A 121,896-nucleotide genomic window follows, 5' to 3' on the forward strand; every position below is an offset into this window, starting at 1 on the left:
ACTGCCCCACATTATGCTGTCTCAGCTCTTCTAGCTGACTCACAGAAGGGAGTAGTAGTCCCATGGAACCGGTGTCTGAAATGGTTCTCTATTCAATGGCTAGTGAACAGGAGCAGCTAACAGGGGAGTTTTCTGTGTAAAAGAGTGACTATGTGATTCTTGGGGGGTGAGTTTGTTGTCCTTAAGTTTGTTTGTTTGTTGTGTGCTTGCTGCTCTACAGAAGTATATAGTGTGGTCTGTTGGTTTGGAGGGCCATGTGCTGAGCCTAGCAGCCTGCTAGGCAAGGCTCAGCGCTTCTCAGTGAGACTTTGATCCCTAAGCCCTTTAGCACCTATTAACCCTGAGCCAGGGGGCGGGGCTACTCAGGAAGAACAGGGGTTTAAAAAGCCAGTTCCTGAGTTGTCAGAGGAGCTAATGAACAGGAGGGAGTTCTCCAGGTAGAGGACAAGGTAACCAGTTTTTCAGGGGGCCTTTAACTCAGGAACCCCTCAGTCAAATGATCCCAAATTTGGATCACTAATGCTACCCTGTGCCTCTATAATGGACACCAAATTTCAAAGCAAGCTAATTAATCATTCAGATTTTAGAGCACTTACAAGAGCCAAGTTTTATATATATAAAATGGTGGGAATAGAAACCTTTTAGCTGTTTTTTCATGAGCAGTGTAAAAATGTGTATATTGTTTTCAATTTGGGTCCCCCAAAGATTTAATGGGTGCCATGTATTACCTTGTGTAAAACTTGACAGATTGAGACCATTTTGAGCTGCGCCTCATCATAAGAACATAAGAATGGCCATACTGGGTCAGACCAAAGGTCCATCTATCCCAGAATCCTATCTGCCAACAGTGGCCAATGCCAGGTGCGCCAGAGGGAATGAACAGATCAGGTAATCATGAAGTGATCCAAACTCTGTCGCCCAGTCCCAGCTTCTGGCAAATGGAGGCTAGAGACACCATCCCTGCCCATCCTGGCTAATAGCCACTGATGGAGCTATCCTCCAGGAACTTATCTTGTTTTTTTGAACCCTGTTATAGTCTTGGCCTTCACAACATCCTCTGGCAAGGAGTTCCACAGACTGACTGTGTGTTGTGTTAAAAAATACTTCCATTTGTTTGTTTTAAATCTGCTGCCTATTAATTTCATTTGGTGACCCCTAGTTCTTGTGTTATGAGAAGGACTAATTAACACTTCCTTCTTTACTTTCTCCATACCAGTCATGATTTTATAAACCTCTATCATATCCCCCTTTAGTTGTCTCTTTTCCAAGCTGAAAAGTCCCAGTCTTATTAATCTCTTTCATACTGAAGCCGTTCCATACCCCTAATCATTTTTGTTGCCCTTTTCTCAACCTTTTCCAATTCCAATATATCTTTTGAGATGGGGCGACCACATCTGCACACAGTATTCAAGATGTGGGCGTACCATGGATTTATATAAAGGCAGTATGATATTTTCTGTCTTATCTATCTCTTTCTTAATGATTCCCAACCTTCTGTTAGCTATTTTGACTGCCGCTGTACAGCGAGTGGATGTTTTCAGAGAACTATCCACAATGACTCCAAGATCTCTCTCTTGAGTGGTAACAGCTAATTTAGACCCCATCATTTTATAGTTGGGATTATGTTTTCCAATGTGCATTACTTTGCATTTATTAGCATTGAATTTCATCTGCCCAGTCACCCAGTGTTGTGAGATTCTTTTGTAGCTCTTCATAGTCTGCCTGGGACTTAACTAGTTTGATCTTTAGCTCTAGGCAAAAAAACAAATTATTTAGAAATATTTTTTAAAAATGGCTTTCTGGGGGCAGAGGGGGGTTTAAATCTCCTAAACTCCTGGCTCAAATGACTCCAAATCTGCATCTTTAATCTTACCCTGCACCCTCCTGAGGCACACCAAATTTCAAAGAAATCCTACTAAGCACAGCAATTTAAAGGTCAAATCTAAGTCCTCTAAAACAGATGTCTTGATGGTATCTGAATTATAGCAGTACTGGTGTGTTGCTATAATGCAGGAAGCTGGGAGAGTGGCTTACATCATTGAGAGAGCATGTTTATAGACATAGTGGTTAGAGTGAAAAAACAATAATTGTTATCTAACAATTCAGACTCCTGCAAGTACAGAACACAGTCACAAAAAACAAGTGTTATACAAGAGATAGGTATTAATTACTCATTATTTTAAAGAGACATGGTAACCTAAATATGGCTCCAGAGTAAATGCTATAAAACAAACTTTAAAAGAATCTAAAACCAAGACAAATGTATACACAACTTTTAAAAGGTGCCCAATGGAAACAATAAGAAAAGGAGTACTTGTGGCACCTTAGAAACTAACAAATTTATTTGAGCATAAGCTTTCGTGAGCTACAGCTTTCTTAAACATTGCTTTGCAATGCTTCAACCCCAAACTTTGGAGCACTACATATATGTCAGTGAAACTGATTATAAACAAATGAAATTGTCCTTACTCATTTTCATAGTCAAACAAAGAAAAAAACACAAGGTAAACAAAGAGCATCAGCAGTGACCAGACCATTAGATTGGTAAAATACACATTGATTTTTGATGGTGAAAGAATTTGATAAGGAACATAAATACACATGCTGCAGATAGTTTGAAAACTTCTGCTCAGGGCACAGCATTAGTCAAAAAGTCTAACAGAATGTTAGCAACTATTAGGAAAGGGATAGAAAATAAGACAGAAAATATCATAATGCTCTGCTCATGAGATCAGCCAATCATGCTCGCTCTCCGGCCACAGTCCATCCCCTTCTGTCTCCTCCCAGGCTAGGAAATCCTGGAAAAGGTTCAGAGAAGGGTAGCAAAAAAAAAAAAAAAAATCAAGGGTATGGAATGGCTTCTTTATGAGGAGAGAGTGAAAAGGTTAGCATTCTTCAGCTTAGAAAAGAGACAGATATGATAGAAATCTATAAAATAATGAACAGTGTGGAAAAAAAGTGTTATTTACACCTTTTCACAATATAGAACTAGGAGTCACCCAATTAAATTAATAGGCAGAAGGTTTAAAACAAACATAAGGAAGTACTTTTTCACACAACACCAGGGGTGAAAGTAAGTTCGAGGACTTACCCGTACGCCGGAGTCCTGAGAAGGGGGCGTGGCCTCAACCAGAAGAGGCAGGGCCTTAAATCCCCAGGGCCCTTTAAATCTTGATTTAAAGGGCCAGGGCTCCAGCTGCGGTAGTGGCAGCTGGGAGCCCAAGGCCCTTTAAATCACCCCCGAGCTACCAGCTGCAGAGGCAGCTGGGAGCCCCAGGGCTCGGGGGCAATTTAAAGGGCCCAGGGCTCCAGCTGCCACTATCGCAGTGGCGTCCCGGGGCCTTTAAATCACTGAGGAGCCCTGGGGACTCCCGGCTGCCACCGCTACCCAGGGCCTCTGGGCTCTGCAGAGCTTTAAAGGGCCTGGGGCTCTGCTGTGGTAGCAGCTGCCGGAGCGCCGACCCCTTTAAATCCCCGCCTGAGCCCTGCTGCCCAAGCCCTGGGGTAGTGGTGACCGGGCTCCATCGGGGATTTAAAGGGCTCCGGGGCTCCAGCCGCCGCTACCGCCCCTGCCCTTTAAATGCCCGCTGGAGCCCCACTGCCACTACCCCAGGGCTTCGGCAGCAGGGCTCCGGCGGGGATTTAAAGGGCCGGGGCGGTAGCGGCAGCTGGAGCTCCGGGGCTCTTTAAATCCCTGCCAGAGCCCCACCACTGCTGCTCCCCCAGGGCTCGGGCAGCAGGGCTCAGGCCAGGATTTAAAGGGCCCCAGAGGGATAGCAGCAGCTGGAGCTCCAGGGCCCTTTAAATCCCTGCCACCGCTATCCTGGGTCTCGGGCAGCAGGGTTCAGGCTGGGATTTAAAGGGCCCCAGGGCAGTAGCAGTGGCTGGAGCTCTGGGGACCTTTAAATCCCCGCCAGAGCCCTGCCACTGCTACCCCAGGGCTCAGGCAGCAGGGCTCAGGCCGGGATTTAAAGGGCCCCGGGGGTGGGGGTAGCAGCGGCTGGCGCTCCAGGGCCCTTTAAATCCCCACCGCAGCCCCACTGCCACTACCCCAGGGCTTTAAATTGCCCTCTCGGAAAGCCGGTCCTGGTACGGCTCACCGGCTCTTACCGGTATGCCGTACTGGGACTTACCGGCTTACTTTCACCTCTGCACAACACACAATTAACATGTGGAACTCATTGCCATGGGATGTTGTGATGGTCAAAAATAAAACTGGGTTTAATAAAGAACTAGATACGTTCATGGAGGATCGGTCCGTCAACTGATGGCTATTAGCCAGGACAGTTAGGGATGCAACCCCAGGCTTGGGGACCTAAGCCCGTGACTGTCAGAAGCTGGGAGGGGAAGACAGTGGTGTGGATCACTCTAAAATTGCCCTGTTCTGTACACTCCACCTGACGCACCTGGCATTGGCCACTTGGAGACAGGATACTGGGCTAGATAGACCTTTGCTCTGACCCAGTATGGGCATTTTTATGCTTTATTTACAACTTATGGTTTCAAGATGGACACTATTCCTTTAAACTAATGCCGCAAGCACACAACAGGGAATTGTTAGGTATTACGGCTTGCTCCTTATCCCACTGAAAACGGTGAGATTTTGGCCACCGACATCAAAGGCAGCAGGGTTAGGCGGCCCTAAATGCACAATGAAAACAGGCCGGGGGTTTCTTAGTGCCCTAAGTAATCTCCAGGGAGAGCGTTTCAATGCTGCCGGCGCACACAGGGACGGCAAGAGGAGGCGACTGCCTTGGGCTGGAAATGCGCAGGGAATGGCAACAAGCGTCGTGACAGTTCACTGTGGCTAGGGGCTGTGCTGTCTTTCTTTTTCTTTTTTGAAGCAGAAAAAAATTTATTTGCGTAACACATTTACACAAATCACCAAAGAAGATAAAACAAAACTATGCAACAAAACAAAAGCAAACGCAATGTATAACACAGCAGCCTTCAGGGGAGAGAAGTGTTCAGGCTTGCCTGGGCCCAGAGTTCGGGGGCTTCCTCGACACTCATGGTCTTCCACGCCCTCGAGTTACCTAGTGCCACGCCCGGTGTCACCAACTATTCCTCTCCTGAGAGTGCCCGACAATATGGGCATGGCTGCAGGGCGGGCAGTTTGGGGTGGGGGGAGGACGGGACGTCCACTCACGTGTGAAAGGGCCCCTCCTAGGTGGCGGTGGTGATGGTATCCACAGCGGCAAGGGCTGGGGTCTCTCCCGCTTCCCCTCAATCAAAGGGTCAGACGGAGGGAACCGGACGGGGTCACCAAGCAGAGAACCTCGGACAGCGCCCACCGCGCCTCAAAGGCGTCAAGGGAGTGGGTGGAAGGGGCTGTGCTGTCGGCAAGCCCTCCGCTGTGCCTCAGAACCGGCCTTTGCCCCCGCGCCCCTGAGCCACGTACTCACAGGGCCCTACGTTTGGAGCGGAGAGACCCGCACTTCAGGTGTGCCCTGCGGCTCAGCCGGGCCACGCCGCCTGCGCGCGCTCTCCCGCCGCGGGCCGCCCCCTCCCCGGCCAGCCAATCCTCGGCCACCTTCTCCCGGAGCCCCGCCGGGCGGGGCTGAGGGTTCGGCCTCCTCAGGGCCGCAGCGCCGCCTGCCGCAGCCCGGCGGCACCGCAGGGACCTGCCCGCTGGGGAAGCCGGCAAGGGCGGGGGAGGCGGCGGCACATGACGTGTCTCCGTCATGGAGCTCAGCGTGATTCATCCACAGCAGCGGCGCGCCAGGAGCGGGATGCTGCGCCCCGTCCCCGCTTAGAGCCGGGCCAGGGGCCAGCCCCGCTCTCTGCCCTGCCGTCTCCTTGCGCGGGGTGCAGCGTCCCAAGATGGAAGAAATCCTGAGGAAGCTGCAGAAGGAAGCGTCGGGGAACAAACACAAAGCGATCAAGGAGAGCTGCGGCTGGGCCATTGGTAAGGAAGCGGGCAAGGCAAGGGGGCGCCTGCCCCATCCCGCCCCCGCGACAGAGCGCAGGCAGCCCCCTGCTTCGCCCGGCTCCCATTATGGATACGCTGTTAATGTATTTGCAGTGTCCCCCCCCCCCCCCGTGCACGCGCGGTGCCTGCGAAATCTCTACCTTTCCCCCATTGATTTAAAGGCACCCCAAGCCATAGCTGTCCTAAAGTATTTTTACCTCCCCCGTACCCCCCTTTGGAGGCTCTAACGTACATATTGCTATCGATTTGTTGGCCTTCAGCGTGAGCTCCAATCGTTCAGGAAAGCCGAGCTGACTGCAGTGTTTCCTTTTCCAGCCGGGGCGCAGACAGGCTTAAGTAGGATTGCTTTTAATGATCTGTTTTTCGAGCTGCATATATGAGCTTGCAGGTATATGACTCAGTGGTTCACCACTGCTGGAAGGCTGATGTGAGCCCACTGCAGGCAGTTTCCTTGCACTTGTAGCATCACTGGTTTTATTGAAATTAGGTTTATTGCATTTGCCTTAGTTGCCAGGTAAGTAAATTCTTTTGTCAGGCTTTCGTTGTAAAACTGTTCAGAAGGGAATGACCCAAAGAGTGCCTGGTTGACACAGCACTGGGGAGCTGACATGGTCCAGCATAGACTGTATAGGGTTAGCTATTAACATATGAAAGGCTGTTAACTACTGCTAATGAAATTTGAAAAGGACATAATGAGGACAGCTGTTGAGGTTGCAGTACTTCTGGGTAGAGGAATTACTCATCTCTCAAGCTAATGTCCCTTCTGTAAAAAAAAAAAAAATGCTTTTGATTTTACTATTTTCAGTGCATCATCATCTCAAGTTCAGATGCATTCTAATTGCTGTGAATCACATGATATGTTAAAACTAGAGAGAATAAAAAATGAATACACTTACGTTTCATTGGCAGGTTACTTATTCTTATCCCTCAAACGTATATGTTGTGATTCAATCATCTGATGTCATTTTTAAAAGTACAGGTTGCCCTGTGTGGCCAAACCGTGCTTTGCTAGAGCCCAGTGATTTCAGAGAAAATCCATATTTTCATATTGGTACCTAGACAGGACTGTGAGTGGCACAATATAAATACGTGTATAAACAGCTATTCATTTGCTTTTCATTTGATATGTAGTTTTCCCCTTTCCAGACTCAAACCACCATAAGCATATTTTATGGATTTTTTTAGTATTTATATTAAGGGAACTGTGTGTTTGGTGATCACATTGAAATTATTAACACCTTTCTTTGAGAGGAAGATTTGGTAGACCCTTAAGTTATTTCACTGGAAAGAGAAGGAATATTTTACTAGTCTAAAGTGCCAGCGATAGAGATGCTGAGCAAACAAGATGATTGCAGAACCACTGCTTGTTTTAATAACATGCAACATTCAGTCTACGATAACACTGAATTCTTTAAAAATATGTATCTTCCATACAAGGATAAGGCTGGTTGGGCTGTATACCAAGTACAGTACATCGGAAGTATTTTTTCTTAGTTCTCAGTGAGCTCATACATAAGGTGTCCTTTGATGAATGTGCTTTCTGTTACAATGCAACTTTTTTGTACTGTGACTTCTCAACCGCTAATTTATGGTGAGAGGTCAGTTCTGAGAGCACCTCACTGCACATACCTTGTTAACTACCTAATAAAACGAGTGCCTGTTTTAGTGAAAATGAACCAAGTGTAATGAGCTGCACACAAATTTTCAGAGAGAGGTTGTGACTCGAGAGAGAGTTCAAGCAACATAAGTCAGTGGTGGGGTTGATCTATACAAGGGCTGTCAAGTGATTTAAAAATTAATTGCATGATTAAACAATAATAGAATACCATTTATTTAAATATTTTGGGATGTCTTCTACATTTTCAAATATATTGATTTCAATTACAACACAGAATACAAAGTGTATAGTGCTCACTTTCTTTTTATTTTTGAATACAAATATTTGCACTGAAAAAACAAAAGAAACAGTATATTTCAATTCACCTAATACAAGCTGATTTTGGAACAGTGTCCGCACGCAGACTTGGACTGAAATAATTAAATCATTTGTAATCCACAGCTGCTGCTGTTTTGGTGCAAGTTTGTAGATAGACTACCCTGTTCCAGGGTCCTGTATATGTCACCATGCTGACATCTAGAAGGGTTCCCTACAATGAGAAAAGCACTCAATACCTCACACAGGATGAGGCCCACAGAGAATTTTTTGAAATTATAAGTTGTAAGTTAACTGTCAGTGCTATTGATAGGAGTCAGGTTTGGGAACAATAATTCAAAACTGTGGAAATGTACAGTATCTAGATCCTGAATACATTGTCTCCTTTAACATTCTTATTCTTATTCTTCACTCATACAGAAACTTTGGAATCTTCTGATGCTGCTGCTACCAAGATCCCTCCATACAAGCTGAGGTAAGGAAACATAAATGTCTTGGATCATGTGACGCCATGGGTATTGGCAAAGCCTGCAAAAATGGTCAGAAATGGACAGAAGTATATTACTGATGTTCAGTGAGAAAGGAAAGCTGGACTGTGGCAGGATGACACTCATGATGGAAGCCTGCTTATTCTCACTGCTCCTTTCAGTCTGATATACTGTACTGTTAAATCTGGATCATTCAGTGAGTGCTGGAAATTAGATTGGGACAGGCAGTGTGGTCTTGGGGATAGAACAATGGGTTGGGACTCAGGAAACCTAGTGTTGGTTTTGCCACTGGCCTGCTGAGTGACCTTGGGCAAGTCACTGAATCATTTTGTGCCTCAGTAAGTTCAACAAAAGCAAGGATAAAGATACTGACTTCCTTTGTAAAGCACCTTGAGATCACCTGATGAAAAATGCTATATAAGAGCTAAGTATTATTATTTTAGTTATTCGGTCTTCCATATTATAAAGTGGCAGTGAACTCTCACTGTTAGCCAAGCAGTATATTGAAATTGAGAAAAGAAATATTGTTTCCAAATGGTCACTTTTTAGGTTTGAAATCCCTGGTCTGTCATTTCAGTTTGAGTTTTAGTTCATAAGTTCCTTTAGGGTTCCTTAGCAAATCTAAGCTTTTACCTTGTCAACACAAGACTTTTTTTTTTTTCCTGACAGATCTCGCTGCATTGTTATCCCAGGTGCAGTTGCACGGGTGGTAGCGACATCAGGAGTGCTAGGCTAGACGAGGCTCTGGCAGCTGCCAGTGCTTTTACTACCACATCATTGAAACTTGGTCAGAACAGGGCCAAATAGAATGGTTTTAAAACCGATAGCAGCCGCCATAGGAGCCTTTCCTGCACTAGCATTGCCAAGTGACTGGAGCTGTGGCAGAGGGAGCAGTTTTTTCAGAAAGAAGCCTAGTTATAGATCCCCTTTGTGAGCCATCTTGCACCCTAAACCTCTGATCTTGCCTTCAAAATTCACTGTCAGTGGCATGTTTTTTTTCCTCTTACAATCGTCTGGAGGTGTATGCGGATTGTCTGGCATAGGGTACAGCGGGCTGGGGAAAGATAATTCCATTTTGCGGAGGATTTTGATATTTTGAAAGCTGATTTCATTCCGATTTGGATTCAAACATTTCACAATCTTCCATGAAAGGGACAGGTGACCCAGCTCTGGGGCAGTCAGCATGGTGGACTGCCCTGGAGCCGTGGACCCTGGGAGCCTAGGCTGCTGAGAAGCCACAAGCCTAGGAATTTGGGAGCTAACTCTTCCAAGCTACTTCCTCTTCAGTCAGACTGGTGAGCTAAAGGGCAATTGGGAATCTGCAGGCCTGCCCTGGCTGAGCTGGGATCTGGAGCTCCCAGGGCTTCCAGGTTCTGGCTCCTTGTCAGACTGCCTGGTGAGCTGTGGAGGAGCCAGGTGTCTGGAAGTGCTCTGAGTCCTGGCTAACCTGAGGGCCTCAGAGATTTGGAACATGGCTTCCAGGTTCCTGGTTCCTCATCAGATCGCCTGATGGGCTGAAAGGGAACCAAGATTCTGGGAGCCCCACTCAGTGGCAGCCCACTAGCTGAGTTTCAGAAGAGCCTGGGATGAGAGCTTAGGAGCTGGGGCTCTCAGGGCTTCCAGGCTGTTGGCTCCCTGTCATAGAATCATAGAACTGTAGAATTGGAAGGGACCTCAACAGGTCATTTAGCCCAGCCTCCTGAAATCATGGCAGGACTACATAATAACTAGACCATTCCTGACAGGTGTTTTGTCTAACCTGTTCTTAAAAATATCTAATGATGGAGATTCCACAACCTCCCTAGGCAATTTGTTCCAGTGCTTAACCACCCTGACAGTGTTTTTCCTAATGTCCAACCTAAAGTTCCCTTGCTGCGATTTAAGTCCATTGCTTCTTGTCCTAGCCTGAGAGGTTAAAATGAACAATTCTTCTCCCTCTTCCTTGTAACAACCTTTTATGTATTTGAAAACTGTTATTGTTTATCACATATACACAATTTTTTCACTCTTCCCTGGTAGGTCATGTTTTCTATACCTCTAATCATTTTTGTTGCTCTTCTCTGGACTTTCTCCAGTTTGTCCACATCTTTCCTGAAATGTGGCGCACAGAACTGGACACTATACTCCAACTGACGCCTTATCAGCATGGAGTAGAGCGGAAGAATTACTTCTCATGTCTTGCTTACAACACTCCTGCTAATACATCCCAGATGTTTGCTGCTTTTTTTTTTTTCCAACAGTGTTTACATTATTGACTCATATTTAGCTTTTGATGCACTCTGACCCTCAGATCCTTTTCTGCAGTACTCCTTCCTAGGCAGTCATTTCCCATTTTGTATGTGTGCAACTGATTGTTCCTTCCTAAGTGGTGTACTTTGCATTTTTCCTTATTGAATTTCATCCTGTTTACTTCAGACCATTTCCCAGTTTGTTCAGATCATTTTGAATTTTAATCTCATCCTCCAAAGCACTTTTAACCCCTCCCAGCTTCGTGTGGTCCTCAAACTTTATATATATACTCTCTATGCCATTATCTAAATCATTTATGAAGATAGTGAAGAGAACTGGACCCAGGACTGATCCCTGCGGGACTCCACTCCATATGTCCTTTCAGCTTGACTGATGACTACTCTCTGGGAACAGTTTTCCAACCAGTTATTGAGCCACCTTGTAGTAGCTCCATCTAGGTTGTATTTCCCTAGTTTATGAGAAGGTCCTATGAGACCTTATCAAAAGCCTTACTAAAATCAAGATATACTACATCTACCGCTTCCCCCCATCAAAGAAAGCTGCCATCCTGCCAAGAGCCGTGTGGGCATGCTGGCAGGAAAACAGCTTCCACTGCAAATTTGTTAAAAACAAACCAACTCCACAAAATGTTTCAATTTCAATGCATCAGCATTCTCAGAATTTCCAACCAACTCTAATAACTTCAAATGCAACGTATTGGGAACATTGGGAATCTGGGAACAGATTTGTTACTCTTCCAAGATGCACTCGGCAAATGTACGTGTAGAGTTGCGGGATCGGAGATCCAGTTATGCCTCTATAATTCATCGTGTGCCCAGGGACAAACTAAAGCAGCCTAGAGGTTGCTCTGATATATGCCAGTGGATACAATCCCTGTGGAACCATATGTCTGTACAGAACTGGCAGAGTGCATCTTGCTCTGCTTCATCCCACGGACACTCTCTCCCATCCAGACATGCAGTCTGTATCAGAATGGAGAGCAGGGGACAGCTGGGGTAGGAGCCAGCTATTCTGCTTCATGCCAGCTGAGAACTCCACCACACCTGAGTAATTTTCAGGTGACCTGTTAGGGTCAGTTTACCCTGCTTTGTGTCATGGCTGAAGTGGAAGGAGTAAGGCTGGCCCTTTATCTTCCCATCTGTGGCATAGTTTGCTCACTGTAGTTGGTTTTTTTTCACGCTAATCCTTGTGATGGTGTTACGTAGGGTTGTCCTCATTTCCAGCCTTTCCACAGATCAGCTTTTTCATTTGCTCATCATCGCTTAAGAACTCTTTTGCCCCAGCATTATTAATGTGAATTGGCTTTTCCATTGCAAATGCTAATTTTTTGGAACCAGAAGTCTTGACAACTTCAGCTGTGGTGAATTGAAATCTAACCTACAGATCTATCAGGAATGATGTAATTATTTGGTTCTACAAAAAATGTAATGTGTGTATAAAACGTTTGGTGTTGGGCCCTAGGTGTCAAAACACCAGCTGCCACGCTGAATGCTCTGATGCTTCCTGGGAGTACCCAGGGCACTGAGGCACCTTGTACTTGCCCTTAGCGTGAGAAAGCCTTGTCTCTGGCTGCTGGGGATCTTCTCCCCTACCCCACAGGCAACACAAGCACTGCCCTCTAGGCCTTTGCAGGCTCTGCTGTGACTCTACAGGTTAGGAATAGGCACAGTCCACCCCTCAAGACCTCCGTACCTTTCCCTGAAGTATCCTGCCATGGACCACTGGTCATGTGCAGTATTCACAGATTCACTGTTCCCAAAGCAACTGTACACCCCAGCTTATCAGTTCCACCCCAGATCCCCACTCTGCTTAATACACAGTGCTTAGATTTGTTTTCGGAGAAATGAGATATACGTTTATTTAACAAAGGACAGAGATTCAAGAAATGGCAAGTAGACGTTTTGGAAACAAATGGTTACGTATAAAATACAAACTTAACATGCATTTAGAGCCTAGACTTGACTGACTAGATACTCTCATATCTTGTAGAATTTGTCTCACTCCAAAATCCTTGTGGAGTTTTATAGCTAAGCTGCGGTGACCCTCCTTTTGTGAGACAGACGTATCAGCTTCCTAGGTGAAGGATCCAGTGTGGTTTTTTTGCCCCCCCAAGATATACCAAGTCCTATCCTTTGTCTTTATTCATAAACAGGACATGCCCGGCTGTTTGTTTCATTTTGTAGACTTCCTCTCATAGATTTTGCAATCACTTATTTAGCCTGTGGCTCAGTACAAATAGGCATAAATTGTGAGGTATACAATACACAAATGACCAGACAGGGAGATAGGTGTGTGTTATCTCTTGCCTGAAAGGAACATTTCTGAAGCACACCACCTCCTGGTGACCTGCCTTAATTCCAAGACCATAAGAACATAATTTTCTGTATAGCATAACTCCTTAAATATTATTATGTCGACCTGTGGACAATTAGCTCTCAGTAGAGCTGTTACATGCCACTTTTCGGTGAACTATTATGCCTAATAAGAATACTGTACAAAATTCTGGCAATAATACAGTCTTCTTACAATGTCAGTGAAAGAACTGCATTCACTAACAATCTATCTAGGGCCGTACCAAATTTACAGCCATTCAAAACACATCATAGACTGTGAAATCTGCCCCTCCTCCCACCCCGCCCCGAGAAATCTGGTCTTTTGTGTGCTTTTACCCTATACTATTCAGCATTTCTCAAACTGTGGATTCTGACCCAAAAGGGAGTTGCAGGGGGGTTGCAGTGTTATTTTACAGGGTTGTGGTATTGCCACGCTTACTTCTGTGCTGCCTTCAGAGCTGGGCGGCTAGAGAGCAGCAGCTGTTAGCTAGGTGCTCATCTCTGAAGGCAGCGCCCCGCCAGCAGCAGCACAGAAATAAGGGGGGCAAGACCATACCATGCCATCCTTCTGTGCTGCTGCTGGCAGTGGCTCTGCCTTCAGAGCTGGGCTCCCTGCCAGCAGCCGCTGTTTTCCAGCTCTGAAGGCAGCGTCGCCGCCACCAGCAGTAGCACAGAAATGAAGGTAGCAGAACCGCAACCCCCATGACGACAACCTTGTGACCCCCCCCCCACAACTCCTTTTGGGGTCAGGACCCCTAGAAATACAACACTGTGAAATTTCACATTTAACTAGCTGAAATCATGAAATTTACGATTTTTTTTCAATACTCTGATCATGGAATTAATTAAAATGGACCGTGAATTTGGTAGGGCCCTAACTATATCAAATCCAGTGAGCCAGATGGAGCTAAGATGGTTTATGTTGGACCCAAAGAGTCTAGAGATCTGATTTGACATTGTGGAGGGGATGCTCTCCAATTGGCTTTAAGATTACTCTTAAAAAAACAAAGGAAATTGAGTGTACAAAAACTACATTAGAAGAACATTAAGGATGTGCCTGATTCCAGCAAAGTGAAGGCAATTTTGATGTACACCTGCTGTTCTATTCTTAGCTCACCCTGTTGGGTTGCGCCTGTGTATTATTGAACATATGGCATGTTAGATCAAATGGTTTCCTGAGGCCTTTGCAACAAATGAGTGAAGTCTGCTGCAGCTTTTGGATCATGGCTTCTTCCAAGGCAACCTCAGCACTTCCCAGATGAAATACCTATTACACAGGACAAAACCTGAGGTGTATTTTGCCCCACAGCCCAGTTATGTTCAGCAGAGTTGGAGAGTTAAGGAAGGAGTGGCAGCCTTGAATGTCACAGCTTTACTTAGTTTAAATGAGACCCATTGGGGTTCATCTTCCCAGCACAAAGTAGGGAGATTCAACTCCCCTTGACATTAATAGGGGTTAAATGCTTGAAAACCACTGTGAAAATTAACCCAGTTGAGGGACTGCAATTGTAATGTCTTACTTCCTAACAAAAATACCCAGCTCCTGACACTGAGGCCTTTCATTTCCCCGCTGAACATGTACATGGGTTTTCTCACACTACTCTGTCAGTGTGGCTCAGCTCTATCCCAAGGGGACAGCACCTAGGGGTGGGAAAGGCGACGTGCCCATTCTGTCCAATGAGGGCATCGAATAGAAAGACAGGAAGGCTTGGGGTGAAAGTGATCTGAGTTTGGTTCCCGGTTGTGCTGTGTCTTTCTATGCAACCTTGGACATATCACCTAACCTCTCTGTGACTCGGTTCTCCATCTGTAAAATGATGATAATGCTTCCCTAACTCACGGGGGTTGTGAAGATAAATACATCATCACGTGGGGGCTTTATGAATACCTAAATAGATAAAATGGAGGGACTATTTTTAATGGCTACATCTGTCCAAGAGAAAGTGGCCTAAGATAAAGGGTTGCCAACCCTCCAGGATTGGCCTGGAGTCTCCAAGAATTAAAGATTAATCTTTAATTAAAGATTGTCATGTGATGAAACTTCCAGGAATCCAGCCAACCAAAACTGGCAACCCTAATAACTTCATATAGCCCAGCAGCCAGCCCTCTGATTCTAATGGCTTAGTTGCTACTCAGCTGAGCTAGATTCCTACTGGCATATTCAGGGTGAAAAGCTCTATATCCTATTGCGAAACACCTGAGCTATCCCATCTTCTCTATTAAGTGTCTAATTTCTAGTCATGTTTAATGGTCTACTAACAATAACTGAACTGAAATAGAAAATGGGCCCTTAGTGAGGGCTGTGAGCCATACCGTGGAGTAAAAGGTACATAGGTGCTGGAACTAGGGGTGCTGGGGGTGCTGCAGTACCCCCTGGATTGAAGTGCGTTCCATTATCTACAGGGTTTGAAGTTTGGTTCAATGGCTCTCAGCACCCTCACTATAAAAATTGTTCTAGCACCCCTGTAAAGGAAGGAACCAGAATGAGTTTACTAATGCAGAAATGTAGCTGCTGTAGTTCTTTTAATTGCTATCTTCAACCTTCATCGGTGATAGCTAAAGGGGGTTAATGCTGGGGCAAATTTTTGTGCACATAAAAAGGCAAAGCCACCTTACCGAAAATTTACCCCTCAGTACACTTTGGAGACTTGTCTTTTTTGCCCTGTATGTTTTATGTGTACAATGCTTCTACCTTGGCCGGGCAATTTAGCATTAGAAAATATTACTCTTTTTTTTTTTTCTCCTAAAGTGATTTCCTCAGAGCTCTAAGGTATATTTCCACAACCCCCAAGTTTTTCACTACCTGAATGTCAAGTCCCTTTCATCTAACTTTTCTTCTCTCCAAGAAGGGGTATTTAATGGCTTATTACCTCCTGCCAACCCACAGAAGTGTCACTGTCGACCTTGCTCTGAACTATTACATGGAACTTGTGTATCAGTAGTGTCCCACCCCTAGCATGTGGTGAGGCACTGGGGGAAGACATGCATGCTCAGGTTCTCAGCTGGTGTAAATTGGCATAGCTCCATTGCTGTCAGGGGAACTACGCTGATTCACACCAGCTGAGAATCTAACCCTCAATTTTTACAGTGACAGGTAGGAGATGGATCAGTGTGTGTTGTTAGCATAATGAATAATTAGGGCCCTACCTAATTCACAGCCATGAAAAACACATCATGGACCGTGAAATCTGGTCTCTCCCCATGAGATCTGGTCTTTTGTGTGCTTTTACCCTATACTATACAGATTTCACAGGGGAGACCAGCGTTTGGGGGGAGGGATAGCTCAGTTGTTTGAGCATTAGCCTGCTAAACCCAGGGTTGTGAGTTCAATCCTTGAGGAGGCCATTTAGGGATCTGGGGCAAAAATTGGGGATTGGTCCTGCTTTGAGCAGGGGGTTGGACTAGAAGATCTCCTGAGGTCCCTTCCAACCCTGAGATTCTGTGATCCTCAAATCGGAGGTGCTGACCCAAAAGGGAGTTGCAGAGGGATCATGAGGTTATTTTAGGGGTGTCACGGTATTCCCACCCTTACTTCTGTGTTGCCTTCAGAGCTGGGTGGCCGGAGAATGGCAGCTGTTGGCCGGGTTCCCAGCTCTGCAAGCAGCAGCACAGAAGTAAGGGTGGCCATGCCATGCCATGCCATGCCATCCTTAGTATTGTGCTGCTGCGGGCCGCGGCTCTGCCTTCAGAGCTGGGATCCTGGCCAGCAGCCGCTGCTCACCAGCTGCGGTGCTCTGAAGGCAGCGCCGCTGCCAGCAGCAGCACAGAAGTAAGGGTAGCAGTACTGCAAACCCCTCCCCCCCCACAATAACCCTGCAATACCCCCCCCAGCTCCTTTTTGGGTCAAGACCCCTACAATTACAACATTGTGAAATTTCATATTTAAATAGCTGAAATCATGACATTTAGGATTTTAAAAATTCTGCGATCATGAAATTGACCAAAATGGACTGTGAATTTGGTAGGGCCTCATGAATAATATAGTATGCCTTCATTGCTCAGCAAAGGTTCTCCAAATGCGTTATAAGCACTCATTTATTAAACTTCACAATACTTTGTTATGCCGTGTATTATGGTGCCCAGTTTAGAGATGTGTAAACTGGAACATAGAGAGGATATCCCGAAATTTTCAGACCTGTCCACTAATTTTGGTGTTTAGTAAAGAGACGTCTGGGCCCTGATTTTTCAGAGAGGGTGAGTTCATTTCAACTGTATTTACTAGTGCTCAGCACCAACAGAAATCAGACTCTTAGGTATTTTATGTTGGGCATCCGCATTTAATGAATACTTTTGAAAAATTTGGCCTAAGCAATTATTTGATAAGGTCAGAACTCGTGAGCCCTGACTCCCATGCCCCTCCTCTAACCATGATACTGTGGCCACCTTCTTCCTTCTAGTGAGCTTTGTTAGGTTATACACCCCCAACAGCAACACCCCAAATAAAACTAAACTGGATATTGCCAGTGCTAGCTATAAATTGATAAAAGCATGTTAAAGGGAAAAGTGACCAAGCAAATTTAAAAAATAATCTGGCAGCAACTCTCAGCAGCACCGTAGACTTGCTGATTAGTGTGCCTGGTGGTTTCAAACACCCACTTTGCAGGCTGGATCCATCCTGCTTGGCATATTTCTGTGGCCTCCTTGGCATATTCAGATTCCAAAGAATCTCAACTTTAATTAAAAAAAAAAAGTTTCTAGCTCTTATGGTTGCAAATATAATCTTCTAGTGAGAACCATTTGTAAACTTATGCACTGTTGTCTGCCTGAGTATGCAGATAGCCTGAATTAATGCATCTGAGATGTGTGAACTCCTGTACTGCCTATTAATGTCACTGGGGTATTGACTCTAAAGCCTAAAGGTGACAATTTAAACATCAGAACTGACTTAGCAGATGGGATGAGTAAGTGGATCGGAAGAGCAAGTGGGAATTCGAAATTGCCTGAGGGAAGGGAATGCAAAGAGGGGGAAAGGGCAAAAGTAGCAGCGATCCTAAATGTGAACATATTTTCCCACTGAATAATGTTGAATGTGATGGTAGGTACTGAATGAATAATAAATGACGACTTAGAATTTAGTTACAAATAAGGGGCCTTGATCTTTTTATAAACCTCCCACTGATATCAGAGCATATCTAATCATTAGGGCCCTACCAAATTCATGGCCATGGAAAAAATGTGTCACAGATCATGAAATCTGGTCTTTCTTTTGTGTATTTTTAACCTATGCTATACAGATTTTTTTTTTTTTAAATCCTATGACCGTGAAATTGACCAAAATGGACCGTGAATTCGGTAGGGCCCTACTAATCATCACAGTGGTGAAAAAGCTCCTGGAGCCACAAATGCCATCTACATTAGGGCTCCCAACATTACTAGCCCCAGCGCAGCTGAATTATTGTTAGCACCAGCCGTGTAGATGAAGCTCCAGAAATGTTTCATTAAGAATGGGCCTCACCTGTCCTACAGGCCATCATTCCTGGGAGCAGAGGGGGATAGTGTTTAATGTTGGTTGGAAAAGTTTAGCTGCACAAGTGATCATTGTTGAAGGAATGACCCATTCCAGAATTTAGAAGCAACTAAGATGGAGGGATATTCATTGATGGGCACAGAAATCCATGTAACACAAGGAAAAGATTATTTTTCTATCATTGCTATCAGTTTCAGCCTGAGAATTTTCCATAAGACCATTAGGAATACTTCTCCCTGGCGAGTAGCTTAGCAGCTGTTCATCGTTCTCAATGATGAAAGGCAAATGTTTTGCAGTTCCAGTCAGATGTATTTCTGTGATGCTGGTCTACAGTGCGCTGCATACTACAGGCTCTGTGCTCATACAGTCTGCAGACCACTTGTGGCCATGGACCATTTGTTTTCATAGCCCTTTGTTGATATTCATCAGCAGAGAAGTTTAAAATAAGTTCCTTATTTAGTTCCCTTCAAAACAGCTGTGATTCACCAGATGTTTGGTTGTGGACCCCTCCCCTCAGTTCTTAGCCCTTTACTTCTCCTAGGTTGTAACTCTTTTCAGACTCATTTCAACCAGGTCTGCTGCTGTCCACCTCCATCTTATCTTCTCTGCCTCTTTGTTTATGTACCTTTTGGTTTAGCACACTCCTCCTCTGATCATGATTCAGCTGCAAGTGCCTTCCCCAGGCTGCCGGGCAGAATCACAGCCTTTAATAGCATGTGGGCTGGCTAGCCAGCCACTTCTCAGGGTGTTAGAGAGATGTTGGGGATGGATCTGCACACTTTTAGGGGAAAAAGGATGTTTCTGTGGTTAAGGCACAGGGAAGGGACGTGGGAGATCTGTGTTAATTCTGGGCTCTGCCACAGATTCTGTGTGATGTTGAATTTCACTGAGCCTTAACGGGGATATTAAACTCCCCACTTTACAGACTAAAAAAGCTTAAAACAGGCCATTTCCTAATGCACAGAAAATACATTGCATGTTTGGTTTCTTTTAATCCTTGTTTGCTTAGGAAAGTAATGCTTTTTTTATTGTTGAATACACTGAGGCCCAGTGAGTGTAAATGCACAATGCATGGCAAATGTGGTGTTTAAACAACTCTGTTTATTTTAATAGCCATCCTTTAGATCTGCTAAGATTTAAGACTGTTTGCATTGCTGCTAAAGCTGAATGCAGTCCCAAAACACAGGACTAACCTTTTAAAACTCAGCCTGTAATAATTGGAAATGCAACTCATCCTCTCTTGTCTCCTCTGAGCATTTTTTGATTGTATGGCCCCAGGTTTGCTTACACAGTGGACAAATTAGCATAGAATTCATCCAGCTCATCATGCAGGGTCTGGGAGTGAAGAATATTTGAAGTGTCAAAACAAGAGACTTAACCAAAAAGAGTTTTTCATTCCTTTATTGTGGAGAGTCCAGATTCCCACTAAATATGCTCCTGGCTCTAACCCTGGAGGGGGCAATGGAAAATGTTTGTGTTGTACAATGTAGTTAATAGTGAGTGAACTCTTAAGATTGTCATGATCGGTTGGAAGAAATTATTGCAGATTGCGGAATCTTTTTACATAATGGAAATGTTAATGTTTGATTGAATTGTACTCGGTGAATGCATGGCAAAAAATATTTATTATAGTTATGGTCCCAACCAACAACTGGCCCCATTGTGCTAGACGAATATTAAGAGACGGTTCCTTCCCAGAAGAGCTTGCAATCTGGACAGTCAATGGACCGAGAAAAAAAGATTTGTCATGGGTATCGCTTTAACTGGGGAGCAGTGCTTTCCATTGTTAGAGAGAACTGGTTTGGATTTGACCAAGTTCTTAGCCTTTTAAAATGGCATACCGGGCATGTACAGGAAATCTTTTAGCTAGGGTCAAAAGGTTCACCAATAAGGATGGATTCGCTGACCCTTATCACACATTCACGCTCTATTTCAGCTAATACTCTCTTAAATCTCGCTCTTATGCTCTTGGAGAAACACTGAAGAAACTTAATAGCTGCAAATAAAATAGGCAATAAATACATAAAGGATACTGGTTGTCTTATAATAAATGGCCCTTTGGGATTTGTGTGTGCCATCAGATTCCTTAAGAACAGAGTTAGCTGGAGTCAGTTACCCATCGTACACACAGTGCAAAGAAAGAAGAGTTTTTGGGAGGGATGTGGTAGGAAAACAATTAGAAATGTATCAAAAAGAAGCTCCGCTGGAGATTAAGGACATCCTGGTTATTTCTTTTGGCCTTGTCCTCAGACTGACGCATTTTAATATTGTGATGTATGTTTTCTTTGTTGCTCTTTCCTCACCTTTTCCTTTGTACAGTACTGCTACCCTCTGAGCAATAGTACATTATGTGCCTAATGTTCTTTCATCTTGACAGTAGTGTCAAGCTGCTGGCTGGCTGGACTCTGTCTGTATTTAAATAGAGATGTTATTAAGGGGCATAGCAAAGCAGCTAATAATCTTAGAAACTATCTCAAGATGGGTGACTGTTTCACAGTTATTTAATTATGATAGCCAATATGAATTCTGTAGTCTCTGTTGCTTTAGGTTGTACAGTAGATTAACTAGTTTATTCAAGTCTGTCTTTCCCACAAGGGCCGTTACACTTCTGTGATGGCAGCTCAGATTCTGGTGGACATTATGTAAATGAAAATGTTCTTGTATTGTCTTCTGTATTCTTTTGCTTGTCTGCTTTATGTTTAATGGGGATATTAGCTGTGGTACCCTTCCAAAATTCCAGATTGGATAAGCGTGTGAGGCCCAGCTAACACACACTCCATTAAGATTCAGGTTTCAGAGTAACAGCCGTGTTAGTCTGTATTCGCAAAAAGAAAAGGAGTACTTGTGGTACCTTAGAGACTAACCAATTTATTTGAACATAAGCTTTCGTGAGCTACAGCTCGCTTCATCAGATGCATACCATATGCATCCGATGAAGCGAGCTGTAGCTCACGAAAGCTTGTGCTCAAATAAATTGGTTAGTCTCTAAGGTGCCACAAGTACTCCTTTTCATTAAGATTCAGTTAGATATGCTTCCTCTCCTAAACTGCACTGTGGTAAACAGCGGTTGTGTTCCACCCCAGAAGCATTTATGTTTCAGAGGTGGGTAATGTGGTTCTTCTATGTATATAGTTTATAAAGCAAAAGGAGAGGAGCAGATACATGGAGCAAGGGGTGAAGGGGAGAGGAAATGCTGGGAAAGACAGCAGGGAGAATTCTCTACTGGAAAGAAGGCATGAAGGGGAGAGAGAGGGAGCTCCACAGAGGAACAGCATTGGGCCAGTGGGGAGGGGAAGGCAAAGGGCATCCCGTGCCTCATAGATAAGAGGAATCCCCAGGGTGAACAGGAGAAAGCAGTGTGGAGCACACGAGGCAGGACTTATAGCATACAGCACGTTGCAAATACCAGTACAGGTGGGAAGCACATGGAGGGTACACATATTCGCCTTTCTTAAATGATCAAAATCACAAAACAGCTTTTTGGGAGTGGATTTCCTGTGTAAACATGTGTATTGTGGATTTGATTAACCAGGTACTGTGTTTTACAAGTGAGAGGGTGGCACCAGGAAGAGCGGGATAAAAGGAACCTCAGGTGGGGGGGAAAAAAGCAAAATAGGGTAAGAAATCCCATAAAGATGTTGCAGGTGGACTCACATCCCAAGGAGTTGCTGTGGCTCACCCATTTAGTTTGTTAGGAGAGAGGTGAGCCTTTGGGGGAGGAATATGGATTTTGGTGGAAGCCACTGTATATCTGGGTAAGCATCCACAGCGAAATCCTGGCCCTGTGGATACTAATGGCAAAACTCCAACTGACTTCAATTGGTATGACGGTGTCACCGTCCAACTTGAGGATCCTAAACCCCAAAGCTTAGAAGTTTGAACTGTTTTTTTCCATCACTGCTTTTTATGTATTTTTTGCAACATTGATGCTGGCTTTGTGCATGCTCTCTTTTTTTAAAAAAAATTTCGGTGTTGTCTCATTGTAATGCAGGATAATCTTGTAATGATGCAATATCCTAAAAGAATGCATTGTGTGAATATATATAAGTGGCAGAGAACGTAGATTTTAATAGATTTTTTTTCAGCTTTTGCCTTTTTTTCCTCTTGCTCAAGAAAAACTTTAAGGACAATCTGAAATCAGTTTTAAAGACATGTATGTTTTAAAGCCAGAAGATACCATTTTGATCATCTGTTTGACCTGCTGCATAACATGGGTGATGGAACCTCACCCAGTAACTTCTGCATCAGGCCCATAATGTGTATGTGAGCTATAGCATAATGACCTTAATAAGCAAGACTCAAATAATTTAAAATTACCCAAATGCACACACAATGCTTTCATGCTTCCCAGATCCCCAGCTTATTTAAAGAGCCGTCACTTGAAAGTTTTTTTTTTTATGATTACCAGCTACTTAGTTTCAGCCATAGAGTTGACAGAGACTTCACTAGCTTTAACTAAACTACTGCAGCTAAAGAGAGCGGTAGATACTTAAATTTTAAAAATCCTCATGTCTGCAGGATTACATTTTAACCAGTTTTGGGGGTAAAATTTGCCTTCTTTTTGGACTGAACTATCTTCTATTAATATGTGTGATAGTAACTATTTGGACTGTACCCAGATTCACAAAGGGACAAACTCAGGGTTGACAGGCTTCTCCCCACCAGCAGTCTGAGTCTGACCTCTCATGCCAAGCTCACATTCTGAGTATGCCCTTCAGGTACAGATTATCAGACAACGGCAATCAGTATTTTTATATGCCATTCTTTGATTCAGCTCTGTGTTACATTGTAGAATGCAAACTGCATGTAGTTATGCTCTGAGATTCCTAATTTTATTTCTACATAATTTGCAGTGGAAGATAATGCAGAACGCTATTTTATTTATTTATTTATTTTTAAACCAATCTTATGAAAACGAATTCTGTCACTGGCTTTTATATGAAGGGGAGTAACGTTTATTGCAGTGACAAATTGTTTGCATTTGAAGTGCACTTTTCCCTGTGCTGCAGCAGGCCATGTGATTCCATTCCACTGACCCTGTAAGAAGAAAGAATCAAGTTTATGCCATTTCCTATCCTCATTACAATTTTCATCATGAGCTTAATGAGAAGAGAAAAATAGCTCATTAATTCAAAGTGTTTTTTCCACTAGGATGAGGTAGCAGGATCTTCATGATCTCTTATTTATAATAGTCAGCTGTCTTGTTTGGTTCTTTCTAGTGTTCTGTGTTTTGATTGGCTGGCCATACCATCCTACACTAGTGACAGGTTCTTGGACCTGAAGAGTAGATAGGCAAGTCATTACCAGCACAGAATATTAAAGGTCATTATATCCGAGTGTGCTGACTATAAGTGGCATGTATGTTCTAATAAAGCATTCTACAGTCAAACAAGTTAACAACAACAATGGAATAGTCCACAGCTGCATGAAATGACATCTCTTGTGGGGCAACATGTGCTTTTGGTTAAAACTAGGCACTGGGAGACATGGTTCTGAGCTTATATTCTTGGTTCTGTCGCTGAATTGCTTTGTGACTTTGGGCAAGTTGCTTATTATGACTCAGTCCTGGTGCCAGTGAAGTCAGTGGCAAAACTCCCACTGACTGCAATAGGAGCGGGGTTGAACCCTCTAGTTACCCCATGTGTGAAATAGGGACAGTAAGGCTCACCTTTGCAAAGAGTGTTGAGATCCTCTGATTAAGATCCCCTATGTGCAAGCTGCTGCTGTTTTTAATCTAGAGTTGTGAAGATCCAGTAAATACGGTCTGCACTGGGGTGTCTTTTTTAATGTAAGAAAAATGGTCTGGCAGCATAATACATTAATTGGTTCAGTATTTATTACTGTCGTGTGTCCCCCTCCCCCCCTAGCTATGAAATGGGATCAGAATGGCTAGGAAGGCTGGCTGGTTTCACTGTTGTTTCTGTAAGTACCATTGTGCTCTCTGCTGTAACATTGCTCATGGGTAACATTATTCTGCAGTGAGTCACACTAAATCTCGCACAGCCAATAGTGTGACCTTACACCATAGCAACAACACTAAGTGGGCTCTCGTTATCCTCTCTTCTCTAGCCGGGAAAGAACATAGCTATCAGGAGGCTGTGCTGAATCAGGGCATTCACTCTTTGTACCTTTCTTCCTTTTTAATTTGAGAGTGGCTCTGGCACTCTTGTGAGCAAGTGGCTAATAGCACTAGCTTAAGGATGACACTGTGTGAAACTCTATGAATGCATGCAGATGTGATTAATGGCTGCCTAGTATCATGAACCTCACACTGTTTGGCTCTGCTTAGGAACACAAATATTAAAGATGCACAGGCGGAACATCATTTATGTCTGTCTCTTCCCATTTCCTTGTCCACCTGCAACTTCCTTAGGCTTCGAAGTCCTTCCCTGACTTCCCTTCATGCTTTCAGCTTCCTCCCTGCTACCTCCCTTTCTTCTCACCACCTCCCTTCCAGCTCCTTAACTCCCACAGCACCTCTGCCCCCTGAAACTTCTGGCTGCCTCTCTCCCCATGAGCCACCAGCAAGTAAAGTACTCCCGCTTCCCTTAATCATCCCTTGTGTGAAGGTAAGCAGTCTCGTTCATGGCTCTGAGATGCTGCCTTGTGTAACTCTCATACTGTGTTTTTTGGCGCTTTCCCTGTGTACAGCATTCTAGAGCGTACAGTATTGGAACAGAGCAGCACCAGAGCCCTAGAGCTGCAGACATGCAGCCAGTGACCAGAGATTCTCCAGTGAGATCATCCAAGGCAAGGTGCAATTACCTAAGAAGTTATGGGATGGGAGGGAGCATGAAAAGTCAAGGTGGTCATGGATAGCAGCTGGAGGAGGTGGGGAGGACAGGGACAAATGGACAGTGAGTGATAAACAGTATCCGCCTTGGTACCCCAGTCAAGACTTTACAATCTAAACTCCAAATTTTGAGGGCATGTGGATACCCCTACAAACTGCCATGCAAGCTCCACCAATGGATCCCATGCCTGACTTGCTGCAAGCTGGTATTCATTCATGGGCCTCTCTTGGACCATACTGGTTTGGGGATGTTCACAGGCAGGGACCAGAAGGTGTGATCCTGTGACTCTCTTTTTTTTTTTTTTCCCCCTCTTGTTTTCTAAGCAAAAAGCTAAATTCTGGGGCAAAATTCTACCCCAACTTACACCTTCTGCAACCCCACTAAGATCAACTCTTAAAAGTGATGGACGTTCAGTAGTGACCTATTGTGCTAGCTTACCTTCTCCTCCCAGGACTAGTTCTTTGTACACTGACACTGCTATGTCTTGTGCTTAAAATGCAGGTCGAAGTGAGTCCAGTACTGGCAGGACATCTGTAGGTACTTTATGACCGTAGCAAGGAGATGATAAAGATCTTATTGATAGAGGTTGTAACAAGAACAGGAAATGACACAATGGCAGCTCATTTTCTCAGAGAATGTAATGGGAAGGGAGATAGCTGCAGCATTAATCAGATATTCAGTTAAACATCTTTAGCAAAGCTGGGAAGTTCAGCTAATTGAATCTGTTCTCATTTCCATCCTCCTGTTGTAATTTTGTGCTCAGTTTGGGATGATGTATCAAGAAATCACTTTCATTCTTTATCAGTTGCAGTCTCTAGCTGCAGATGGTGGGCATTGTGCTGAATTGCGTGGTAGTTATACAGCGAGCCAGCCATAAGGGCTCCAGGCCATTTTCATTGTAATGAGTGTCAGCTGGCTCAGTTCCATTGGGTTATGACTGCCGTCCCCACCCCCACTTCTCAGTCCATGTTAATAAAAGAATAAATACGTCTGATGTTTGCTATGTCCCACCTATTAATATTTGTTGTTTGTACTGCAGTAGTGCCTGTAGCCCTGACAGCTCTGTTGTGTGAGGCACTGTACATAGGGTGGAAGACAGTCCCTGCCCTAAAGAGCTTACAGTCTAAATAAGTGGGATCTTTTTAACACACCACAGTGGCTGCACTTATAATATGCTTTTTGTGTGTTTCACTTCTAAATGCCTGCTTACGTGAGTTCATGCACAGCGACCTTGATTGCTACCTGTTGGTCACGTAAATAGTTACAAAACCTGGATTCAGCAGCCAAAATGGGACAGCACTGAGTACTGGCTAGCCTAATAGCTGTGATTTTTTGGTTGTTTTTTTTTTTAAAGGAAGAACAAAAAAGAGCAACATTTTGAGTGTGTCCAAGTTTTGGAATATGAGATACCATTAAAAAATCTGTACTTGTACTGGATAGAGATGGCATCACCATGCATCTCCGTAATCTCCCAAAGTGTCCCCCTGCTCCAGCATGCATGGGTAATCCACATTCCTCCTGGGCATGTAGGTTACAAATGGGTTATTGTGTAAAACCTGTAATAGATTTTTTTGTGTGGGTTATCTCTGCTTTGGATGTTCCAGTCTTCAGGTCTACAACATTCAACAGAGATCTTTCCCACGTGTTGCACCATTCACACAGCTTTGGATGCTGCGGCTAATACTCACAAAGAGTCATTTTAGCTAAATATGTTCCAGAAACATTTGAGGAGCTTCTGAAATAGGTTCACTTTCTGCATGTTGTTTGTTCAAAGCATCCTAAGCAAGGCATATTGGTAATTTTCAGTTAAATAGCTGATTGAATATATGTGTAAACTCTATTCCAATTTAAACATAAAAAAGCAAGAATGCCACCTACTGATGTTTGTGCTGCCACCAGATATGTTAGGTGGAGTTTGTAAATTTGCATCAATTCGGGAAAGAGTATGGGAAATCCTGCAAGTTCCCAAACAAGCTTTGAAATTACATGAGTTCACTCTTTTACTGTTTTGCTGAATTGTGTTGTGTTGGTAGCCTTGGGATGTGGCGAGGTCTTTAATTGGCACTAATGACGAGAGCCTATGTTTTGAAAAGTGACTTGTGATTTTGTGTGCCTGGATTTTTGGATGTCCAACGGGAGACCCCTTAAAGGGACCTGATTTTCAGGGGCGGGCGCTCAGTATTTTCTACAAATCAGGTCCCTTTAAAGGGTTTCAAGTTCGCCTCCCAAAAACAGAGACACATGGTCGCTTATATAATTTAGGCTGAGACCACCACACTCATTTCATTTGTGAACTGCTGTTTTGGTTAGAGATTGACATGGTGTGGGAAGGTGCTTTATAAGCATTCCCCACATAGCTCTGCTGATATGTCTCAATCACGAGCTGAAGTAGTTTCAGTTATTCCAATTCAGGGCCTCCCTTCAGTCAGATTATTGTGTGAGTGGATTTGTGAGATGAGCAAATGTACACTGACTGGTCCACTAACCTCATTTTTATTTGTACCTTAAGTCAGAATTTGAATCCAAGTCTCCAGTGCTTATGGACCTGCTTGTGACTATCCCAACTCGCAGTATCTCATAATATGCAAAAGCTTGCTGCATTCTACAGTCCAAGTACAATTTGTAATTGTGTTTTTAAAATGTATTCATTAACTCATTGTAAACCCTACCCTTCAATGTTTGCTCTTTGCACAAATTGCTTTCAGCTTAGTTAACACATGATTACAAATTGTACTGTACACAAGGCATGGAGCAAAACTAGTTCCACAGAAGATGAATGCGGAACTTGGTATCCGCTTCTGCAACTTGCCTAGTAAACAGAAGACAAGTGACTGATGCACAGTGCTTCTCAAGCTGTGCTATAGTCTGTGAGTGGTTTGTAAATCACGTGTTTGTGCTGCACAAAATGAAACATTTTAAGGACCAAGCTGCTTGGGAAGTGGGTCCGTCAGTGGCTGTTTCTTTTGAGGAATAATTCTTTGAAAAATTTGGAAAACCACTGTGGTGTTTTCTTTGGGAAGATAAATATCACATTGCAGCTGTTTTCTGTTAAAGTCTGCTCAATGATTGTTTGAGTTTGACCCTGTTGAAAGTGAGGAAAATCCAGAAGGCTGTGGTTTTTGTGAATGCCAGTTTCTCAGCACTATTTTCCTCTCATTTTTGTAGGGAGAAGTGTCTCCTTCCACTGCAGCTGGCTTTGGAATCAAAAAACGTGAAGTTGGCCCAACATGCTCTAGTAGGGATGCAGGTATGGCTTGGGACTTGGGTGGATTTTGACTTGCTTGGTTGGAGCGTGGATGTACAAAATGGCAGCTCCCATATCCTTTAAATTCAAAGGAAATGTAGGTGTTTAAAATGAAAACAAGTATTGTAAACAAAGCATCAAACCATGGGGTGACCTAGTGATAGCAAGGGCACTGCTGAACAGGCTTCCAGGAGCTAGCCTCTGTGCTATCAGAGGCAGAAGGTTCTGTGGAAGCTGCATGCTCTGCAAGTAATGGATAGTGACTGGCTTTGCACTTGGACTCCAGCAAACATCTAAGGGGCTGCATTGGCAGAGTCTGAAGACAGTCCTATCCAGCCCTCTTTGATCAGCTCAGAGGACAGTGGTGCTTTGAAGCTGGAAAGCATAACGTAGACATAAGTAGTGAGGGCTCTGTTATAAATGTATGGGGACCCCCCACTGAAATATTGAAATCAAAATTCCTCCCACATTCAGTAGCACTAGGTGAACTGAAGGGGTTTTATAAATACAACTGAAAACAGCCATGCAGTGCATGTACCAAGAAAATCAGATGCAGGCTTCAGAGAGCTAAAGCATTTGTAGGTAATGAAATGGAAACTGAGCGCATGTTTTCACTTCATTGAAGGAAACTGGACATTGCACCAGGATGCAATTAATGTTTATTGCTAGGAATATAGTTTTGTAGGAAAGGCTTAATACTGCTATTCTACTAAATACAAGTTGCTGTTCACTAAGGTGCAATTCATCCCTGTGTGAAGGGTCAGCACGAGGTCTTGCTTTGAGGGCATAAGTAGGACTTCAGCAGTGCACACGCCTTTGGTGTCTCTGTGTTTCAGCCCCACGTAGTTGAAAGTGGTTTTGTTTTTTGAGAATAATAAAAAGGCCAATATTTAGATTTGAAAATGGGCTCCCATAAAAATTCACTTCAAGTCCATTTTATTATTTTTTTAAGTTGGATTTGCTCTTTTGTGCCACCTTTTCTAGCTCTATCGTGCTGTCCAAAAATACCCACTGTGACACTCCATTACTCACGTACTAGGTTCTTTCCAAGCAAAGGGAACCTGATCAGACCATAAAAATCATTAGGACCGTGTCAAATCTACCCCTTATATAACCTCTCAACCCCCACCCCCAGCCGAATACACATCAAACTTCATACCACCAGCACAACCCACTGGTCAGGCTGCCTTCTCTTCAGGGGCTTAGTTAATGTTTTAGATTAGTCATCTCTTGAAAGATACATAAATACCTCTTCCCACCCTCTGCCAGTGATTAGCAATGCCACCTCCACAGTGCTTCTGTCCCCCTGGCAGCTCAAAGAGAGAGAGTGGGATGATAGCTAAACCTTTATCTCCCACTAAGCAACATGTAAAGTAGTGGTAGCTCTAGGCCACCAAACCAGCCACGTTTTCCACTCTGTACATGTGTTGAAGTGTTACTTCTAAAATGACATTAGCTGAGGGCTTCACCAAAGCCAAGTCCAGCAGCCTTCAGAAATTGACATGTTGAGAGTCCACTGGGAAATGACCTTTTTGAGATCATTTGAGCTGCGAGAAAAGAAATAAAAAAGCCACTTGTAGAATTCAGTAATGAACCCAAAAGTGTTAGTTGCCTCATCAGCAAAGCCTAGATCCCGTCCTGATGGCCTTGAGAAGGAAGGGCAGATATGCAACTAATACTCTGATTACCAGTATGTAATAGGTTACAATGGAGTTAAACAATGTGGGGGAGGGAGGAATCAACAGTCTCTGAGATGAACTACCTTGTGCCTTATTGCAGAAGCTGCTGTCTGATGAGAGATTTGTATCCGTGGAAACAGGCTCAGATGAGAAGCAGCTACTAAATCAGGTGCTGAATGCCGTCAAAGTGACTCCTTCCCTGAATGAAGACCTGCAGGTAGAAGTGATGAAGGTGAGTGATTTACCAATGTCAGTGCTTGCAGCAGAAACTGTCTGACTCGCTCCATGGGTTTGTGAGCAAATTTAGAAGTGTCTTGGACATGTGCACGTCCTGCCAGGAATTGATCCCCTCCTTGTTGACAATGAACGCTCATTTGCATTGCTATCTGAATTGTGTTAAACACCAGCTTTCATATATTGCCTCTTAACATAATTATCTCCCTTGTTGCTGTTACTCCATGTATATGATAGGAGGCAAATTTAAACTGCATAAAGCATTCACTCTGGTTCGAAAACTTCCTTGGAAGGAGTTCAGAGATGTCACAAGGGCTCACATTTGTATGTGCTCAATGTTTGTTATGTATGCTCAGACTGAGGGTTTGCACACTCAAATACCCTGGTTTGTGCCCACACACTTTTGAAAATTTGGACCACATTCTCTATCTGTTCTTTACCTCCTTTCTAAAAAATTTGATTACAAATAGTGGTTGGCCAAAGCTGGGGGGGGAGGGGGAATTTTGACTTATCTGAGCACCTGCTGGTTACCTCCAAAATATCTTTGAACTAGTGTGGGGGAGCCACCCACATTTTGTATGATTAAAGGAAGCTTTTATTTCTAGAAATACTTGTACTGCTTCAGGATGTTAACTATATGAGTCAGAATGCTCAGTTGGTAGCTGCCATTGTATCAGAAGTGAGGGGGTGTCAAAAAATGACCTGTCCTGCCAACAGGCTTTCCAGTACTTCCGGCATTTCAGATGCCAGCTCATGATCCCTTATTAAAGGTACAGTAGAGCATCAACTTCAGTTAACCACATTCCTGACAGGCAAGAGTACTGTGATGGATGGATTCCAGTCCTTTGGATGTGAATTTTATACTTGATGTAAAGAATTTTTCTCTGATATCCTCTTCCAAATAGATGCTTACTGTTAGGAGGGGAAACTCATCCAGGAGAAACTCTTTGAGGAACGTGTTCAGAGAGGCCCTTTCTGCATGTTTAAGGCACCCAACACTGCAGTGTATAGGTGCCTCATACAGAATTAAGATTTGTGAAACCATTTGTCCGAAGGGACCCGACTCACCTCTGCTCTTAGATCCAGCTACTCCTACTCATTTGCCTTACAGATTTTGTTTGCTTTTCTGTATTGCTTTGTGGTTTTCAGCACTGAATGTTGCCCCTGCTTAAAGGATTAAAAACAGCCCTTGCTAAAACTGCTCCATATTGGCCAATCGTGCAAATTGCTTCTTTTTCTGTTTTTTATTCAAAGCCCATCATTTCCTTTGTGCCCTTAGCAAAGATCATTTGTGTGTGTAGTACTCAATGCACATATACAAACTGAAGAGTGAGGCCTACCAAAGATGTGCAGTTGGTGGGGGTTGTTAGGGAACTGGGTTCAACTCCTTCATTATTGGGGTAAGCCCCAGCTCTGATGCGACTTAAAGCTGGTGAGAGGGATCCTAAGCACTGATCAACTATATATCCTGCCTACTTCAGACACACTGCCTGCCTCCCGCCCTCGACATGCCCTCTGTGGTGGGAGGGGACTGACACAGGGCTAAGAATCAACACATCTGCAATGATAGGGGGTTCTCTTCTATCAGGGGAATTCTCTGTGACCAGTGACAACTAGTTTCCAGCTTCCTGTGTTGTGCAAAGTGGCTGGGAACAGAGTAGGGAATCTGGCACTGTGTGTCAGATGTTTTAAAGGTCATTGGACCCTGACAGAACGTTCTTAAATGCCTAGTTTGTTGTGAAATAACTCCCAGAATACATAGTGCCACTTATCCAAAATGGTGATGTGCGGTGTGTCTCATCAGAAATATTAGCATAGATGAAATATGAAGTTCCTGACCCAAGTCACTTTGGTATGTAACATGGCAGAAAAGAAAGCGTTATAATAACTTAACACTCTCAATTTACATCTTTTTCTCTCAAACACCACATCATAGAATATCCTGTCCAATTTTTCTTTGGCTCTGTATCGTCCTGTGCAATGTTGAAGTAAAAATGCTTATTTTAAGGGTTTTAGAGGCCATGCAAAATTGGGCTTGCCACAAAAAGCAGGCCTCAACCTTAACTACAGAGAGGCTGGAAACCATCCAGTATTTAGTTATTTATTATAATTTATATAACTAAAAAGACGCCTACCCAAGATTCTAGCAATCCTAATGCACCATGAACAATACAGTTAAATCTCAGCAACAGTAAACCTTTTAGCCTTCTTCAAAACTCCAGTCTTTTGCAGCATGACCTGAAGGTTATCAGATTTGGGCTACTTCAATATTCCGGAGTTTTATTTTATGTAGTGCTCCGAGAAGGAGGTGATGGTTTTCAAACTCTCGGGTGCCTCCCCCAAAGGGAGAGCGCCTCACAGTTTGAAATCCTCTGTGCTAAATGGAAGGCAGAAATCGGGGGCCGGGACACATGACTATGCATGCCCTCCCCCATGCATCATCTCTAAGAGACACAGATATGCTTACTCTCCCCAGGCACTAAAATGCTTTGTTACAGCTCTGCTTCATGGCCAGAAGGGATCCTTAGCTCATCTGGTCAGACCTGCTGTATAACACCACAGAATTTCATCCTGTTACCCCTATATTAAGCCCAATCACTTATGTTTGGCTAAAGCATATCTTTCAGAAAGGCAACCAGCCTTGATGTGAAAACTTCAAGAGATGGATAACCCACTGCTTTCTGTGGTAGTTTGTTCCATTGGTTAATCATTTAAATTGGAGGTCAGGGGAAAAGTGGGTTGCCACAAAACTGGAGGCCAATTTTGAAATTTGGGCATGAATGTGTACCTGAATTACCCTCATTCCTGGAGATGGTCCCTTCCAGGTCAAATTTGAAGCACCTCAGCTGGATAATGTGGGTAAACATATACTGTTCTGCGCACTTTTTTACTAGATGTAGGGATAAACAGAGGGATTAATCTCCAAGGCTGCCAATCTGGTATCGTTTCACAGTGTAACATATCAAAACTCGTGGCGAACGGGGGAAGTCCCGGATGACTGAAAAAAGGCTAATGTAGTGCCAATCTTTAAAAAAGGGAAGGAGGAGGATCCTGGGAACTACAGGCCAGTCAGCCTCACTTCAGTCCCCGGAAAAATCATGGAGCAGGTCCTCAAAGAATCAATCCTGAAGCACTTACATGAGAGGAAAGTGATCAGGAACAGTCAGCATGGATTCACCAAGGGAAGGTCATGCCTGACTAATCTAATCGCCTTCTATGATGAGATTACTGGTTCTGTGGATGAAGGGAAAGCAGTGGATGTATTGTATCTTGACTTTAGCAAAGCTTTTGACACGGTCTCCCACAGTATTCTTGTCAGCAAGTTAAAGAAGTATGGGCTGGATGAATGCACTATAAGGTGGGTAGAAAGTTGGCTAGATTGTCGGGCTCAACGGGTAGTGATCAATAGCTCCATGTCTAGTTGGCAGCCGGTGTGAAGTGGAGTGCCCCAGGAGTCGGTCCTGGGGCCGGTTTTGTTCAATATCTTCATAAATGATCTGGAGGATGGTGTGGATTACATTCTCAGCAAATTTGCGGATGATACTAAACTGGGAGGAGTGGTAGATACGCTGGAGGGCAGGGATAGGATACAGAGGGACCTAGACAAATTGGAGGATTGGGCCAAAAGAAATCTGATGAGGTTCAATAAGGATAAGTGCAGGGTCCTGCACTTAGGACGGAAGAACCCAATGCACAGCTACAGATTAGGGACCGAATGGCATTTTGGGATGTATAAGTAGGGGCATAGCCAGCAGATCGAGGGACGTGATCGTCCCCCTCTATTCGACATTGGGGAGGCCTCATCTGGAGTACTGTGTCCAGTTTTGGGCCCCACACTACAAGAAGGATGTGGATAAATTGGAGAGAGTCCAGCGAAGGGCAACAAAAATGATTAGGGGTCTGGAACACATGACTTATGAGGAGAGGCTGAGGGAACTGGGATTGTTTAGTCTGCAGAAGAGAAGAATGAGGGGGGATTTGATAGCTGCTTTCAACTACCTGAGAGGTAGTTCCAGAGAGGATGGTTCTAGACTATTCTCAGTGGTGGAAGAGGACAGGGCAAGGAGTAATGGTCTCAAGTTGCAGTGGGGGAGGTTTAGGTTGGATATTAGGAAAAACTTTTTCACTAGGAGGGTGGTGAAACACTGGAATGCGTTGCCTAGGGAGGTGGTGGAATCTCCTTCCTTAGAAGTTTTTAAGGTCAGGCTTGACAAAGCCCTGGCTGGGATGATTTAATTGGGTATGGGTCCTGCTTTTGAGCAGGGAGTTGGACTAGATGACTTCCTGAGGTCCCTTCCAACCCTGATATTCTATGATGCTATGATTTAAAGAAAATATTACAAACTGTTACAAATAAATCTCATTAACAATAGGAATACCTCATTAGAGCTAACAATTAATTTATTAACTACTTAAGGTTCACTGATAGTTGTATTTTTGCGGTTGTTTTTTTTTGGAGGGGGGGGGTGTAAGGAAAAAGGAAATTACCCAAAGGATAACTGTAATTTCTGTTGGTAACAAAATACACAGCATTCAAATGGCTCAAAATGAGTAATATTAATACATTTAATTACAACAACTGTGTATTAATATTGTCTAATGTCCCCAGCTAATTGCAGTTTTTGCATTCCTTTTGTTCTGGAGAGTTATCTGTTTTCCTTGATCTATTTTCATCCTATTTTAAACTCCTATTTTTGTTACTAACTCCATCCCTGTTATGCTTTTGGGATCTGTTTCAAAGCCCACTGAAGTCAATGAAAAGACTCTCATTGACTTCGGTGGGCTTTGGATTGGTTCATTAGGGACACAAGCACGTCCCCTGCTATACACTGTCCAAAATGAAGGTGCCAAGAGAAACTCAAAGCTCTCATCTCTCATAGTGCCTGTTGCTCTGGTATGTAACAGGATCACATCAGCACCTCTTATCTCTTCTAGGAAACTATGAATTTTGATTAAAAATGGAATTTCACTTTGCAATAAGCAAACGAGTAAATTAATCAAAACTCAGGTGGGGATTTGCTGGCAGTAACATTAATCCTTCTGAAACCAACTGTGGACTGTCTCTTCATAAAGGCCATCTCATATATAGTGAATGCATAGGGCTTGCCAACCCTCCAGGATTGGCCTGGAGTATCCCAGAATCGGCATCGATCTCCCGGTGACTATTGAAAGCAATCCAGGAGATTTTAATAGGATACTTTAAGAAAATGACATTACCTCATGTTGTGGGGGTGGGGAGGAAAGGGGGGAATCTACCAGAATAGCTTCAGTCAGAGTTGGCAATCATATGAATGCATGAGGATTCCCTATCACTTCCTTCTTTAGGAGTACTGTTTCTCTTCTTGAAATCCTAGTCCTCGTTTCACTTCTCAATCATATTGAATGTCGGAGGCCCAGTGACTGACCCATCTCTGAGTCTAACACCAGTATTTTTACATGGACTGGTAAATGGTGATTCTTATGTAAACTTTTCAGATATTTGGCACCCTGGTGCCTAACTTCTCATTGCAAAGCTCTGAAAGTTCCACAAACCAAGGAAATGAAAGTTCCAAGACCTTTCTGGATTATGTTTGTGCAACACTAAGCATATATAGCAAATCACAAAGGCTTCTGTTAGGTTGCATATGATCTTTCTGGCCCCCGTCCTCCTACAAACTTGCCCTCAGGTCATGTGTTCTTTGATGATTGCCTAAAAATCTGATAATCTCCATATGGTATTGTTGTTCTTTGTCAAGAAAAAGATGCGTTGATATAGTGAGCACGATACAGGGTCTATCTCAGTAATTATTCTGGCTGGGTCATTTCACACTTCTTCTCTACCTCCAGCCCCCATTCTGGGCCGTGTAATATTCAGACACAGACTCACTATTATTCCCATATTTTTAACTTAATGTAAGGTTGTTCAATCGCATTTCCTCATAACAAAAACACTAAAAAGCGACGAAATCAGGAGGTAAGGCAACAACTACACCCAACACAATACTAGTCTCCAAGCATTAGTCCACTATCATCACAACACTAATACCCTCTCGAACATGCTCCATTCCAATTCAGCAACTCATACAACTTTTCGATAATCAGATCAACGATGTATATATCTATATACAGGTGACAGTGTGGCTGGATGGAGCTCTGGACTGGGGTGCAAGTCCTGGCTGTGCCACTGACTTGCTGGTGGCATTTCAGAGGTGCCCCGGTTTCCCCCTCTGTAAAATGAGCATAATGTTCCTTAGCTCCTTTGTAAAGCACTTTAACATTTACAAAGCGTTGTATAAGAGCTAGATATCCTTACGTATATGCTACTAAACTGAACCAATACTAATGACAAATGTGATGTGTTGTATAATGAAGTAATAAATAGGTTAGTTAATGTTCTGCATTGCAGAGGTTTTCAGGCCTTTGACAAGTGCACTGACTACAAGGGTGTTGTTGAATTGAAATTGCTTGTGTTAGCTTTAGGGGCCACATCTTAATTTCAATGAATTAAATGCTAGCATGCATCTGGCTTCTAGGGTTGTATGGGACTACCTTATACAGCTGGTACTTGTGGCACTGAAAGAGTTGGCCGAGAACTAGCCTAGAGTCTGAAGAGATGCTGGGAAGGCTCTTGATTAAGGTAGAGACAAACACAGACTTTTTTGTCTTGAGCTTGAAAAGCTTGTAAAATGGTTTTAGCAGTTTTTTTCCCCCTTATGAAATTAGACCATTTTACTTGCAAGATCATGTGCAGTGTTGACAAGAATACTATTGGCTAAGGTCAGGTCAGCAGTGCAAGAGGAAACTGATCTGCTGCTGGACAATTTCCATTTCTCTTTTTGTGATATTAAAGGTGAACGACCAACACCTCTCTTTTCTGGGTCTGCTGGTAGCCAAAAGGAATTTAGCTCAGACCATGAACTTCTGGCTCTAAAGCAAGCAAATCTAAATATAAAAGGAAAGTGTGTTAGACAAGAAAGCTCCAAAGAGCAAGGACCTTTTTTCTTTTTTTTTTTTTTTGCACAGAGTTTTATCATATGCAATATTCATTCTTCCCACATTATTGTGACATCTATTTGCAAAATGCCAACCTTCCTAATGATTTAGTTTGCAGCCTAATTCTTTATAAGAAATTAAACAGGGGGTTCCTCTCAAAACTCCCAATGCAAAACAGACTTAATGCTCTTTTTTTAACAGTCATGGATAGAGGCTCAGTCAGAAAAATCATATATTTAAGTATGGTGCACTCGCTTCTGATCACTTTGGAGGAACAGCAGTAATGTTAAAATAGCAGGCAAATCCTTCCAGAAAGTAACAATTGGCAATTTAAGATGTGCCCATCTCTCACCACTGCTTTTGTTTGCTCTCTTTGTAATTTCAGTTAATTCAATGAGCTCTAGTACATCACTGAGAAGCTTGGGTGTGCAAAGAATGTGGGATTAGACCCTATAAAAGAATTTGGGATGGAAAACCTGAAACTACTGAGACAGATCCTACATGGGAGGATCAAGAGATGGAAATACTTAATTAAGGCTATCTCTGATGGAAAGCCGTTTGCCTGAGATAGTGTCAGTGGTGACCTTTTCTAGTATTTATGAGTCATTATTTCACTCTTAGTTAATGTGATAAAGATGTTCTGGTTATAGGCTCTGAATATTTCCTGCAGCTCTAATAGGCAGGGCTCCCCATCTTCTTTTCTGAACCCAAATAAACTTATCTTCAGGCATTTAGCAGCCACTAATTGGTATATCGCATGGCATGGTTTGGAAACAAGCAGCATTGCAAAAAAGGATACAGTTTATAAAAGGGTGTTCAGAGGAAGGAAGGGCTCTGCTGATCCCTGGCTTTGTGTTGTCCACAGTGACCCGCTGTTTGATTTAGTAAAGATTAGTTTATTCCCAGCAACTCCAAACTCATATTTGTTGGTGGATTAGGTGTACTGCTCTCTGATTTGTATTATCTTTTATGTTCTATGGATTTCACTGAGGAACCAGACAATGCTCTGTTTAATCCATACATGAGTTTTAATGAACCTTTGCTTAAACTGCTTTAAGGGAACCTTTTTCTATACCTTTTTACTTACCCATTAATACAGTATTTGGGAACCAGCATTTTCTGTGATTTCAGCATTCACTTTGTCTAAATGCATAAGAGAAATCCAAAAATAGAAATTAAGTTCTACAGTCATAAATTTAGGTACAGCCAGCACAGATAGACCACAGCAAATCATTCTGCCTCTAAAATACTGGTATCAGATTGAGCATTCGTAATTAGGGTCCTATCAAATTCACAGTCCATTCTGGTCAATTGCATGGTCAAAGGATTTTTAAATTGGTCAATTTCAGACTTTCTAACTGTGGGGGTCCTAACCCAAAATGGGATCATGATGGGTCGTGGGGGTGGGGGGTCCCAAGATTGCCACCCTCATTTCTGTGCTGCCTTCAGGGCTGAGCTAGAGGAGATTGGTGGAGGTGGGTAGGTGCTGGGGGTTCCTAGCTGCTAGTCCAGGCCAGTGGCAGATTAAGGCAGGGCCCCTGGCCAATTTGTGAGCCCCCGAGAAAAATGGGTGCCCCAGCCCTGGAAGAAGCCCCAGTGGCAGTAGCCCCTACCTGGTCTCCCCCAGTCCCGACAGGAACTGTGGGGGAAGAAGCCCCAAGCGGGTACACTGACCCTGGCTGCAACCGCAGGGGCTGAAGCCCTGAGCTCCAGCTGGAGCCATGGCCAGGGGTGGGGAGGGGTGGAAACCTTGAACCCGGGCTGCCCCAAGCCCCAGCTGGAGCAGCGGGAGGTGGAAGCCCCAAGTATGGGATGCGTTGGCTGTAGCCGCCGGGAGCAGGAGCCACCGGGGAAGGAAGCCTCGAGCTAGAAGCTGTGGGTTGGGGGAAGGGGCCCGGGGAGTGGGGGAGGGCAAAAGCTGGGAGCCCAGCTCCTGGGCTGCTCCAGCATAGAAGTGAGGGTGTAGCACTCTCATTTCTGCACTGCCTCTCGAGGTCAATCTGATCTGCCCACCAAGAGTGGTCATGCAGGGAAAGACAACTCCTGTCCCTCCCCAGCCCAGCCAGACTAGCAGCTAGGAACCCCAGGAAGATCACCGATGCATTGTATTTTCCTCAGGAAGTCAGTGGTGTCTCGAAGATAGCTAGGAGTGCTGGTAGCGTAGGGCCTGAGGAGGGAGTCTACATAGCCAGACGATCCTGCTGTCAGGGTGCCAATGCCTGAAGAGATGGGGCGTCCAGGATTCCCAGGTTTATGGATCTTGGGCAGCAGATAGAATACCCCTGGTCAGGTTTCTAGGCGTGTGTCTGTGTGGATTTGTTCTTGTGCTTTTTCAGGGAGTTTCTTGAGCAAATGCTGAAGTTTCTTTTGGTAACCCTCAGTGGGATCAGAGGCTAACAGCTTGTAGAATGTGGTGTTGGAGAGCTGCCTAGCAGCCTCTTGTTCATATTCCGACCTATTCATGCTGACGACAGCACCTCCTTTGTCAGCCTTTTTGATTATGATGTCAGAGTTGTTTCTGAGGCTGTGGATGGCATTGTGTTCTACACAGCTGAGGTTATGGGGAAAGTGATACTGCTTTTCCACAATTTCAGCCCGTGCACGTCAGTGGAAGCACTCTATGTAGCAGTCCAGTCTGTTGTTTCGACCTTCAGGAGGAGTCCACCCAGAATCGTTCTTTTTGTAGTGTTGGTAGGAAGGTCTCTGTGGGTTAGTATGCTGTTCAGAGGTGTGTTGGAAATATTTCTTGAGTCAGAGACGTCGAAGATAGGATTTTCGGTCACCACAGATCTGTATCATGTTCATGGGGGTGGAGGGGCAGAAAGAGAGGCCCTGAAATAGGACAGATTCTTCTGCTGGGCGAAGAGTATAAGTGGATAGATTAACAATATTGCTGGGTGGGTTAAGGGAACCACTGTTGTGGCCCCTTGTGGCATGCAGTAGTTTAGATAGTTTAGTGTCCTTTTTCTTTTGTAGAGAAGTAAAGTCTGTGTTGTAAATGGCTTGTCTAGTTTTTGTAAAGTCCAGCCACGAGGAAGTTTGTGTGGAAGGTTGGTATTTTATGAGAGTATCCAGTTTTGAGAGCTCATACTTAATCTGTCCCTGTTTGCTGTATAGGATGTTGATCAGGTGGTTCCGCAGTTTCTTTGAGAGCGTGTGGCACAAGCTGTCAGCATAGTCTGTGTCGTATGTAGATTGTAATGGATTTTTTACCTTCAGTCCTTTTTGGTACGATGTCCATCTGTTTGCATTTGGAAAGGGAGATGATGTCTGTCTGTATCTGTATGAGTTTTTTCATAAAGTTGGTGGATTTCCACTCCATACGGCTAAATTCAGTGCCTTGCATAATAACAGGTTTCAGAGTAGCAGCCGTGTTACTCTGTATCCACAAAAAGAAAAGGAGTACTTGTGGCACCTTAGAGACTAACAAATTTATTTGAGCATAAGCTTTCGTGAGCTACAGCTCACTTCATTGGATACATGCAGTTGAAAATACGGTGGGGAGATTTTATATACACGGAGAACATGAAACAATGGGTATTACCATACACAGGGTAACAAGAGTGATCAGGTAAGGTGAGCTATTACCAGCAGGACGGGGCGGGGGGGAACCCTTTTGTAGTGATAATCAAGGTGGGCCATTTCGAGCAGTTGACAAGAACATGTGAGGAACAGTGGGGGGAATAAACATGGGGAAGTAGTTTTACTTTTTGTAATGACACATCCACTCCCAGTCTTTATTCAAGTCTAATGTAATGGTGTCCAGTTTGCAAATTAATTCCAGTTCAGCAGTCTGAGCATACAAACTCAGAAGAAATTGCTGATCTCTGCTGCCAATCTGTAGTTGAGTTTCCTCTTAAATAATATATCACTTTAGTGCTTTCTTGGCTTTTATTCCAATAATTTTTACTCCCTAAAACAGCTAAATTTGAGAGGCAAATAATGTTAGCAAAAAAAAATTCATATGGGCCCTTGGTGTTTGTTGTAACAGAAATGATCCCTCTCCCACTAGAAGTGTTCCAAATATTTACAATGAAAAGGGAGACTATTTAAAATTCAGGTTTGAATATTTTGGTACAAACTTAAACAGGTCCATTTCGCTATCAAATGAAATACATTCCAGCAAAAACAAACCCTTTCTGAGCAAAGATAGTCCTGTTCCAAGCAAAAGGTGGATTTGAAACATGAAAGTCAAAATGTAATATTTTTGTGTTTTACTGCAAAAAACAAAAAAACAAAAATTGATCAAATTTGACAGAAGAACTAATTTTGAGAGAGTGGAATCGGGGAGGGAGAGAAAAATCGTGTGAAATTTCACTATGTCCAGCAGATAAAACAGTGATGGATAAAGAGCTGAAGTAGATAGTGGCCTGTTTCACCACCTTACCATCTAGAGGTGTGCTGTAAATCTTTGCACTGTGGGAGATGACCTGTGTAGCATGTGTGGTCACATGACCCCTTCCCTTGTATTCCTCATTTCAGTTGTTTACTGGCCAACTGACTGACTGAAAATTGATGTGCATTATAGTCCAAACTTACATATATTGGTCACAGTTTTAGGGAAACCCCCTTTGACCCCTTCCATGTGCTGTTCAAGGTATGTCTTTTTAGGTGTTGGGCCTCTAGCATTCACCTCTGCCTGGGCTGGCCCCACGCCCCTTTCTCCTGAGAAGGGATTCAGGCTGCAGTGCCCTTCAATCCACTGTGATGATCCCAGCAGGACTGACCTTAGAGGGACTATTTCAGAGCAGTAGTTTGCTAGGATTTAACTTTCAGGGCCAAACCAGACTTATTAGAATGGCTTTTTCACAGCTTGTACTATCATTCAGCAGTGAGCCTGAGCAGAGCAGAAAGGCACTAAAGGCTCCGGTTGGCATTGTCTGTGCAGAGCCTAACGGTTCCACAGATGAATACATGGCAATCGAAGGACATGAAGAACTTTTTCCTCCATATCCAAAGAACCTACCATGAGGAAATGGGCAGTACCTGGCAAGAAAACCACACTTCATCAGTTTTACAGCCCCAATTTGGGGTATGGATCCAATTAAATTACTGCCCCCTGGGTTACTTCTCTCTGACGCATTTTCTATCCCTTATGAACCTTCTCGAACCAGCAAAACTGTAAAGGAGCAAAATAAGCATTTCATGTTATTGGCTCAGAACCTCTAGAAGTTAGGTACAAAGAGTGACTGTCGCTGCTACTCCAAAACTAATTCACTGCTGACCCGGCATGGCATTTTTAATATAAGGTTAAATGCAAATGTAGGTCCGTCTGTGTTTTTATGAAGCATTTTTCAAAGAAGAATGGCCTTGTTACCCATCTGTGTAAGCTTGCGGCCTGAAACACTCACTCTGTTCAGCATTGCAGACACCTGAGACGTGGCCATTGATCAGCTATAACGGATGGAAGCTGTAGCTACGGGACTGTACCTCCCATCCCTATTATACTGCTCACTGCTCTCTCTTGCCTTACGCTGACTGAAACCCAGTGGGGTTGCACTGGTGTGACAGACAACAGCATTTGACTATTATGTGCAATGTTGGCATATTAATATTACAGTGAGAACGTCAACATTTTCATATCCTTACACTTGTGTTTGAAATGTATAGTCTTAAGATTGCATTATTTTTTCCCCATTTAATACAGACCCCATGCAAAAAAATTACATCAAAAGAACATTAAGGGTGAGATTGAGACTTTACCTCTAGCCACACATGAGGGACTGCACTGAACTCCATCAGCCCAGGGAAGGAAGTGTAGCTCAGGCTCCATCTACACTGCAAAAAAGCCTTCACGGCAGTGGCTCAGAGCCTGGCTCTACAGACTCAGGCTCACAGGGCTAATGCTACGGGGCTAAAAATAGAAATATAGACCTTCCTACTCAGGCTGGAGCCCGGGGTCTGAGATCCACCACCAAATGGAAACTTCTACACTGCTATTTGTAGCCCTGTAGTGCAAGCCTGAATCTGCAGACCCAGGCTCTGAGACTGGCTCCCGCAGGTCTTTTTTTTTTTTTTTTTTTTTTTTTTTTTTTGCAGTATAGACATACTGTCTGAAAGCCACAATTCATTCCCTATTTCCCATATTGCTGTATAACCCACACTCCTTGTGGGTGTGGTGCTCATTAATCTCTATGTGCAGACAGAGCACCACAACCAGGAGGTGTGTGGGTTACAACTGTGTGGAAAGTAACTGCAGCTCATTACCATGCACCAGGTTAGCTCCACTGACCACTGTGTTTAAGGGGTAGCATCCAAGTTCTAACCATTCCCCACCCACCCATTCTCTGCCCCCCTCCAGCCCAGTGTAGCTTGCTCTCCTCTTCAAGCTTTGACTGTCAATCGACACAAAAATGAGAGAAGGGAAGTTTTATACCTCCTTACGCCCCTGTGAGACTGTATATGGGTAGGTTATAATCTAGACCTAAAGTTTTAAAATGAAGCATTCAGAAGTCAGGAAATGACTAGTGACATCTGTGCAGTCTTAACTCTGCTCTTTGCGCCTATGCATTGCAATACAATCTTTTGTTACATGATTGTTACATGATTATGTACTGGGCTAGATCTTCATGTCTGGCTGAGCTATGTTTGGTGCAGGGTACATGTCTCCAGAGCAGTGCAGAGGGAACAAGGCAGGGAGACAGGAACTGGCCCACTGTTTTTTCTACATGATCCCTGCTCTTTCGCTACAGATTACCTGATCCTAGTCCAGTGCATTACCCATACCACCATTTTTCCTCTTCAGCAGACCCTTTTTCAGTCTATAACATACAATTTTGACAGGGAAGGAGATGAGAGAGTTCTTGACCCCAGGCTAAGTCAACCCTGCCTCATTTTTTGTCCAGTGTACACAATAAACGAGCCAAATTTTCTGGATAAAATAACACGTGATCAACTGTAATATACGATGTACAACGGGGCAGAGTTAAGATTTCACAGACAACCTTTGAATTTTGTCATTTCCTATTTTTTGACTGCTTTACTTTTCAGCTTTCATATTCTTATAGGTTTTTGTGCATGGAAATTGCTACTGTTTTCAAAAAAGAAAAATGAAGAAATAAAAGGAGTACTTGTGGCACCTTAGAGACTAACCAATTTATTTGAGCATGAGCTTTCGTGAGCTACAGCTCACTTCATCGGATGCATACCGTGGAAACTGCAGCAGACATTATATACACACAGAGATCATGAAACAATACCTCCTCCGACCCCACTGTCCTGCTGGTAATAGCTTATCTAAAGTGATCATCAAGTTGGGCCATTTCCAGCACAAATCCAGGTTTTCTCACCCTCCACCCCCCCACACACAGACTCACTCTCCTGCTGGTAATAGCCCATCCAAAGTGACAACTCTCTTCACAATGTGCATGATAATCAAGGTGGGCCATTTCCTGCACAAATCCAGGTTCTCTCACCCCCTCACCCCCCTCCAGAAACCACACACACAAACTCACTATCCTGCTGGTAATAGCTCATCCAAAGTGACCACTCTCCCTACAATGTGCATGAAGAAATAAAGAAATTCTATCATGCTTAATAGGGCCCTTAATAGGGCCCTACTAATTCGCAGCCATGAAAAATGCATCACAGACTGTGAAATCTGGTGTCTGTCCCCCCATGAAATCTAGTCTTTTGTGTGCTTTTACCCTATACTATACAGATTTCATGGGGGAGACCAGCATTTCTCAAACTGGGGGTCCTGACCCAAAAGGAGGTTGCAGGGTGGGGGGCGCAAGATTATTGTAGCGGAGTTGAGGTATTGCCACCTTTACTTCTGCTCTGCCTTCAGAGTCGGGTGGCTGAAGACCAGCAGCTGCTGGCCAGGTGCCCAGCTCCGAAGGCAGTGCCCCGCCAGCAGCAGCAGAGTACCAAACCATGTCACCCTTACTTCTGCACTGCTGCCTTCAGAGCTGGGCTGCTGGAGAGTGGCAGCTGCTGACTGAGGGCCCAGCTCTGCAAGCAGCAGCGCAGAAGAGTGGCAACACCATACCACGCCATCCTTACTTCTGCGCTGCTGCTGGCAACTGCTCTGCCTTCAGCGCTGGGCTCCCAGCCAGCAGCCACCACCCTCCAGCTGCCCAGCTCTGAAGATTGCGCCAGCAACAGCAGCACAGAAGTAAGGGTAGCAGAACCACAACCCCCGCTACAATAACCTTGTGACCTCCCCACAACTCCTTTTTGGGTCAGGACCCCTACAATTACAACACCATGAAATTTCAGATTAAAATAGCTGAAATCATGAAATTTACAATTTTTAAAATCTTATGACCATGAAATTGACCAAAATGGACTGTGAATTTGGTAGGGCCCTAAGTATTAGTTTAACTAATAGTAAAATGCTGTGTACTATATACCAGATGCCATGGTGATGTGTGGTATAAAATCCTATAAAGTCTAGAATAGTACCATGCAGCAAGCGCAACCAATGAGTCAGCCTCCTTTGCCTCATTTGATGCACATCTTTCTATGTCCCATGGAAGGAGGCGGGGCTTTGAGCCCTGCATCCCTTCATAAAAACTCTCAGGTGTAGTGTGGGAGGAGGCAGAACTCCCTACAGATTTTCATAACCCACAAATGCGGTCATAGAACCAGGAGAACATTGGTAAACCATTAAGGGATGGGCACAGAGTAATATTTTAAAGCCCTTTAACTTTCACAAATCGCTACCAGCAGTTTCTCAAACCACCAAAAACTGCATCTGCAGCCTAAGTATCTATCTTCTGGCCATATTTCAAGTTTCTACTTCAAACTGTTAAGATACTTCAGCTGCTTAAGAAAAATTACCCGAAAAAAAAAAAAAGTATGATGGTAAATGTATTTTCTTTCCACTCTCATCAGTCTTGAAAGTGGTGGAACTGTTTCAGCTCAAACCTTCCAAAAAACTAACTCCTCAGCCAAGAGCGAATTTCCATGTTTCGTCTCAAAAGGAAGAACGCTGAAAAAGTCATAGGCCACTTAAGATTACCCTTAAATTTTAGCACTTCCTAAGGTAGCTCTTTAACTTTTGAGTATTTCTGTGTGCTTCACCCATAATTAAAGCCTTAACATTAAAAATCATGTGCAATATTAAAATATAGATACTAGGGCTGTTGATTAATCACAGTTAACTCACGCGATTAACTCAAAAAAATTACTCATGATTAATTGTACTGTTAAACAACCGAATACCAATTGAAATTTATTAAATATTTTTGGATGTTTTTCTACATTTTCAGTATATCAATTTCAGTTACAACACAATACAAAGTATACACTGTCACTTTATATTATTTTTGATTACCAATATTTACAATAAACGATAAACAAAAGAAATAGTATTTTTCAGTTCACCTCATACAAGTACTGAAGTGCAATCTCTTTATCATGAAAGTGCAACTTACAAATGCAGATTTGTTGTTACATAACTGCACTCAAAAACAAGACAATGTAAAACTTTAGAGCCTACAAGTCCACTCAGTCCTAATTCTTGTTCAGACAATCGCTAAGAGAAATCGCAAATTTGTATACGTTTACGGGAGATAATGCTGCCCACTTCTTAATTACAGTGTCATCTGAAAGTGAGAACAGGCGTTCCCATGGCACTGTTGTAGCTGGCGTCACAAGATATTTACATGCCAGATGGCTAAAGATTCATATGCCTCTTCATGCTTCAGCCATCGTTCCTGAGGACACGCTCCATGCTGATGATGCTCGTTAAAAAAAAATGTGTTAATTAAATTTATGACTGAACTCCTTGGGGGAGAATTGTGTGTCAGCTGCTCTGTTTTACCCGCATTCTGCCATATATTTCATATTATAGCAGTATCGGATGATGACCCAGCACATGTTGTTCTCTTTAAGAACACTTTCACTGCAAATTTGATAAAATGCAAAGATGATACCAATGTGAGATTTCTAAAGATAGCTACAGCACTTGACCCAAAATTTAAGAATCTGAAGTGCCTTCCAAAATCTGAGAGGGATGAAGTGTAGAGCATGCTTTCGGAAGTCTTAAAAGAGCAAAACACTGATGCAGAAACTACAGAACCCGAACCACCAAAAAAGAAAATCAACCTTCTGCTGGTGGCATCTGACTCAGATGATGAAAATGAACATGCCTCGGCCCGCACTGCTTTGAATCGTTGTCGAGCAGAACCCATCATCAGCATGGACCCATGTCCTTTGGAATTGTGGTTGAAGCATTAAGGGACATATGAATCCGTAGCACATCTGGTATGTAAATATCTTGCAACACCGGCTACAACAGTGCCATGCAAACTCCTGTTCTCATTTTCAGGTGATATTGTAAATAAGAAGCAGGCAGCATTATCTTCTGCAAAAACAAACCTATTTGTCTGAGCGATTGGCTGAACAAGAAGTTGGGCTCATTGGACTTTGTTTTATTTTTGAATGCAGGGTTTTTTGCACATAATTCTACATTTGTAAGTTCAACTTCCTTGATAAAGAGATTGCACTACAGTACTTCTGTATGGGGAATTGAAAAATAATATTTTTACAGTGCAAATATTTGTAATCAAAAATAAATATAAAGTGAGCACTGTACACTTTGTATTCTGTGTTGTAATTGAAATCAATATATTTAAAAATGTAGAAAACATCCACAAATATTTAAATAAATGGTATTCTATTATTGTTTAACAGCACAATTAATATTTTTAATCGTTTGACAGCCCTAATAGATACAATTGCTCTGGGAAGAATTATTTTTTATTTCCTGGTTTCTAAGCAAATAAAATAAAATAAATATAAAAATAAAATCTCAACATTGTATTAGCAAGCATTTTCTCAAAATAGAACATCATAGCTGAGGTCCTAAAACTATTTCCTCAAGTTCACCACCCATAATCCCTTTCACTTTGAAAATTTCTGGGTCATACCCGTGGTTTTTATGTGCCTGGTATAGCCTGGCTGCCAGGCACCAGTTCTGTTCGAACGCATGACGTAGAGTAGCCTTCAGGCTACCCTAAATTTTTCCAGCTGCCCAAATCCGAACAGTCATTCTAGTAGGCTCAGCCATGTCTCCTCTTTAGCAGAATTGCTACTGTTAATCGTACACCAGGTAATATGGACTCTAAACAGACCACCCCAAGCCATATTATCACATACATACATGGGCCATATAAAAATACATTGGCACATTTTTACATAAGGGGTGTAATTGCAAATGACTTACCTTTTGATCGAGATCTATGTGACTTTTTTTTTTTCCTTATTACTTTCATATTTTTCTTGGATTCATGTAACCTCAGCTTTATTGTTTGTTTGTTTGTGATCACAATAAAAAAAGAAAGAAAGACAAGGTAGACATCCTTATAACATTTGCCCAGAGAATTGTTAGGATAATTTGGAAAGGTTCACTGACATTACTATTGTGACATTTATTGTGTGGTATGATAAAATGATCTTAATGCATCAGGAATACCTCTATCACATGTCAGAGAAATACCCAAATTAATATAATGTTTTGTCCACTATTGACTGCCTGTCAATGACAATCCCTTTCCTTACCCTGTCTTTTCTATCTCTTGCAAAATCTTTTTATTATATTCATTGCCTTTTAAAATAAACAATATTCAATAGCATTACAACAGGAGGAAACAAATTGCTTGTTTCTCTCTCTCTCAAATGTGATCCCCTTTGGAATATAGACGGTTATGTCCACCCAATGTAAAGTAGCTCAATGGTTTCTTTGATCCTTTCTATATTTTAAAATTTCCCCTTTGTTGGTCTGTTTTCTGCAATTTGCCGCTAGCTATTACTTTTTGCTTCTCTCATTTTTCTTTTTACTTCTTCCTGGTTGGTTTTACTACTCTCCCAATCACACATCTTCTTGTATTTTTAAAAATCCTATTGTCCAGCTGTCATTTGCCTTTTTATCTCTTATTATCTGTATTAGTTTCTGTTGCCGTTATAGGACCAGATTCTAATCATGCTGAATCATACCTAATGCCATGGGTGGTTTTTTGGATACTCCTACTTAGTGGAACTACCCATGCAGTACTGCTCAACATGAGGAGCGGCACCAGAGTCTGGCTCTGAGTTTTTCCATTTGGGAATGGAATTCATTTGTCTGTCTTATAGGTTTTTCTTGTGATTGCTTTGGTTTTGCTTGTAAGTTAACTGTCATTTAATGTATGGAATAACACGATATATTCAAATATTGCTATAGCTGGTTAAGCAGAATACCTCATCATGGCTTTGCCAGTCAGCTTTTTATAATCTTCCCTACATTAGAGTATCGTAATTTTGAAGACAAAAGCCACTGCCAGAGCCATTAAAGAAACTTGTAAAATATCTATTAGGTGATTGCCCTAAATCACTGCCTTCCCGCCTACCCATGTGCTACATAAGCAGAAGTTTCACACTTAAGTAGTTTTTAGCAGTAGTTTTTAGTCCAGTGAATTAGTGAGCATGTTCTTCTGGGAACATTCAGAATGTCATGTGACGTTATTCCACACCACGTACGAGTCCTTGTCTGAAACCATGGTGCATTGATAACCCAGAACCAATTCCTCCTGATAGCCAAGCCTTTCACAGCTGCTGATTCATGGGAAACCACTGTCTTCATCCTCCCCAGAATTAGAAGCTGCCATGATGTATACAATGATCCATGTAGAGTCATTAAGGCACTTCTTCATTTCTTTTGCCCTTGTTTTCCTTACAAGGCTAGAGAAACCTGTATGATCAGACTAACAGATATTCCATCAGCTATCAAGATGTTTCCTGGTTGCGTTTCTTTGCAGTAAGGTTCATATTTATTAACAGGTATTCAGATCCTAGCACTACAGAAAACCAGTCTCCAGTCATAGAATCATAGAATCATAGAATATCAGGGTTGGAAGGGACCTCAGGAGGTCATCTAGTCCAACCCCCTGCTCAAAGCAGGACCAATTCCCAATTTTTGCCCCAAATCCCTAAATGGCCCCCTCAAGGATTGAACTCACAACCCTGGGTTTAGCAGGCCAGTGCTCAAACCACTGAGCTATCCCTCCCCCCTTCCTTTCCCTCCACCCCTGAAAAATAATAATTATTAAATTTAATACCATAGGACCCTATTGGTCTTGTGGATATGGCACTGGACTGGGACTCGGAAGATTTGGTGTAACTTCCGAACTCTGTCGCAGACGTTCCTGTGGGACCTTGGGCAAGTCAGTTGATCTCCCTGGGTAACATTTTAAAAAGCACCTAGGTCTCATTGGACTTAAGTGCCTTTGGAATTCTTATCCTCTCTCACCCACTTTCCCCATCTGTAAAATGGGGGTAGTGCTCACTTTCTCCCACTTATTATCTGATTGCAATGCATTTCAGGGTAGAAATTGCAATTCCAATTAAAGTGACCCTCTTTTTATACAGTAAAGTCCTTCTGTAAAAAGTGACTTTCAGTGTATTACAGAAAGCAATTATTTTTTCTCTTTGCCCATTGTGAAAACCCATCTGTGCATGCTGTTTGATATTGCCTTGTAATACCATTTGTATCCTGGGCTCTGGGGAGAAAGACAGTATTTCTTGTTCCATGATGGGCAGAGCTCCACCAATAATTAAAATGAACAGTTTTTATTATGGTCACCCATTGCTAGAAATCTGATTTGATCAGAACCTTTACAAGATAATAGAACCTGTTTGACTTTGCAGGAATCACAGCAGTAACAATATTCCTTATTTATAAGATTGTTTCTTTTCAGGCTCTCCTAACTGTGTAAAGCTCCTTCCCTTTAGCTTCTCTTCTCATTGTACTTTACTATAAAGTCCCCTTTCTAATGTCCACCTTGATATATGAGAGAAGAACTGTTTTTGCTACAAAAGATGCCATTAGAAATTGCCTGGTGGTCTGTTTTACACTTTGACAGCCATTCATTGCACATTATTTCCTTTCAGTACAGAATCTGTCTGTGGTGTTTATGCTTGTGTTTAACATATTTAGTCTGTGGCTGGAGCGTGTTAGATGGAGAGAAGTATATTACTGGTTTTAGTAGATCTAAATAATCATTTGTAACGAACTAATAATTTGCATTTCTATAACACCTTCCATCTGAGATCTCAAAGAGCATTCATGAACTAAGCCTCAGGTAGAGAACTCTTTTTATCCCCATTTTTGGACAGCTGAGGCACAGAGAAGTTACAGGTTACCTATGACTTGGCCAGGGTCACAAAAGAAGCCTGCAGCAGGTCTGGGAAAAGAATCAGAACCCGTGACTAGTCCTGGGTTTTAGTCAAAAGCCCATCTTTTCTATCTTAGGTCTAGTCTCCATAGAGTTGTAGAAATATAGGACTGGAAGGGACTTCAATGGGTCCTCTAGTCCAGTCCCCTGCACAGAGGCAAGACTAAGTATTACAGATTCTAGTTCATCCCTGACAAGTGGTTGTCTAAACTATTCTTAAAAACCTCCCATGATGGTGATCCCACAACTCCCTGGGTAATTAGTTCCATTGATTAACTAACCTGACAGTCTGGAAGTTTTTTCCTAATGTCTAACCTAAATCTCCCTTGCTGCAATTTAAGCCAATTACTTCATGTCCTGTCCTCAGTGGTTAAGGAGAACAATTTATCACCCTCCTCTTTATAACAACCTTTTATGTACTTGAAGACTGATATTATGACCACCCTCAGTCTTCTCTTCTCCCGACTAAATAAACCCAATTTTTTCAATCTTCCCTTATACGTCATGTTTTTTTCTAGACCCTTAATTTTTGTTGCTCTTCTCTGGACCTTTTCCCAATTTCCTGAAGTGTGGTGCCCACAAGTGAACAGAATACTTCAATTGAGGCCTTATCAGTGCTGAGTAGACTGGAAGAATTACTTTTCGTGTCTTGTTTACAACACTCTTGCTAATACATCCCAAAAGGATGTTTGCTTTTTTTGCAACAGTATTAAATTGTTGACTTGTATTTAGTTTGTGATCCACTATAACCCTCAGTTCTTTTTCTGCAGTACTCCTTCCTAAGCAAACATTCCTCATTTGTATTTGTGCAGTTGATTATTCCTTCCTAAGTGGAGTACTTTGTATTTGTCCTTATTGAATTTCATACTATTTATTTCAGACCATTTCTCCAGTTTGTCAAGATAATTTTGTATTCTGATCCTGTCCTCAAAAGTTTTTGCAACCCCTTCCAGTTTGGTACCATCCGCAAACTTTATAAATGTACTCTCTATGCCATTATCCACTTCATTTCTGAAGATATTGAATAGAACTGGACCCAGGACAGATCCCTGTGGTACCCCATTCATTATGCCCTTCCAGCTTAGTTGTGAACCATTGATAACTGGTTGGAAAACTGTATTCAGAGAGCAGTTATGCGCCCACATTATAGTAGGTTTGTCTAGGCTGTATTTCTCTAGTTTGTTTGAGAAGGTCATGTGAGATGATATCACAAGCCTTACTAAAGTTGAGATATATCCCATGTACTGCTTCCATCCTATCCACAAGTCTTGTTCCCCTCTATTAAGTGGGTTTGACATGATTTGTTTTGACAAATCCAAGTTGGCATACAGATTTTGTACACAGGAAACTATCTCAGTTAGGGATATAATTTCTTTTTACCAGCCTAACCCCTAGTGTGGACACAGTTATATCAGTATTGAAGTGCTTATACCAGTATAGCTTGTTCCCCTTAAACACTTCTATACTGGTATCATTGCATCCGCACTGGGAGGCGGGGAGGGGAGGGGAGGGGAGGGACAACCTTAACTATATTGTTTTTGTCAGTAGACAAGGCCTTAGAAGACAGTAAGGCCCACAACCTGTGTGAGAGAATGGCTTCCCCACTCTGTTGTAAATCTAACCCCTACAAATTATTAGCATTCAAATCTACTTTTGCCTGAATTCCCTGTTATTTCAAAACATGTTTTCATTGTCGCCTCTTCATCAGCAACCAGCTGATCACATTTGTCATGTTTTGTGTCTGACTCCAATACCAGAAACTGAGTCAGTTGCCAACTACTTAAGGCTCACTGGCATCTCTGGCAGGAAAGACTAGACACATTTCCTACCTGCTCAAACTGAAGCCACTTAAAGACAGAAGATGGAGAGAAAATTAAATGAGTGAAGAAATAGGAATCATCATTTCAGTAAGCAGAGCCTCATAAGAATACAGTTATGGGATAAATTCCCTTGTGTTTCACAGAATGTTCTGCAAAGCACGAAATCTTTTACAAAGGTATATTTGGCTGAGCTGCCATAAAAAGAGCAGAGAAGTCACACAAAGCACACAAGGGGTACTGTGTGTCATTAGTGCCAGGGAAAACTGTACCTTACATTGACGTAAGGCTTTGTATTCTAAAGGGTACAATAGCACTTTGCAAATTGTGGACCAGATATTCAGATGTGGGTGTTTAAGATGCACCTGCACACCTTTTAGAGACCTGTGGCATGTGAAATATGACCTCTGTATCAGATAGGAACACAGGAATTGCCAGATCAGACCAGTGATCCATCTGGCAGTTCATCCTGTCTCCAGCTATGAGCAGTACAAAACATTTCAAGTGAAAGGTGCTATGAATCCAGTAGTGAACAGGTATGGAATATGTTTATGGCATACCAAATCATGTGCAGAATTCACCCATCAATGAAATGGGTATATCTGGATGGAGTATCTGAACTCTTCTGAATGTTACTTTCTTTTTTACAATATTCTTTATTATTTGTTTTGTGGGAGTGTTAAAGAGTACCATTTTCTCCTCTCTTTTCTTTATCAACTTAGTGCTGAGGATGTGTGTCCCAGCACCCAAATTCAGGAGATGTTTTTGTCAAGATAAGTAAAATATGATACTGTTAATATCTTGAATGTACCCAGAGAGGGTTGTATTTCTTGGCAACACCAGGAAATAATGATACTGAGCAACTTGCATCTGATAATCTAAAGGCACTTTACAGACATTAAGCATTACAACATTTCATTATACATTAATGTGGTATATAGTACACTTAACATATATGTATTGGCTAACAAGGTTCAGCTTCTGGATCTTCCTGACTTGTTTGCAGATGTTTTTTTAAAATTGGGGTAGCTTGTTGGTAGGGCAAATTATAAATGCATGAAATCAAACTTGTCCATTTCTGTGCTCTGGTGTTGTTTAGAGTTACATCCCATATCGTTTTTAAAGATCCATCTTGTTTCTGAGCGCAAAGAACACACTCATTTTTCAGGCTGACAGGCAAGTGAATGCTTAGGAAGATACTGACATTTGTATGCTATGGGGGAAATGACACATTTTTCTACAGATGGGTTTTTCCTCTGTACCTGTAAGAGCTGACAGATGATGATCAAAGGATCCTTAGTGCTAAAGCTTAAATTCCCTGCACTTACCTTCAGTAATGGATGATTTTTGTGTCTGCTGCAAGTGAGCTGCATGGAGGAATCTTTCTCCCAGATGTGGAGTCTACAGTAAATATATCTGGGGGGGAGAGGTGAGGGAGAGGAAAAATACCAGAGAGATGAAAAGCTATTTAAGCTAAAGGATAATGTTGGCACAGGAACAAATAATCATGAGCAAATTTAGGCTGGTTGGAAGAAGGTTTCTTTCTAGGTGTTGGTAGAGTGCCTTGTTCAATGGGGTTTTGATCCTTTAGACACAAGTGTCGTACAAATAATAATAAGATGAAAATATTGTCAGACAAAGGGATCCCTTTAAGCCTCCCCAGTCCTTTTCAAGACCCTCCCTTTTCTGTTTTCCTTCTTGGCAGGGATCTTTTGTGGATTAATTAAAGTTATTGATTGTAAATTTTTAATCTTGATTATATTGATGCCAATGCAAGGACTGGTTTCTAAATTGTTCACTGCTTTCTTTCATATTTATTTGCATGGCTGCTCACTTCCCATAGTATCTGAGTGCTTTACAGTCTTTTTAATGTGTTTATCCTGACACCATCCCTGTTAGGTAAGTTACAGATGGGGCACTAAGTCACAAAGAGACGAAGTGATTTTCCCAAGATGACACAGGAAATCAGTGGCAGGCCAGGGAATTGAACCAGGCTTTCTTAAGTCCCAGGCTAATATCCAAACCACTGAACCATCCTTCCTCTCTGAAAGATGTGTACATATAGAGCAACATAACATCTGCGGTTGCGGTGACTTTCCTTTTTGGGGTCAACGGACACAATTTTCCAAGCAGGAAGCAGTCAGCAATTTCATTGCCCTCCCCAACCCTAGTAATTGCTGCTGTGGAAAATGGAAGGAGTTGTGTCTAAAAGAGTATGATGAAGAAAAAGTAATTAGGAAACACAATAGACAATATAAAAACTCAACCACAAACTAGAAATGGTGGATGAAACTAAAGCTCTTGTGCTTCCCCCCTCCCCCCCCCCCTGTGTTCAAGGTTTTGCTCTGTATCACGTACACCTCCACATTTGACCTGAATGGAAGTTCAGTGCTAAAGATTGCTGAGGTGAGTGCCCTCCATCCCCCACTAACATTGCTTGTTTTTCTTGACCTGTTGCCACTAACTAGAATGTGCTTTCTATACATAGACTGGGATTGATTTAGTCAAAACAATTGCAGTTATTCTTAATGATTGATATTACCTGTGTTACTGTTTATTAGTCAACATGATTAGCAACCGCAGTGCTGACAGCTGTAGAAATGCACTGGAAGATGCACTTCCTACTCATGGAAATTCTTCTTAGTGGCTGCTGTGTATTACAATATTGTCTGTGTTTAAAACGTTGCATGTTTTGCTTTACCTTTCACAGTAATAACATTTTCTTCTTCAACTTTAAAACAACATGTAGGGCTAAATTCATCCCTAGTGAAACTCCACCAAAGTTAATACAGTTATATCAGAGATGAGATTGACCTATAATGTGCATTGTTAGTGTGTCCCTTATCCCTGATGCCTCCAAGAAAAGGAATTATTACATCCCTAGATTTATTACGTTGTCCCACTGGCATTAATCAGTCTGCCCTTGTCCTCATTACATTTGTCTGGATTAAATTGTAAAAAGGGCTTTGGCAGCTAGAAAATGCACCTGCCGACAGCAGATATGTTTATAAGTGAGCATTTTCAGACAAGTGCCCTATTTAGTTGCACAGTGAGTTTCAAGCAGTGAGCCTCTCATGTAGCCTGGAAGGAAGAAATGCATAGAAATACTCAGCCCTATTGCATGACAAGGGCTGTTGTGTATATAATATAGTATAAAATTATATTGAATTACACTGCATAGCGTTGAGGGGAATGTATACACACTCAACATGTATAATACAGCAATGAAAAGGTTTGTATGAAAATCCTTGGAAACCCCATGACATAACACCCCTCTGTTTTTACAGCACTTGTTAGCTGTTCTTTTCAGTAGTGGGGAATAATAATTATTATTATTGTTTATTATTTTTGCATTGATAATTACAGATGGGGATATCAGTCTGTGTTCTGCTCTTATTTAAAAGGCAGCTTGGGAAGTTGCAAGTGAAATTAGTGAGCAGAGAAAGAAAATGACTAACAATTGCGAGTCAATGTCAGTTTTTCCTTGGTGCATGAGGAAAAGAAAACCTGATGGAAGTGCCTAGCTTTACCTGGCAGTGGTAGCGTTTTATAAATCTGGGGATGAAATTGATCCTGTTGCTACCTAGAGTGGGGGGGAAGCATGGTAACTAAGAAAACTAGCTGTCTTACCATGGTAACCTAACTGCTAAAATGTCACTAATTGACTTTGCAGGCAGATGGATACAAAAATAGGTTTCAGAGTAGCAGCCGTGTTAGTCTGTAGTCGCAAAAAGAAATACAAAAATAGTCTCCATACAAAATGTTGAAACTCTCTAAGACGGTCCTAAAAACGTGCCATGTACAGAATACATTATAGTACTCATTTGGGCTGACTTGTGTAACTCATGGTTTCGCCCCTCTTGAGTAATGTTAGGAAATCCAAACTCATGAAGAGTAGCTTTTGTTTTCTAAGGGCTCTGTAGGAGCCTCTCTACTTGGGGCTGTAGCAAAAGATGTACTGGATCAGCAGCACCTGCCTCCTCCCTGCCCATGCAACCCCCCTTTTCAGGCTGTGCTAAACCCTGTTGCCCCAATCCCCCATACAGAGGCAAACTTACGGTTCCGTTCCACTGCTGCAGCCTCTCTTTGGCAGACTTTCCACTGTGGAGGGCAGGAGCTGGTGAGAATTGAAGGTGAATCTAGCCCAATGTATCTATGAACTGTAGATAGATACAGTAAGATACAATACACACTGGAAAAACGGTTTAATAGCTCCAGTATTTCAACCTTTGAGCTGCTACTTCAGGTAGTGGAAATCAATTGTCAGTGCTTCATGTTCTTTGTTCCCTGGGGACAAAGACTGTGAGCATTATCTGAAGTCATATTTTCTATTTCTGCTGTGCATTTTCAGATAACGATATGCAAATGACACATGACTGTTTTCTCTTTAAAACACCCTGATAAACGCCAGCTTTGTTTCATGTTAAGTATTGGATCCTGCCATTGTTTAGTAGCTCTGCCATATCCTCATTCTTAAAAGGCCATGTCTACCCTTAAAACTTTTGCCAGCATAGTAAAGTCAATTAGGAGTGTGATTTTTTTTTTTTTTTTTTTTTTACCAGCAAAAGCCCAAGTGTAGATGTGTATATTGGACAAAAACGTTCTTTTGCTGGGTTAGTGCATTTTGTTCAGGGAATCAGTATCCGCTATACTAGCAAAAACCAGAATCAGCTCTGACTACATTAGGAGCGTTTGCTAGTATACCTATACAGAAAAGCACCTATAGACACCTTTTGGCTTTGTGATTCTGGCCCATACATGTTACAAAGGCTTTAACATTTGAAGCCCGAGGACTGTTCTCCCCTGCATCTGAACTCTTCCCAGTACTGGTGTGGTAACCCTTAGAGGACTGGATATGGCTCCCTGATTCAGCACTGGCCTGGCCCCAGCATCAGCCGCTCGAACTTATTCCAGTGGAGAATTGGCATAGTTTTCTTCTGCCATGTGCCCGTTCTTCCTTCCTTCCTTCCTTCCCTGATGTGTCCCATACTAGGGTGGAGCTGGTGCTTGAGTCAGCTCTCCTGTCCCTGCTTATCTCTTGCCAATGGGGGTGCCCCTCCAATGGGAATTATCTTCTGGCGAGTTACAGCTAGAACCTGGCCACTTTGATCAGTCCATAATGTAGGCACCCCAAATTAGTGACTACATCTGAGCATTTTGGCCTTAACCTCAGCCTCAGTTTCCTCATCTTTAATCTGGGGGCCATAATGCTTATTAACCTCACTGGAGTTCTGTGAAGAGTAAGGATATAATATTTGTGAAGCACTCTGACCATGAAGAGTGTTGTATAAATGGCTTAAATATTATTAGTGTTGAACCTACAGTCAACCTAGCTATGTCTAACTACAGACAATACCTTTAATGTTGGTCAGGCCCCTGCATGAAAGGTTATTTCATGCTTTGTGACTTGTTTATCTTCTTTTATCTATTCCCACCCATGTTTTGGGAGATTGTCTTGTTTAACCCATTGCATTGTTTTGTCTAATCCTTTGTGTTTTGCTTTCTTAGCTGTGTTTTGCATGTCACAAAGCTGGAAGCCCCCAAATGCATGAAATGATCAAAGTGTCCATTGCTCACCTCTTCAGTACCCTGTGCTCTCGCATTTTTGCTGGTGCATCCCCACCAATGACATTTCACAAGGTATCATGCTTGGCTTGCGAAACTGGAGCTCAGCTGAGCAACAGTGCTGCATGTTAACACACAAGGGACGGGGGAAGAAAAAAGGGGAAATCGATCCTGCTCTTTCCAGAAAGTCAGCCTGCCTTTAAGTTTAGTCTTTCCACAGTTCTTTCAGTACGTTGAATTAGATAAGAATATTACTACTCAAACCCTCAAAGCAGACACAGTTCCTGTGACTGGTTCAGCCTCAGCAAGGTCTGAATTGCATGATTGTAAGTGGTCAATAGAATTTTGTATTCCTTGCCCACTGGAATTCTTGTGTGGTATATGATGGCAACCTCTGGTCCACATCTCCTTTTGAAAATGGCAGAAGCGTAAGGATTTTCTTGTGCTGTCAGAGGAGCATAAAGAGGAAATCACACTGGCTCAGCAACATAGCGCATTACACTATCTGTAAACTGAGGCATTTCATATGTATTTCCTTAGGCCTCAGTCCTGTAATGGATCTGTATTGGCAGATCCCTGCTCCTCATTGAAGCCAATGATGTAATGCACAGTTCTGGGGTCTGATCATGAAGGTCTGATTACAGGATTAGAATGTATACTGTTCAGTGTAGGAATTCTGTATGTGTTTAGATGGTTTTCCTTTCATGAAGCACTGTGCACTATATAAATAACAGTAGTGACAGCTGCATGGCACCTTTTTACACATTTAAACTGCATTGACAGTCTGTGCAGTGTGAGACCTCATGCATCTATTTAATCTTCCTCACACATCTACTAGTTAAGATCATGCTGAATGAAATTCCTCACTTACCTTAGGAAATATAAGACACTCAAAGGTCAACAGATGCCCCAAAGGCCAAGATGAACTGTAGGTTCTGTCCATTATCTGATGCAAATGCCTTCAGCTTTATCAGGCTTTAATGTATTGTTAAGATGGGGACACATGCAAACCTGAGAAAGGAAATACTGATTTTGTCTTTATCTTGCCTCTGTCCCATAAGAGGCACAAAATATCACAGGCTACGTATAGTGTTCTCACAATGCTACACTGGGACATAACAGAGTGACTGGGATGAGAATGGTGCAAGAGCTATAGTTCATATTATTCCAGGGTGTAGCATTTTTGCTCACACAATTCACACTAATCAAGTATATTATATTTCTAATCAAGTATATTACATTTCTAACCAAGGAATTCAATCATGCTTTATTGTGCCCAAAATTTAGCATGAGGCAGAAATCTTAAAAGCATTAGCACCTCTTGGACCAGCTGGATATGTCTGCTGAAAGGTGCAGAGATGATAAATTCAAAGGGATTCTGGGATCTGGTCTTATTCTCCATTCTGTTATATTAAAAGTAATGCACATGGACAGCAGTTCCATTTTAAGCTTACTCCCTGTCCTTCTCCCACAGAAGTTAATGGCAGCGCTCCCTTTGATTTCAGTAGGAATCGGATCAGGCTCTTGATTGTGTACTGTGTACATATCCGCATTGATTAGTCCATATAATGAGCTAACCACCTTTAAATTTTCGTTTAAAATTTAAAAGCTGGACTTCCTCCTCATTAGGGAAATATAAGTATCTAAAAAAAGAAAACATTTTTATTCTATCTATGCTCCTATACTTTGAAAAAGGACAACCAGTTAAATTCAAATTTTCTTTAAAAAGATGTCTGTACAGGATATACCAGTTGTATATTAATCTGTGTGCATACAGTATATGTAGTTTCAGAGTAACAGCCGTGTTAGTCTGTATTCGCAGAAAGAAAAGGAGTACTTGTGGCACCTTAGAGACTAACCAATTTATTTGAGCATAAGCTTTCGTGAGCTCAAATAAATTGGTTAGTCTCTAAGGTGCCACAAGTACTCCTTTTCTTTTTGAGTATATGTAGTGTTGTTCCTTATCTCTCTATGACTGGAGGGGTGTTAACAGGCCACTTCACCTTGAAATACGTATTAACTGCTTATGTGAAACAATCTGTTCCATCTTGTATTTAGCTAAGACACAGAGTACGTTTCCCAGACCTGAAGAAGAGCTCTGTGCAAGCTTGATAGCTTGTCTCTCTCACCAACAGAAGTTGGTCCAATAAAAGATATTACCTCACACACCTTGTGTATCTCTACACACAGCATATGCGGAATGTATGTATTCATTTGCCAGGATGACTTTACAGAGGAGTTATAACCCTCAGAGATGACTGTATGCTAGAAATGCTGACAAATCTGAATGACCGCACCCTGAAGAGTACAACAGGTAGTGTTACGAACCCATGTACATAAAGGCTGACTGAACTTGTATGAATAACTTCACAGCCATAGACAGAATCACAGAGTTCAACATATGCCAAAGTGTGTGGAGTTGCTCCTTTGGATCACAATTTATTAATAAGTTTGTGTTAAACTGTCTGGTTCCAATCCCATGATAGGGATTACAGGAGGTACTAATTACCTCATATCTCAAACCAGAGGCTGCTGAATCAGAAATGACAACACAGTAATTACAAACTCTTCTTGAGATAAACACCACCTAAAAGAAATCTGGTAAAGGACATTGCACCCAGCATAATACCATATCCTCAGCATTCCATTTCATTTTGATAACTCTCTGCAAAACATTGTCTTTGGGCAGAGTCCAAGAATGGAAAAATTCAATCCTAAAGATGAAAGTTTTCAAAAGTTACGAGCAGCTGAAAATGTAGTTAGAATGGAAACTCTGATTCAATGTGAACTATAGCAGTCACAATTTTTTTCCATTTATGGGCACCAAAAGGCTATTGGACACTGTAATAAACCTAAATTAAAACTGATTTACAATGAACAATCAAGATGCCTAGTTGCATCCTAGTAGCAGAAGCTGTCTGAAAATCCCCAACATATTACTCATACAAAAAACCCACACAAATAACAATTTACGCAAATAATCTAAAAAGAAACAGCAAAAACCTTTTTGAGTCTCATATGAGAGGATGATACTGCTTATCCACTAGGGGCAGAATTCCAGAATAACAGTTCCTGAAGGTTCATTTGGTCCCTGTTGATGTCATGAATACATCACTGGAATTAAACAATAGGGCTAATATTTGAAAGCAACATCCACAGCACAAGCCACTGCCTGGGCATCATAGTTTGACAGGATGGGGAGTGGTTGCCATTTTTGTCTTGCCACCACAACATGCACAATACTTCAGAAACCTGACAAATTGCATGCTGCTTTTAAACCATATTGTTTTTTGGCTATTTGCATGGCTGAAAAATTTTCTAACGCTATTCACTAGTAAATCTGGCTGACTTTCTGCATGAAGAGAGCTTCACTTCCTCCCGAGATGGTCTACAGTTAAATTGTTGTTTATATCTATGTGCTGCTATCTTGTTTCCTCACCAGGTTTGCATTGAGACATATGTATCTAGCTGTCACCAGCGGAGTATTAACACCGCTGTGCGGGCAACCCTCAGCCAAATGTTGAGTGACTTGACTTTACAGTTACGGCAAAAGCAAGAGAATACGGTGAGCCTTCCGGCATCAACAGATGATTCAGTATTCCATGGCTGTGTCCTTTTTGTGTCTCTGTATGCAGTGTTCTGTGGCTGAGTGCTATGCCTTCTGGTGTTGTTTGAGCATTCCAGCATCAGTCCTGTTTAAAACTGCCTCCTTTTGGGGTTCCATCTGTACGAATGCCTAACAAATCCTTCAACAGAAACAACTCTTCCCTTCCAGTAGACAGGCTCTACATTTTGATTTGCAGAAAGGCTTCATTCCGATGTCAGATTGTCTTTACTTTGCTTCCTTTTTCTGTTTTTATTTCGTGTGTTTATCTTGGTGAAGTCCAGTTGAAATCCTTTTGCCAAAACTTTCTTAAATATTAAATGTTGCCCGTACCAAATAAATTCTTAGTTACAGAAAATACATTTGGGTTTTTTTTTTTAATTACAAAATTTAAGCCAAATCCTTTTAAATGTATATCAAATTAAATGATTTGGGCCAGAGGGCTTCTTCACCTGCTGGCTTACTGGCAAAAAATAACTGGTTTCTTTTTATTGCCTTTATTGTGTTATTAAAATCCACAAGAGCTGTTTGCATTAAACTCCAAAGTATTATCTAGATGGAATTATAAGCACCTCTGGGCAAATTTGAAATGACTTTGGCTTCTTGCACTTATGAGCACTTCCTTGCATATTAATGAAGAAATTATTTGCCTTTGTGTGTTTGTTTTGGTTTGTTAGCAGATTTTGCAGCTGTCAGTTGTGTAGAGGTTTAATCTTAAAGCAGTTGTGCTAGGTTCAGTAAAATGGAGATCCTTTTTTAAAAATTAAATAGCCAAAATTTAAGTATAGCATTAATCTGAGCAATAACTGTAAAATGTAATGATAGGGTTACTTATACTTATCCTTTCTTCAAATACAGTGTGCCCAATTTATAAGTAAAAAGATTTTTTTTTTTTCCAAGCTGGCAGGTCTGCAAATTCTATCTGGATCTGAAAACTGAGTTGATTTACTTCCGCTTTTACATCCTGACTATAATGGAGATTCTGCAAACTGCACTTAGTTCCTGACAATTTTCTGATGATACATCAGTTGAGACAAGAGAATTGACCTTTTTCTTCCATGTGCTGTATGTACCCAGGGAACAGCCCTGCACTGGCAGAGAAATGAACTAGATTATCTAAGAGGGCATTTCTAGCTGTATTGCCTCTGTAGTGTTAACCGTGATAAAGTATAAAATTTTCAAGAGCACCAAGGTGATTTAAGATATAAGTCCCATTTTCAAAAGTTACTTAGGTACCTGGGGGTCTGCCCCAATGGCTTTCAATGGGACTTAGGTGTCTAAATCACTTTTGAAAATGGGACTTAAGCACATTTGAAAATTTCTCCTTCAAAATTAGTAAAGTAAGAAAAACAGGTATGACCGACACCCAAGGAAGTTGTGACTTTACACTTGCTTTTCTGACCTTAATCCCACACTAAGGCTTTTTAAGGTTAGGAACCGAGTACTTTAAAGTGCTGCATATACCTTCAGCACTATTCTTCCACCTATTCTAATTACAATGTTTCTTTTCCCTCAATAGACAACTGAAAACCATGAAGCCATGCAAGAGTTCAAGAGCCAAGGTATCTGTGCCACTTTATTTTATAGTGACTCTTTAAAATCTGATTTTCTTTCTCACTATTCCTTGTATTTGCCTACTGTTGCCAAGACACCCGGTTGCCATAGTGTTTACATCTTCTGCAGTCATGCTGCTCCTTTCATTTTCCACTGCTCACACCTTATTGGTATCACCCCACTCATTGTACAAGGGCTCTGGTTACTTTCAGAACTGAGAAGTGTCTGCAAAATCTTCTTGGCTGACAACACCTTTAATTATACCTTCATCTGCACCATGTGAATGGTGTTCCCTAGAGGAAAGCAATAACTAATTATTACAATATGCTGTCTCTGCAACTTAAGGGCTTCAGTGTTATGGGCAGGGTTAAAGTGAAGTGGGTTCCCTTCCAAAGTTTGAACAGTGTTCTAAGGACTTTTTCTTCAGAGATTAGGAGGGGTCTGGAGACAGACACACAATTTCTTACTTATTGGGCCAGCCGTGTTACATAACTAGCGGATAATTTTAATATTTTTGCAGGTCCTGACAGATAGCTCTGCTAAAAGGGGAGTGCTAATATGCTTCACCTTCATCATGCCACAGCATCAGTTAGTTTCCTAAGGTTTTTCCTAGGCCCTGTTGTTAGGGGGCTAATTCCTTCACCCACTTACTTCCCTGGTCCTTCTCATATGAACAGAAAGCAACAATACCCAAAGTCCAAAGGTGCAAACAATTCGATGTTTGTTGGGGTGAACTTCCAGCAAGCATGATTCCAGTTTCCTTCCTTATTGTCCCCCTTCCCAGCTCTGACACCACAGAGCCTGACCTGTGGCCCTGTTCCCATTCCTGCCCTTAGCTAAACATGATTCCAATTTCCCCACCCCCGTTCCCTGTTCCCATTTCCCCCCACACACACATCCCCTTCCTGATTGACTGCAGACTATATAGTAAAACTTGAGTTCTGCTTAGCTATACCTTAATCAATCATTTTACTGAAAATCCTAACCAAGCCTAACATATTGTAACATGATTATGTAACCAATTATATCCCACCACCTTAATTAGTTTACACCCAGCAAAATTAATTATACATCCAACAGGAACAATCACAGAACCAGACAAAGATTATACAGACAGACAATAGCAAAGTGGGAACTATAATGACAAAACAATACAGAAGTGAGGATTTCACATCCCAGCTATTGATAAGTGAGTTCTTGCCAGACAAGATGCTATCAAACTAAGTTTCCTTTTACATCTTCTAGGCACTTCCCTTTCTCTGGAGGCGATAGACATTATCAGGACAGGATTGTATTCGTAACAGCCCAATAGCACCTTATTTCAATGTGACTAGTTTGGAATGTGAGGATGTGACTGGTCACTTCCCAGCTTATGGCTGCCTCTGCTGCTTAGCCAAAGGCCTTAGCCTAAGAACAGGGCCTCAGACGGTCACAGTAAGAGAAGGACCTTACGCTGGCAGTCAGTGATTTTGATTCTTTCTTTTAGACCTCTATAACTAGCCAAGTGATAAGAATACACCTAAATTCTTAGAGTATAGGCCTTTACAGACAGGCCTGAATATCTGTATCCTAACACCTGTCTCCACTATATTCTCTGATCGCTAAAGTCTTTATTATTAGGCCCTGATCCCACAATTGGATCTGTGGGGGTGGACCCTTGTGCCCCATGTGGAGCCCACTGACTCCAATGAGACTCCACACAGGCATTACGTTCTGCCCACACAGTTCCATGTACAGGACTGGGGCCTTGGTTGTTACATAGATTTCTGGTGGTTGGAAGGAGCAGCACAGAGACCAACAATAGGAAAAGCCACCAAGATTTTAATAACCCTGATGAATTGTCTCTAGTCAGGTGCCATGCAGGAGGACTGGAGCCACTTGCTGTTTTTCTTCTTGTCTGAGTTGGAGGCATGGGCCCAAACCTCCATAAATGGATTTAAGCAATTAGTGTTCTCCTCCAAGTTAGTGATGCTACTTTTTCATTTTGTGGGTCACTCGCTCAGAAAGAGATTCTGTAGCAGAATCACTTTCCGTCCCACTACCTTCCCCACAGCATTCTTCTTGTGAATTCTGGTAGCCCATGGTCCACAGTTGAGAACTACAGACCCAAGTCACAGAAGCTGGGTGAGCTCTGAAAGATTGGGGAGGCGTGGTTGATGGTAAGCAAGCTAAGCATACATAATGCCACTTACCTTTGTCCTTTTTGGAGGTTCAACAGTAGAGTCCCTTTGCGACGATGTTGTGTCTGTCCTCACTGTGCTCTGTGAGAAGCTTCAAGCTGTCATAAAGTAAGTGGGTTATTTAACTATAATTCATATTTGTTACTGCAGATTTTCTTGTGGAATGTCACTTATGAGGGATCATGTTATCCTAGAATGAGGACAGTAAGGCAAACAATTCTTGCACTAAGTTAGTTGTCAGAGGTACCTCACCCTTTGTTGGATTGACACGTTATATTCATTTAGCCCACAATTGTGGTGAGAAATTGATTTATCACCCACATACACAGTTTTACTTTAAGGAAACTCCAGTAAGTGATAACAACCCTTATTGTAGATAGATTCTATATAGTAACAACACCTTTCAGGAAAATGCTTGCTTTTTTGCTATGCTGTGCATAATGAGCACATCCACAGAAGAGAGAGGGAGAAAGACGACAAATAGTATAGCAAGACTAAAATAATAGTCTCTTGGAAGGTGTTACTGGTATTCCGTAACCTAAATATTGTGAATATAATGACAAGTTTATCCAGGTAACTCTAATCATTTGCAAATGGTATGTTTTCTTTTGGACTACAACCACCATGTGTAGGATAATATTGCATTAAAATACCGTGATGTTATACATCTGAATATTGATCCAGATTCTCAGGTGGTTTTAAATGCACAGCTTCATTAAAGTCATGAAAGATGATATTCAAGTTTAAGTTGTTTATTTATCGTTGTTATTGTATTAGTGTGTTTTTTTAATAGAAGTCAATGGAGCTTTGCTGATTTGCATAAACTGAGGATCTGGCCCACTGATTCTTTAATATCTCTAATACTATTTTCCAAATTCCAGAGCATGTCTTAGTTGGAACAGAGACTGAATAAACTATCAAAAACATAATTACTGATTTACCCTCCCTGCAACCTTTCAATCAAAGAATTCAAAGCAGATTGCCAAGGCGATTATTATCCCTATTTTACACCGAGAAATTGAAGCACCTAGAGAAGGGACTTGCCCAAGGTCACACAATGAATCAGTGTCATAAGGCCAGATTCTGTGAATTACACATAGCCGTGCTTTTAGAGTGGCGCAGAGCCATACAGCTCTGGAAACACAGTCCCTTCTGGAGCTATCCAGGACTCTGGAGAAGTGCACACACTGCACCATTTCTTGAGGACTAAATGTAGCCAGTTTTCATTTAATGCATTATGAATTAACTGAAAAGCCCTCTGGATGTGATCCTACAGTTCTTACTCATATGAGTAGTCCTGGCTTGTGCAAGTAAATCCATAGACACGAGTGGGATTATGTAGGTGAGTATCAACTACCTACAGGAGTCAGGTTTGCAGAATCAGGCTTAATTTCCTAATATTAACCTTACTTAAGAATACGGTAGACTGAATTTTTTCAGAAAATGTTGTCATTTCGAAATTCCTTTGACTTCAGTGGGATCCACACATATGCAAGGTTCTGCCAGCCCTGTAGTTGCTTACAAAATCAGAACCTAAGGCCCTTATCCTGCAAAGACTTACTTATGTGCTGAACTTTACACACTGTGAGTACTCCCACTGAGAGAGGGAGCCTTGCAGTTGACTTCAGTAGAGTTAGGATTTCACCCACAATATATAAAGTTAAACTCATGTATAATTCTTCGTGAGATTGGGCTAAGAAGGGAAACCTGCACGTGGGTAACATGGTTCCTCTAGCAACCAATTTATGTATCCAAACATGCAAAATTCCAGAGTTTCACGTTTCAGTGCCATTATATGAATAGTTTGTAGAAAGCAACATTTTGTGGCCTCAGAATAGCCCACAATCTAATTGCAAGTACTCTGAAATAAATTGAATGAAAAAATCCTAGCTGTGGAATTTTAAGCCAAGCCCTGCTAACATTCTGCTAATTAATCAACCAGGAAAAAAACCCAAACTGTAAGAAAATAAGTTAATCAAAATGAAAAAGTAGCATAAACAATTTGGGGCAATTATTTCAGAGGTATAACTATGACAAACTAAAATCTTGGTGAAAATTTGAAAGGGAAGAAGTTATTTTTAATTAACAACACTGCCTCCATATCATTAAAACTAAGCTCTCTCTTGCTACTGCTCTTCTGCTTGGTTACAAAAGACTATGGCTTCAGTGAAAAGGAAAAAGGAGCTGTTAGAAGCTGTTTTACATGGTACAAAATTAAAGCACAAATTGGAGTGGACAAGTTTGTTAATGAGCAAAGAGGCATTGATCAGTGTGAGCAGTAGGAAACACACACAATTTCCCTGGATGTTCTGGAAATCACTTGAAGAGGGGGGCTGCATGCACATTTAGGGGGCGATAATTTAGGTTTGCAAAATTGTGTGCACAAAAATAATGTTTTCAGTTGTCCTAGGCACTTCACCCTCTGCAACAAACTGGAGTTTTGTCTGTGTGCTAATTATTTTTTATTAATGTCATCTGATAGGCATTGTCCACAAAAATATAACCATTTCAAATCACTGGGGGTGTAATACCAAAACTAAACTACTTAACAGGATCTCTCCTAAAAACTGTTGCCTTGAAAATAAATAAACTTCACAAAGGATCTTTCTTTCCTTTATCTGCAATTCCAGCTCCCCAGGAGACTGCACTGAATTAGAGCAGATTTTGTGCTTGTCTACAATATGCCTTAAAGAGATTAATAGAACCTAAAATATGGTCAATGAACCATGATTTACTGCAGTAATATATCCAGGTAGCACAGAAGCACTAACTGGTAATTCTGTACCTATTTTCTTAAGTGGGTCTTTTAATTAACAGAGAAACATAATGAAGGATTCTAATTAGTTCTGGAGGAAAACAAATGCAGCTGGCTTATTAAAAAAACTTACTGAAGTAATTATGTGGGAGGCTGGGAGTAGAAAGCTGTTCTTCCTTTCAGCCAATGGTGGTTTCTCCTCAGAAACAACCTGTCAGAGAGATTCACCCTGTGCAGCCTTTGGGTCACCAAGGTGAGGCTTTGGGTTATTAAACTGTCTGCTCTAATCTCCTAGCCTGATGATTACTTTAAAACACTGCTCTTAATTTCAAGCATATTGGTATTTGCTTGTGAGGGAGGTGAGGTGGAGGTGATGAAAGAGGGGTTAAGGGAGATGCATTCTAGTCATTATGGTTCCCGGTGCCCTGAAACAATTAAACCTGCTCTAGCAGGGTTATTAGCAGATGAGCATCACTGAGGTATACAGCAATACAGGATATTTGCTTACTGCAGATCAACTTCATCCTGGTGGGGAGATGTTTTTGTAATAAATAGACCTTGGAAAAAATTCAGAGGCAAGGGTATCTATGTGGATCAAAAATCCATGAATGCCATAAGTAACATGTTCTGTATATATTGGATTTATATGACTCTCATATGAAGTAATGTGGGAATGATCCATTTCTTATATGGCAGTCCATATCTTTATGAAACACATGCAAAGAAAGTAGGCCATCATTTTCAAACCATCCATAATATGGATTTAGGTATCTAGTTTTACGCCCTCAAGCTTCAAATTGTTGGCCAACAGACATATGAAAGACATATCTTTTCTACTTAAGGATAATTCATTTGGCAAGCCACACAAAATATATTCATCAAAAGAACCAGGAAGAAGCAAAGATGATGGATCAAGAGGAGTCCAGTCTCTATAGCTTTGCCTACTTTTTGTTTGTACCTCAGAAAATATGGTTTCATAGCCCTCACCTTATCAAAAACAATACTCCAAAAGGAGTGGAAAGCTCCCTGACTTGCTGAGTGAAAAACAGAATGTTAATCCTAATGAAAAAAAATTCTTTACATGGTGAAGCAACTTTAAACCTACCTATTGTTTGTACCTTGCAGTTAATTCTCAAAATATGCATAAGAACATATTCTGTTTGTGGTGTCCACAGATCCTTCCATATACTTTTCTTGGGACTCATCTTGGTATTAAGATTGTAGCTGACTAACCAGGAGTTCTCAAACTTCATTGCATCGCAACCCCCTTCTGACAACAAATGTTACTACAGGACTCCATGAGGGGGGAATGAAGCCTGAGCCCCTCCGCCCCGGTGGGGACCAAAGCTGAAGCCCGAGCCCCGCTGCCCAGGGCAGGGGGGAGCCAGAGCCAAAGCCCAAGGACTTCAGCCCTGGGCGGAGGAGGGCCTGTAGCCCAAGCCCCGCTGCCCAGGGCTGAAGCCTAAGCCTGTGCCCAAGCCCTGCTGCCCAGGACTGAAGCTGAAGCCAGCCCCGGACGATGGGGTTCGGGCTTCAGCTCTGGGCCCTAGCAAGTCTAACGCCAGCTGTGGTGACTCCATTAAAATGGGGTTGTGACCCACTTTGTGGTCCTGACCCACAGTTTGAGAAGTTGAAAACTAGATCCCCAAAAGTCACATTGACCCCAAAAGTCACACTGACGCCCAAGTCTAGCTTTCCTTATTTTGCGTTCTTTGCCATGATTTCTGTCATCAGAAGAACAGAAAAGGATGACAGCAAAAACGAGTGAAGAGGGGGAGAAGCAGAGAATGATAAAATATCTGTGTAATAATAAGAATGTTAGGCAGCTGCTGAGTGTTCTCAGGTTGCATAAAGAGACTGTAACAACTCTATTGGGGTTTGAAGAGGTTTCTGTTCATTTGTGCAAAAATCCCGTCTTCTTCTGTATTAAGTCAAATTTAGATAATGGCATCTGTCTTCTGTCTACTTTTTCTTTTCTTTTTTTTTAAGAGGACTTTTATTCCTCATTTCCTCGTCGTGAAATGGGACGAGCTAATCAACCTGTTGTTTTCTCTACTGCCTGCTTTTACTGAATGTCATTAAGTGCAAAGCAAATGGGATGCTAAAGAGAATCACACATTTGAAATCCATACCATTTTCAGGCAGATGCAAAATAACACTGCTATAAATTACAGAATAACATGCAGGTGAACTAATGCAGTTCTCCAAACAGAATAATAATAATGATGATAATAAAGTCTTAAAAATATTTGTTTTCATCGTTTTTGAACATTCTTTGTTTGTTTGTCAGTGAAAATCAGCAACTGCAGCTTCTCTACCTGGAATGTATTCTCTCAATGCTAAATAGTTCCTCTCCCAGCATGCACAATCACAGAGGATTCACTGACCTTATTTGGTGAGTACACATGTTTTGCACCTTCCTATGAAGAGAACTGGAGTTTAGATTTCCACCAATTAAATGTTTGGGGGTGGGGTTGGGGACCACCTGAGCAAACATAACACCCCCCCACACACACACACATGCACCAGATTTGACATTATAGAAGCCATGCCCAGCCCTCACTGGAAAGCTCATCATTAACACTTTGTTGGGTAATACAGGTTGCTGAGCACTGGGTCCCAGCTATAGGAGACCCTATAATAAATCTCATCATTATCATGGAATCCCAGTTATTTAGGCCTTGACAGGAATTCATTGATCACTTTGTGTATCTTTTTGCAACAGTGCAGGATTGAACTCTGCACTCCACATACAAGTTTTATTTAAATTCGACCGGAAGCGACTGGGCTCAGGAGTGGTACTTACGTAATAGGGAATAATCATTTGCAACACTAACTGAGTTACTGACCTGTGTTATGCAGGAGGGCAGATTAGATGATCCTAATTGTCCCTTCTGGCCTAAAAATCCAAGTCTAGTATATTCTTGAAGCCTCCAGGTTGATACCACCAAGATCCATTTTATCAAGTTATTCCCCTGTCTAATGGGCCTTACTGCAAGGTCCCCTCTTTTCAATTTCAGGCCATTAACTATTTTACTATATGGTGTGCCACCTGCTCAGATCACCTGAACTAATCCTTACCCCACTTTCTGACTGTGGCAATGCCCCTCTATACTATTTAGATGTTTGGCTCCCAAGAATGGTGTTAGAAATAAGGGAAAAGTGTAATTAACACAAAGTCTACCAGAGTCTGCGAAGCGCAGCAATGTCCAACCTGTGGCCTGCGAGGCTCTAAATCTCCCTTGAGGATGACTGTGTTGAGAAGCAAATGTGTATGTGCTTGTGAATTGAAAATGTGTTCCATGAGCTTACTGCACCCTGTGATTTTTAATAGAAGTGTTTGAATCAAACCCACCTCTGTGGGGAAAAGGTAGGGGCATGGCTTTTCCAGCTCCCTTCCACCACTTCTTCTGCAGCCCTAGGCACGGCTCTGGCAAGAGCCAGGGAAGTTCTAAATAGCAGCTGTCGCTTCCCCAATGCAGATGTTCAACGGCTACCCTGAGGACCACCTACTGCATCACAGGGTTGGAAGGACAGAGTACTTCTGGCTACTCCATTGCCTGCTCACTTGAGTGTTGGAGCCCTGCCCTGAGCAGGGTGGGAGCTTTCCTGGTGCTGTACGAGCCTAAGAGAGCGCCTAGCATGCGCATGCGCACATGCAAACCCAGGAGAGGGGAGAAGGAGCTGAGAACCTACAACTGGTTACAGCTTCCTGATTCTCTGCCCCAGTCCTGTCACAGGGTAAAGCAGGCTGATGACTACGCTCACTTGTCCCGGCTGCTGTACGGTCCATCAGGGACCATGTGCCAGCTGGGAATAGCCAGAGTGCAGTTCCAGCCACCCTTCCCTCTGCACCCCCGACATGCCCTCTGTGCCAGACGGTGAAGAGAGAGAGGCACAGGAGTCAGCTGTACTAGCTCTATGCCCATAGGGGACTTTCTCACCCTAGGGGAATCCCCAGCTGGGGGCTTGCTTGTGGTTTCTGCTCCTTTACTCCTTTTGGCCCTCAGGCTGAAAAGATTGGACAGCAAGAGTGTAGAGCTTCTTAATTTGTTAGTCTCTAAGGTGCCACAAGTATTCCTGTTCTTTTTGCGGATACAGACTAACACGGCTGCTACTCTGAAAACAGTCAGCTAGAGAAAGAAGACAGTAGAGGGTAGATAATCCTCCCCATTACAGATATGTGCAGTATTTATGTGCACCTGGTACTGAGGGCTAGAAGGCAACACTTTTAGTACGATGGCTGTGATGGATTGCAAAGAAGTGAGTCCTTAGAGAGAGGCTGGGGATGGGAATAACCAGTGTGTCTCAGAAAAATATACCATATCTGGTGCTGAAAAGTATGATGCATGCTTACGGTGTGGCAGTGTGGCACCTAATTACATCAAGTAGCGTCAAATGGCCCTTCCCATTGTGTGCTGTATCTATATTGTGTAATAGGTTTGGATCAGAGATTTAAGAAAGTAGCATAAATATGTTGCTTTAAGCTATTAATTCTCTGTGAGTATTTAAAAACAGTCATTAGAAGGGACTTGAATGGCAATGGGATACATACAGTCACTTTCGTTCTGGGTCACTGGTTTGAATCCAGCCTTGGCTGGCACTGGGCTAAAAGTCTTTACCAAGTCTTTATAATCCTGGACGAGTTCTCCCTGGATCCCATGTGCCCTTAAGGTGGCTGGGGCTGGATAGAGGCTCTCTCTCGTAACCAAATAATGGATCACCTGATGTGGGATTTGGAGCCACAGAGGAGAGTCACCTGATGGAGGGGGGCTAGAATTTTATCAAAGAAAGGCTCTTTTAACAGCTGTTTCGGTGGGAGATCAGACCATGAGAGGACTGACCAAAACCCAAAGGGCTCAGAGTGGTGAGGACGCAGAGAGGGTTTCGCATGCAGGTTTTGTCTGTGAGTAAAGTGTGATGGATTTCAAAACTCCTTTACAAAGTCTGTATGTCCCTGGCTTTCGTTGTCACGTGGTCCCTGAAAAAACAACAAAACCTGCATGCAAAACAGCTCCAGAGATACAGGAGAGTTGAGGTGTAGGGGTTGAAAAGGGTTGTAGGCTATTGTAAAGTTGTTTCTGGGAGATTTTTTTTTTCCTATTTCCACCTGTTCCTTTTTCTCTTTCCCCAGGAAGCAATTGTGTCCAGCCCTTGTAGTTATCCTGGGAAATCCAATCCATGACAAAACAATCACCTCTGCCCACAGTAGCATCTGTCTCGAGGCCGATTCACCCTCCTCAGGGGTCGCTGATCATGGCCGAGGGTCAGGTTGCTCCTCCACAGCACCCGCCCTCAGTGGCCCTGTTGCTCGGACCATATATTACATTGCGGCAGAACTGGTTCGATTGATTGGGTCAGTAGAATCCATGAAACCTGTGCTCCAGTCACTCTATCACCGTATGCTGCTGTATCCCCCACCCCAGCACCGAGTGGAGGCCATCAAGATCATGAAAGAGGTAAGAAAATTGAGACATGAATTCAAACAAAGTGCAGTGGAAGTAAACACTTGCTAATTGTTAAATTATAGTGAGGAGTGTGTAGACGTCCAGTATATGAGAGAGCCATGTGGACATAAAAATAATCCTCTCTGATCAGAGCTGTTACAGTCAAGGCTACTTTGCCAAATGTATTTAGGCTGACTAACACTTAATACTCCTTTCTGATCATATTTGCCTCAAATCCTACCAGCTGCCTTGGCAACACTGGAATTATTTGTGCTGTATTACTCTGTTGGGAGCAGGTCTTATGACTGAGGCATGACAGCCCTGATGGGTGATAGCAAGTAAAATGATTCTGTTCCCAAGTTCTCTGGCATCTTTTTCCACTCTCTTCTCTTGCTAAAAAGAGGCAGTCAGCCTGGCACTGTAATATTCAGAAAGCCAAGATGGGTATATCTTTTGATTCAGTGCCAGGTTTTTGAGGTGCAATAGGAAAGCTACGAGGTAGCTGTCAGCTTCTTGCAGAGCTATGCCAACTCCAGTCATTTCTCTAACCACTCTGGAAAGCATCTCAGGACCATAGACACTAGAACAGGAACATAAGAATGGCCATTCTGGGTCAGACCAATGGTCCATCTAGCCGAGTGCTCTCCCCTTGGGGGTTCCAGGACTAGCTGCTCCAAGAAGCAATCATTTACAGAGTCTGGACATTTTATATCTGCATCTTCTCCTGACGTGACACATACCCAGTCAATATGAGGATGGTTGAAATCCCCCATTATTACTGTACTTTCTATTTTTGTGTCCTCTCTCATCTCCCAGAGCATTTTCACCATCCTGGTCGGGTGGTCGGTAGTATATTTCTACTGCTATATCCTTATTATTCAATCATAGAAGTACTATCCATAGAGATTATATGATACAGTTTGATTCATTTAAGATTTTTACTGTACTTGATTCTATGCTTTCTTTCACATATAGTGCCACTCCCCCACCAGCATGACTTACTCTGTCATTCCTATATACTTTGTACCGTGGTATTACTGTGTCCCATTGATTATCATTATTCCACCAAGTTATTGTGATGCCTACTATATCAATATCCTCATTTAATACCAGGCACTTAAGTTCACCCATCTTAGTATTTAGACTTTTAGCATTTGTATACAAGCACTTATAACATTTGTCACTATTTAGCTGCCATTTTGTGATATAACTGAATGGTACTCTTTTTCATGTGACTGTTCTCTTCTTTATCAACTTCTATCCTCTTCTCTTTTCTAGAGAATCCCCGTTAATAGATCTTCCCTTAAGAGATGTCTCTGTCTGGATCATGTACTCCTCCACACCTGGCAGTTTTCCCTAGCCCTTAGCTTAAAAACTTCTCTATGACCATTTTAATTTTACATGCCAGTAATCTAGTTCCATTTTGGTTGATGTGGAGCCCATCCTTCCTGGATAGACTCCTCCTTTCCCATAAAGGTTCCCCAGTTCCTAATAAACCTAAATCCCTCCTCCATACACCATCGTCTCATCCATGCATTGAGACCCTGCAGTTCTGCCTGTCTAACTGGCCCAGTGGATGGAACAGGAAGCGTTTCAGAGAATGCTACCATGGCAGTCCTGGACATCAATCTCTTACCTAGCAGCCTCAATTTGGGCTCCAGGACGTCTCTCCTACCTTTCCCTATGTCATTTGTACCTATGTGTACCACAACCTCTGGCTCCTCCCCAATACTGCACATAAGCCTGTCTAGATGTCTCAAGAGACCCACAACCATCGCATCCAGCACGCAATTCACCATGCCATTCTCCTGATCATCATAAACCCAGCTATCTGTATTTCTAATGATCGAATCCCGCATTACTATTACCTGTCTCTTCCTAATAACTGGGAGAGCCACCAAGAATCAAAAAACTTCCATGGAGCTTCTTTGAGCTGTTGTTTAACTCCATGGAGCACCTTTGCTGGAATTGCACTTTGCTCTTTACTTTACAGTCTCCTTCACCTGTTGCATAACAACAGTCTCTACCTACGTTATAGTTAAAAACAATATAATACATTTCACCCTGAGGGCACTTTTATAGCTTAAGCACACAAAAAACAGGTTGTGTAGGAGTGAAGTCTTTCTAAACAGAACATACACAGTCACTAGGTTAGTCTTCAACTCATTGCCGTTCTGTGTGTTTGCCTTTCTTTGTGATTTAAATAACAACAAAATGTAAACCTCAACCTAAGCTTTTCCTGGGGCTTTGAATTATTGTTAAGATTTTATAACAGGCTCACCATCCCCAAACACCTCCTTGTGGCCTTTCGGATGGCCCTCTGACCGGGTTCCCTAGAAGCCCAAATAATGCCCATTATTGATTATAACTCGCAAATTCTCCACTCAATCATATTCCGCCCCTCTTGGAGGGGTAGAGGCATGTCTCTTCAGTCACGGTCTCTACACCGAAGGATGACAAACAAAGAATATCATAAACTCTCTCACCCCTGCGGTCTTATGACTTCAGTCTTCCTTCCTGTTCCTCTTGTTCCTTCATTCTATTCTCAGGACACTGACTCACAGGGCCACCACCCTTGAGTGTTGCTCCTTCCCAGGAACTAATCCATCCCTGTGGCTTTCCAAAATCCCCTTATTTCTGGCTCTAGACAGCTACTTCTCCTCCCTAGGACCATCTCTCCTTGACTACCCTCAACTCCCTGTTTTAACTTCCTCTGTCAGCCTACCACACCCTCTCCAGATGTACCAAATTAGGTCAATCACCTCCCCAAGTGTTCATTAGCTCCCTTTCCTAGGCAGATTTTCTTTACCAGCCCCACCCTAGGTAATGGACCAAATCTCCTTAAAGGTCCCAGTCAACCTGTAACAGGGTTCTTCAGGTCTGACACGTGTCCCATCCTCTTGTTCCCTCTCCCCAGAGAGGCACACTACCTCCACTTTTATCTCCTGATTGGAGTTAACAAGAGCCACCAGCTACCACTATGAATCAGCAGAAATTCTGCATTTTTATGGAAGATCCTAGCACCTAACAACTAGGTGACTCGGCAGAAGATCTCCTCCCGTACCCCCAACCCCCCAAATCTTGCGCTCCCTGTGCAGGATCCTCAATCTGTTATACTGTCAAAGATGTTTGCTTTATGATTAATCTTTGAATTGTCTCCTATGCAGTTTCTCTGCATTTACTTTTTGTCTATACAAAAGTACAAAATGAAATGTGAAATGTCAGTATTTTTAAAGCATTGTAAAGCATTCTGTATTTGATTCATAGTTCAATGTATGCAGTTTCCCCATGTCTTCCTCTTTGTTTAAAAAGAAAAGAGAGAAAGAAATGTAGCCTTAATAAATGAAATAAGATATATTTTTCTTTGATGTGACCCGTCCTTTGACAGTGTTAATAGCTCAGCTCCTCCTTGATCCGGATTACTCTGTAGAACAAAGACTCATTTATTTGAGCAGCATACTGTTTAGATAACCCTTGGGTAACTTGGATTTTCTTTTCTTTTAGATACTAGGTAGTCCACAACGGCTCCGTGATTTGGCAGGACCCTGCTCCTCTGAATCAGAATCCAGAAAGAGATCAATCTCGAAAAGGAAGTCCCATCTGGATCTTCTCAAACTGTATGCTTTATTTCCTTCTTTAGCATCTTCTCTTTTAGGTGTACACACTTGCGACAGTTGAGTAGCTACTGAAAAACCACCCTACCATGAACGTACACAAATGAGAACCATGTAAACTTCACTAGCATTTCTAACTAGGGAGGAACAGAGCTGTGAAAATGGAGGAGGAATAAAATGTAGTAAAAATTAGTTTCGTAGGACCAGATTTTCAAAGGTGTTTATGTAACTAAAGATACAGATAGTCACCTAGTGGAACTTTTTAAAACACCAAAGCACGTTAGGACCTAACTCCACTAAAATCCTAAATCCACCTAAATCCCTTTGAAAATCTGGCCATTAGGTCCTGACCCTGAAAAAAAAATGCACATGCTTAACTTTAAGCATGAGTAGTTCCATTAGATGTTAATGGGGCTGCTCACAAAATTAAAGTTAAGCACATACATAAGTGTTGCAGGATCAGGGCCTACAACAGGCCATTGTAGCTCTGAATACACAAGAAGAGCAGATCTGTTGTGTTAGAAGGTATCGTTTTGTATGGGTGCTTTTAAAAATAGAGATTCACTTTACATAATTTTAGTTTTAGATCTCTTGATTTGCCATTTTAAAATTGAAGTTAATTATTTGGGGATATTAACTTTTTAGTGTTTATTTATATATTTTTAAATTCAAGGTCACCTTTAAAGGAACATCAAAGTGGTGATTTGCCATGAACAGTCTTGAGCAGGACTATTCCACTGCCCTATTTTTCTGCTTATTATGAAAATTCATTATGTATGTTAGCAATATCAGTTTATTCTGGGAATCTGGTTAATCAACTAGAATAAACTTCATTTAATTTTTTATTTTGAAATTGTAGTATCATGGATGGGATGACTGAAGCTTGCATAAAAGGTGGTATTGAAGCATGTTATGCCTCCGTTTCTTGTGTCTGTGCCCTGCTCGGAGCATTAGATGAACTAAGCCAAGGGAAAGGCCTTAATGAGGAACAGGTCCACCTGCTACTCCGACGCCTGGAAGAATTGAGGGATGGGGCTGAGACAAGCCGAGACTCCATGGAGATCAACGATGCTGACTTTAGGTGGCAAAGGCGCATCCTGTCATCGGAACGTACCTCCTGGGAATCGAGAAATGAGAAGAGTCCTGACATTAGCATTAGTGTTACCACAGATACTGGTCAAACCACTTTGGAGGGAGATATGGGGCAGACTACTCCGGAGGATAATCCTGAAGATCAAAAAAACTCTCTGCAGTCTCCAGCTGGCCAAGACTTTAAAGAGATTGAGTGTAAAGAGCCAGAGTTGGAAACAACAGAGCAGCCAGATGTGGTTCAAAGGAGTCACACCATTGTTTATCCAGATATAACTAATTTCCTGTCGGTTGATTGCAGGACACGGTCCTATGGATCCAGATATAGTGAAAGTAACTTCAGCGTTGATGACCAAGATATTTCGAGGACTGAATTTGACTCTTGTGATCAATATTCCATGGCAGCAGAGAAAGACTCTGGGAGGTCAGATGTCTCCGATATAGGGTCTGATAACTGTTCCCTGGCTGACGAAGAGCAGACCTCAAGGGACTGTCCAGGTCATAGGTCCTTGCGTACTGCTGCTCTCTCTTTGAAATTATTGAAGAACCAAGAAGCAGACCAGCACAGTGCCCAGCTGTTTGTACAGTCCCTTGAAGCCCTTCTTCCTCGGCTTATAACACTCCATAGTATAGAGGAGGTGGATTCAGCGCTCCAGAATTTTTCATCGACCTTCTGCTCAGGTTTGAAAGCAGATATTTACTATGCAATCAACATGCAGTATGTTTGAAGATACTCTCTTCTAATAAGCAATCATAAAACACTTCTAGAATAGGCAGGCTGACGGTGTACCAAGCATATAAATGTTCCTTTAAACAAACTATTTTTCTTTGGAGTGAAACAAAATTATCCAAAATTTAATGAAGTCAGTGGGAGTCTTTCCATTGATTTTTAATAGATGGGTCCTAAATCAATAAAGGGAGGAGATAAACGTTGATGTGGTAGCTAAGTTTCCTGTTATATTGTACTGTACATCAAAAGAGCAGAGTGGGGTAAAACAACCTCTTCTGAGTAAGGAGAGTTTTGAATAGTGATAAAAGGGGCATGAACCCATCTCCTGTTTTAAAAACTGATTAAATATAGCTTGCAATGCACCTGCATTAGTATTAACAATTCAAAACCTCACAAAGAAGAAACCAAAGGTCTCACAGTAGTGAATTTTAAAAAGGGCATCTGTTCCTATTACTACTCAATATGTCACCTAAACAGACTCTCATCCCACAGCAAGTGCAAAATAGTCAAGGGCATGGGCATTAGAAGAGGTCAGATAGTTACACTTAACTTTTCAGGGTGAGGATCTTTGGGAGTTTGATCTTTGCAAATTAAACAAAAGATGACCAAGCGAAGTCTGAGTTTCTGTTGAAAATATACTTTAAGCTAGTATAAATATTTTCTATTTGTAAAGAGATTTCTTTATCCTGACAATGAGCCAACATACAAATGTTCATTAAAATATATATTTCTCTGTTTCTTAACTGATTTCACCACAACGACCTTTACCCTTGGTCCTCTTTTTCATTCATTTATTTATTCATTCAGTCAGTCAGTCTCTCTTGCACACACAAACTCAGAAATGATGCATTATATATCCTTAGCCCAAAGAACCTCACCCAATAATTTCTGCATCAAGCCCATACTTTCTGTTTGAGCTATAGAATCTCTTTTTTAGAAAGATATCTGGTCTTGACTTAGACTGCAAGTCATGGAGAATCCACCACACCCATAGCTAAGCTATCATGGTGGTTAATTACTCTCACTGTTAAAAAAAAATTCACCTTATTTCTAGTCTGATTTGGCCAAATATTAAAAAACAAAAACAAAAAAAAAAACCCACTCAACAAGTCATAAAAAGCTCCCAAGTGTTTTTTATGTGGGAAGAAGTATCCTAATATTTTCATGGATCCATGGTTGCATATTAGCAAGGAAAGTTGTTGTGTCCTCCCAACATCTGTGTGCAAGTCTCAGTTGATGATTCAGTGTTTAAAAGATCTGTTGCTGTTTTCTTTGTGAAGGACACAGGTGGAAAGCTTAGCTTCCGTAAAGAACCCCGTTACTAAGCAAAAGATCTGACCGATAGCTACAGTCACATACAGTTAAATCCATTAAGTGTGGATGTTAACAAGCTAACTTGTGAATTTTCAGTAAATCAGTGTTTCTACACAGAGAACCCCCATCCTACCTGCTTTGTTTCATTCATATTTTTTATTTTGCACTGGAACAATGCAATACAGTACTATTTATAATAGTGTCTTTCATACCAGCTATGTCCCAAAATACTTATACAATTATAGAATTGAAAAACAGCTGAGAGCACGAATTTGTGAGGTATAGAGAAGGTAGTACTGGTGTGTTTTCAGATGAGATTTGAAAAAAAAAGATGTAAAGTCAGCCAGGTAGAGAGATACAAGAAAGGTAAGAGTCAGAAATATGTCATTGGGAAATCTTATGATTGCAATTTTAATCTTTTTTTCCCCCCAGAAAAATCTTTCCCTATTTGTTGCTGGATCAAAACAGCGACAACAAAAACTAATAGCACTAAGTTGGGTGCTTGTTTATACAGTATAATTTAATACTTGATTAGCAAAAAGCTCTCGTCACACAATCTTGATTTAAGCAAAATATTAAATCTGTGTGGTATGACTTCTGTGACCTGTCTACACAATTAAATGAATTGTTGTCCACGTCCAGATAATGCATTAGTTTGTTATGGGTGAAGCTCTTTTTATAATTTAAAATTAGTAACCAATATTCCTTAAACGCAGACACAGCTATTTTCAGAACGGTACCAAGGAGTTAATTGTATCAAAGGAGACCTTGTTTGGATAATCAAGCAGCAATGTTCCCTCTAATTTTTGAGAAGCCATATGCGCAAAAAATTTCATCTGTGCAGATTTCTGTGTGCGCGGTGTTTCGCCATGTGCTCGGGGTTTAGGATCTGTGTGCACGCACTCACGCGCACAGCTTAGAGGGAACAGTGTCAAGCAGGATGGTTAGCACAGCTTATCAGTCATCTATCATATTCTGTTAGTGGCAGGGTTTTATGGTGTTTATGCCTTGCAAATAGTTCATGAATGCAGGCCTACACATTAGCTGCTAATTTCCTTTTTGAGGCTGAGCATCTGCTCAGTCCATTAAATGTATGTGAGGGAACTGCCACTTTCCCATGTTGTAGAGGAATCAGTAACTCTGGGGGCCAGATTTTCAAACACTTTGGGCACACAAATGTATACCTAATTTGCATGCATGCTTAGCCATTTTCATTTGCAATTTTGCAAATTATTGCACTTTTAATTGCAGTTACTGTGCACATCGGTTTGGTGTGCAATTTTGTGTGCATTTTATATGCAAAATTTTGTGCTAAGATAATTGTCCATATTTTCTTTAAAATATCTCTTTAATGCCTTATTCTTCTTTCATGTATCTATGTATCTTTTATAAGCTGACCTTCAGTAGCAAATCGATATATTGTAGCTGCAAGTTTCATTATCATAGTCTCAATCCACCAAAGCACTTAAACACACGCTTAACTTTAAACACATGGGTAGTTCCATTGCAATCACTGGGACTACTCATAGACTTAAAGTTAAGCGCATAGTGAAGTGTTTTGCCAAACTGGGGACTATTACAAGACAAGATAAAGATTTCTGCCAGGTGTGACCACAGGAATATCAAACAATCTCCCCCTCACAAGTAATATGGAAATCTTTGTGGACACAATACATGTCCAGTCCCATCACTCCTTTTCCACACACACCACTCTCTTAGACAGTTACTCATTTTTTAGACCCACCCATGAACAATTATTCACTTTCTAAATCCGCCCTCAAACAGTTATTCACCTTATCCACGCCCCCAAAGTGACGTCAATGGAAAGTCCAAGGAAGCAGCAGCACAGAACTTTCAAACCCTCACGAGGCAAGAAAATCATTATTTTTTTTCTGTGTGTGTTTTTTTTTTAATGTTATGGTTTATTGAATTTTTTTTTTTAATCTTGTCTAAAATCAGGCATGATCTTTATGGTGGGAGGAGTATTCTCGCAATAAACCACTGGGTAGTTATCAAATGACTCAACTTTGCTGAAACATTTAACCAACCTCAGAAGTTGTTTCTTGTTTCATATCAAATACTCCTCTAGGATGATCATTATCCCTCAATCAATCAATTAATAGTCTATAAGTGGAGTTTAACAACAGAGGTGAAGGCCCTAAAATACTGTGGCCATGTATAGTTTAAAAACAAAAACAAGGATTCAGATAAATATTCCAGTTACTTGACTTATGTTTTCCTACCAATAAGTCAACTAACTCACCCGGAAGAACATGTATAGTTCTGTCTAATATCTGCCAGAGAAGAAGGGATCGTGCCATTAAATACACCTGATTTTCAGAGGTACTGAGCAGTCATAGCTTCTGTTGAAGTCAAGTGGAGTTGGGAATGTTTTGCACGACTGAAAAGCAGCTCTTTGTGCTACTTACATGAGCTGTCCAGCATTTGCTGACAATTTGAGGTTAGCACCAAATATTTCTCCCTGTAATTCTAACTTTAGGTCAAAGAGTGGATGATGTTACAGGGCTTGATTCTGCAAGGTGCTGAGCACTTTGCTCCTGATTCCACAAACCATTTAATCATGTGCTTAACGTTAAACATGTCAGATGACCTTTTGAAGTCTTGGACTAGTCATATGGTTAAAATTAAACACATGCTTAAGGACTTTGCTGGTCTAGAATCAGAGTCTTCAGCACCATTCAGGATCAAACGCGAGATGGGAATGGAGAAAAATATTGATTATATTAAATGTTCACGATAGACACATATAATATATATTCATTACTACTGAAAGGCCTGTCTTTTACTAGAATTAGGTTACGATTGTTCCAGAGCAAAATCTATTTGAAGTGTGAGGGCTCACTCTGCCTTTTCGTTAGATATGATGTTCTCACCAGGATTTGAGGGGAACCCCAATTTCAGCTTCCAGACTCTGATGAATGCAGACAGTATCTACATGGTCTCACACTACACACTTCTCCTCAACCTGAAGTTATCCAACTCTGACTACTACAGGAAGAAACCTGCCCAAGCACCTGTGTTGCTGGTGAGTGAGGAATATAGAACAAACCATGGTGAGAAGTAAAAAGTCCTGTGGGTGGCTGATGATGCAGTATTTATTTTATTTGGAGCAGCTGAAATACATTCATTTCCTCTCAACCATTTTAGAGTAGGCAGAGAAACTAACCCGATACTTTCAAATCATGAAGCTCCTATAAACTATTCACTACATTTGACCTAAATTTGCAAATCATTTTTGTTACACACACCCCAAATGCATTTTTTTGATGAATAAACTATTGGCCAAAATAAATTAACCTAGCTCTAGTTGACATAATTTGGGGCAGAAGGGGGGAAACAATCCTTAACAGTAATGTCAGAGTATTTCGATTCCAGTGACTATCAAAACTAATCGTTGAACATTATTAGTATTTCCCATATGTTTTTTTATCAATTACTATAATTCATCCTTACAAAATGTCCACTGAAGTCTCTAAAGGGTGCATCCCTTGCACCGGGCCTGAACTTGGCCTTGTGTGTCACTGGGAGTTTGGCCTGAGTAAGGACTTCAGGAATGGGCCCTGCCTCAGTAAGGGCTTAGTTGGCCCAGGAAGGCAGAGCCTATGTGCCCCATGGAGAGCAGCAGGTGTCATCACATCTCCCTGCACTCAGGTCCTATTCAACAGGCTGAAGTTGAGGGTGTTTGGCCATGGCCTGCCTCCCACACCCTTTTTGGTCCCGTACAGCCCTGGAGAAGTTTTGAAGGACCAATCCCACCAATTACCTCGCCACAGGAACTGTAATTGTGCCTATCTCCTACATGAGCTGCCACAAAGAGAGGGAAAAGCTCCTTGCACCATCTCACTTGCCATTGTCCAGGTGTGTATGTGCCAGGCACAATCTAGTCCTAGGTCAGTTTTTACTCTTACAGAAGGTCCATATCCCCATCCTTTTCCTCCTCATTTCCTCAGCAGTCTGATGCACTCAGAGAGGAGTAGTGGATCTGCTGGCTGAGGCTTACAGTCTGGTGACTGAACGTCATGTTACATTTGGATTTGTATTGTCCTCTGCAGAAGGAGTTTATGAAGCAGGTTCAGGCCAGTGGAGTATTGATGGTGTTCTCTCAGGCATGGGTTGAGGAGCTCTACCATCAGGTACTGGAAAGGAACATCCTAGGAGAGGCTGGTTACTGGGGAAACCCTGAGGAGCACCGTCTTCCGCTCATCACCATGTTGACTGGTTAGTATTATATTACCATGGCCATATGAATACAGTATTATGCTCGTATCAGTACAGATTAACTTCTGAATGCATTCTGCAGATGCCTAAAATATTAAATACTTGAACATTAAGCTTCATTCAGTTACCTGTAGATCAACATGCCATAGTGCTAAAATATGGTGCTCACTAAAGTGCCAGTGGAGAAGAAATTGGATTCAGTTATGGCATGTATCCGGTTGTTTAGTCTGGATCAGACGCTCTGTATTGAAATCCTGGATCAAATCAAAAGATACCTGACCATATCTTGATTCCCTATGGCCAGTGTGACCAAAAACTGAATAGACTCTGAAAGGATTGTTTTGTTTTGTTTTTTCTTTTGTTTGTTTTTATGGCAGGGCTGCAAGTCCGAATGCAAAGTCATGAACATTGGAAAACATAATTCCAATGATACATTCAAAATGATGGGGTCTAAATTAGCGTGACCACTCAAGAAAAGGGATCTTGTAGTCATTGTAGATGGTTCTCAGCAAACATCTCCTCAGTGTGCAGCGGCAGTCAAAAAAGCTAACAGAATGTTGGGAACCATTAGGAAAGGGATAGAAAACAAGACCGTAAATATCATAATGCCACTACATAAATCCATGGTACGTCTCCACCTTGAATACTGTATCCAGTTCTGATCGCCCATCTCAAAAAAGATATCTTAGAATTGGAAAAGGTACAGAGAAGAGCAACAAAAATGATTAAGGTTTCCATATTAATAGTGATTAAAAAGACTGGGACTGTTCATCTTGGAAAAGAGACGACTAAGGGAGGATATGACAGAGGTCTATAATATTATGAATAGTGTGGAGAGTGTGAATAAGGAAGTGTTGTTTACGCGTTTGCAGAACACAAGAACAGGTGTCATCCAATTAAATAAATGGGCAGCAGGCTAAGCCTCTGACTGCCAGATGCTGGGACTGGACGACAGGTGATGGATCACTCAATAATTGCCCTGTTCAATTTGTTCCCCCTCAAGCTTCTGGCCCTGGTCTCTGTAGGAAGATAGGATACTGGGCTAGATGGACCATTGGTCTGACCCAGTATGGCCAGTTTTGTATTTCTAATCAGAATCAGGGCTCAATTGTGCTAGGCAATGTAAAAACATGCTGTATAGGAACGTTCACTAACTGGTTTGAATGATCAGAGCATGTTAAAAGTAACTCTGTAGCTTTGTCGGCAACGTTATAGGGACAGGTCCTCAGCTGGTGTAACTGAGCTTGAGGGATTGCCTCCAGCAAATGCTAAAATGATCCTCTTTTGATATCTTGGAATCAATGACCTACTGCTGCCCCAAAAATCTATCAGCAAATATATAAATCTAGGATTTGTGTCCAGAACATGAAGAACATGGTGTGTGCCTTTCAGAAGATTCTCCTTCAGAGTCCCAGAGTGATAAAGATAGAATGTTGTGGGTTAGACTGGGGAAGCAGTGTTCCCTCGTGGATCGAGCAGATGGACTAGACCATAGGAGACCTGGATTCTACTCTTCGCTCTGCCATTGACCTGCTCGGTGACCTTGAACAAGTCACATCCCTCCTGTTGCCTCAGCTTCCCCACCAGTAAAATGGGGCAACAACACTGACCGCCTTTGTAAAGCACTATATAAGACCTAAATGTTGCTGCTCCTTAGCAGTTCTGTCCCAAAAAACTGCCTTCTCCATTCATCAGTGTTCATTAATAACTGATTGAAGTCAATGGAGCTATTTCAATTTACGCCAGGGAAGATGTGGCCCACAGTGTTCTATAGTAGCAAGCTGCCATTATTGTTCAAAAAATGTGTAGTTTTGGAAAGAAGTCAAAGGGGTTTTTAAAACTTGACCAGCACATGTAGGTAAATACTGATGAATGGGAAAGGAAGCTGTGTAACTGCATAGGAACAGTGTGGTTCAACACACGAAACTCCTTTGTCACTGCAGGTCTCTCAGGGGGAATCTTTTGAAAAGAGTATTCCATGTTCTTTATGTTCTGGGCTCACATCCTAGATTTGTATTTTCACAGGCAGATTTTTGGAGCAGCAGTAGGTCACTGGTTTCATGATATCACAGGAATGTAATGTCAGTGTACCCAGGGCTCTGTACAAGCATAAATACTGGGAGTCTGAGCCTGCAGTTTTTCCACTGATTAAACTCTCATTGACTTAGATTGATACTGTGCCAGGGATATGCTGAAATGCTACTGCTGAGACATAACTCTGCTAAGAAGCTAAAAGACCAGAACTCCTCTGACAAACACTTCAGTGCTCCCTTTAATTTCCCTAGAAAGAAAATTTAAGATGAATATTGTGAAAGAGGTGGGGATGCCTGTAATATTTTATCAATATTATACATTCTGTTTCCGTGTTTATGTGCAATATGATTACACAGGACTCGTACAAGTAGAGGCTTCTTGTATTAAGGAACAATAACTTCAGATAGCCCCATTTACTGGTAGATAAAGGACAGGTGTCATTCATTCTAATGTTTTACCTCCAACAATGCTGAGTTCAGTCGTCCAGCTTGTAATAACGGGGGAAGGGCTAGAACATAAAACTTTTGGGATGGATAAAAAGGCAGCCCCCAAAGGCAGAGACTGCTGGGGACCAGACTGAAACCGAATCCCTAAAGTTTGGAGTGTCTGGGCTAACCTACTAGGCCTACCTAAGCCTATACGTAAGATAGATATGTGTGTACATCTTTCATTGTGTTAAAAACCCTTTTCTCTGGTTATGCTTTGTTCCTACTGTTAAGATTAAACAATACTTGGTTTTGAAAAGGCTGTTTTGGGTCACTGTGTTACCCACTGGTCACAGCTCCCAAAGATAAGGTTTGCAGTACCCAAATCCAGATGGGCCTGCACCCCATGCACCCACTTAGAGAGGCTAGCAGAGTCAAAGATGTGGCTTACCCTGAACTGTGACGAACCCCAGGAGAAAATTTCCTATCAGTGAGGTCTACTGGACTGTGGACCAAGGAAAGTGATGGATGCCCTTCTCTTTGAATCATTTAAAGTTGAACTGAAGAGAACACTCAGGGATATCATTCTTATTTACCCGAAGGCCCTTTTGCACCCTCATTAAGGTCCCTTCACACTGCCAGAGACGTATAACTGAGAATCATATCCTTTAAAATATACCATCAGAAGTTCTGGAACTCTCTTAGTGCAGTGGTTCAATATGAAATGTTCTTCTGACCCCGTGTGTGTGTTTTTATGGTCTGGCAGACATTGATGGCTTGGGGAGCAGTGCAATAGGTGGGCAGCTGATGGCATCTGCATCAACACAATCTCCTCTCTCCCAGAACCAGAAGACCGATGATTCTGTTGTGGCAGGTAGTGAGTCTGTATTGTGTATGTGTATGTGTCCACCGTTAGTAGGCTTATAATATACAATAGGACCCCAGGGAATTTATTCAAGTGTGCAATGCCTTCAGACAAACGGGGGACTAAACCCAGTGAAGTTATACCATGGATTACCATGGATTAATTTAACCTACTATGCTTAAGTGTTGTAATCACAGCTGCTGCTGCAGCAGGCTTCAGATAGTTTAACTGTGTTTTCATAAAAAGTAAAACACATTCAAGATCAAAAGATCAAGCATTTAGAATGTAAAGTGGCCTACGTCAATAAAGCCTATGCTGTAGTCAAAAGATCAGATGGTCCAGCAAGTAGAGAAGGAACAGGGTCTGTTTCCCCCTAATGACAAAGCAGCAGCTGTTTCAATTTCCAGGAAAATGATGGATGCATTTCTTACTCCAGGTGTTGCTTTTGCCCGATACCTTCTGATCGGTTGCTGGAAGAATTTGATCGATACCTTATCCACACCTTTGACTGGTCGAATGGCAGGAAGCTCCAAAGGATTAGCATTCATCCTGGGAGCCGAAGGCGTCAAGGAGCAGAACCAGAAGGAGAAAGATTCCATTTGTATGAGCCTGGATGGACTGAGGAAGGCAGCCCGGCTGAGCTGTGCTCTAGGTATCAATATGGACTGAATTCCTAGATGGATTCATATAATTGGATGAACTAGTACATAGTAAGTGTTCTTAAGAGGGAGGGGGGGATTTGGAGAAGAGGGAAGCAAACTGGAAAGCACAGTAAAGCTGGTGTAGAAGTCAATAGCTCTGTTCGTGATGCTGTCTGAGGGTAAGACTGCATAAATCCAGTGAAGAAGATACATGAAAATGCTGATTAGCAATAACTGTTGTGCCTCTTTGTAGGGGTTGCTGCTAATTGTGCATCTGCCCTTGCCCAAATGGCTGCTGCCTCCTGTGTTCAAGAAGAGAAGGATGAAAGAGAAGCCCAAGAGCCCAGTGATGCTATAACTCAAGGTAGCTAATATTGGCCAAGTAGTCCTTATTATCTAATGTTCCTTATAGTAATGACATTGTAAGGTATTTTGTTATGGGAAAGGTAGGGATGGGTGGGATTTCACTGCCACATTACATTGCCCTGCAAATATTTGGGAAGTACACCTACACAGGGGAACCATTAAGCTCACACAGACTTCACTGTACCAGGATCTTGTTATTACTTCACACTCCATTTTATTCTGTATAAATCTTCTATTGATTCAGTTGAATACCATTAAACTCAAACTGTATTTTAAAGTTTCATCTTTTAAAGTTTGGTGACACAAATGCAGCCGTAGTGGCACCTGAGTAATAATAAGTTATAAAAACGTATATCTTATGTATCTGACACTACCAGGAATTCAGGACACCAAAATGTGCTCAGTCTTACTTATTTTCATTACGTTCACTCAGCTTGCTTATTTACATATACATCCTTTACCATTACATAGTCTCAGATGTTTAAAATTGCCTACCTCTAAAGTGTAGCAAGTTAAGCTTGATGAAGCTGAAAAAATGTAGGAATGGAATAAGAAGTATGTCACTTCTAGATTACTGCTTCAAAGCCAGTGCAGATCATTAGTCACTCAAAGTTGTCAACCTCACATGTTTACTTGGTGGCCTGAGTGAAATGAATTTGGAGACCTCACTCCAGTTCCCACTGGATCGAAGTTCATGACACAAAAATGGCCATCACAACTGGCCCTAAGTGGCAGTCAGCAGAGGCCAAAGACTGAATAAGTCTGAGAGTGGAAAACTTTCTGACCCCTAGAAGAAAGCCCTGGAAATGAGACTTGGGGCATATTGGCCAATCAATATGGGGGAAGTAGAACTGGCTGGAGGATGACAATTCTGTTTCGTGACAACTTTCAAGGTTTCAAAATTGGTGTTTTTTCCACCTTGGTACAGATACAGACCTTTCCAGTGTTTCAGTGAAAAGGAATGGCATTGAAACGTCTTTTTTGATTAAAAAAAAAAAAAAAAAAGAACAGGTTTTTGATTTGGGTCTCTCTGTTATCAAGTGACCAGGGAGTCCACCCTGGACCTCAGAGACCTTCCTGTCATGGAACTTGTCAAATGTAATACATCTCCATGAAGTATCTCCGCTTCAGTGAAAAGACATTGTCAAAAATGATTCCAACCAGCTGTAGAAGGAAGCTTGCACTGGGTCTTGCAATGCTGCTGCTTTTGTGAATAACAAGAAGATGTGAATCTGTAACGGAGTCAGTTTAGCACCTTCCATGAGCAGTACATTCTCTCACATACACACAAATAAAAAGGGATTTTTTTAAGTACATCTGAAAAAGGTGTTTGCTTTTATGTTTTGTCTAAAATGCCATCTTAATATAGATCTCTTTCATATTGTAGTCCTCTCCATCCCCACCATCTGTGAGAACAAATGTATGTTTGTTTCTTAAGTGATGGATGTTCTTAAATAATGTTCTTTTATTGTTAACGGGACAGTGAAACAGAAAGTGGAGCAGAAGCTGGAACAGATTGGGAAAGTGCAGGGAGTCTGCCTGCACCCTGCTCATGTTTTGTGCATGGATGCCATCCTCAATGTGGGCCTGGAAATGGGAAGCCACAATCAAGACTGTTGGCCGCATGTGTTCAGGTACAGGAATCTACTGGCTTTAGGTCAGAAAATGTATTTTAACAGAATACAACTCTCGCTACCTAGAGCGAGAGAGAAATAAATCTGTATGCATTCACCCTATCATTCTGGAGGGTGCTCCAGTGCCATGCACACAAATAGAGTGGACCTAGGAGACTGAGTGCAATTCAGTGGGTGAAAGGAGAATGAGGAGGAGACTTTTAAAAGGACCTAAGGATAATCTTAGATACACCCATTTGAGTGCTTTCCAGTCCTTAATATATTGATCCTCACAGCACTGCTGTGAACCAGGGCAGTGCTATTATCCCCCATAGTACTGATAGCTCCCTGTGCCTCAGTTCTCTAAGGCCTAGATCCTCAAAGGGTATTGAGGCATCTAACACCCCTTGTGCAAGGACACATAGGAAGCCTGCAGCGAAGCCAGGAACTGAACCCAGGTCTTCAGCGAGTGCCCTATCCACTAGGCTATCCTTCCTTTCTAAGGTCATTGAAAGTCCAGGCCTTTAGGAACAACAAACCCCAGCAGGCACTTCTGGAAGTCTCCCCCTCAGACTGTAAATAAGTGCAATATCCCCTTCAGAGAAATTCCAGGCCAAATGACATGATAGCAGACCTCCACTTGCCTGGCACCAGATAGGCTGGCTCCATAGGCCAGAGTGGCGCCAAAGCAGACGCGACCACCTGCCAGTGGTCTCCATTACCATTTTCTGGTAGTGGGTTTCTTTTTGCTTTTGTGCCCCCTTTTATTGCAATTGGCCTACATCACTATGTGTTTTCTAAATGATTAAACTAGCTGCAGAGACAGACACTATTAGAGACCAGTAAAACAAATACATTGGACTTCATTATTCCACAGATGTTTCCAGATTACCTTTAAGGAGCGAGTGCAGTGCAGAACCAAACAGTTCTATCGTGACTGACTTTAGGGATTCACAGTCCATCTTGTTCCATTTGTTCTCAGGGTGTGTGAATACATCAGCACTCTGGAGCACACCCATTTCAGCGATGGCGCATCTCAGCCCCCTCTCACTATAACCCAATCGCAGCAGGCCGCAGGAGGGTTGCAGGCGGATTATCCGTCTGCAGACTCTCCTCAGGAATTGACCCCTGAGCAGGAGACCACCCTAAGCAATAATCCCATCATCCAGCCCATCTCCATCCAGGACCTCATCAAGGAGGGTAGCAAGGGCAGAGCTTTCGACTTTCGCGGCAGCAGCCTGCTAAGTGGGAGCAATGCTGCCAAGGCTGTCCTTATCCTCTCCACGCAGGCTGACAGGTATGGATGGCAATGTCTGAAACCTGATTTTAGCTTCTCAAAACCTCTCCTGAGCCTTCCTATAAAGTAAAGGAAACAGGCTACCAGTTCTGGACTTTACAAATGTTTATGCCATTTGCTCAGCAGGCAATGCTATAGTAGAGGTGGGGTTGAGATTTCTATTAGCACATCTTATTTTCACATACTGGTAACATGCTAAAAAAATAAACATCTCCTTTTTGCTAAAATTTTCTATGCTTGGGCTCCATCCCCAAGAGGAATGTATTTGTAAATTATGAGGGAAAAAATAGTTAATGCCTAAGTAGTGTATTTCGTATGCTGCATCATTTTTTATTAAATTCAGAATTGCAACACTGTGCACAGGACACAGAATAATACAAATGCTTAATAGCACTCTTAGTTACATAGGTGTGATTTTGTAATGCAACTTCACCATGGACCTCAATAGGCACCTGATCCTGTCCTGTTCAAGTGAAGGAGAGATTTTCTGTTGACTGAATGAGAGCAAGATTAAGCCCTGGCTGTCTTGGTTTTTGACTCGGCTGTTATGGAATTTCACTGTGATATCAGTCAAGATAGTGTTGTGATCTCCTTTTTTAAAATACATAATAAATAAAGACTTTAAAAACCCAATTTTACATTAATGTAAAGTTCAGTTTACAGCTTTAAGCTAAAAGAAAAGGAGTACTAGTGGCACCTTAGAGACTAACCAATTTATTTGACGGGTTTCAGAGTAGCAGCCATGTTAGTCTGTACTTGCAAAAAGAAAAGGAGTACTTGTGGCACCTTAGAGACTAACCACAGCTCACTTCATCGGATGCATGAAAGTGGAAGTGAGCTGTAGCTCACGAAAGCTTATGCTCAAATAAATTGGTTAGTCTCTAAGGTGCCACAAGTACTCCTTTTCTTTTTGCAATTTATTTGAGTATAAGCTTTCGTGAGCTACAGCTCACTTCATCGGTTGCTTTTTTGTTTTAAACTACAATCCTAATTCAGAAAAGCACAGCTCAGTGGGGAGCGTTGGATGCGCAGTCTTGCTGAAAATCACACCGCTTGGCTGGGTGCTGAACTTTAGGCTCCTGTGTCTGAAAATTCAGGCCTACATTTCTCAGTGAGATTAATTCACTTACGTTACATATATCTGGGGCTTGCTCCTCAGATGGTGCAAATTGGTGTAACTGTGAAGATAATGAAGCTGTGTCAATTCACCTCAGCTGAAGAGCTGACCCATGTCATGTTTTGGATTGTTCGCTATTGGACAGATTGTGGCATTAAACCACTAGATGTATTTTGAGGTGGGATTAAGAATGGTCTGTGGCACAGCTAGAGCCCCAGAATGAGTTCTGGTTCATTGTGGAGCCCCCTGCTCTTCCTCCCACCAAAAATAATAAAGCTGGTGGATCAAAGTGGACTCAGTAACACTATATAAACTAATAAACTCTCAGTAAACTAATCTGCTGCTAACACTGGCAGGCAGTGGCTGCATGTAGGTGAGGTTCTTCAATGCACATAGAAACTTTAACCTCCATGGCTCATTTTCAAGTTATATTCTCTGCACTGTTGCTTACAGGCTATTTGAAGATGCTGCTCACAAGCTAAACCTGATGGCACTGGGTGGCTTCCTATACCAACTCAAAAAAGCTTCTCAGTCCCAGCTCTTCTACTCAGTCACAGATACAGTTGATTACTCCTTAGCAATGCCAGGTAAATCTACTAAAGGCCTCGTAAAGATTCAGGTGTTTCTTGTATATTTTCTGCATTTCTTACATGTTTTACTTTGTATTCATTTTGCTACAATATACCCAGGACAGATAGCTGAAAGGCAACAATAAAATACAGAGTTCAGTGAAAAATCCCTCAGCAGGGGAATTGCAAAGCATTTTAAAAAGATAGCTACAGTCCCTGCCCAAGAGAGCTTTCAACTTCTGTGATATAGCACCTAGCACAACAGGGCACTAATCCTGACTCAGATATCTGGGTGCTACTATAATATAAACAATAACAATCCATTTTAAATGTCATTTTAAGGTTCCAAATTAATAACATCTATGGGCTAAATTCAGAGATGACCTAGATGGCGGATGAAGGTTACATGTCATTAAGTGGGTATACATGGCAATAAGCCATGAGTGGGTTGTAGACAGAGCACCCAACAGGAGCTCTCAAGATAAAGCAGGGGTGGGGGATGGTATGTTCTCCAGGTTTCTCCTTCTCAGTGTGGAAACCATCCCTCTGTAGCACAAGGGCTGTGCAATGCTTAAGTCTCCCGTAGGTCTTCAGACTGGGCATAAGGACCTGATCAAAAAGAAAATTTTCCATTGACTCAAAGAACTTTGGACCAAGATCTAAGTGAGACTTGAGTGGAGCACAGGATTAGTACTGTCCCTCTGCAAAGGGGTGAGTTTCACCCTGAGTGAATTCAGATTGTTTTTTGTGCTACTTTGCATTGTTCCAGAATGACACTCAATTTGTTATTTTCTGCTCATATGTCTTCTCTCTCCAGGACTCAACAGCATGCATTACTTTATTATTAATAAATGGTCTCCCTCTGTGTTCTCTACACAGTGTTCCATCAACAAATGTTAGTAGTAGTAATAATTCCATTTTAAAGATTCATGCCATTAATAATTAGCCTAGTGCACACTGCTGCTTAAATATTTGTTTTCAGTGTCAAAAAGAGGTCAGCTTTCTAATTATGTTCTCCATTAGAGATAAAAGCAGGGTAATCCTTTTGAGCCAGTCAGTGATGTGAATTTCCCAACATTTTGAGAGCAGTGGGAGATGAAATTCTTTTGTATTAGGATGGTTTTCAAAGTGTTGGGAAATTAAGAATTTGTACTGTCTGTTGGGAGATGCAGAGTATGTTTTTGAGTTCTCTTTGTCCTGTGTTCTTCAGCTCAGGTAAGATAATTTACAACCTTCCACTACTAAGAAAATAAAGAAACTGCAGTTAATTCTCTTCCCTGTAAATCGCGGGTTACAGAGTAGCAGCCGTCTTAGTCTGTATCCGCAAAAAGAAAAGGAGGATGCTCCGATGAAGTGAGCTGTAGCTCACAAAAGCTTAGGCTCAAATAAATTTGTTAGTCTCTAAGGTGCCACAAGTCCTCCTTTTCTTTTTCCCTGTAAATGTTACCAAAGGCTTCTAAAGCCAACTCGTTGTACTCAGGATGAATCATAAACCACTTTCCCACCTAGACTGCATATTCACCAGTACTGAACATTATTATTTATTGTTATCATTGATTTATTATTTTATACTTTCCCGAAGTGTTTACACTTTAAAAATGCATTTGAAAAAATCCACAATATTTGAAGCCAGTGAGACATGTCTAAGCTGCATAGCTGTGTAAGCTGTTCCTACAGCGTAGGTCTTTTTCTCAGTCTCTTCCTGTGCTTTTTGCAAGCACAGACTGCTTGCTAAGCCGAATTTCATTCTGGATTGATCTTGATGTGTATGTAATTAAAATCAAATAATTTGGCCAGATCTGAATTCCAACCCAGACCTGAAGATATGAAATGCTGCAGATACCTAATTTCTGTTAATTGCCCCTCTGGTCATAACCATTAATTTTCACATTTATTTACTTAATGCACCTAATTTTTCCTGTAGGTGAGGTAAAGTCAACCCAGGACAGGAGAAGTGCCCTCCATTTGTTTCGTCTTGGGGATGCCATGCTCAGGATTGTACGGAGTAAATCCCGCCCATTGCTCCACCTCATGCGCTGCTGGAGCCTGGTGGCACCTCATCTTGTAGAGGTGAGAGAGAGAAAGAAGGACCTGTGGCACTCAGAGCTACAAGATACTCTACACGCACCTTACTTAGAGAGATTCAGAAAAAGTTTGAACCTTTAAATGACTAAAGCAGAATATCTGCAGTTATACTGGTTAGAATAACATTTTAAGGGTTATTAATCTTCTTCATTAGCTAGAGTCAAGAAGAAATACCCTCCTCTTCTAATGGTGCAGTATTGCACAGCTAGAGATAGGTACGTTGTGGGCATTTTCACACCTACCTCTCAAGCGTCTGGTAATTGCTACATTTGGAAACATGATTCCAGAGGCAGACCATTGGTCTATTTCAACATGGCAATTCCTATATTCCTGTGGAAACTAGTTGTGCCTAAAATAATAGAACAGTTTTCAATGTAATGGAGCTGGGTTTTTTGGGTGTATGTCATTCACATGAATAAGTATGTGCACCTGAACTTTGTTTATGTTAATGAACATGTGTCGTCATGCATTCGGGTTTTTAAGGTGCACAGGAAGCACATTTCTCAGGCGTTTAAGATCTACGTTAAAGAAAATATTTGAAGTCAGGTGTCAAGGCCTGTTAAAGTGTCCATAGTGGTATGTTTTGACTATACAAGTGGTCTAAATTTTCAAAATGACTAGTGACTTTGGATGCCCAACTTCAGATACTTTAAAGGGGCCCAATTTTCAGAAGGTGCTGAGCACTCACCTTCTGATATCTAGGCCCCTTTAAAATGTCTTATGGGCATCCAAAGAGTGAGACTCCCAAAATCACCTGTCGCTTTCAAAATGTTGGGTCAGTATAGTTTTCTGTTGGTGAACTTTGGCATAGGTGAAAGCATAAGGAAGAAGCAGCTGGATGGAGTGAAGGGCCTGAGCTTAGAGATGCCTGGATAGTCCCCAGTACGGAATAATTTTCTGTCCAGATTCACTCCAGCCCTGATTTTGGAATAGTTCTTGCCAAGTGAGCAGTGTACTGTTGACAGCATGCCATTTCTTTTTTAGTGTACTTTATTGCTAGTCATTTTTGTTGTGCTATCAGTAGCTAGTTCCAAACAGATACCAGGTCCCTTTCCAGAGAGGCTTTTATTCTGGAGTCTAAGAACATACTAAGTAAAGTCCTTACCCGTAAGTGGCCTTTTAAGAAAACATTATATTTATACAATGAGAATGAAGAGAAATCGGATCTCTCACACGTTACCCATTCAAATGAACAGTAATTTGAAAAAGCCAGGACGATTGTAGACCCATTTTTTAACTTTTGAATTTAGTGCTTTCTTTGAACTCTCAGTAAATCTTCCTGCGTCTCCAGAATACTAAGCATCTCAGATACACAGCTCCTTGTTTTCCATTGGACAGTCACTCTGTTCATTCAAGTGGGACCCTCTGGTCATACTACGCTGGAGCTATTTTTAGAGCGTGGCACTATCAAGTTGCTACTTCTGCCTCCCCCAAAACAATCTAATCGAAAAGCAATTTTTTTTGCTTGGCCAAAATTCTGGTATTTCTTCCTTCATCCCTTCTGTCCCTGTAGGCTGCCTGTCATAAGGAGAGACATGTTTCTCGGAAGGCTGTCTCCTTCATCCATGACATCCTCACCGAGGTGCTGACAGACTGGAATGAGCCCCCTCATTTTCACTTCAGTGAGGCGCTGTTCCGCCCCTTTGAGCGCATCATGCAGCTGGAGCTGTGTGATGAGGATGTCCAGGACCAGGCAAGTCAACCCTGATGATGGTGTCTACACCCTGTGTGCCATACAAACAGTGAGGGCGGTCTCAGGTGTACACCTAGTGGCTAGAGTATCTGCGTACTTTCCTTTAATGGGGTGGTCTCTCTATTCAGGGTTTCAGAAGGGTCCTTTCTCCCTAACTATAGCACCAACACAAACTGTGGTAGACAGGGCACAATTATTTTTGTAATAAGCTCCGCTCTGTAAAAGGAGCCCTGACCATTGTCACCCCAGTGCAGTTCAGTACAGTGGCTTTTCTACACCGTAGTGTGGTGTTGAGCAGTACTATATTTTGCTCTGCTCCTTTGTCAGGACTCACCTCAGGTTGAAATTACTTCTTTTACGAGGTAAGGGATTCCACCTAGTATACACTGCATTAGAGCCACATCTTCAAAGAGGGGTCACATCCAATTGCAGCCAAGCAGCACTAGGCTTTTGGAATATATACCTGGTGGTTTAGCTGTTCTCTTTCCTTAGAGCAGAAATGTGGTTATTCAACAGAAATCTACCTCCAGTCCTATACATGTTAATGAAAAGTAACTTTCTCTGGAAAAAAACTATAGAAAAATCTACATTTTTCAGTTACTTCTGTAGATGTTTGTATGGTAATTTCTGTTAGTCATTCCTTCCACCTGTTTTGCTGGATGGATTTATGTTTGTAAAGCCCTCTCTGCTTTGCCTACAACAGGTGATCACGTCTATAGGAGAGCTGGTAGAGGTGTGTTCCATTCAGATCCAGTCCGGGTGGAGGCCCTTGTTCAGTGCACTGGAAACAGTACACAGCAGTAGCAAGTCAGAGCTTAAAGAGTACCTTGTTGGAGAATATTCTATGGGTACGAGTTTTCTCTGTTGCTTGTTTGATGTGTCTCTGTTTCTTCGTCGCATTATCTCTAGGACATAATAAATAAGTAAATAAAAATACGACCATAATCTACAATAAGGGTCCAAAACAATACACTGCAAAACTCAATGGTGTCATGGGTGAGTTGGGTCCTTACTGTGGAGTAGTGCAGTATCTAGATATTTTTTAGTAAGAAAACAAATGTAAATCTCTGAATACTTTATCCTGTGTTTCCTGCCAGACAATAGCAGACACACAGAGGTGAGAAAGAGAGGACGTTAACAGAGCCGTTCAGCAGTCTGGCCAAGCCATGTTCTGCTGCTGGAACATTAGGTCTATCAGGTTCCTCTGCGGCTGTCCTCCTGGAGGAAAGAAAGATGCTCCTTATGGCCGTCTCTTGTCTTTGCACCCAGGCCAGGCAGCCTACGTTTTGCCCCCAGTGTGAAACAGGAGCTCCTGTAAGAGGAGGACTGTTAGCACTAGAAGTGTAGGGGAGATGGTGAGCAGCTTCATCTCACATAATACTAACACATAACCCCTGAAGTCTAATCTGTAACTGTCTTGGTATATCAGTCCCAGATCTCTCCTGAACACAGCATGTCAATTTTATGGTGCTTATGTAGAGAAATATTCATTATTCTGACTTTTGATCAACTTAATAGGTATTTTTAAATGTTTTAAAGTCAAATATAGGCATGTATTATGTGCCTGCTGGAATCTAGTCTTTCAGCTCCATTATGTACATTAGGCAGGCTTTAAAAGGCTTATATTCAACTCAGGATAACAGCCCAGTTATGCCTCTGTCAAGTAGTGTCAAGATTGTGAATGTGACAGCCACCATGTCAGCCAGCAACACCAAGAATTGAACCAGGGACCTAAACCGGAGCTAAAAGCATGAAGTGCTACAGCCTGCTCTAGAGACAAGTCTCTGTAGCTGGGGCAGATCTGCTCTAGTAATTATTTGGGGGGAATTTTTTGGCCTGTGTTTATACAGGCGGTCACAAAGGTGCCTTCTGGCCTTGGAATCTGTGAAACTGTGACTCACTCCTCTGCTGATCAGGCAGAGAGGGGAACCTGAAAAACACTCACCAGTGGGTTGTGTGAGTACCCTCAGGTTGCTAGTCCCTTGGGAGCAAGGAGAAAACTAAAGTAGATGCAGCTTCCAAGGCAGTCACAACATCTGCCTGTCAGAAAGTTGCCTAGCAATCACAGGAGAGGTACAGTACATTCAGCTGAACTAGGGAACCTCAACTTTATAAAAAAAAAAAATAAAATAAAAAAAATAACTGCCTTCACCTCCTACTGTTTTCACAGGGAAATGCCAGGCTCCAGTTTTTGATGTTTTTGAAGCATTTCTCAACACAGACAACATCCAGGTCTTTGCCAATGCTGCCACTAGTTACATTATGTGCCTTATGAAGTTTGTCAAAGGACTGGGTAAATATGATTTTTCCTTTTCTTTCATTAAGTGCAACCTTTCTGTGGTGGGGGCAAGAGGGGAAGAAGTGAGGTTTCGTTTATTATAAGGTACAAAATATGCTTGGAGAGAGGTTTAGCAGATGGTAAGCAGGGGTGCTGCATAAAAGACACCAAAATAAAAGGATTATTCAAAAACCACTTTTGATGCTGTTGGATTTTAGGGCATGTCACAGAAACAAAGATTCAGCCATCTAATTATTAATTTCTTCTCATTTTCACAATGACCTACTACCCCTATATAAATACTACAGAATTCTACAGTACAGTAATAGTCCAGAACTCTTCAGTCACGGTATTGTAATATTTGGGGGTGGGGTTGGATTAGCGCAAAGAACACTACAGCATTTTTTCATAAGGGCAGTTTTCCATTCGGTGATCAAAGCCACATTTTTTCCCCAGTCTCCTAGCAGCAGCGTTTGGCACACAAACTGCCAGAACTCTGCTGGACCCTTCAGTAAGAACATGAATATCAGAGGTAATAACAATCTGTCAGCAAGATTAACTTTTCTTTTCTGATAGTGAGGGTAGAGTAAGTGGAGAGAAGATAGGGTATGCCAAATCAAGGTGATCCTGTACTTTAATTGTAGTGCTTGGAGAAATTTCAGAACAAAGGCGAATTCGGATGGGTTGTTCTGCCCTCTTATTCACATTTCCCTGCTTGCTTTGATCATTTAAAAAACAATTGTCAGAAATTCTAAGGAAGTGTGGAATTGATTCTCCTCCTACTAATGTAAATAGCAAAATGCCAGGGGAAACTGGACGGGGCCGTTCTTTCTTCTTTTATTTAACTCTACCTTTAATTCATAAATGATACAGTAACTTTGTGCCTGACCACACCCCCTAAAGTCAATGGGCACAAGATCTGGCCCTTGAGGAGGGGAAGGGAGGGTAACTTCAATTATTTGCTACTTTATGAAGAAAATTAAAATGGTATGCGAAGAGCAAACTGGCAAACACTGAACCTGGCTGTCTTCAGAAACAGAAGCTTCTCTTGATGGTTTAAAAAATATGTTTTCCATTTGGTGAGATGGATTTATCAAAGGGAAAAGAAATGGATATTTCTTGTTTGTAAAATTTTAATGGACAAATGGAATTCCTAATCTATATGTCTAATTCTGAATTTTAATGAAATGTCTCATATGTAATATTTACCTACAAGTGTTGTTCTAGTTATCTGGAAATACAGACCATCAACAACTGTTACTAGAATTTTGCTGATCTACACTGGGGGAGGAGGGGGGCGAATCGATCTAAGTTACGCAACTTCAGCCACGTGAATAACGTAGCTGAAGTCGACGTACTTAGACCTACTCACCACGGTGTCTTCGCTGCGGTGAGTCGAATGCTGCCACTCCCCCATCGACTCTGCCTGCGCCTTTCGTGGTGGTGGAGTACAGGAGTCGATGGGAGAGCACTCGGGGGTCGATTTATCACGTCTAGGCTAGACGGGATAAGTCGACCCCCGTTGGATCAATCACTGCCCACCAATCCGGCGGGTAGTATAGACATACCTTCAGTAACCAAGGAAAGGACACTTATGCATTAGGGGTTTGTTCCAAAGCCTACTGAAATCAACAGCTGTCTTCCCACTGACTTCAGTGAGTTTTGAATAAGGCCCTAGATCTTGCACACCTATAGTACAGTGCTTATGAAGAACCAAATTTTTAACAATAAATTATATATAGATCTGTTCATTTGCTTTAACTATTGGAAAGCACCTGCCGCTAGCAATAGGCACTGAAAAGTTTTAAATAAAATTTATCTAAAATTCCTTGAACAAAAAACAAATTTCTCCCATTATTTCATTAACAAATCCATCTCCAGAGTAACTGCTAAGTTAGTGAGATACAGTGGTTCAAATTTATCCCGGGCAGCACTCCAGTGACATCAGTGGAGTTACACCAGGTTTGAATTTGTACCTACATGAATCAAAGATTTGTCACCTCCTTCTTAAACACTGTGGTCACACTTTATATTAAAGGTACATGTATAAATCGTTAATGAATGAGAAATAGATAATATGATGTGTGTAGTATGTGTTATAGATGGTGATAAGCATGTCAGTTGAAGATGTTACAGATGAATATAAACTCTGGTTATAATATAAGTAACCTATTGAATCTATAACCATCTGTAATAAAATTAATTATCCATTTATTAAAGCATTTATCAAATATTAGCACTTTTTTACAAAGTATTTGTAAATCTACTCTTAATCTAAAGTGTGACCACCATTATTATGTTGTTCAATGGGAGAAGTCTCCACAAACTCTTTGAACTGAGGTCTAAGTCTGCATTTATGGAAAGTGTGGTCAATAGCACATAATAGCTAGATTGAATGAGAAATGTGCGTTGCATAACTTTTAATGCTGTGCTTACATTTCTTTTTTTCCCCCTTCTCCTTCACCCTGGCCTCCCACCCCTAGGAGAAGTAGATTGTAAGGAGATTGGTGATTGTGTGTCAGGATCTATGTCTACAGACTTGTGCCTTCCCGCTCTTGATTACCTCAGGAGGTGTTCTCAGGTATGCCGACAGAGAGGTACAGACCTGAACCAGAAAACCACTTCTAGGTTTCTTGACTCACAGCAATCATTGGAAATGTTCGCATGCACATAATAGAATATTTTATGTATACAACCTTTGTGGCAAGCTTAGTGGTAATATCCTGCACTGCCGTACAGGAGGTCAAGGGTCAGTTCTTTATTGGAGTTTCTTACTCTCTTGGCCAGCTGAAGGGGGCAAAACTCAAGATATGGTAGACAGTCCTGAGGAGAGAGAAATGGATTGTATGCTCTGAATGAGCAACATATGGTACTAGCAAGATCAAAGGTGCATCTAGTCTTACTCCAACAACACTGGGACTTTGGGGAGAGAAAAAAATAGTGAGAATCCTCAGATCTCTCGAAGTGTGATGGACTCCACCTGCTGAAATAGGTCAGCAGCCTGGTTATACTATAATAATATATGTAAAGGCAAAGGCAGAATTCTAAAAAGTCAGAATGCCAGCATATTTCGTATGCAGTGTTGTTGTAGCTGTGCCGGTCCCAGGATATTAGAGAGACAAGGTGGGTGAGGGAATATCTTTTATTGGACCAACTTCTGTTGGTGACAGAGACAAGCTTTTGAGCTATGCAGAACTCTTTGTCAGGCCTGGGGAAGGCTCTCAGAGTGTCACAGCTAAATACAAGGTCAAACAGGTAGTTTAGCATAAGGAGTTAGCTCGTATTCTAAGGGACCATTCAAGGTGAAGTGGCCCATTAATACCTTGTAGCCATAGGACGAAAAGGAGGGTTAGTGGATTACAGATGGTTGTAATGAGCCATACATCCAGTGTCTTTATTAAGACCATGATTTTTAGTGTCTAGCAAAGTTATATGTATTTTGTATGAACCCAGTGCTCACAGTATAGGTTTCTGTTCAGGGCTGCTTGGACATTTTTTGTCTGCACTTTGATATTATTTTAATTTATTTGTACCACAGTAACACCTGAGGGTCTTAATCATGTATTGGGGCCCCATTGTGCTAGCTGCTGTACAAATGCATAACAGAGAGAGTGTCCTTGCCCCAAAGCAATTACAATCCAAGTATAAGATGAGAGGCAACAAGTAGATGCAACAGACAGACTGCAAGAGGGGAATGGGCACAACGAAATAATGAGACCATACTGGTCAGCAAGATAAGCATCAGTTGCAGCAAATCATAATTAGTAGTTGTTAATATTCTGTGTGATAGTGTTAAGCATTTGGTGAACAGCAAAATCTGCTACACATCACATTACCCGTTTCCCCCCACCACAACCACAGAGAAAGAGAACCACCCTATCTGTCTCTCTGATATAAATTTTAATTAATATTACCAAAGAAAAAAGAGTAAAAAATACAATAGGTACATTGCAAATACCTCTATTATATTCAAAAATGCCTAAGAAGCAAAGTACAGGACTCCTCTCTGTTCACAAATTGAAATTTAGGTCCCAATTCTACCATGCTCAAAGCAGTCCTTTACTCTGTAAATAGCCCTACTGAAATCAGAGGGACTGCTTGCAAAGTACCTATTCAATGTGAGTTACGGGGCAGAATCAGGTCCTTACATTATGGTTTGTTTGGTTTTTTAAAATACCTTGCTGTCTGTTGGGTATCGCAGTCTGAAGATGTTGGAGAACCAGGCCATGGAGGCTGCCTCATAATTTGAGAAACCCTGTTTAGTTTATAGGGATTGGTATGACACGATACAAATGCAGAGAGTGAAAATGTTCATGGCACTACACTGATGTAGTTTATTTAGCTCTGGACCACTGGCACCAATGTGCAATTGTGAGGGACCATTTTGAATACTACATTGAATTTTAATACATTCCATTCATATGGTTAGCAGCCACTCACTCAAGAACTTCTGAAGTTACTTAGATACCAACGATTTATGGCACCAAAAATGTGGAATCCCAGTTTTCAAAACATATAAGGCATTAACATTATCTCTGGTGACTGGTGATATAATGCTGCAAAGATCATGTTCATTGCAGTTGGCAAACCAGTATATATTATTTCAGGAGCAATCAACCTTTGCTGGGCTAGTGATCAGAAAGAAAAAAACAATCTCCAAAATAACCTGCAGATAGGTGGATGGCTGGCAGATAAAGATAATATTTAGTATTTATTCAGTTCTTTACATCTTCAAAGTACTCTGTGTACAACTAATCCTCAGAATACTCAGGTATGACCAGTATTATTTGAATTTCGCAGCTTGGGGAACTCACACAGGTTATTTAAATGACTTGTCCAAGGTCACAGAGCAAATTAGCAGTAGAAGGAGGAGCTCTTGACTCCTCATCTTGTGTTCAGTACCCTAGACCGGTGGTTCTCAAAGCTGGTCCGCTGCTTGTTCAGGGAAAGCCCCTGGCAGGCTGGACCGGTTTGTTTACCTGCCGCATCCACAGGTTCAGCCGATCGTGGCTCCCACTGGCTGTGGTTCGCTGCTCCAGGCCAATGGGGGCTGTGGTAAGCGGTGCGGGCCAAGGGACATGCTGACCGCCCTTCCTGCAGCCCCCATTGCCCTGGAGCGGTGAACCACAGCCAGTGGGAGCCGCGATCGGCCGAACCTGCGGACGCGGCAGGTAAACAAACTGATCCGGCCGGCCAGGGGCTTTCTCTGAACATGCAGCGGACCGGCTTTAAGAACCACTGCCCTAGACTACGTTGCCACTAGATGGACCGTATCATGCCACTATCCATCCCAAATATTACTGTCACTCTAATACTTATTTTCCCTGTGTGTGGCATGACGGCACTTTCCCACTTTCCCACGTTACGTTTTTTCTTTGTTTAGTTGCTAGCCAAAATCTACAAAATGCCCTTGAAGCCAATTTTCCTCAGTGGCCGGCTGGTCAACTTGCCCCAAAGAGTGCAGGAGCCATCAGCCAGCAGTGAGGATGGGACTGAGTGTGTCCTTTCTGACTTTGAGGATGACTCTGGTAGGTGAATTTAAAATCATGGCTATTGCATAATTGTGGTTACACACAGAAGTTAATCAGCTCCACGTGTAATTGTGAATTTGGCCAACTGTTGCAAATGTTCAGAAAAAAAGTGTCCAGAAATATGGTGTTGCCCTGTGTCTGTATTGTTTACATATCCACATATGTTACAAATTAAGCTCTTTTGTGGTGGTTCCTCTCAGTGGGGCGAACACATGCCCAATTTAGCTATATCCTACATGCATACTCAGGTGATTTCACCTCATTTATACTTAGTGATGCACTGCATACGTAAGAGACCCACACTCCTCTGAGATGAGAGGATAAAGTAATAACAATGACAGCCTGATAATCCTAACCTTTCCATCCACTAAATGGGTATGAAGGGAGAAAGAACGCAGAGTAAGGTGGGAGGGGGATAGATGCTCTATAAATGAGACAAGGGAGTGGAGAAGAGAGGAGAGCAGAGATTCAAATGGGCAATGCCCCATCACCACCGTACATACAAACTGTATTGGATGGGAAGGGGATAAAGACTAGGAACCCATTATCTAGCTCACAGGAGATTTTTTCCTTCGTCTCCCTTGCATTTTGAAACCAACCCCAGCCAATGATCAAACCAGTAAATGCATTATAAATAGCTTCTAGTATATTTCCCCACACCTTACTCCTAGCTTCTCATTATGTGTCCGTATTTCTAGGCCTTATCAATGTCTGGATCATTCTGCTGGAAGAATTAACTACCGCCATATCCAACTGTCCCCGCCAGCACCAGCCACCCACCCTGGATTTACTCTTTGAGCTGCTGAGAGATGTTGCCAAAATTCCTGGTAATTTCAACAACTTTATGGAACATTCTGCTACTGAGAAAAATCCTTATTAAGCTAGCAAGGACCGTGAAGATAGTTTGCTTAGCTTCTCTAGAGAGGAGATATTGTCCTTGTGGTGTTCATTAGTAACTTCTTGGCTTGGTTAAAGATCACATTGACTGGCTCCCAAGCGAGCTTCATCAAAAAGATGATAGTCTTTGCATAGGGGAGGAAAGGGATAACTGTGGTAACTGTGTGGTAGCTGTTGGCATGTGTTAATTTTTTTATTGGTACTTTTGTCTAGTGTACACAATTCTCCTTGTTCTTGACACACATCATGATATGCAGGTATTCTTTTCTCCACCCCCGTGAAGGCCAATCTGTGGAGTGATATGACATCACTACATACTGATACATTCCCTGCACATCTGCTATTTTATCCAGAACAAATATTTCCAGCTTTTACCTTCCTCTGTTGTACCTGCTTGAAAAACTTCTCCTGTTTCTTGAAGTGCTGGATTGTTCTCTATATATTATGAGACACTCTTCATGAAATCCTCCTCGAATGTTCATCCAGCATAAAACTGCACTGCTCAGTTTGCATTCCTATAGTCCGAACCAGAACTGTGCATCAGAAACAAATGCCTTTTCACCGCACCATATATGGTTATAAATGTTTTATATTAAAACCACACAAATAGTTGACTTGATGAGTAAAAAAAACATGTTGTGGGTGTCAGACTCATAGAATTAAGTACTGTCATGCCCAGTATTTATTTTATTAACAGCTGAATATCTTGCCATGCTCTTGGTCACTCCTCCCCAGAAAATAGTTGTTCTGTCATCTCTTATATCTTACAATAAATCTACACTAAATTCAAGAAGACAGTTGGATTCTCCATGTACCCTTCAATTAATGGGTGGTAATTTATACACTTTCAACAGGCAATCCAAGGTGTATGCACTGCTGCAAACTTTACTACTGGCTCTTAGTTAAGACAACACAAATACTTCAGATATTTTCGAAGTAGTTTTCATTAACATTAGTCAATCCATGATCTCAGTCTGGTAAAGGATCCTGGATTTCTTAGTTTGGGCATGTGTTTCAGTGGGTATTTGCAGCCAGAAATTCTTACCATGGTTGTGTTTTCCTTCCAGGCCCAGGATTTGGCATTTATGCGGTTGTACATCTTTTACTCCCCACAATGTCCCTCTGGCTCCATCGTAGCCATGGTGACCATTCTTACTGGGATGCGGCATCTGCTAATTTCAAGCATGCCATTGGCCTTTCCTGTGAACTGGTAGTGGAGCACGTTCAAAGTTTCATACATTCAGGTAAGCAGTGTCCCTTCAACATCAGATCTAGTGATTCGCTAACGATGCAGGGTTTTACTGTGTGACATGCTTAGAAGATGGCTTGGTTTTGGTTGCTCAAGAACAAGTCAAAATCAGGAAGAATGGGAAAGTCATTTTTACCTTAAAAGAGATTATGTTAAACTTTCCAAAAATATAAAGTGATCGAGTATTACGCTCAAGATCATAATAGACAGGAATAGGAACTAACACAGTACTTCCCCAATATCAGTGGGAAAATTTATATTCCCATATACTTGCCTGAAGAGAACAGCTCTCCTCTTAATTTGCTGTGTTTTGACACCTATAAAACAGCCATTAGTGTTAAAGAGAATCGAGTTTGTAAAATATTCAGATATCAAGAAGAAGAAGGACTGCTGTTTGTCTAGATGATATTGCGAAGGTGGGAATGCTAAAAACAACTTTCTTTTCCCCATAGACATTGGCTACGAGAATATGATTAATACAATGCTAAAAGATCTCTTCAAGTTGTTGGTAGCCTGTGTGGCGGAGCCTACAGAAACAATCTCCAGAGTTGGCTGCTCATGTATCAGGTAATATAGAAGAGCCTTTTTTCCCCCATCAGAGTATTAAAAAGAGGAAGTGATGCAAAGACTCCTGACTAGAGAAGTCTTGGCCAAACAAACTGATCATTTTGGCCAGTACCTCCATAGTAATCTATAACCTGCCTCTTGTTCTTTAAAAGCAAAATCTAGAGTTAGAAAAAGCTTCTAAGGGCTGAAATTAAATGTCCCTCAATTAGCCAGACTGTTTGCTTGTTATCAAACCAAATTCCCAGTCATGAAGGGGAAGGTAGGAATATATGGGAATGCCCATGGCCCATCTGTATTGACTCGATGCTGTCAGAGCAGAGGAGAAAGTCCACAATTTTGGGAAATGATATAAACAAACATGCATGTTCCTCCCATGAAAATATCTGCTCTACACGAATATCTACATCACTAGTCAATACACAGCCTGTAGAAAAAATAATCAAACTGCTGTTGGGTGGGATACACAGGTCTCCTGAGTTAAGTATCCCCATCACATTGTGCAAATTATTATTGCAGTCAAACCTAAAATATGGTGCACAGCACTGAACAGACAATAAAGAAAGATGCAGCCCCTGCCCTGGAAAGCTTTGAATCTATATTGATAAAAAGCACTCAAATAGCAGCCAGGAAAGGAATACAATGTCTAGGCAAAATGGTCAGGGTGGTGATTGGCACACATCTTACTAGTTTGATGTTTGTGAAGCAGCTGTCTAGATTTTGCTCTACCCAGTAGCCCAATTTCTACCTTCTTTCTTTATGAGTCAGAAAAAGTTTTGTAGGGCTTGCAGGCTTGATAGCTTCCAGTGTCCTTACTTGCAGGTATGTCCTGGTGACAGCAGGGCCCGTTTTTACTGAAGAAATGTGGAGGCTTGCATGCTGTGCGTTACAGGACGCGTTCTCTGCAACTCTTGAGCCAGTAAAGGTAAAACTAACGTCCCAACCAGCCTCAATTCACTGATATTTGCTAGATAAATAGATTCCCTTTTCTGAGAAACTTTTGTGTCTAATTTTACCCAAGCCACAATAAAGACTTTGCCTGAAAATCAAAAACATCAGAAAAGTAATTTCAGATCTGTTATCATATATTTTAGTTATTGTTATGTTTAATTTTAGTGAAAGGTCTCAGATTAATAACTCTGGAAACAGAAGTGTTCTGTTTTTTCCAAAGAACGTGTACATCGAGGCAGTGGCATATGGCCATGCTTCCTACGACAGTGCTCTAGTATTGCACCAAAGATCAGGGTGGGAAGTGACCAGGCTTCTTCATGATGCCCTGCCAATATGAAATCAGCGGGGTTGAACAGGTGCAAGTGAGAGCAGATGTTATCTGCATGACATGTCTTTATATCCAGTTCTTCAGCTGGCTTTACAAATGCAATGGGAAAACAAATGATTGCCTGAGTGATGCCTTTGCTACAAACTGAGTCCAGACTAAAACACTTGGCTCTTTTGACTCAGTCTGTGATTGTAACCAAAAACCTTGGTAAGTCATCACAGTCCAAGCTGCTTAAAAGGGAATCACAGTGCATTTGTTCAAATAAAATATCCGGAGAAATGCCAGGGCAATTATGGGAGATCACTCAGAATCTGGTCATGCACATGTGCTCATGAGGCTAGAGGGCTCTACAACTGCTTGATTGATCTTTCACACAGTGAAAGACTGACGTTGTGTCTCTCTGTAGAACCTATTGGGCTATTTCCACAGTGGTTCTGAAAGCTTTAGTGGCGATGCCTGTGAAGTGAAGGTGGCGGCCCCGTCTCTCTCTCCCAGTGCTGAAGCTGAGTACTGGAGAATCCGAGCCATGGCACAACAGGTAATGATCTCATTACAAAGGAAGCCAGAGAACAAACTATATACCAAGAGTTAAATCAACAGGCAGGCTGGGAATTTTCTTTCCAAAAACTCCTGGAAAGGGAAAATTGTACTGTGGTGGGAGTCTTTGCTCAGTACCTTTGTTACTGGAGGTCCGGGAAAGCGTTTCCCTCCGACTATGTGTTGTCTCCCCGTGGAGGGCAGTAGGCTTGTGAAGCTCCATATTAAAATAGCATCTTGCTGGAGTTTACCTTACCTTTCCTTTGCTTGTCACTTAAGGCAGCACCACATCAACTACTTCCCCAAGCAGCCCTTTGTGCGAATCCAGGTAAATGTCCTATTAGACCTAGGAGTAATCATTTTCCCGAAAGAAGTAGTGAATGTCTGTCACTTTGGTCACATTAAAAATAAATTGGACAAGCCAGGGATGGATTAGATGAATCAACAGGTCACTTCTGTCAATTTCTGTGTGTAATTGATTGTACCTGCTGCTTCTTGGAATGCCCAATACACTGATAATATGCAGACCTGGAACTGATGGGCAATAACAAAAAGGCAACCCAGTGGGTCATAGAGACTGGTGGGTGGCATTGGCAGTGTTTTGTTTGTTAATTTTTTTAACACCTGAAGTTCAGAGAATCCCAACTCCCATAACCCCTATCTGATTGCGCGTGTGCATACACAGTGTCTCTTCAGTGACCTCTCCTGAGATAAATTCTGCTCAGTTGTGCTTTAGCCCAACTATCCAGTTACAGTACAAAGCACGACAAGCCACAACAGTGGAGATTTGGTTGACTTCCCCTAGGAAGTCAATGGGAGTTGGGTGCCTTTGAAAATAATCCCCCTCAGAATGCACAGCCTGCACAGGTGGGAGACTTTAGCCATGCAAAGGGGCTGTTCTGTTCCTATATGTATTACCTTTTCCAATGGTGCAGGTGTTGAGCTGCTTGTTGTGCATAATGTGTGGATTTTTTAGGTTTTCATGTTAGACACCCAGTGCTCACCAAAGACCCCCAACAACAAGGAGGGATTTGAACATGCTCAATCCTGTGTGCTGATCATTGAGCTGCCTGCTGACAAGAAACACAATGGGCACACCCAGAAAAGGTGAGAACCATTCCAAAAGGCCTTCATAGGGCTAAGCCGGAGGCAAAGAATGTTTTTAGCCACGTAGTGAGATGAAAGCAGAAGAGCAAATCTGTCCTCCAGGTTTGCTAAAAATATGAATGATCAATGAATAGAATGGAACTTAGGGAAGAGAAACAACCATTATCAGCACACAGGAGAGACCCATTTGTGAGGAAGTATTGATTGTGCAACCCTCCGACTGGTGAGCACACACTCGTATGAGTAGTCCCATTGAAGTAAATAAGGTTACATGGGTGAGTGCTCACCTATGTCAGGGATCGACAATCAGTTCGATAGCCTCACATGGTGTGTGAAAACTAGACTGGAAAAAGAACTAGCAAATCATTTATAGGGAACTGTGTGTATGTAAGCGAAAGATGGAGTTGGACTCAATAACCTACAGTGCTAGGTCTTTTCCATCTCCAATATTCAGGGCTCATTCTGTTTCCTTGGGTGCAGCTCTCTGGATTTTTCATCAGCCAAAAGCAGAAGTTCCCTTTAACAGTTTTCAAAAAATTTGCAGGCACCAGGGAGACAAATGGAAAAATGGTTATGCTGTTTTGTAAATGACCATAGTATGTAGAAATTAGAACCAGAATTATTAATTTGTACTCCACGAATATGTCAGTAAAACTTTCCATTTTGTTTTTTAACCATAACACCAAAATTATGCAGAGGGAACTTTTGCTTGTTCCAGCTAAAGGACTGCTTAATAACAAAAAAAGAAATGTAGGACAGTAGGTCTGTGGAGCAATGTAAGCTAACCCTAGGTTAGCAAAAGCATTGTCCAAAACTACCAGGGTCGGGCTCAATACACTGAGCTGAGGAATTTTTTGTGTTTTTGTAGATAAAACTCTTCAAGTATTAAGTCACCCATCACAGATCTTTCAGCATGCAATTGCCTAGCACGTCACATTCTGAGCTCATCACATAACGTTTAGGTTGATGCTTTTTGGCACTGCTGAACACTAACGTCAACCCCAATAGCACAAATGGGAGACAGAGTCAGAACTGTGAATCCAGGACCTGTGTTTATATTGTTGGAAATGTATTGCCAACAATGAAACCTTTGGGGATGAAATGTATGTGATAAATGGTCTGTAAGCAGGCGTTGTGGCAAGTCCCCCTTTGCTCCTCTTATTCAGAGATGTAGTCTTGTTGACAGTGAGGGGCAGATCTTCATGGTCCTTCCTTGGCTGAGGAGAAAGAAGGACAATGCAAGAAGCCTCATTTCTTTGCAGTGGTGTGCAAAGGTCTCCCACAGCTGCAATCGCTATGCTACCTCCTCTTGAGGGTGCACAGGGACTGCTTTCTCCTGCTTCCCCTCAAGGAACAGGACTCCAAAAAGGGGTCAGGGAGGGTTGGGATCATGACCTTAACCCTTTCCTTGCCTGGGGGGGGAATAACCAGCTCCATTCTAAAGAATGGGACAGATTGTGCAACATTCTTTTTACCTACTCAGTGTGCATAGAGAGGTCCCAGTGGAGACCGTAGCACTGCCCAGGGCAGTGGCATAAGTGTCAATCTATACTCGAGCATTTATAAGGGAACACAGGCCTTTTGAAAGGATCACTGTACTGACTCCTAGTACTCTGAACCATTCCAGCATCATTAGACTTGTGTAGTGTCTAAACAATAACCAGGAGTTTTGTTTTGTTTTCATAAGTGGGTTTCCACTATTCAGCCGACTCTTCACCAGAATAAGGCTCAACCTTGACTGTGCCATTATTTTCCTTATTATTTTCTACAACAATGCATGTGGTGCCAATCTTGCATGCTAAAAATTGTAACCATTCTGAAGCTTTGTTTTAACCTCCTGGGATTTCTCTTTTCCCATTTGATTTTTGCTTCATTAATGCTACATTGTTCCACAGGAAGCTGGGGTAAGGGAGCATTTTTTTCACCCTACAATATAGTTTCATAATTTGCAATCGCAAACAAAAGATAAAATAATGTTATGCTTAAATGGGATTGGTGTCATGTGCTCTCGCTTATGTGTATGTTGCCAGCACCTTAGTTTGGTGTTTTACCTAGGAAACAACATCCTGGCCAAGCAGTACTGCTATTAAGCTGTAAGGCCCAGATTTTTAAAGGTGTTTTAGGCATTGCGGTGCTCAGCATTGCAAAGCCTAACTGATTTATGATCCTAAATCTAATTTTCGAAAGGAATTTAGGCACTTCAAAGTCTAATTGCCTTTGAATGTCAATGGGATTTTGGCTCCTAAGTGCCTATATCCCTTTTGAAAATGAGATTTAGGCTCCTAAATCAGTTTAGGTGTTTAAAAATCTGGGCCTAAGGCTATTAAAGGGTGTGTGGATTTCCCTAATTCTGGTCCTGGGTCTGGCACATGATTAGTCCCTTCAAGACAATGGAAGTACAGTAACTCTTCATTTAAAGTCGTCCTGGTTAACATTGTTTCATTATTAGGTTGCTGATCTATTAGAGAACATACTCGTTTAAAGTCGCGCAACGTTCCATTATAAAGTTATTTGGCTCGCCCCACTCCACCCAACAGCCCGGGCGCTCCTGCCGGGGAGTGGGGTTGGAGCGCGGGGACTTACCCCATTCCGCCTGCCCAGCGCTCCTGCCGAGGAGCAGGGTCAGAGCAGAGGGGCTTGCCCTGCTCCGCCTGCCCGGTGTTCCAACTGGGGACTGGGTAAGCCCCCAATCCTGCTCCTCGGCAGGAGTGCCGGACAGGCGGAGTGGGGCAAGCCCCCGCACCCCAACCCTACTACGCCCCGCCTCAACCAAGCTTCACAGTCATCATTGGTGAGTACAGTATTAGTTTGTTTAAAATTATTTAAAACTTATACTGTATATGTATATAATGTCTTTTGTGTGGCGGAAAAAATTTCCCTGGAACCTAACCCCCCACATTTACATTAATTCTTATAGGGAAATTGGATTCGCTTAACATCATTTCACTTAAAGTAGCATTTTTCAGGAACATAACTACAACATTAAGCGAGGAGTTACTGTACTCATTTGCTTAAAGCTATGCACATGCTTAAGTACCTTGTTGAATCAGAGCGTCTGTCAGTAGTGTTTGTAAAGCAGAAGACTAACTGCTAGAAAAGAGCTCCTGTATAATCATCAGGATTTTGTCACCATCACAGTCATCATGTAATACGAGACCATTCCAGATTTCACAGAGGTGTTTACTGAGTCACCTGCACTGACCGCAGGTGTCACAGCAGGTGTCACAGCAAATGCACACGCATGGATAGATTTGCCGTGACAGCACTGATTCTACATTGTCTGACCTGTGACCGCTGCACATGAATGCACACAGGAACTGCATCACATCAGAGCTAGCTCCTCTACCAGGGTAACACGTAATTGCACATCCAGCAGCATGCTGTGCAAGCTCTGTGATACTAGCACTCAGTTCCTCCTGTCATGACAGGCAATGCTATCCAGGTATGTTTACCACAGCATCCGTTCCAATTCTGACATTCTAGCAACTGGGACTGTATGCAAAGACTAAAGAGATTAAGAAAATTATCATAAATGAAGATGCTAGTGATTTGTAGGATTAAAAAACAGTGCCTTAAAAATTATCCTAGCCTTTCTTCCTAGCCTGGTCTATGCTGTAGGATTCTAAACATTACTCACTGGTGAATTATCTGCAAAATTTCATCATGTCAGCAAGACGACATTTTAGCATTCCTGGGCTTAATGTGCAGATCATTAATTCAGTGATGTGGTCGCAGGATGTTTCTGATCTCATTGAGAGGAGCGGGGATATATACACTCAAGTCTGGGAATAATATCCACTAGGAGTGGTGGTATCATTTCCATCCCATATTAAGTGTATATAAATTGAGGAAATCTGTTCTTAACACATTCAATCTGGATTAAATTAGATTCTTTCCAACAACTGTGTAATATGCTTTAGAACAAGAGTCTGTGCATTCTCTACCATATTCCTTATGCTTGTGTCCTGAAGGTCTGGGAAGAGGTTTCAGAGTAACAGCCGTGTTAGTCTGTATTCGCAAAAAGAAAAGGAGTACTTGTGGCACCTTAGAGACTAACCAATTTATTTGAGCATAAGCTTTCGTGAGCTACAGCTCACTTCATCGGATGCATACTGTGGAAAGTGTAGAAGATATTTTTATATGCACAAAGCATGAAAAAATGGGTGTTTACCACTACAAAAGGTTTTCTCTCCCCCACCCCCCCACTCTCCTGCTGGTAATAGCTTATCTAAAGTGATCACTCTCCTTACAATGTGTATGATAATCAAGGTGGGCCATTTCCAGCACAAATCCAGAGTTTAACAAGAACGTCGGGGGGGAGGGTAGGAAAAAACAAGGGGAAATAGGTTACCTTGCATAATGACTTAGCCACTCCCAGTCTCTATTCAAGCCTAAATTAATTGTATCCAATTTGCAAATGAATTCCAATTCAACAGTCTCTCGCTGGAGTCTGGTTTTGAAGTTTTTTTGTTGTAATATCACAACTTTCATGTCTGTAATCGCGTGACCAGAGAGATTGAAGAGTTCTCCGACTGGTTTATGAATGTTATAATTCTTGACATCTGATTTGTGTCCATTTATTCTTTTATGTAGAGACTGTCCAGTTTGACCAATGTACATGGCAGAGGGGCACCGCTGGCACACGATGGCATATATCACATTGGTGGATGTGCAGGTGAACGAGCCTCTGATAGTGTGGCTGATGTTATTAGGCCCTGTGATGGTGTCCCCTGAATAGATATGTGGGCACAGTTGGCAATGGGCTTTGTTGCAAGGATAGGTTCCTGGATTAGTGGTTCTGTTGTGTGGTATGTGGTTGCTGGTGAGTATTTGCTTCAGGTTGGGGGGCTGTCTGTAGGCAAGGACTGGCCTGTCTCCCAAGATCTGTGAGAGTGTTGGGTCATCCTTCAGGCCAGTCCTTGCCTACAGACAGGCCCCCAACCTGAAGCAAATACTCACCAGCCACCACATACCACACAACAGAACCACTAACTCAGGAACCTATCTTTGCCAATTGTGCCCACATATCTATTCAGGGGACACCATCACAGGACCTAATAACATGGACAGTCTCTACATAAAAGAATAAATGGACACAAATCAGATGTCAAGAATTATAACATTCATAAACCAGTCGGAGAACACTTCAATCTCTCTGGTCACGTGATTACAGACATGAAAGTTGCGATATTACAACAAAAAAAAACTTCAAAACCAGACTCCAGCGAGAGACTGTGGAATTGGAATTCATTTGCAAATTGGATACAATTAACTTAGACTTGAATAGAGACTGGGAGTGGCTAAGTCATTATGCAAGGTAGCCTATTTCCCCTTGTTTTTTCCTACCCCCTCCCCCACCCGACGTTCTTGTTAAACTCTGGATTTGTGCTGGAAATGGCCCACCTTGATTATCATACACATTGTAAGGAGAGTGATCACTTTAGATAAGCCATCGATGAAGTGAGCTGTAGCTCACGAAAGCTTATGCTCAAATAAATTGGTTAGTCTCTAAGGTGCCACAAGTACTCCTTTTCTTTTTGGGAAGAGGTTGTTGGCCTTACTAGAGGGGAAATGGAAACCAGGAATTAGTCTTCAGAAGCATGTCAGTTTGTGTCTAAATCTGCCATAGCAAAGCTGAGCTTTGATTAAATTGTTTATATAGAGGAGTGACAGGGTTGTTACCACTAGAGAGAGTCAAAGTGCAATAAATAGAGAAGAAAGTACAAGGACATAAACAAAGCAAAATTGGGAGACACTGACATTGTAGTCTACAAGTCTTCCTGTTATAGTAGTGTACAATGTTTGGAGTAAGCTTAGTTACAGTGATACTGAAAAAGAAAACATTTAATCCTGCAGTTGATATCACATGTGCCAAAAGGCTACAGAAGTAGCAAAAGCATCGTACACTATTGAAATACCTATTTCAATTTGAATGAAGGCAGTATAGGGCCTGATCCAGAAAACTTTTGCTCAGTATCCTTACCCAAACATATGTAATAAATGGGACTATATGTGTGAGTAATGACTGCTAAAGCAAATAAGGATTTGCAGGATTGGACCTTCAGTTTGTAGCTTTCATAAGTCATTCTAAAATACAGTGTATGCCTATAACTCATAGTGAAATAACTTGTGAATTATGAACTGTTAATTTATCTTTTTTTCCCTTTTTTTGTGGTATCAAGTATCCCTTTCAGGACAATAGTGGTGAGTCTGTTGTCTCATCAAGTGCTTCTCCAGAATTTATATGATATCTTGCTAGAAGAGTTTGTGAAGGGCCCCTCTCACGTGGAAGAGAAGACAGTACAAGTGCCAGAAACCAAACTGGCTGGTTTCCTCAGGTACATTTCCATGCAGAATTTGGCTGTCATCTTTGACTTACTTCTGGATTCTTATCGGACAGCCAGAGAGTTTGACACCAGGCCTGGGTTGAAGTGCTTGCTGAAAAAAGTGTCTGGCATTAGTGGAGCTGCCAACTTGTACCGCCAGTCGGCAATGAGCTTCAACATTTACTTCCATGCCTTGGTCTGTGCTATCCTGACAAACCAGGAGAACATCACCGCAGAGCAGGTGAAGAAGATCCTATTTGAGGATGATGAAAGAAGCACAGACTCCTCCCAGCAGTGCTCTTCAGAAGATGAAGACATTTTTGAAGAAACTGCCCAAGTCAGTCCCCCAAGGGGGAAGGAGAAGAGACAGTGGAGGGCTAGAATACCATCTTTGAGTGTTCAGCCAGTGAGCAATGCAGACTGGGCTTGGTTAATCAAAAGGCTTCACAAGCTATGCATGGAACTCTGTAACAACTATATCCAAATGCATCTGGATTTGGAGAATAATGTGGAGGAACCTCCAGTTTTCAAAGGCGACCCTTTTTTCGTCCTACCATCCTTTCAATCTGAAACCTCCACCCCGTCAACCGGAGGGCAGTCTGGAAAAGATACACCCTCAGAAGATGACAGAAGTCAAAGTAGGGATCACTTGACAGACAATCTAACTCCCAAGGGAGGCAGTGGAGAAATGCTGCTTCTACCACCATTGAGCCCTAAAATGGAGAAAAAGGACCAAGCCAGGAAAAAAGAATGGTGGGAGAGCGCTGGCAACAAAATCTACACCATAGCCACTGATAAAACTATCTCCAAACTCATGACTGAGTATAAGAAAAGGAAGCAGCAACAAAACTTGACCTCTTTCACCAAAGATGTCAAAGTGGAAAAGAAGGGAGAGTTGTTGGGCTCAAGAGGTCAGGATTCACCACTCCCTCAGCGACCACAACATCTGGTGGACCAAGGCCAAATGAGGCATTCCTTCAGTGCCGGCCCAGAGATCTTGAGGCAAGAGAAGAGGCCGCGCTCAGGATCTACAGTCAGCTCCCTGAATATATCTGTGCGAGATGCAGAGGCACAAATACAGGTAGGACACTTGGTAGACTATGGTAGGGTAATGCCAAAAGGGGTAGAAAAGATTAAACCAAAATGTCTAGCATCAGAGATCTACTGAGTATCCCCACAAGCTGGTATTGATGTGACCCTACATCATGATAAAATCAGAGAAAGAGTATTCTGTGGAAGAATCGTCAGAGACTTCAGGGAAATTGGAATGGGAGCTACTGGGTAAAATTTTCTAAAGCGCCTAAGTGACTTTGGAGCCCATTTCCCATTTTCAAAAGTAATTTTGCTAATTAGTAGCCTTATTGATTTTCAGTGAGACTTAGGCTGCTAATTGCTTGTCTGTTTTGAAAATGGGAATTAGGCATCTCAATCGCTGAGGATACGTCTAAATTCCAGCTGGGAGGTGTGATTCCCAGCGCAGGTAGACACATTCGCACTAGCTCATCTGGAGCTAATGCGCTAGAGCTAACAGTGTCTATCTGGGCTGGGACTCTCACCTCCCAGCTGCAGTACAGACATACCCTTAGGTGCTTTTGGAAATGTTACCAGTTGTCTCAGATGTGTTATGATTACCCTTACTTAATGTGCGATATTGTGGAAATGGCAGATCCTGCAATGTTAGACTTCCACTACAATTTTTATTTTAATTAGCTTTCTTTGTGCAGTCCACAATTTTGCATACGTTTTGAGGTTTGCCACACACTTTTCCTCAATAGTACAGTCAAACTCCATTTATCTGAGCTGGTAGCAGCTGGGGCTCGAGCTGTGTCAGCCCCGTGCAAAGCAGGACTCTCATTGTCAGCCCGAGGCATTAATGACTGTAATACAGTTGTAGCAAAATATCTAGTTATCAAAAAAAATGAGTAGGCATAGCACAATACTTGAGTGTTTTTATTGTTCCAGCAAATTTTTCTTCCACAAACAAGTCTTCTCTGGCTTTTCCAGATTACCACAATTAATAAAGGTCCATTATTCCTTTTCTGCAACTTGTCCATGCCTTGTCCGCAATCATCCTGCAATTCAAGTAGGGCCTTACTTATGATGCTCTTGTAATAGAACTGCTTCTTTGGTCAATTGCAAAGCAGAAATATTGAACTGATTACTATTTTTATCTCTGGATGAGAGACGACACAGGCACCAAACTTTGGATTTGGGCTCATTTTGTGATAGGCTAGTATGTGAAAAAACACTACAGTGGTGATGTGCTCACAGTTAAGCCAAAAAAAAAAAAAAAAAAAACTTGGCTATATTGTGGGTCTTCCTGATTCCTGTTGTACCCTATGAATATGAAACATGCTAGCATCGTTCTAGACTTTTCCTGCTGTCATAGCCTCAAGATCTCCTTATTTTCTACCATGTAATATGACCCAAGAGGAGACTGTTCTCTCCAGAAAGTGCGAGTAAATTTCTGTCTTCAATGGGATTTATTCATATACTCTAGGTGGAGATTTCCCCCTGGAATGTACCTTGCTGCACCTCAAAAAAAAAAAAAAAAAAAACAAAGCAATTTGCGTCTCCTTCTTAGCTGGCTGCCAAGCTGTCTTTAGGTGCCCAGAGCCACAATTGTGAGGGCTTCCTCTCTCTCTATTACAACCTGACCCTAACCAGACGAAAGTATAGTTCATAGTGCTCTTTCTTTAAGAGTCTGAAGTGTCAGTTCAGTGAAGAGAGGGCCCCGTTCATCCTAATCCCTTATTCAAATCTCCTATGAATGCTTCCTTTGCAAAACACTGCAAAGATGAAGATGCTTATGTCCATCTTATTTTGAATTTAAAGGAGCAAGAGTGTCCCTTACTGAATCCTTTTTCTCTTGGGTAAGAGAAGGAGGGCCCCAGACTTTATTTAATAATAACAACAACAACGATGAAGTGGATTCTAATGGAATGCAAGGTTTGGAAGAATCTGCTTTTAAGATGTAGTGATGGGATTGAGACAAAGAGCCTGATTCTCATGTCAATTATATTAGTCATACCCCTGTGCATTTCCATTGACTATTGAGTGGGTAGCTCTGATTTACACTGGTGCCACTGGTAGCAAATTGAAACCCATAGTGTGCTATGGCCTTCCAGTGGCTATTTATGTGGCTCTTTTCTGATTCTGCTTCTGTACAGCAGAGACACTTTTTTTTTTAATTATTCTAATTTTGTTTTAGGCATGGACCAACATGGTGCTGACAGTTCTCAACCAGATTCAGACCCTGCCTGACCAAACATTCACAGCCCTCCAGCCAGCTGTGTTCCCCTGCATCAGTCAGCTGACTTGTCACGTGACCGATATCCGAGTCCGTCAGGCTGTGAGAGAATGGCTGGGAAGAGTGGGAAGGATCTATGAAATCATTGTATAAAGGAGACATGTTTCATTAGCAAGGGGAGAAAGAATCCAAGGTTTTTACAGGTATACAAACAGAATGCCGTTACTGAAAGTAACTGGTACGGAGCTACATATTCATGGTGATAAATTCTGAAACAGCAAGCCCTCCAACATGTCCTTTACCTACTTAAGATTGTATGTTTGTCATTCTCACCCCAACAAAGGAAGTGCTACACTTCACATTAAGTAGCATGACATAACACCAAGTGATGAATCTGAAAATTGCTGGTAAATCAGGCTGGTACATAAAGGCTCAGTAAATTTCATAGATTGTGTATGAATGTGTTTCTGCAGTGAGGAAAGGAGAAGAAATAGTCAGAATCTCCGTGGATGCAGTTAGGATGAAAGCATCTGTGTTCACCTAATATGGGTCTCTCAGATACCTGTAATTCCCAAGATTTAGGACCAGAATTATCAGCCTGGCCTTACCTGGCCTCCATTTTTTGAACATGTAATATTGTGGGCCCCACTAATTGAAAGTTCAGCGGATTCAATAATTGGTCTCACTTAGATGTTTAAGTACAGGAGTTGATTGTGCTTCAAAACACAACTGGATCACCTCATTCACACACCTAGATAACTGAATAATTGTGAGGAAAAA

General features: G+C 42.1%; 1 protein-coding gene across 1 annotated transcript; it reads left to right on the top strand.

Moving 5' to 3' along the window:
• The first annotated feature begins 5,823 nt into the window (after positions 1-5,823).
• Positions 5,824-121,269, top strand: ARFGEF3 (ARFGEF family member 3). Its single transcript, XM_077813112.1, has 34 exons — positions 5,824-5,908; positions 8,286-8,340; positions 28,363-28,444; positions 30,221-30,352; positions 55,640-55,708; positions 62,310-62,432; positions 63,991-64,033; positions 66,235-66,313; positions 71,251-71,355; positions 74,095-74,419; positions 77,912-78,024; positions 78,881-79,791; positions 84,034-84,200; positions 85,228-85,393; positions 88,619-88,726; positions 89,154-89,369; positions 89,612-89,722; positions 91,208-91,358; positions 92,320-92,634; positions 94,205-94,338; positions 96,245-96,390; positions 97,919-98,098; positions 98,802-98,946; positions 100,269-100,391; positions 102,860-102,957; positions 105,760-105,904; positions 106,606-106,734; positions 107,872-108,048; positions 108,506-108,620; positions 109,440-109,542; positions 110,303-110,434; positions 111,410-111,540; positions 117,723-118,947; positions 121,078-121,269. Exons 1-34 carry the CDS (start codon positions 5,824-5,826, stop codon positions 121,267-121,269), a joined length of 6,531 nt encoding a protein of 2,176 aa, XP_077669238.1.
• Positions 121,270-121,896: the final 627 nt, after the last annotated feature.

This window comes from Eretmochelys imbricata, chromosome 3 (genome assembly GCF_965152235.1).
Source record: "Eretmochelys imbricata isolate rEreImb1 chromosome 3, rEreImb1.hap1, whole genome shotgun sequence".
Taxonomy (NCBI): Eukaryota; Metazoa; Chordata; order Testudines; family Cheloniidae; genus Eretmochelys; species Eretmochelys imbricata.

Bases quoted from the DNA above. Each gene is read 5' to 3' on its own strand.
- ARFGEF3 (XM_077813112.1), top strand. From the start codon at position 5,824: ATGGAAGAAATCCTGAGGAAGCTGCAGAAGGAAGCGTCGGGGAACAAA. The intron at 55,709-62,309 runs GTGAGTGCCCTC...TTTCCTCACCAG, and splicing joins CAGTGCTAAAGATTGCTGAG to GTTTGCATTGAGACATATGT. The intron at 118,948-121,077 runs GTAGGACACTTG...ATTTTGTTTTAG, and splicing joins ATGCAGAGGCACAAATACAG to GCATGGACCAACATGGTGCT.